Source organism: Clupea harengus, chromosome 2 (assembly GCF_900700415.2).
Source record: "Clupea harengus chromosome 2, Ch_v2.0.2, whole genome shotgun sequence".
Classification (NCBI taxonomy): Eukaryota; Metazoa; Chordata; class Actinopteri; order Clupeiformes; family Clupeidae; genus Clupea; species Clupea harengus.
This window is the reverse complement of record NC_045153.1, coordinates 22,103,596-22,247,774: the sequence shown is the minus strand read 5'-3', so window position 1 is coordinate 22,247,774 and position 144,179 is coordinate 22,103,596. Positions and strand designations below refer to the sequence as shown.

Below are 144,179 nucleotides of genomic sequence, written 5' to 3'. Positions count from 1 at the left end.
TGAAAGTTTTAGCTTCTGTCTTCAGATAACTGAAACCTAAAATGTAAACTTTACATTCAAAACATGTTTTAAGGAAATACTTTAATAAACACGACACTTACTGTCCAGTTTTCATGGCAACCGCCCCTGTGCTGTATGTGGGTGTCGTAGCATTTAGATGTAACCGCTTGATCTGGTCTACTCCACCTCAGAAGTGTACATTGGTCAGTCTCACTGATGTTGAGCTTGATCTTTTCTACATCAATATCTGGAGAAAAATGGAGGTACAGTTGGCCTCTGGAGAGATCCACTTTACAGGACAGGCAAGCACTAAACCAGTCGCACACGCAAAGGTTTCAGTTCAGATCAGCAGAGAAACTTCTGTGGTGATGGTGACTGAACTGGTTATTGAGAATATGAAGAACATGACTAAGAGGTTTGCAGCCGCCGCCTCTATGTTTTCTATCCACAAACTGATTTCTGACTAGAACATAAACACACTCTATAATAATGACATGAGTTAAAATTATTTTATAATAATAATAATAATAATAATAATAATAATAATAATAATAATGATTGTCTAAATAAAAAAAAGATTCAATGTCTTTTTAGTACACAGTCTTTTGTACATGGTGGAACTGCTGTTTATTTAGGCACGTGTTTTTGGGTGATGACATAAAACAGTTATCCTTCTGGATCCATGGTTAGCTGTGTTTTTTCCCCCCGGCTCTCTGAGAGTTTTAGAGAGTTTCTAGTTGCTAATAAGTTCACAACATTGGTTTACCCAAATATGAAGATATATCTGAAAAGGGAAGCAACGGCCACACAACACGTGTTGTTCGTTTGAGCTGGGTACAGACTTGCCGTTATCCTCATGGAAACAAAATGTATGGTTATCCTGCTTGCTTTTCCTCAGCTGTGGACTGTTTCTGAGAGTCTACAGAGACTCTGTAACGCTACTAGCTGCACAACATTACTTCAAAATTAAGTTATATCTGAAAAAGAAGATAACACGAATACAAAAATGGCCAATGTAAAGTGCATCTGTCAGTGTTTTGAGTTGAGACCAAAAAAAAGCCTCGGCTTCATACTTTATGGTGTTCAGTGTCAGTCGCACTGACATTAACAAGCAGAAGCCAATCTATTCCAGATCACAGTATGTGACAGTTCCACGTTTACCAGTGCCTTTGGCCTGGTCACTAAGGGTTTAGCTACAGCCTGCCTCTCCCTTGTACCAGAGAGGTTAGTTACGCTATCATCTGCAGACTGTGGGATCAAAACCAGTGGATGAAAGGCTTGTCAAAAGTATGAGGGGACTGACTATAAAACGTTATACACAAAACCTTAAAAAGTGCAACACATTATTGCGCATTATAAATATCTAGTTAATATACTAGACCTACAATAAGACCAGTTAACTTTTAAATCTGATAGCATAATGAAAAAAATCCTTCAGTTCTGTATTCGCTGAGACTTCTACCAATTTAGAAATACCACACAACAATGAGCCTGCTCATATCAAAGCAGCTGATTTTTTGGTCCACTCTCTCAGTTCAACATGCCCTACCATAATACTGCCAAGCATCGAGCAGGTTTTTGTAACATCCGTGCAAAAACAGAGTTACTCCAACGAGGCCCAGGATAGCGGTGTGGTTTCCTCTGTGTGTGTGCTTTCCTGCTCTCTTATCACCTGCCGCTTCACTGGTTTTGGATTCTCACACTCTCTTTCCCCCCCCCCTCGCCTCCTACTCTCTCTTTCTCTCCCCCCGCCCCCTCCTCTCTCTTTCTCCCCCCCGCCCCCCTCTCTGTCTTTTTCTCTGTCTATGGTGATTCAACAAGCTGTGAGCCGGCCAAGACGGTGGGTATTTTCTGCAATTCGGAAACCTTTCAAAACTTTTCTGTAGGTGTGTGAGTGATAACAGTCATGCTGGATGGGGTGGTCGTGGTGGGAGCATTAATATGATAATCTGTATTATGTACATAATCATACAGTGTATAGAAACAATACTATACACAGGTATTTAACACAGCCACCATTAAAGACTGACTTTAGGCCAATGAATTACATTCATTCAGTTTTGAGAAGAAAAGAAAACCTGAGGCCAAGGGTTGTCACTGGATAGGATCCCAGTTTGGTGTGAGGAAGGTGCCTGGACCTGTTTGGGAAGCCTCAAAACACGGAACAATACGCAACAATTGGAGGCAAATATCCTGCTCAACCTGTCTCATCCTGTAAGGACAGCCAAATAATGTATTTGTTTAGATTTCTCATGTACTGCTACTGATGTTCAGTTAGTTGAATTTAGACACTAAGCTAATGTATTTATGAATTTAGACACTGATCTAATGTATTTATTAATTTTGTCATCACCTTTCAAAGTCCTTATTAAATATCCCCTGACTGGATGTTTACTGATAAGACTAATCCCACCTACCTGAGGTATCATGTCCAAAACCCTTCATATTAACCTTCTGGACTAAATGTACATGGGCATCTTATGAAATGTCCATGTAAAGAAGGAGTCATGCAAACATTATTATCATTATTATTATCATTACTACTATTATTATTGTTGTTATTATTATTATTATAATTATTAGTCGTAGTAGTTTTATATGTTTACATTGTTGTTTGTTTGTCTGTCTGTCTGCAAAAACTACCGGGGCTGATTTTCATGAAACTTGTTGGTGGGGTGTAACATGGGCCAAGGAAGAACCCATCGAATTTTGAAGCCGACAGGACAGATCCAGGAATTATTTTTCACTTTCGTGTGAGGGTGAGCGCTCTTCGAGTTATAACGGTTGTTGTTGTATAAATATAACACATAGAAATGAATAATGATAAATTATGATTATTTTGGAACTTATTTTAGTGTTTAGTTTGTTTTAATGTTTCTTTTGTTCCCGCTAATGAAACACAATGTTTGTAAACCCTGTCTGTCTGTCTGTCTGTCTGTCAGAATATCTGTGTGTAAATGTGGACTTCTTACCTTGACAGCCAGCCCCAGCAGTGAGCCGGAGGAGCTGGAGCAGGAGGAGCAGGAGGAGCAGGAGGATGAGGCTGGTCTGGCCCATCTTGGCACCCTTGAGCAGAGACGGAGACAAACAGAGGCTTCCTTCTATGCGGGTAGGCGCCGAGGCACTGAGAGAGGAGCTGAGGTCTGCGGAGGACACCTTCACCACCTAGAGCCTCTCACTTCCTCTCTGTACGAAACACTTTCAGACTCAGGTGTTGGGGAGTGGGATGAAACCACATTACTAGAAGAACTGCATTCTAATGTTTACACCTTTTATACGGTACCAGGAACTATCTACGTGAATGAGACTGGCACACAGACTAAAGTTTTTTAATTTTTTTAATTTATTTTAAGTTTTATTTATTTTTAGTTTGACTGTAGTGGAGGTGTCATGCAGAGACGTGTGTGCCATTGTCTGTGTTGTTATATTATCTTCTACTCTTTTCAACAGAGTAGCCTGTTTGCCTTGCAAAGAAACTTCTGATTAAACATTTGACCATTTGATGCCATTGTTTATGCTGAGATAAGATGTGAAGAGTTGATCTTTACTGTTGCATTTGCTGGTTTTGATGCACCTGCATAAACCCCCGTCATCTTCATAACAACATGAACTTAATAGACTAATACAAAAATATAATAGTATATAATATAATCATAGAAATATAATAATAATAGTAATATAATAATTGCATTAGAACTTGTGATAGAGCTTTGACTCTCCAGCTCTGGTGGGTGGAAAATATACCTTTTGGGGTAAAAACAATTACTCCCCTTCCCATTACTCATGCTGAAACCTCCCCCAGAGGTAATAAATTAGACACAGGAGCACATAGACACATACACACACACACACACACACACACACACACACACACACACACACACACACACACACACACACACACACACACACACAGCTGTATCAGGACCGGCCATCAGTGATTTCTCTGAATGTCAGATGAGACACGGTACTCAGAACTAACCACAAGCATCCAGAGGGGGGAACTCAAGAGTGAGCTGAAGACGTGAGAGGGCTTTGTGTGGGTGGTGTTGACAAAGTACAGGGGATTTATCAACAGGGTTGGTCCTTAAAGTTAACAGTTACTCCCTCTTTGCAAAGGATTTGCATCCAATGTCGTATAGCTTTCTTTTCTGGATCAACGTGTTGACAGTCCCTTTACCCCTTCAAGTACTATGACAAATGGCCTATACAAAATTACATTGTAACGGATTATGTACAAAGGATACAGAGTTTCAATTTTTCTAAACACGACCCTGAGAAACATTAATTGCAATCATCTTTCTCTCTTATTAACATGGTATGGATATGCACACAGACACACACACAGGGAGGGAGGGAGGGAGGGAGAGAGAGAGAGAGAGAGAGCGAAATACAATTATAATTGTATGATGCCATTTTCAGAGATCACGCTTGGTTTGCATCAGCAAAGAGCGAGCATGTCGGAGCCCACATATAGCTCAGAGCAGAGGCAGGCGATCTGGGGGGAGAGGTCAAGAAGAATGGTAGAGACATGGAAGGCAGCGTCAAGGAGGTGGGAGAGAAGCCTTTGAATGCTGTTAAAAATCCTGTCTCCACCAGAGCGAGAGAGAGGAAGAGGAAGAGAGATAGAGAGATAGGGGAGAGAGTGAGAGAGAGAGACAGTGAAGGAGAGAGAGACAGTGAAGGGGGGGGAGAGCGCTCCGTCCTCAGGGAGGAGCCTTGGAGTCTGTGGAGAAGTGAAGGTAAGACGAGGCCTGTCAGGAACAAAGACGGAAATTCCGATGATGTGTTTAGCTAAAAGGGCGAGAGAAAAGTGAATCAAAGCCGGCGCAGGATCAAAGAAACGCAACAATAAAGTCAACGCCGTTGCCATGGGACCAGCAGGAGATGCATATCATTTATAAGTTGCACCTCGGCTCCTCTCTGATGTTGGAGAATTGATTGCTATTGTTCCGCGTGCAGACGTGTGCCCAGGGCTGCGGGGTTAAGACAGAGAGGGAAGGTTTAACTTGCCCTTCGAATGTTGGGTGACTTAGTGATGTGTGTCAGAAGGGCCTATTATGAAGTGGCATGTAGTCTGAAAACAGTTGACATACCACAATTGCACAGATTATAAAGGGGCACCTCAAAGGGTTTGGGTTATGAACATGACCCTCATTGTGTTTACGTGTTTGTTTGTGTGCACAAACTTACAAGCAGGTGAAGGGAAAAAAGACAGGAAACAGAACAAAAGCATAAAAGATCATCTTTGTAGATTAATCATGCAGAGAGAACACACCACGTTAGGTCGCATTAGTGCTGACCTAATTACAGAGACCAAGGGATTATTTTAACACCTTAGAGCTGAATAGCAGCCTGTTTTTCATTGTTTGACCACAAAGCCAGACCACAGGTCCCTACCCGAGCAGGAAACACAGTGAATTATCACAGCCTGCCATCACAAAGAAACAAGATACTGAGCATGGCTTCACTTTGGCTTTTTTGTCTCATAGGAACATGTTTCTTTCTGCTGGAGCCCACAAACTAACTGCAAGGTTTTATTTTTTTATTTGATTTGGTGGCTAGGCTCTTGATCTTGGCCTAGGCTCATACAGAGGTCAACGTTGGGCGTTTAAAGCAGGTTGAGATCACAAAGCTGAGGCATTAGGAGACCTGTTAAACCTCATTGTGTAACTGTCCAGAGCAGGGCCGGCTCTAGCCCTTTGGTTGCCCTAGGCGAGATTGAGTTTTGCGCCCCCCCAAACCCCCACCCCCCTCCCCCCACACACACACACACACACAATACTTAACATCACTGAAGAGACATATATTAACTTAACTGCTTTACTTTGCATAGCAGTTTTTTCACCCACTTATAATTTTACTATTCTACATTGCAGTTCAACAATAAATGGTGCATGGACAACAAACACCAGAATAGTTTCAGAACATTTTCTTTTTTATTATTTTAAATAATTTATTACACACTCAAAGTTAGGATTAAATCAACTCCATAAACTGTGCAAAACCATACACTGTGCAAAACACTCTTAAGCACCTGCAAGGACATTTAAGCAAATTATGACCCTCTATACCAGTGGTTCTTAACCTGGGTTCGGTCGAACTGCGGAGGGTGAGGTGTCTGCAGGCGGCAGTGTAGTTTCACTGGTGCCCTGAGTGCTTGATGTGGTCCTGGATGTCCCTTCACCTGTATTCAAGCATATTGTATAGCCAGACAAGCAGTGTTTAATAAAATAGGTGAAATGATCATGAATGTGGTTGTGGTTGGTTATGAGTGAAGTTACGTTTGCTAGTAATAGCCTACGTAGCAAATTAGCAAAGTAACAGTCGCTAGCTAGCTATAGCTAGCCTAAGTGACAGCAATGAAACGTCCAATATTAGGTGATGCACAATACTACATTTATTTCGGTTGACACCTTAATGGCTGAGATGAGAAGACTTACCTCTATACTTGGCTTTCTTTTCCTCTTCTTCCATTCTTCGTTTTCGTCCCTGTGCTCCAGATGGTTAAGACCGCTTCATTTTTGCGAATGTCACGTAGCTAACACGCTCACCCCACCCTGGCAGTGTGCAGTAGCCCTCACGTAACTAACGTAATGCAATGTAACTTAACGCAACCCCCCCCCCCCCATTAGGAAATGATCGACAATAACCATCAATTCAATCTAAAAATCAGGTTGACAAGTAAACGTGTGGCTGAAAGGGCGCCCTAGGATGATCATGATTAATAAACATGTTTTAATTTTCTTGCTAACTATGATTAATGGGAAGTAGGTCCAAGGGCGACACTAGAGGGCGGCCACAACCCATTTGTTGCCCTAGGCAGTCGCCTAGTTCGCCTATAGCAGGGGTGCCCAATGCGTCGATCGCGATCGACCAGTCGATCACAAAGCTTATGGTGGTAGATCGTGTCATTTAAATAAAAAAAAATTAAATAAAGTTTTTTTTTTTTTTTTTTCTATAAATCGCCAGATCACAACGGAAGTCATTTAAGGTTACCTTTCTTATAGAACAGATATAGCTTTTTCGTGTATTAAACAAAATAAAAAGCCTTATGTTATTTAGCTGTGAATAATGAAGGAAGCAATAAATCCGGTTAATATCCAAACCCTTGAGAGCTGTTGCCATGGAGATTTAACGTTACTTTCTGTTTGAAGATAAGGTAGCAGCGAGTGTTGAAGAATGGATGACTTGAAATTGGATGACTTTAAATTAATATATGAAATTGAACAACATCAACAACTTTACGGATAAAATAAATAAACAAGGATAGCGAAACAGATTGATACGCATGGAATGAGAACGGCAGAAACGCAGGCAGGACGTCAGATGACGAGACAGATCACAGTGACACAGGCTGTTTTTTTCCCCTCATATGTGAAGGCTGAGACATTCATAACATTTTATTCAGTCTTACTGATGGTCCTTCTGTAATGCCAACAGGTGCACTGTGTTGTGGATCAGTTTTGTAGTCCTGGTAATCTTTTGTTTAGCATATTGGCAAGGTTATTTATTTTTGTCCTTGATGAATGAATGTTTGTTTATTAATCAGTTATTTTTCAACAAATAACTAAATCATGATTACATAGAGGAAAATTTGCAACAAACACCTAAAAACACAGCAACTTTCATCTGAACTTTTTGGAAAAGCTCCCTCGAAATCAAGAATTTTAGGCCGCAACTATCTCAAATAAGGTCACCAATATCACCATGATTCCTTTAAGTGTCGGTGCCCCCGACCCCCGCCCCCCTTTTTTAGCCATGCATAGTCTCTCTATTTATGAACATGTTTTGTGGTAGATCATTTTTAGTTGGTAATTTTAAAAGTAGATCACAAGCCAAAAAAGTGTGGGCACCCCTGGCCTATAGCAATCGCCGGCCCTGGTCCAGAGAGTCCATCCTGATGAGGGTCTGCAGAACTTGTTTGGAATCAGTGAGGGGCATATATAATAAAACATCTAAGACCAGGTGTGTAAAGGCACAATATCTGTGACTTCAAAGGTAAGAGACATGACAGCGGATTGCAGGAGATGTGCAGCAGATATTTTTCTATTAAAGTTTTGGGACTGATGGAACAAGAGCCGAGTTCAACTCAACTGTTAACTCATTACTCAACTCACACAATCCAATTTTCAAACACACACATTTTTTTCAAAAAATGAATTACCCCCCCCCCAAAAAATATTTGTTTACCATTTTGAGTGAAGACTAGATTACAAACATGAAATGTCATCTACTTTACCCTCAACAGACAGTATTTCCCAATCAAGCCTTAAAAATCAAGCCTTAAACTTTGAAGACAACTAACATGAAAACTGATTGTTCCAAAATAAACCAAACTGGTGCCCAAACGGGAGATTGACGGCACGTAGACGGACACGCCGCACTCACAACTTATTGTCTGATGAGAAGTACATGTGAGGCGATGACAGACTGCTCTCTAGTCGGTGTAATTACTCCTCGAAGACGTCCCAAAATAACAGCAAAGGACTATCCAGGGGCTATCTAAAGGACAATCTATTTCAGCTCAAGGCCTGGAAAGTCCACAGCTCTGTGACTCGCTCAAGGAGCATCTGCATAGTGGAAAGATCTCTTACCACAGATATCACACCTCAATTTGTAGGGTTTCACATTGTAATGTCTTTATCAGATAGTTTTATGACACTTTAACGTGAAGATATTCATTTTGTTTCGGTACCCAATCATGTAGAACTCCAGTTATTAGAGCAGTTCTATAAGATTCACAAGTAGAGTACATAAACAAAACACACATTGGTGAAGTAAGACATTAATCACTGAATCAATATAATAATCTGCCAGTAAATTGATTGTTTTTACTGTTTTTACTGTATATATTATTATATTTGCTGCCAATCTAGCTTGTATTATAATAATAATTATTATTATTATCATTATTCTTATTGTTGTTGTTGTGTTAAATCATCTAGTAAGTGCAGTGTATCATGAAGCATTCGCTTGTTCCCTCGGTGTAATGAGCACTTTCTCTTTCATTTTCAAGTCATTAGCACCATCATGTGGTTAAAAAGATTCATGTCTTCATGCATTCAAAACATTTCGGTTCCATCCTTTGTTGATACATTCTGCAAGGTACATTATTCACTCTACATACTTTCATCAGCTTCATTTTATATAAATGATGTGTGACAAATATTCAGATGATATTAAGCATAATTTCAACAGGATTTTCCCCCTTAAAGATAGTGTCAGTATCTGTATGTAACAAGCTTGTTTTAACATCACAGAAATGTTGCTGAGTATTTGGATGTTTTGAAATATGAAAGTGATTTTTGATGTGTATTTGAGCATGACTTCCCTTTTGGTTATATATAGCCTAAACTTGGACTTTGTTCTTCTGTGTTCCATCCTAAATGATGCATTCCTGCTTAACATCTGGTACAGATGTGTCAAAATAATACAATGTATGGTCATATCATGTACCCTGTAATATACGGTAAAAAAAAGAAGTTTTGGACACTCAGTGATGCCTTTATCTTGCTTCAAACCTCAGCTATGATTCATCATGCCACAGTATCAACACATGGAAGTGGTCATTGGTTTCCTGCTGAGAGCAGCAAATGGGTTTAAATCAGTCATTTTAATATCAAAGTACTTAACACTACTATTATAATTACTTACAGGTGGGGATTTAAAAATGCCTGTCAAAGCTGCATTTGAAGAAAAGGACTTTTTATCTAACTGACATGTACAGTACACTGGGAGTCTTGGAGAAGGGGATCGTGTTACAGAAGATTGCTCCATATTATAGTCATTTCAGTAAATTACATTGGCCTTTGATCTCTGTTAACTTGATTGACTTGTCTGGGTTTCATTACAAAGACGTGCAGAGAGGCACTCTGTTGTTACTGGTAAACAAAACACCAGCGTGCACAGCTGTAATGACGCATGTGTGATCACTAGACCCCTTCGTTCTGGCAAATTCCGTGTTTGCCTCATCCATAAGTTTCGTTCTTGGGTAAAACTCAACTCATGTACTCCCCAAAAGGTTTACCGCCATGAGAGGCTTGAGTGGATTTATACATACCATGCTCCTGTGATATATGACTATATAGGCCCACGCCATCCATGGTTTTCATTGGATCCAGAGGACTGACTACCCACGTAGAAATAAGTACATGTGTGAGGGAGGATATTATTTTCTACCGTCAGATGTGTAGCATATGTAAGGTTTCACTTACAATCACAGTTTGCCAAGTAGGCCTAAATACAAAATGTTATCTGAGCAAGACAACATGGGAAGGAATACGAGTAGCTGTTGAAGAATTACTTCTGAATTCTCCGCCTGATGAGATATTTGCTTTATTAAATAAATGCACACGGTCTTGATGTTTTGCCATAACACACACAATTTCACGAGCAGACTCACAACGCTGAAATTACCCTTCAATGCAAAATGTGAATTACCATGACAAGCAGTCTAAAAATGTCCCCGGTTTGACTTGTGCGTTCTCCTCTCCGAGACTTGAGTCCACCTAATAAAAATCAGCTCGACGCCACCAAAGAGCCAGATTGACAAGAAAATAAGCGAGAAAACATGACTCCCCTCATTACGGCGAGAGGGAAAACACTTGAGAGCAGATCCACCCCACAAAAAATACTGGAAATATGGTGCTCATGTCGCTAAGAATCTCCACACTAGTGCCGTTACCATGACTGCACACGAGTGCGTCCCCTGTTTAAGTCTATTTGCAATGCTGGTCTGGACAGACGTCAAGTTTTTGGGGGAGAGATGTTGGAGGAAGGGGGGGTCTGTTGTGAATTAAAGAGTCATATTCAATACTTTTGTAAGCCTGCCTGACAGACAGAACGCGCTCCCTAGCCAAACGCTCTTCACGTCACACTTTCTTCCAGATATATTTGCGATTGACTTAATGAGAATTTCCATCCCATCTGTGACCACCCCATTCGCTTCTTGTCTAAGGGGTGATACTTTGTGCTCCTGTTATTGGAGGCCTTGTGAAAGAATAACTGCTGGAAAAACAGTCTGAGAACCATTAGTTTAAGATGGACGCTTTGGGCGCTCATGCGACGCCACCTAGTGGAGAAAAAGTGATACAACAGGAAGGAGACATCTCAATGTAGGCCTACAGTTCTTCAGATCTGTGCCAGTAGCAGGTCACTAAGAGGCTTTCAAAATATGGTTTAACAGTAAAACAAACAGTACAATGGTCAACTCAGGCACACTTTTGGGATGCTTGGTGAAAAATGAGCAAAAGTGCCAAAAATGTAAACCAGACTGATAGGATCAGATGTTTTAGCTCATAGATTTTTTTAACTGCTATTTTGACGCTTGAAATATTTTTCCAGCGTGCAAATCGCTAAACTAGAAATGTTTTTCAAAGACTCCTTGGTTCTATGCACCTCCAACTGAGCGCTACAATATGACAGTGACATGCCAATTAAAGAACCAACATGTCACGAGAAATAACAGGACAGAGACAATCTTTCACAACATTTTTTTAATTATTTTGACAGGGTCATGTTCAGAAACAAAAATAAATGCAATGCCTTTCCATTATCAGTGCAATAAGACAGATAAACAGACAAACAAATATTACAATAAAATGAGACTGTGTTTAAAATGGCGAATACACAGGTAAATAACTGGAGGACCGGGTCGAACATCTGTCCTCTAGCACTACATAGAACTTGGACCCCACACATTCTTCATTGGGAGGATGGAGGTTTGGTCAAAGCTTTTAAACTTTAAACTTTATAGTGGTTACAGCTACTCTACATACTGCTGTTGGTCATAGTGATTATTATTTATTTTCTCCCTCTCCTCCCTTCCTTACCAGGTGGGTTGGGATGGGTTGGAGTAGTGTTGGGGGGGGGGGGGGGGGGGGGGGGGGGTCAGAGGGGCAGGTGAAGCTTAAGTATACTTCTTGATCTCGTCGTAGAGTACCAACACGAATGCGCCGCCCATGCCTCTCAGGACGTTGGACAGAGCACCTTTGAAGAAGGCCTTGCCGCCCTCATCGCGGGCGATCTTCCTCCAGCAGTCCATAGTTCCAGAGTACATAATGTCAGCTGTGTGGAGAGACAACAAAGGCTTGAGCAGGGGCAGGCGAAAAAATAAAGACAGCCATTGTGAGGGACTTACTCAGAGAGAGAGAGAGAGAGAAAGAGAGAGAGAGGAAGGGTGTGTGTGTGTGTGTGTGTGTGTGTGAGTGTATGTGTGTGTGTGTAAGTGTGTGTGTCTATCTGTCTGTCTGTTGGGTTGGCAAGACCAACAGGCCACAGCTTCAAAAGACACTCTCATTATGAAGAGGGCGACCCCATTGAGGATGTTTACAAAATGGACTGGAGTTGTGGATACCAGTGGGAAACACACATCCTCAGCACTCTCTACTGAGCTCAATGACTATAGGTTGTCTGTTTCTCTGAGTTTGTGTGTGTGTGTGTCCAAGTGTGCAAAGTTGGAGTGCAGATTTTTTGTCAGTACGTGCACGCATGCAGGTATGTGTGTGCATTTGTTTGCGTGTGTGTGTGTGTTTGTGTGTTTGTGTGTGGTGGTTGAATGTGGATGGGTCTGTGTGTGTGGGTATGTGTGTGTGAGTGTATGACAGGCAGACAAACAGAGAAAGAGTGTTAGAGAGGTGGGCAGTATAAATATGTGTGCAACAGCTTTACCTCCTTTACGTCCTGACTGCATCATCATACGACGCCTGACTGTGTCGAAGGGATAGGAGGTAAGACCAGCGACTGCAGTGACAGACTGGGCAATCATCCAGCTGGTCAACATGCTGGCGTTCTTCGGGTCTGGAAGCATTCCTGAACACACAAAAACGAACAGTTTCACTAAACAAGGAAAAACTGAGATATACTCACATTGGGGCAATATTTAGCTAGATGCCAAATTTGTAAATTTTGCACCTCCAAAGCGACAATACATCTGGACACTCAAGGAGTTGGTTGCACATGTTATTTAGTCCTCATTCCCTGATGCCCATTCACTGATGTATTTTAAGGTTGAAGTTTGCTAAACAGATTATTGTTGGACTACGTCTGTCTATTTGGGGGGGGGGGGGGGGGGGGGGAGTGTCATTTTAAGCAGGCCCTTCACCATGGAAAGCTAAAAGTTCAGACTCTGTTTCAAAACCTATTACTTGTGATTTTAGCCAAAAAAAAATGTATTTCTTAAAAAAAGGAAAACAGAAATACAAATAACTATGCCACTGGCAACTGTTTCTTCACAATATGTCAGAGGTACCACCAACTAAGTGTATTGTTTGTTTGTTTAGTCACTTTTGTTTGAATATAGAGTTCTAGAAGTGTTTTTCTACAATGTATTAGGTCCTTCTTGGTGAAGGCTACATTCTCTTGGGAGATACTCAATGTCCTATTTTACCTTTCGCTGTGTCATAGACGCCAAAGTAGGCCGCCCTGTAGATAATGATGCCCTGCACGGACACGCCGAATCCCTGGTACAGGCCCTTTATGCCGTCCGACTTAGAGATCTTCACCAAGCAGTCACCCAAGCCTTTGAACTCCCTGGTGGCCCCGGCCTTGCCCACGTCGGCAGCCAAGCGGGTACGGGCGAAGTCAAGCGGGTAGACGAAGCAGAGGGAGGTCGCTCCGGCAGCTCCTCCGGACGCCAGGTTACCGGCGAAGTACCGCCAGAATTGTGTGTGTTTGTCTACGCCACCAAGGAAAACATTCTTGTACTTATCCTTGAAGGCGAAGTTGAGGGCCTGAGTAGGAAAGTAGCGTATGACATTGGCCATATTACCGCGCCAGAAAGAGGCAAAGCCTTGCTCTTTGGGGATACGCACGATACAGTCCATAATTCCTTTGTACTGCATGTCGGCGGTGATTTGCTTGCTGGCATGTTGGACCTGCGAGAGAAGACAGGTGAGGTTAAAAATGCTGAAGGGCAAGAAGACCAACCGAGTCTCCTCTGAAATGCACGAGTTCCATCTCCATAGAAGTATATATTTTCCCACGGTTTCAGTAGGCCTAGAACTGTCGTTTATTAATGTCAGACAAAATGTCCAGATTCATTGGCTTTTAACATCCAATCAACACTGCTCGAATAAATGTGCGACAACTGGCATCCACCACGACGTGTCCTCTAATTCTAACCTTGGGTCAAAAAATGTTAACGTACGACGACCGTCGGAGACTTTGCCACAAAATGTGTAGGCATTGCAGATGATGACCGCGGAAAAGCAAGGTTGCAGATGTGCAAGCTAGATTAACATTAGCAGTTTATCTAATGAACCACGCAATCGTTGTTGTTCAATCTACCCATTTAAAGTGATGGCAATTTTGTGTTTTATCATACAAGCTATCGTGGGCTACTATACCTACTTTATTCATAAACCAATACACAACGCATTCTACATCAGGCTCGAGTAACTTAGTAGGCTAGGTATCACGCAGTGTGTGCAGGCAGGCCTTGCAGCCAGCATCAGCAGCACACAGACGATGCTAAAGGGATGCAGGGATGATGCATGCAGAGGACTTCAATATGGCCTCCCAAGGAGAAATTCGGAACACCGACACACTCAATTCATCTGCACAAAATGAACCATGGTATGGGTAAAATCAGGTGATATTTAAATACATATGGCTAACAGAGTCATTAGACGTCAAAAATAAAACATATTGGTATCGGGCACATTATGTTCTCACCTGCAATAGCAATTTCACTCTCTCGATAGGTGCAACTGCAGTTTTAGAAATTGCAGCGGCGATTCCGCCGGCCAAAAAGTCCTTCGCAAAAGATATAGCTGCGTCCCCCATGGTGGCAGGTATTCTACGATGTAGTGAGCTTTAAGAATGCAGCAGCGTTGAAACTAAAACCGGCAAAGGGCAGGTGATGGGGCGCTGGGATGCAGATGTTGTTCTGCGCAGACTCCGCTCTCATCCGACAAAATGGGAGAACTCGTGCTTGCGAAGCATCCCCCAATTATCGCGAGATGCGGAGAGATCAGTGGTTTCGCCCAGCCATTGGTACATCTTATGATGAAAACTGCGTAGTCATAGCATAGCATTTTCAATACCGAGGGTCACAAGAAATACGAGTTTATGTAGTTATTTCTTTATCTGATTTTTTCTTTTTATTTTCCCATTCTTAATATTATTCATACATTGTCAAATAGAACCTATGTTATATTTTCCCTAACTAAACTGTACGCCTACACATCTGAACTACCAATGCATGCTCACCCACAAATGACATTGAAACAAAAAAAGGAAATCATTAAAAAGTTGATGTTTATGCTCCGCTGAAATCATTAAGTCTTTATACAAAACATAGCATCTAGAAGGTTCCCTGTGTAATGGACTCTCAGCAGGTGGAATCCAGAGGAGAGCAGGATGTCTCTGTAGTGGTCTGAAGTCCTCTCTCTGCCTTCCGTCTGCACCAGCATGTTGAGACACTGCAGCTGGGCGCGGCTCACCTTGGGTTTGCCCTCATCCAGCAAGGTCTCAGCCAGGAGAACATGGCAGCCTGCCATTTAAAAAACAGGGTGGTGTGGTCACGGTCAGGTGCAGTACATATGCACCCACACACACACAATCACACAAATACCAGATGGAAGGATGGGGGTTTCACTCAACAGAACACCGTCACAAATGACTATGCAGAGGCCAAAGTGGGATTAAAAATAGATTTATTTCATTATTTGCTATAAGAACAATTTATCAGTGATCATTAAATTAGTATGATTATTTACAATTCAATTACAAAAACAAGAGAAATCTGCAAGTAGTGTTGTCACACACAGAGCTAGAAAAAAACAACACGGATCAACTCATAACGAGATCATCGTTAGTCACTGGGCTCAGTTAAGGGAGCTCAAGATGATCTGCTTGAGTTTGAGAAAAAGGAGGGCCAGTTGATCATCATCATCATCACTCCTTGACGAAGAGCACGGCATCCAGGAGGTTGTTCGTGTGCTTGAGGTGGGTCTGGGTGAAGCCATGCTGGCCGAGGAGGAGGGTGTACTGGGAGGCGCTCCGCTGCGACCCCTCGGTCATGCTCAGGGCCTGCAGGAAGGCCCGGCTTGGACCCCTCTGCTCCTCGTCCAGGAGGATTTCGCAAACCAGCACGCCGCTGCCTGGGGGGAGGGTGACAGGGGCCACCAGGTGGGTAAGGGGGCACATGTACGCCACACTCAATGCTTGGCCACCATTTTGTGTGTGTGTGTGTGTGTGTGTCGGAGTGTCTCAGAAAGCCATGAACAGAGAAAGTCAGACAGAGAGCCAGAGGGGAAAGGGTGTGTGTGTGTGTGTGAGTCAGTACCATTTTGTTATCTATATCCATACACTAAATAAAACCATTCCATTTATTCCTTCACTTTGAGGTTCAATATGATACAGCACAGTATCTCATAGAAATAATATATCTTACGCTAAATAAAGAGGAACAGTTCCACTCTCTACACGTGGAAGATTTGTTTCTGGCAGGGTGGGGAGACATGCAGGCTGTGTAGCACCCCTGGGGCACCCAGACAGAATCGTACTGTCGACTTAAGCTAAGAGTTAAGTCACTAGTGCTTGACTATATGACTCAGATGCTAAAATGGACAAATTAGCACACATTCACCATGAGTCTCCTCTCAAATGATAAACTGTATCAGGAGGTGGAAGAGTAACACCATTCAAATCAACTGGATTCATGTGTGCAGTGAAACGTGCTTCTAATGCGTGATAACCCTGAGCACGTCCAGCCCAGAGGAGTGTGACTGGGACACACACCAACCTCACAGTGCCTCTGACATCCAGAGGATGAGCAGGCATTATGGACTTATGATGTGAAAAGCACAGTCTCGCAATAGGCCTGTACCTTAAACCTTGAGCATGGAGGTAAGTGAGGCCTTAAAGCATTGGGTGCATAGGTTGACACACCGCATACCACTGCAGATTCTACATTAAATTGACTCAACACTCACACTCAATTGACTTGTAATAGCATTCGGTCTGTCGGTGGTATCTTTACATTGTCCATTTAGCGCAGTAGTTTCAGTCCTTTTAGATCTACAGTAATGCTTTGCTTTAAACAGTATTTTTTAACATTGGCTTGCATTATGAAAAAAATGATGTTGTAGGTCTAGAGGTTCAGTTTGACAGAAATAAATGAATATGACAGCTTTTAGCTGAAACTACGATGCCAACGATGTTTCAGAACATCCAAGGGAATTGCAGCATTTTATAATGGGAACATTCAAGAACATTTCTGTTTCATATTGTTATATTACGTTATCGGCATATAGTTATATATCGCAAGGCACATGCAGAGAACTTCTGGAAACATTCCCTCTGTTGATATACATGTAACCAAGTTTCGTAAAAAGGATTAGCAAAGCATTGTTTTAAACTTGAAGTCTTACCTGGATTGCACTCTTTAGAAAGCTTGTCTAGTAGCTGGTGGACTTTCTCGAGGGACCAGTCATGGAGAATTCTTGCTAAAATGTACAGCTCTGCCTTTGGCAGTGGGTCTTTAAAGAAATCCCCTGTTGAAGTAAGAGAAAGAGAAAGTTTGTATGGAGCAAAGTGTGGTTTTTGAGAAGTTGCATTCCTCTCCACTAGAGGGCAGTGTACACACAGATATGGATCATGTCTAAAAGGGGGGGTTACTGTGGCACTGGTTTATGAAGACTCATGTATGCCTTTCAAGATGTTCAAATTCGGATTTGTCGGTCAATGTAGATGACCATCAGGCACAAGGGCTCTACCCACCCTCATTTTCATGTACCGTAACCTAGAAAACAAATGTATGTTTTACATATGACCTGAACCTGCATGTTGAAAGGCATTTGCTATTTAAGGATATAATGCATATGCAAACTCCTGACCACATATTTATCATGCAAGGATTGTACATGAAAAGTGTGATTCCTATGTTTTAACAGGTCCATGTGCCTTACTGATACTGTTCTCAACATGTTTTTGGAACGTGAGAATATGTTCCAAGAGGCCTGCAAATGTACACACGCAAATCAGTACATGACTGGTATATACTGTTATTATTATTATTTATGTACTATTATTATTAATTTGTTTTGCAATGTATGCAAAGGAACTACGAGCAAATTAAGGGCATAGAGGTCACACTACGTGGATGTGCCTTTCAATGTCCATAGTGCGAAGTAGGGGTGGGAATCTTTTGGCACCTCACGATTCGATTCGATTCCGATTCAGAGGTCAACGATTCGATTCTAAACCGATTATCGATTCTAAACCGATTATCAATCCTAAACCGATAAAACGGTTATCGATGCATCTAGATTTTTAAAACATTTGAGTTTGCTACTCAGAGTCTCAAATCACTTCCTACTTTGTGTTTGATAATTAAAGAAAATCAACAGATTTTATTTTTTTATTAGAGAAAAAGTTTTTCCTTGTCACAATTATGACTTTCTATGAACAATGCAATAACCGATGCAGCTTGCATTTCAACACAAAATGAATGTGTAAAAAAAAAAAAAAAAAAAATATTTATTATTTTTTTTTATTAAAAAATCGATTATGAACTTTTCTGAATCGAGACAGAATCGTTCTAGAGAGAATCGAGAGAAATCGAAGAATTGTTTTGAGGGGTCCTCACCACCAGCAAAAACTGCTGAGAAAAATGCTGAAAGCAGCCAAAAAAAAACAGGCCACCTAGACCACAGTTCACCCTCTGTTCAAGAGCGGGTGAACTGGCTAAAGTAAGTGAGAGAACATACAAGTAAAACCGCAACATGCTACAAATTCACATTTCGTCTTTCACACCTTTCTGTAGGTAGCATTATTTTTAGGCATCCATCTGAAGCCCCATAGTTATTGTATGTACAATTCTGGTAACACATGGATACAACATAAACATTCATTGCGATGTGAAGAAAGAAAAGAAACTCACCAGCAACAAATGTCACTCTGTCATTTTGGTCTTTTGGCTGGAAACGGTCGCTCATGGCGATGACTTGTGGCAAGTCAAAGACAGTTACTGACATTTCTGGGTAGATCTGGGTAAACTCATACGCCATAGCCCCAGTGCATCCTGTGTAGTATTAAAAAAAAAAAAAAAATGATTTCTTTAATATGTGTGAGGGGGGAAATGAACAATACCAAATTAAAACAAATTGAATGTGTTAATCTTCAGCATGGATCTACAAGCAACTCCAATGTCTTTTTATATAACGCATTCTGATTATGTGACAGTTACATGAAAAAGGGAAGGAATACACTTGTAAAACCTACAACCAAAACATTTAATTGCCTTACGCTGGAAGACAACTTATCTGCTAAGAACATTGGGGATTCAGAAGATATATGGTGTAATGTACTGGGACTATTTTTGGGTCAATTTGTCCCTTACTTTCCCCCCTTGAATGGATCTCTTTAATAATCTTAATCTATATTTCTTTAATATTTTTTCAGTTATTTATTATGTTTAATAAAAGCATTGGACAAGAGTACCTCCAACATCACACGCTGTTTTAAACATGGAGAGATCAAAAGCTGTGGCCAGGTCTTTAACAGACACTTTAGCGATGCTGTGCATAGCGTTCATAAATCTCAATTTGACTTCCTCTTTCTTGTAGTATGCATCCTGCAGAAATATTAGCAAAAACAGAACAAACTTCAGCGTCAGAACGCTATAACTTGCATTCAAAGGGTGGGACAGAAATGAATACATTCATATTCTTAGTCTTATTCATTTCCTCTTCAGAAATACTGCCAATACAACGGCAAAAACTAACCATGTTTTATATTAAATGCACAGATTTATTTTTTGTCCTGCACCTTTAAACCTTTACATATATTGTATACATATATAATATATATATTGTGACTATATGCAGTGCCAAGACTTCTACACTCCACATTTCGCTCATGCTAAGCTATGTGTTGGGCTACCTGAAACAGGTCTTCAGACTTCTTCCCAAAGGCTCTCTCATACTGATTGGTTCCCTCCCTGACGGCGGACTCCAGATGGGAGAAGAGGGGCCACACCAGGTCGTTGCAGTGGAGGATGTAGCCGTGGAGGGACAGCGGGCTATCCGCCACCAGGAACCGACTGGCCTCCTCTGTGTTACTGTACACTGGCGGAACCCACACAATGAGACATCAGAGACAATAGGGTCAACATGTGACAAGATGGAGGATCACATACATTAAAAAAAAAAAAAAAAAAACAGGCTTAGCAAAAGAAGCCAATCAGTTAAAAGAGCTGAACAACTGATCTTATTCAGGCGCTATCTCCATCAATTCTCCCTCAGACAAAAGGCAGCTGTCTGTGAGGTTTTCTTTTAGAACACTTAATTGAACTGGTTTCATGTTCTGATAGCCATCATGAAAATACATCCTCTGGAAAAACAAATCTCTGTGACTCTGCTGGGCCTGATAATCAGAAACTATACTATACTACAACTGTACAACAACATAGGGGAGATGGGTATCCATTTATTAAGTTACCAAGAAATTACTTTACTTGACAGCTCCAACACAAGCTGATTCACTGAAGCAACATTCTATTCTATCCAATCAGCAAATTACTCATATTTCTGTTGTAGTAATTGTTTTAAACTGTGACCTTTGGCCTGATTAAGTCAGTTGCTGAAGTAAATCACATGCACAGACACAGTTCGACACAGATTGAAGGTTTGAAAATTGCTCTACCAATGCCAAGAGATTGTGGACAAATTGATTTTAGACCACTGTTCGGCACTTTTAGTGGCTCTGCACAAGCCAGTCCATAAGGGTGGGGGAAGGGGAAAGCTCTCTGGGGCACAGAGAGTGTGTATGTGTGTGTCTGTGTGTGTGTGTCTGTGTGCGCGTGTGTCTGTGTGCGCGTGTGTGCGTGTGCGCCATGTAGGCCCCTTCACTAAGTCTCTCTCAGTTAACATGTTACATGAAGAGCACATGCGTGGTATGAGTAAAGCAGAGTTGTGGAATACCAGCTCTTTCTACATGACCGTGACGATGGGGCTACTGACCGTGGTCTCCATCATCGCGCGTCCTCCTCTCCAGCAGACCCAGAGACACACAGGCGTCCAGCAGCCGGGCCGACCCTTCCTCAGAAGCCTTAACCCTCTCCGCCACCTCCTTCGGCGAGAGGTCCGCTGACACGCTCAAAACATCAAAGACGTTCAGCTTGCATGCAGCGAACAGGGCCTGATTTAGAAAAAAACAAAAGAGAAAAGGAAATAGACCCACACCTCAGGTGGAGCTTGTTTGCTACAAAAAGAAAAAGAGGAAATCCACAGAGGGGCCAGTATCCACGGCAACCTACAAAGCGTGAAAAACAACACCGGCAGTGCTGCTAACTGGAAACTCTGCACAAAGTTCATACAATGTGTTAGAACATCACGTATTTGCAAAGAGACACGCTTTCTAAAACTTTAAAAAGCAAACCAAGAAACCAGAAAGTGCACAGGTGGTTTCTGATCTCCTCTGACAAGTTCACTTCTGTTTACCAAAAGCTGTCAAGCCTTGCATTCTCATTCCTCTACAAGTTCTCAAAAAAAAACCACAGCTGGGGAACTCCACCTGAATTTTGAGAACTACAGAAATACAGCTGTTTCTGCAGAAGCACAATTTTATCATTTTGATCTCTGACTCCTATTAAGGTGAGACTAACATGCCCCACAGGGGAGAAAATACAACTAATAGCGATAACAACCAAAATGGAAATCTGCCAGAGAAATGTTGCTTGTCAGTAGAGCACAAAAGGAGTGGGGTTGAGAACTTTTTGAGGGACCAGGAAGAACTGGCTATCATTCCCTTCCATACAACAGAAAAGGAGTTGCGCCCAACACATTTTGTTTCTTAACTCCTTTTGCATTCCACTGAACAGGAGACTAAGGCTTTCCTGGCAGCTAATGAGAGTATTTTCATTTTTGGGTGAACAACCCTTTTAACACGAGCCAGTTCTTCCAATGCTACCTTTGAGGCTTTGAACCCATCCATGAGGTCCACTATTTTGTGGGGGAATTCCTCTCGGTTGCAGCCGCACGTCGACGCCAATGCCGACTCAGGCCCAACCACGTTCTGCTCCTGGACCCAGCTGGCGCTTGCGCTGGCTCCACTGACAGAGGCCGCGTCGCTGGCGCCGCAGTTCCCCGAGTCCGACGGCTCCAACTCGCCATTCTCGGCGCATTTGGACAGACTGTTGACCAGGGGCCAGGTCTCGCCCAAGTCCTCCCATTGGCTCTTGTGGTCCGGGCTCGCGGGGGGGCTGTTGTAGATGGTGTCCAGCGTCTTGCAGAAGTGGTTGAGCGGGAACCCCACTACGTTGAGGAAATCCCCATGGACATACTCCACCAGCATCCCTCCCAAGGCCTGGATGCCATAACCACCAGCCTTATCCCTGATAAGCAAAACATCCAAGCAGACAGGGAACAGTCATTTTTACTGCAGGGCTATTCCAATGTTAATTCACCTAGTTATACCGCAACTTCATAAATAATTCCCCCATTCCTCCCATATTTGGGATTTCTCCATCACATTGATTCATTTTCCACCAGAAAATAAAATGTAAAATAGAAATTTGAGGTGGGAACCCCTGGTTGATATGACATGGAATGTACCAGCATGGAAAACACTCCCACAAAATATAATCAAAGCAGCATTTGAATCCTTAAAGTAACATTATGTATGTTTTTAACATTTCTTGAGGTATGCTGTTGTGGGCAGCTAGTTTTTATAACATCTTTATATAACAAATTCATTTTGATGGTACATGTTCATGTTAGGAGAGATGAATACACCTCTTTTCCACTAGATGCCTAGACTATTCACTAAAAATATCGTTGCCAAATGTATTGCCAACATAAAATAGTTACCAAGCAATCTAGCTTTTAAACAATGGCCGTGCTGTTGTTGGTGTATACAAAGAAAGTCTGTTGGCTAGATGGCTCAGTAGTTTTAGATGAAAACACCATAAATCCTCTTTAGAATGACATTTTTTTTGTTCCAATTTTCAATTACTAAAAAAGTCTACTGGTTCACATCCTCGATACTGTTATATCTGTCTCAGCCTATGTAGTAATCTGTCAGTCTGTCAGTCAGTCACTCATTTAGCAGAATGTGAACTTTTTGGACTCGTGGACTTTGGCATAATCATCCATTTCAATGTTTACTTTGATGAGCGGAGTGAAGAGTTTGGGAATGGGGTGAACACAGAATTAACAAAGAGCTCGAGCCATTACATCTGTATGAATGAGTATGAAATCATGTGACCAGTGACACTCACATTGGTTCTCCACTGTTGATGTACTCCCACAGCATGTCCTCTGACAAGTCGGCAAACTTCACCTTTGTCTCCTCATAAAAGTCAACCACCTTATAGTCAACTTCTTTGTCTTGAGAAAAGAGAAGAACACAACCACTTTACACAGACACAAACCAATAAACATGCACTGAGGCGATAAACACTGAAATGTTGCAAGAAAATTATATTATAAATCTAATTAACATACATATAACCAGATTTTCACATTACATTATCTTGGATTGGGGTTCCAACAGAACATGTAAAATAACATGCACTTGTTTCAATATGTTTCACTTATTAATGTACTTTTGACCACTTTGCTGACCTTCTTGATCTTGACAGAGCACGATAGCCACTCCTGTGAACACACTGTGTTCTTTCCCACTCAGACTGTAAACGAAACACATACACAACCGTCAGTGGAGCCAAGAGGTTTATCACCCCATATCTAATACACAGTGAATGCAGCATGGCGACTGGACATTACAGGACCTGGACAACATCCTGTACGCATCTTGCTTATCTGACGGCTTCTCCAGAATTTGACCGTCCACGGCCTTGGGGGGCAGGAGGGGAGGGTAGAAGAGGACGCAGGATGAGAAGAATGAAGGATAAACTAACATCACTTATTTTAATCACTAATCACTGCTAACTCAGCTTACCACAACAGTGTCTGCTCCGATGACAATGTCAGGTGTTTTCAGGTGTTTCTGAAGAAATGACACATGGCCTTAGTCTTTCTTGAAATGCTCTCAGAGATCAGTATTTTTAAAAGCACATGTGCATGAGGTGTAGTAGCCACCATAAAGTGCCAGACAAGAAAACAAAATAAATGTTCCTGAGGGATGCACTCACATATGGCATTCTTGTAGCCACCTCCAGGGCTTTCTGTCTGGCTGTCTCCACAGCATAGTCCTGTGGGGTTTTAAATAAAGCTTTGTCCAATGTCTCCTTAAACCATGATGGCACAACTTCAAAGCGTAGCCCCTGCAACAGCAATGTAGTGGAGAAGAAGAATACAAATCATACAAATGAAAGTGATGTGCTTTGATCAATGATGCTGTATGCTGGAAAAAAGCCTTACCACATTAGTCAAAATCTCAAGCCTTCTTGGAGACGCACTGGCAAGAACCACAAGCTTCCCAGTCAACTTGCTGATGACTGGATTTAATACCATGGTTTATGACTTGCCTGTTGTCCTCCTGATTGACAATAAAGGACAAGCAAATGTTACATTGAGTGGGAATCCTTTACCTACCATCATAAGTTCACTAATTATAGAAGTGTAACCCAGAAGAGGTGGACTACAGTAATCGCCAGGTCACACCTGGCAGGGTCTGACCAACGTCTTTCAAAGATCTGCAGGAGGCTACTGTTACAGGATGTAGCGTAACCCAATTTAGCAATAACAATCAAGTAAGTAACATTCACGGAATGGTTATTTAATCTGCAAGTAAACCTCAATGCTTAATCCTGGAGAAATCTATGATTAGGTAACGTTGATTTAGCTAGATGAATCGCTTATTGCATTTAACTTTTGCTATCAAAACAGACTGTGCTAAGACGAGGCATTACTGTCAAACATATGCTGTCTTGGAGGCTACTCAGACGGGTAATGTTTAAATGCCAGAACTTTTAGCTGTTTTCACACGTTTGTTTAACCTACCTAGAAGGAATATCCACTGGCTTGAACGGTTCCGAACTTCCAGTCCAGCAATGTAGGCGGAGCACAGTAGCGCATGCGCACGCTTCTGAGGGGTGAATGAAATGGACGTGTTCGTGCGGCACTGCGCTCACGGCCAGCGAGGTCTCGAGCGCCCATTAGCGCGTGGTACTGCGCAGAACTAGGGGAAACTTTGTTTGAATTTCGAAAATAGTCTGTCTGACCTATCGTTGATATGTCTAGTAGAAGTCTACGGATTAAGCTCTTTGGCGACGAACGGAGTGAAGATTCTACCTACAGAAATCCTCTGCTTACAGCTGCCCCTTCCCACCAAACTATAATGCACAAATTCTACTTCGCTGACAATACATACAGAATGCCAGCCTATTTAACCGTAATATAAACAATCACTGCCATAATCTGATACTTCATTGCTCTGCCTATAAGCCAAGCCTTATGAGGCCACTGTATACCCACTAAGCTCTATAACCAATACTTTCTGGCGCTCTACTTTTATCGACTATTCATTCTGTATATTTCATGTAGGCCTATATACCTTCCTCTATGTTTCTTGGAATCATGAACATATCATGTACAATGCTGCATGTGTTCTAATATGTTATATACGTGTATGAATCCATCCTCTTGCTCCCGACTCTCTCTTCTCCTTCTCTCCTCCCATCCCTTCTGGCCCCCCTCTCTTGTCATATTCTATCTCTCTGCCTGGTTGGCCCCAATCAGATGGGTCCCCCCTCCGTGCTGAGGTTCTGCTAAATGTTTCTTCCTGTTAAAAGGGAGTTTCTCCTAATAAGGAATTATCCATCTCACTCAGTGTTTGGCCAGTAGCTGGAGACTCATACTGGGCTCCCGGTAAGCACTGGTATAGTTGGGCAGACAATGCCCGTCTTTGCATCGGTCGGAAATATCCTTGTCGTTGCCCACTGAACGGCTGCTTTGGCTACATAAGGCCTATTTGACTGGACCCCCGTAGTGCTGCACCTTTAGGTCACGTCTACCTGCGCATCCCCAAGATCGCCCTACGATGGACTCCACCTGGGAAAAGGAAGCAAGGCCGGCCAAAGAACACCTGGTGGCGAACTGTGACAGCGGAGCTGAAGGAGATGAACCTAACCTGGGGCGAGGCACAGCATGCGGCACAAGACAGGTCCAGATGGAGGCAGATCGTCGAAGCCTTATGTCCCATTGGGGACGAAGAGGATTAGGATAAGATAAGAGACCTGCACAGAGAACTCCAAATGCTCCACTCAACCCAACCAGTCGAATAAAACTGGTGGTGCACGACAGTGTGATCAGTTGATCATGAACATCAACATCGATCTCCCTAAAACTTAGCTTTCAGACTGGAATGACTGCGTAGAGGCCACATTGGACTCTAGTTTGTACGTCAACGGCGCAGCTATACTGGACTTGACAGTGGAAATCTATGGAAGTCAATTACAAAACATTAGTCTATCAGTGGCACTGGTGTGAAAATGGCCTGCATGGGGGTGTGTAAATCGTAGCACTTTCCAGATGTATGGGGATGATCTTTTTTTTTATGTCTAACAGAGGCTGTATAATATTGGATTTACCTTGGTATTAGTTACTATAACTTTGGACAATGTGATGTTGGTGTAGTGACAGTGTTTGCTCATTCGTCATTGCTCTGCTGAGTCACTTGTGTCTCTTTTGGATAGGCTAGCATATAGGCCTACATCGACAATAGGCCTACAATATTAGGGGCACGTTCAATCTGAAAACGATGTGCACCGTTCTGTTGCTGTTTTCTGGGTTCAATGACATGGAACCGGAACTATAGTTAGTGTACTATTGCTATGGAATTGGATTCTGTACCAATAGTTCAATTCAATTCCATAGAATTCGGTAACATGGTGTTTGTTAATGGAGAGGGTCAAAAGAACGCTTGTCTCCCCCACTGTGATTAATCCTACTGTGACGCACAGTCGACACAGGGGCAATAGGGCACTGCTCGCCGCGGTCACCTCTGGTCACTAGTGCGCCTCACAGGGCCCAATGGCCCGCTGGTGGCACACCTCCATGATGCAGCTTAGTCATTGTAGGCCGTATGTTTAGTCAGTAACTTTGTGACACCGTAAATTGATTGTCAAGAGGTGTCAGCAGTGATACGTATATAAACCTCGCCGTATTTAAATGGATTCAGCTAAAGTCATTTACAAAGGCAAGATAAGAATAAAAAGTAAAAAAAAAAAATTAAACACATATTCAAACTGATTTCATCAGGCTCTAAAAATACTTTGAAAAGAATTGCGTAACACAACAGGGGGTTCAACGCACCACAATTTTTGCTACGTCTTGACAGGGCTTTACGCAGCCTAGGTAATACGGGCCAGCTTACAGTTTATTTAATCTTTTAACTGGTGGAATGTGATTTAGTACTTGAATGTATAGATGGCTATCTTATCTCGTGTTTGACAAGCATTTTAAAATGTTATGTTTTGGGCACAACCCCAAATATATAATATAATATAACATATCCTTGATAAATATAATTCCACATGACTCAGTACTTGAGTAGTCATTTTATGAGATACATTTGTACTCTTACTCAAGTAAGTATTTTGTTGAGTACTTTTACTTCTACTTCAGTAATGAACATACAGTTCAGCTTTGGCTCTACCCACCTCTGATTACTGATCAGTGGCAACACAAACTGTTTACATCCAGCGAAAGGGAACTCTTCTGAGAATATAGTTACATGGAAATGGGTACAGGCTATCTTCCTCTTTTGTGGAAGTAAACAATAATGAAAAAAAGTGTTCCTGAGTTATGTTACAAAAACACATTCACCTCAAGAAACCAACAATAAAATAATTTCCCCCAATACTATCTAACTCATACTGATCCTAGAACTCACAGAACGGATGGATTATTTTTTATTTTTTATTTATTTTTATTCAACAATTAAACAATCTTGCTTCGAAAAGGAGTGCAATGCAGCTAAGAATACAACCAAACACAATTGATACATACAGAGCTAAAACAAATATATATATGTAGTATTGTGACAGATGTATTAAAACGTGACCCCTTAATTGGGTTCCAATCGTAAAAAAAAACATTGTACTTGGGTATCATTGTACTTCAAAACACATTAGAATGAGAGTACGGAGAATAGTCCATTCAATTCTTAGTTTGCTATTCCAAAAAAGTGTTGCCAAGTGCATAGCTTATTTATTTGTTTGTAAACAGCAAATAAACAACCTCGTTGGCAAATACAGGTGTCTCCGATGAGTAATTCATTTATTCATTCATTCATTCATTCATTCATTCATTCAACTTCAATATAATGACAGAAACAATTAAAAACAGCAACACTGAATAAATAATTCTTCAAACATACAAATGCAGAGACATATTTGGCCCTTCTGAATAGGCTATGTTGCCATGGAAATGACTCAGGAAATAACATTTCTTTTTGTCGTGAAATAAATTATTTCTTCACTGCTGGTTGGTTGCTAAAGCAATTTGATGATATTGATTTTGTAATCACAACGAACCTTTAATTCTACTGAGGAAGATGAATGAATCCATATTTAACACTGTGGAATTGTAATGCCTATGCCACTATTCTCCTTATACAAACTGCTTAATTGCTAAATGACAGCTACATACAAAATATTGCATTCTTACAGCAGAGTGTACACAGTAAAACTCACATTTCAAAAGGGATTTAATTCACATTTTAAAATGCCTTTCCATACTATGCTCTTTTTCATCTTTGGTGTGGTTCTCCAATCCAAATCCAGGAACAGAACAAAACTTTTCTGACAAAAACTATATGTTTCAGGCCAATGACCGTAAAAAGCATGGACATCGTAAGCTCATTTCAGAAGTGGAGCAATCAGAAGAAACTACAACACAGAGCAGACTTAACCCAGTATGGGTTGGTTCTGTATGAGCCAACCATGCTCTGGCTCCAAAAAGCACAATTTGAAGGCTCTCAATTTGCCTAATTTTGGCCTCATTTCCAAGTAACAGAAAGGGCCCGACACCAGGTTTTTAACAGTCATTGTTTTAAACGCTGTCATATTTTAAGTACCATTTTGAGAAAAGCTAAGGACCTCTTCCTCTGGCTGTGAGCGCATGGAGTACAGGTCCTCATTGAGCGGCACGTGAGTGTCCGCACCGCTCAGTGTCGTCATATTAAGCATCTTCCTGAGCTTTCTGCGGAACTCTTTACATGCAAAATAGAAGATGAAAGGATCCAGGCAGCTGTTGATGCAGCTCAGTGAAAGTGAGAGCTTGTAGGCCATGTAGTAGGACTTCTTGTAAAAAAGCCTGCTGACTGCATGCACAATCAGCAAGATGTTGTTGGGAGCGAAGCACACCACAAACACAAACAGCACAATGATGGCGAGACGGATGATTTTCCCTTTTTGCTGGCTGCTGTAATCATCTTTGACCAGTTTGCAGATGATGCTGACGTAGCAGAAGATCGTGACGATGAGAGGGATGAGGAAGAGGAAGAGGAACATGACGGAAAAGAGCGCCGCCCAGTGGAATATGGACGGGAGCTGGTCCATGCGAATCACGTCGAAGCAGGTGTTAATGTCGAGCTCCTTCACCTCGTACAGGAGGTCAGCCCTCTCCAGCGGGTATAGAATACCCAAAACCACAGCCCACATGAGCGAGCACAAGACCACGGCGTACGAGGTTTTCTCCCTGATCTCCCTAAAGATCATGGGTTTCACAATGCCGAGGTAGCGTTCAATGCTGATGGCCGTCATGGTGAGGATGGAGCAGTACATGTTTGCGTAGAAGACAACAGTGAGGAGGGTGCAGGACCACGAGCCCAATGTCCAGTTGTAGCCTGCCAATAGATAGTAGATCTGGAAGGGTAAGACGGTGCTCATGGCCAGGTCAGAGAGCGTGAGGTTGATCATGAATATGATTGTGGGTGTCTTGGGGGAGGTGCGAAATAGCAGCAGCCAAAGGGCCATGCCGTTGCTAGTGAGGCTGACCACAGTGACAATGATGTATATGGAGGAAATCAAATAGCTGGCTGTGGTGTTTTTAAAGAAAGCCAACGTGTCCTCATCCATTTCAATGGTTGAATTCCCAGGCATGGTGAGAGTAGTTTATCTGTTAGGAGAGGAGAGAGAGAGAGAGAGAGAGAGAGAGAGAGAGAGAGAGAAAGGCAGAGAGGGGGATAAAGAGACAATGGGGGTTTGAATTCTTCCTACAACATGATTGTTCACAACAAGGACATTGTTTGCTGTTGGTGTAATGTACAGTAAAAAGTTTCTTTATTGTGTAATTTGGGATAATGATTTCCTGCAGCCAAGCCTTGTTTGAGTTGATAGACAGCTATTTTCCAAATCTTCCAAAATGTGGCAGTAGAAAGATGTCTAGATGATATTGTTGATCTTTGCATTATTTGTATATAGTGATTTACCAATGAATAACAGTGAATACAGTACTTAAACTTCTTAAGCTTGTTGAAGATTGACTTTCTCAGTCACTTTCTCTTATTCCTCTCTTTGTCTTGTGAGTCTTGTGCCACTGTGCTGTGTGATAAACAGGATGTTCTAGGGCGTGAGTGCCAGTTCTCTCTCACACGTTTGGTTAGGCTCACCTTTAACACTCTAACACTTGTTCTCCGAAACCCAAATCTCAGAGGATCACAAACACATCGATTTGTCGGTTTCTCAGGCTCTCAGATCTGGTGTTCCCGCCCACCTCCTCACAACTCACATTAGGTAACACACACACACACACACACACACACACACACACACACACACACACACACACACCCTGGGCCTTGTGCCTCCTATAGTACCATGTTTTATCTCTTATTGGGGAACTATTTGTGTGTCAAAATGCTTCAAGTGCAGTCTGTATGCACAACTCACAGTTTCCGCATGCAGTGAAAGTCATGACTAAACATGACTTGAGAACCAAGCCCATACTACTGTGTGTTGCGTAGTGCCTGATGTGTTAAGACATCCCTGATGACAGCCGAGTCTTTTACAGATCTGGGCCAGATCTGACTTAGCTCACGTCCCCCCACTGTTCCAGTGTCAGCCATCATATTGTGGGCTGTCTATCTGCTCCCTGTAGCCTTGACGCATTAGCATGCGGCAGCAGAGAAAGAGAGAGAACAACACAGAAGAGGCTTGTTTCTCTCCCCCCACATGCTTGCATCATGCTGACCACACCAGAGCAGGAGGCCCCCACTCAGAGAGATTTTATGAATTTCAGTTCAGTTAACAGTTCAGAGATCAGTCTTTGACGTAGTTTAGTAGATCTAAATTGTAGTTGTAGTTTGAAAGCCTCAATGGTTAAACATACATATGCACACACATATATACAGATAATGTGTTGTTATTGATTTGGCTTCTGTAGTCCGTAACCTGTAGCCATTAAAGGTGGAGATCTGGTGTTAAATGCAAACAAAAAGATCAAAGCTATGCTGCGAGAGTCATAACACTACAGACCAATTTCTGTTTTCAGAAGTTGAATTATGGCTAGTTTGAGAAGACACTTCAAGTCATGAAGACACTCATGCTTTTTTCAGCTCAGACATCCAAAAGCCTACATTAAACAGGTGATACTTTGTAAATTAAAATGTAAACTGATAAAATGTAAACTCATCGATCATTCAAAGTAACTAGTAACTAGTTTACTAGCTACTAACGTGCACAAGTCACCCTAACAATTTAGGACACTTCTACTGAATCAATTGCATTAAAAGGTTGAGGTGAAAACATAAATACAAGTGAATAAGTAAGCATATATGTACAGGGTGGTTCAATTCTTAACAAAGGCAGCATTTCTGAGAGAACTGTGGAAATAAAAAATGTATTTGTTTGGAGAAAACATTGTGTACTTACCAGACTGGGCACATGGGTACACTGACACGTGTGGTTTGGCAGTTGCGGTGTTCTGAGAGGTACAGTCAGGAAACTAGTTGCTTTATGCACTGGTCTGTTGGTACGGGAAGTGCGTGGCTTCAGAGCGCGCTCATCTTCTGTGCATCAACACACAATTGAGAAACTAAAAAGCAGCACTCGCATAGGTGGCGAAATCAGGGTCCTGTTTTTATGTTGCATGCACCAGGCTAACATTACATCACCCGGAGGTGGCATACACTTGATCTTCTTTCCTCCTTGTTTCCTGTACGTTAAACGTTGGTGAACAGACTCGCAACATTTCTCCGAAGGGCTCCCTGCTGTTCTTCAATGATGTGTTGTCATCCCAATAATCATTTTCAGTCAGCTAGTGTTCATTTGCAAGCTAATAAAGACTTCCTCTTTTAAACGTTTGAGGTACGACATACAATGACACAAACTCACAACAAAAACATGCCAGAGATTTACCTAATATGGTGGTCAGGGGGAAATTGAAATTGACATGGTGTCTTCTCAAATTTTTTTTCTGTCACAAAGTGGGAGATATAATGCTTGATGCTCGCTTTAACAATCACACACACACTAGTTGATATGCCACTGAAGGGGGCTACTCCCTCTAAGGTTTCCTAGTAAATGTGTGCAGGTGAATGCGCGTAACAGCATGTGCTGGGTGTACAGACAGAAATGCACGAGGCTGTTACTGTGTTCTGTGGCTTGGAACCTGCAAATAACAAAACCAAAGGTGGTCGGTTGGTGGGTGGATATGTGGTGAAAAGGGCGTGTTCACACACTCCCTCTCTAACACACACACCCACACGCTCTCTCTCTCTAACAAAAACACACACACACACACACACACACACACACACACACACACACACACACACACACACACACACACACACACACACACACCCCACCCTTTCACTGCTGTCTTCTCTTTGTGTGAAGTTCTCAGGCAAGGTTTCCAACCAACCTCCTTCCTCATGATACACGGCGTGGTCACTTCTTTAAGCCATCGTTTCTACATTCATTTTTGCTGAGCCATTATTGCTCAGTGGGGAAGAGAAACACTTACAGAGGGGTACTGTGAGGTGTTTATTTCAGGGACTCTTGGTAACACATGATCCGAAGTTGTTTTGTTCAACTTGCCCGTCACTTGTGCAAGTTCCTGTTAACCTCTATGTGATCAGCAACACAATGCAAAAACTGCTGTTAAAGTGCTTCAATGTCTTTCCCCAGTCATTTGATGCAAGATAGTCTGACCATGACGATGGAAATGGACAACTACTGACAGAAGAATATTTTTAAATATCAGGCAGCTCTGAAACTCCTGTCCAATTGATATCAGGTTCATCTTTAAAGAAATTCTATAAGGAATTTTACAGGAATCTTATATGGAACTATATAGAATTTTAACACTGTGCTCCACCGTGTTTCCTTACTGAACTAACAATTTCAATAAATCGATAAGCACTCGGGAGGAGAAGTACTGTACACTACACCATTTTTCCCCCTTTGACTTATGCCTGTGCATGAGATTCGCGTGATCTCTTCAACGGCTTCCTGTTTATAGAACGGGTTCCTCTTTTGACCCTTAAAGGTATTAGGAAGTCGGATTATGATATTGAGAGAAAATTTCTACGTGAACATGACTTGGTTTCTTACAATATTTCAAAAGGATTTTAAATCAGTCACTCGTTCTGTCTCCTCCTGTGGGCAGTCATTTCTAGCACTTTGGATTTGTAGATAGTGCACTGAAGGGGACTTTAAGTTACACCCTACAGTTTCCTAATAAAGGCATGCCCTTCTGAAAACAATACAGGTAAATTACACATGGCAGAATGAGCTGAACAGACACAAATCAAAATGCACAAGGCCATTGCTGAAGATCTTTAATCTGTGGCTTCGAACCTGTCATTAGCGAGACAAAGGGCAGTTGGTTGGTGGTGGGTGTGTGGTGAGCAGGGAAAGTACACACACACTTACTCTCCAACACATACACACACACTCACTCTCCAACACACAAACACTCACTCTCTAACACATACACACACACACACACTCACTTTCCAACACATACACACACACTCACTCTCCAACACACACACACACACACTCACTCTCCAACACATACACACACACTCACTCTCCAACACACACACACACTCACTCTCCAACACATACACACACACTCACTCTCTAACACACACACACACTCACTCTCTAACACACACACACACTCACTAACACATACACACACACTCACTCTCCAACACATGCACACACACTCACTCTCTAACACATACACACACACACTCTCCAACACACACACACACACACACACACACTCTAACACACACACACACACACACACACACACACATACACACACACTTACTCTCTAACACATACACACACACACACACTCTCCAACACATACACACACACTCACTCTCTAATACATACACACACCCCTTCCTGCCCTTTCTCTGCCATCTCTTCATTGTACACCACATCATAGTTTTTTTTCCACTGAAGTAGTGCATGAGATTCACAAGGGGACTATGCGTCTTTATAAGGGCTATTTAAAGACTCATCCAAACACATGAGGCTGTTACTAAGGCACTGTTGTTATGCTGCTAAAGGATGTATAAAATGGCCTGGTATCTTCCTGTGAACCTTTCACTTTCATAGCCTGCAATGTCAGATGTCAGTTTAAAAGCTTGGGCTTTAGGGCAGAATGTGGTTAGCTAACATAGGGTATACAAACCTAACTGAAATCAGTCAGTTACTTATATTTGAATGCAGGCCTATACATCTAAATGTTTGACATGTTTAATATATAGTTAGCCAGATTATTTTCATTTTCATGTCCCAGCTGAGACAGAGGCCTACAGACTACGATAGACAACCTGGCATCTCACTGGTTTAAAAAAAAAAAAAAAAAAGCATTCCATTAGAACAAATTAGCAAAGTTCAGGGCATCAGGCAGTCCATCCCAGATCTGTTTTTGCTGCTCAAATTTGCCGAAGACCTAGCGTGGGAAATACCAAACGTTGTACGTTCCTCAGTCTTGTCTCTGTACGATCAGTGAGAAAACACTTACTGAAAAGCTGTGGCTTTAAGTCAGCCCAAAAGGTTTCGCGCAACCTTTTTTGGTGTGGTGTCATTTTCACAGAAGTAGCTAGCCTCTTCACTTGCTAGTCACTCTTGATGCAACTAATTGTTATGCGTGTTACAATTGCCCCGAGCTGACCTCTAGTTGATAAGAGGATTGGAATATAACACATTGTATGCAGCTGATACTTATAGTGGAAACCACTGATCACAAACATCTGTTCATCATGTTCCTCAAAATCTTACGCAAAACTGAAATGTTTCACAATTGCCCCTAAAACCAACTTCTTGTTAGAGGTTACGCAGGAAAGGACCCAATCGCAGACCAGATGCAAGGAGTTCAGGGTTTATTAAAAAAGGTTTAACACGCAAAACATCCAGACAAACTAAAAATCCAAAAACACAGAAGACCCCAACTTAGGAATCCAAAAACGGGCAGGGCAAAAAACACCAAAACACGGAAGCAAGGCAGCGAAGGAATACGGGCAAGAATACAGAAAAACAGGACACAAAATCCCTCACCATACTTAGACTGATGAACCAACACTGACTGAACTTACATACCAAAAAGGGGATAATAAGCCACTGGTGAACTAAACAAGGGGAATTTAAAAGAGGCAGGGGAACCCAATCAGGCCGGGCAGAAAGCTGGACAGGGACCGGGTGGACGGCCAGAATGAGGCAAATGGTATGGCGGGCGACTGGGAGCTTTGATGGGGGCAAAGAGACCAAGACGGATCTCCTCGACCAGGCCCTTGAAGATGTCGTCAGGGAATGAGGCCGGGGTTGCAGCACCAGCGGTGGGTGGAGTTGCAGGGCCAGTGGCTGGGGTAGTCGCGGCGCCTGGTTCACTGGGGCTGGCGGCACCGGAACACTGGAGGCGCCTGGGACGCTTGGGACGGGGGTGCACAGGCGCCTGGGACGGGGGGGCACGGGCGCCTGGGGCGCTTGGGACAGGGAGCACGGGGGACAGGGGCGTCTGGGGCACTCGGGACAGGGGAGCCTGGGGCTGCAGGGTCAGTTGCGGCTGGGGCTGTTGCGGCGTAGGCCTTCGTGGCGTTGCCATCAGTGGCACCATCAGCGACAACAGCTGCTGCAGGACTGGCGCCGGCAGCAGGTGCTGAGGGGTCGGCAGCGGGTGCTGCGTCAGACCACTCACCTTCTGTGAGCTCGTCATCGGTGTCCCAGTCCTCCCCATTTAACTAACCACCGTCCCAAAAAAGCTCCCTGGGTAGCAGATAGATGGCTTCATTAGCCTCAAAACCTAAAAAAAAAAAAAAAAAAAGTACACCCTGGGTCTATTTGTATTGGTCAGGCTTTCACCAGGGGGGTATTCGTCGTAGCTCGCTAAGCGGTTTAGCGAGCTAATTTTCAGGCTAAGATAAAAAACGCCCCTCTTTTTGGTTCGTGGAAGCAACTTTTGATAAATCACCATAGTTACATATCAATTAGCACTAACCTGCTCCAGGGCAGGCTAACTTAAGTGTAGCTGGATAAGCTTGCCACACCCCCGGAAAAAGGAGGGATCCCATTGACCAAGGACTGATATTAGAGTTAGATTAGCGGAGGGAGAGAGTTCTTTGTGATCGCCAAGATCCATTATTCTTGTATGAGCGCTACCGATTCAGCCGACAAGGAATCATTAATTTACAAGACCTTCTCGAGTCATTTATTGCAAACACCACAGTCGAACATTGACTGTCTTGCGCTTTTTTGCGAGTGGTACATTTTTGTAGTGTCGGTGATGCGGAGAACAAAGCACTCATAATTATATGAGTGTTATTAGTACACCATAGCATATCATTATTGTAGAAAATGATTAAGGTGGACTCATGATAAGAATAGAGAGAAATACAGACAATTTATTTTCACTGCTTCAATTTATTGCATTAGTTATTAATACATTTAGTCATTTAACAGACGCTTTTATTCAAAGCGACTTCCAAGGAAATGTAAAACTACATCGAGGAAGGAGGTGAGGGGATTTGAACTAGCAACCATGCAGATTCAAACCGGTAGAGGAAACCTTTGTACCAGTGGACACTTGCCATCAGATATTCATACACAGATATCACGCTATAAACATCCCAACACACCTTGCTCTCACAGCGGTGGTGGTGTTGAATTTTGCCATGATTATGGTCTTGTATTCTTCATAACCGTTCATGTTCATCTCCTACTCGCCAGTGGAGAAAAAAAGAGCCATTTTCTTTGAGTTTAGAACCATTATACCGCTAGAAAATCATGGTTTTGGTGATCGACCTTTCCTGCCTTTTGAAGTAGGACGTGCACGCGCAAATGCCATGATAACTTTAGCCTGGTTGAAATTAACCACATGATTAGGATGCGGATCAGCCTTTAACGAACCGATATTTGCTGTTCTCAATCAGCTCGCTAATCTTAACGGGCTAAAAGGCCAATTGATTAACTTAGCTTCAATCCTACGACGAACGTACCCCTGCCCTCTCTAATCCCTCTCAGATGCTGTGCCTATACCATCGTCTCGTCACATGATAAAATAGAGACTTGACATTGGACCACAACATACATATTACCCAGCAATCATCATTGCAAATCTGAATATGACAAAAATACCAAAGAAAATAAGAACGTATTCATTTCAGGGAATCGTTTTTTAATAGTTTTAATAGTGTATATAAGATAAGCATATCAATTTGTTATAGAGTGCTACTATTTTCCCCACAAATAATACCTACCATGATAGAGATAAGTTTGCCCTTTCAGGTGGTTAGATAGCATTAGACACACTCTAAAATATTATATCATGTGACTACACCTTCTGCACTTATCGTCTGACTAGTGAGAGCTGGTAGGAGGATCACACGTGTGATGGGAGGAGGGAGATAAACAACGACGAATTCTAACTCTCAAAGATGTTGCAAAGCAACGTGTCTTCGTCAAAAAACCGCTTCTCCACCTACTGTTCTGGCGGTGAATTGTTTTCAGCACCCCCAGCCTTCAGAGAACCATAAAGGCAACAGAAATGCTAATTAGTCCGTCCTATCCGTCCGCCCGCCCATCCGTAACGGAGTCTGAGTACCATACTGGCACCTTTAGTGGTGGCTCGAGGTGTTGTGGTCCTAAACTAAGACCCCATGCAGACGGACTCTAGTTTGCCTGAAGCCGGGTTCATTTTTCACACCTATTTCACACCTACCCACTTTTTACATCGCTTGCACATGAACCCAGTGAATCCGATTGACTCAGCTGTAGTACATCCCCCACGCCTGTTGGTGGCGCTTTGGTGCTACAGACAACTGAAGAAAACGGAGAAGAAGACAGGAGCATGCTATGAAAGTAACATATGACAGTAGTTGAGCTCCAACTAGCAACGTTTAGCTTAGCCGCATAGCCTACATTTAATCTGCACAGTAACACATTATGGTGGTTTATAAAATCAGTGGTAAGAGCAGACTGTAGGTTAAGCGAAAAATAACTATATTTGTTATTGATAATAAAGAGTTTAGAACAATGAAACAAAGCAATGTGCAACATGACATGTCTGAGTTGTTTAAATGCCTGTGCTTTATGGAGATGCTGAGCTTGAGCAGGAGAGACCACAATGCAAGTGCTGTGGATCCTGAATGTTTCATGGTTTACAATTGCTTCCAATTTCATGGTTTTATTACTAACAACAAATGTAGGCTATTGTTGAGGGCTTTGTCCTTCAACTACTGTAGGCTACCTCTGAAGTAACGTTAACGCTAGCTAGTAGCTATTGCTATCGTTGTCTGACAGGACTAAAGCTAACGTAACATTCATCTGTTTTGAAACTTCCCTCTATAATAAAAAATCTTTTCACGTCAGATTTGCTCATATAGGCTATTGCTGACACTTTTAAAAACTGTTTTTTGAAAAATGGTCTGATGCAAATAGATTAAACAGTGATAGATTAAAGTGTGGCTTGTTAATGTCATCCCTTTCCTAACAACAGATAGATAGATACATTTGTATTAATCCCGTTAGGGAAATTCACGTGGAAAAGGAGCAAGGTAATAGGAAGATTTTTTTTTTTTAAACTGGAGAGCTGTTATAACTGGCTGCCAAACTCACTGCGCCATGGCAAACTATTCAGTTATTAAATAATGCCGGTTGTGTCCATTGTTCTGGCTGGTCTAATGATGCAATCACGTGGGGCAATCCGATATGCGGATAGTGTGCAGACGAACACCAACAGCAATCGGATTTCGAGGTTACTCACTTTGGATCCCCAATTCGAGGGAGTGCGGATACAGTGCGTTCGTCTGCACGATAGGGCTATCCGGAGTCGGGGTTCACCGGGTTCAGACAAACTAGAGTCCGTCTGCACTTGGCCTGAACAGATGACACTGTGACATATCCCAAAATGTTAGCTTCCTTCCAAACATTTTCTGTTTAGAATTTATTTAGTACTCGTGAAAACTAAAGGAAGCATTTTTTCAGTCATATACATTTCTCTGATCTTTGGAGTCATAAATACTTTGCCATAAGTACGACCAGATTTCAGTGTAATTAGTTTGGTGCTGGATTGAATGGCTAAATAGAATAGAGGGCCAAACCTGGTTACAGAATTGGTATGAACCATATTTAGAGGTATAACATGTCAGGAAAATAAAAGTGTACAGACCTGATTTTTCAGAGTTTTACACACACTTTAAGAAAAAATAGCATCTGGAAAGAAAAAAAAGGTTAACTTTAAAGGTTGTTCAGAGTACTAAATACATTCCAAACCAAAAAGTGTGGGGAAATGTCATCTCAGAGTGTATTTGTTGAGGGAAACAATTATCAGCCAATTCTGAGATGGTGTGGTGGATGCCCATAGTTCAGATGACATGGAATGACCCACTAGAGGGAGCCATACACACATGACGATCTCCCTGAACTCAACTGTCTCAAATAAACTGGGAAAGAGGCAGGCTTACATTTGTTGGTATGTACTGGTATGCCCACACACTCACTATAAATACCTACTGAGTTGCCTATTTCAACCTGTCCTGGTCAAGACTGTAGCTGTTTCCTGTATTATCTTGACCAACAATAACAGTGGCATCTCATCATATACAAACCTGTCCTCAATGAGAAGGGATATAAATCAACTTGGTAGTGAACCTCAAAAGAAATCAGTCAGTGAAACAATGCAGTGGGTTAATATTGTAATGCTATTTTATTTCATATGTTTTTTTAAAAGATATCCTGCTTTGTCAATTTCTCCAAATCCCAAACTGGAAGGAGATAAACCAATACACAATAACAGACTTTCTGTCTGTTGAACCCTGTAATATATATTTAACAGTAATTGGTTTGATAATACCATGTGCAAAAATCATATCTAAGGCATGTTACACAAGGTACATTACATGTTTCACTGCTTTGTAGAAATCCAAACAATTTTGATACCTAAAACATTATCATCTTCATGAATAAACAAAAAAAGTTTTGTTCTTCTTGGCTCGCAGAACAAATACGTTTGTCAAATCTTGCACTGCATACATACACCAGGAGTCACTATGTGTTTAGTCTTCTTTTAAATAAAGATGGTTTTACAGCAGGCCACTTTAGAGCACCAAAACAATTATGATAAACAAATGGGTTACATGCGTAAAATTATAATCAAAGAGAATCCTATCATATTTACAGAGACATAATCTAGTGAATTTAACACACAGAGACGGAGGTCTTCCTCTTCACCCTCTCACATTCATTCTCTCAATCAGACAGGCACACACAGGTATGTGTGTGTGTCCAAAAAATAATATTATTAAACCCACTGGTACATATAGATCCATAAATTTGTCATTTTTAAATCTGATTTATTTTTCCAAATATTACTTTCTCTGTGATAAAATCATAATTTTTTACAAAGTCTACAATTTCACGGAATCCACTGCAGTTGACTAAAAAAGGCCTATAAATAATTCCTCTGCTATATTTACGATGAGGTATTCCATCTCAGGTGAGAGTAAATGGACAGTTTAACATGTGCTACCTCAGAGAATTCCTCCACAAGTTAAGCCACTGATGTGGCACTTCATGGAATCTAAATCTACTATACCTTTAAAGTCAGGCAACACAGTCTGACATCAACACTACAGCACCACCAACCAACTACCTATCCTGCCCCAGAATCTGTACACTCTTGGGTACACTGGGCGAGTTGATACAGCTACAGTAAGGGAATTTCATTATTGTGCTATACACAAACAGTGACAGTGGAAAACCAGACAAAAAAACATCAACACTTATGTCCGCTCCTCACCCCATTAACTACTTGTCTCCGCTTTTTTCGGAGCCTGTGCCCAGGGTGACGTAGTAGCAGTGGTCGCCACAGTGCTCGGGCGACTGGGCGGGGCAGTCGAAGGCCTTGCCAGCGGAGCCCAGGCGCTTGCGGTTCCGAGTGCCAGGCTGATAGAGCTGCATGGCCGGGCGGTCCTGTTCAGAGACAAGGGGCAGACCACAGGAGAGAAGAGCAACACACTCTGTCATAACAACACAGCCTCACTGGCCACACTGTTTGCCCTTTGCAATAACTTAATCAGGTTCAGCGCTCTATATCTCTGCAAGAGGAGGTGGATCTTAACTATGACCAAATCAACATGGGGAAAAAAACATAGCAGAAAGTAGCTGATTTTTGAACATCGACATTCCCATAACTTCAGGAAATGTAAAACTATTTTGAACTGCATCATTTCTTAGATGAAAGCATTTGAAAGTTCCTATAACCTATTTGTTCAACAACTAAAAATATAACAGAAATACATATTTGTATGTGTATACTAAATGTACTACACTGAATAATTACTGTAAGCTATTTGCTGTGTGCATTACTCCATTTGATTCCAAGGCACTGACTATCAGAAAAAGAAACCCCAAACACGCTCACAGTAATGTTAACAATCTTTTTTCTTTTTTTAAAGTCACCCACAGTGAGGCTTGGCGTGCTGTGGAGCCTCCCAGTGTATGGCAGGCTAGAATAAGTTAAGTGCCCCCCCATGTTTTTTATGGGATGGATGACAAGCGGGAGAGCCCACCGTCACCGTCTAATTTTCTAGGTGTACAGACAGAAATGCACAAGGCTGTTCCTGTGATCTGTGGTTTGGACCTGCCAATAACAAAACCAAAGGTGGTCGGTTGGTTGGTTGATGTGTGGTGAAAAGAGCATGTTCACACACTCACTCTCTAACACACACACACACACTCACTCTCCAACACACACACAAACACTCAACTACACAAGAAATGTTGGGGCTTTATTCTTGAACAGCCTGCCAGGATATACATGACGGCTTCCTAATTGATCAGCTTGACCCTATAACATGTGGCCTTAGAGGGGCAGGGACATCGTGGAGAGATGAGCAGTTTGCACACAATGGGATAGAGCAGAAGTGAAATAGAAGAGACAGAAAGTTAATGGATCTTCATTGTGGCTCTCCCGCCTTTTGTTGACAGAGCTATTCTGTTCGTTCATTTTTCATGACAGACTAATTTGAATGCCTTGGACGTTGAGACTGCTTTTTGGTAAGGCAGGTGAGGACAAAATGTTTTTCTTTTTTGTTGTCATGGTTGGTTTGATTTTATTTTGCTTGTTATAGTTGCCTGAAATGCCCATGTAGATTATCATGGACTCCACGTGCCATTAAGCACAGTGATGTTGGCCTACAAGAACTCCTAGCGATCTCCCCCACTGCCCTGGCTCACATGTCAACAGGAAGTGAGGTCTGAAGCACGGCACTTGAAGGATCATGTTTTACAGGATAACACATTTTAGCCGGATTTGGCTGTGGTTTGAAATAGTTTTTTTTCTGATTTATGAATTGTGATTAATAAAATATGCCAATTAATTACGCTAATATCACTACCACCAAAATAGTATCTTTTTATTTGTTTTCTCCCTAAAAGTATGTTCAGTTATTTCTAAATGGACAGGATCTGTTTTTAATCCATTCCTCAGTTGCGCATATTGACTGACAGACAAATGTCTAATCTTCAATTAAGTAATCTTTATTAAGTAGTTTAACTTCAGAATATGCATACACACATAAATCATATAACAAATGATATAGAACATCATACGAAATCAGAATCATATCACCATTCCCTTAACTTTTCTTTGAGATTAACTATTTACTGACTCAGACCTTCTGAGCAACCATATTTTCAGAAAAAAATGCACACATACACAGATAAATCATGTCCATAATAAATGATACAGAGTCATAAGAAATGAATGAACATCAGAATAATATCACCATTAAGGTATTTCAAAGATGAAAAAAAAAAAAACCATTAAGAATGAATAATGCAAACATACAAGAACGCTACTTTTTAATCAGTTTGTTATATATGTGTCCACTTTCTGCAGAAGTTCCGATGCAATATCTAGAACTTCTTTTTCGTTTTCAGGTTGGAATGTATTGTTAGGAATTTTAGGGGGAGTATGGTAACTGGGGTACTGAGTAGTTTTGGCGTTCACACCCAAATGTTTCAGTCGACTGACAAGGCCTGGCAAAGCACTCAGCTCTGGGCAGTAGCCTGACACTTTCTGAGCAAGACTAGAGATGGAGCAGTTGGGAGAGCTTTTTCCACACCTTCTGTACTCCGCTGCCATCAGAGCCTTCTCCACAGCTTGGTGAACCTTGAACAAACACCACTCAGGGCTCTCTCCTCCTGTGTCATTGTGAGCAGCTTTAAGGTCACACTGGGCTTGTAAATACCAGCGCTTAGCTTCTGCTTTGTCTGGTCTTGGCATTTCCTGGTGAAATGACGAAAAATTATAGTGGGGTCTGCTGTTGTGTTCTCGTCCTTGGCGGTGACGTTTCGCCTCAGAGTCCCACTCATCATAGAAGTCTTTAAAATCCCATGACCAACTGGACTGTCCACTCTTATTCTGCCCCCTGTAGTTCTCTGAAGATGATGATTGTTGTTTAACCGTGTTTAATCCATGTTGTTTAAATTCTTCATATTTGTTTTTTATGTACTTGAAGGCCTCATTAGCAAGCTTCTCTTGGTCTGGGTTTTTGTCTGGGTGCCACCTGAGATACAGACGCCGGAGGGCTTTTGGTTGTTCTTCTTCGGACAGGGTGCAGATTTCTTTCAGGCACTGATCAATTTCACTTTTGAGGGTCTGGGTTAAGTCTTTCTTATGTGATGGCACATGTCCATCCACCAGTTGGATCTCTCTACAATGATTTTGCTGTGAAGCAGATGTTTTTTCACGTTTAAACTGGTAAAGATCAAGGGAGCTGACCTCAAAAAACTCATTCGTGCCGATCTGAATTTTGTATCTACAACAATACTGGCCTGTTCCACTTGATACATCTAAACGTTCAACAATCACTGCATAGTAATAAAGTTCATCCTCTGATGTCTTTTTAAAGCCAACATATTCGCCTCTTTCATAATTGTTCATGAAGTTCATGTCAAGGGTATCATGCCATTCCTCAGGTATGGGGCTGCCTGGATCTGGATGATGATGCCCTTCCTCTTTGTAGGCACTGTTACGGATTGCATACTTTTCCAATGCCTTCTCAATTTCTTCCACTGTATCACACAACAGAAGCTGGCCCAAAGTGCAAACATAATCTGGGCAGAGACTATTCTCCAGCAGGAAATTTAGTTCTTTGCTTAATAATGTGGTCACTTCATACATTACCCCTGAGGCCATATCATCCCTGTGTTTCAGGTAGAAAGTGCAGCCCTGTGTCTCTTTTGTCGAGTACACTTGTGTTTCAGAAGCGGTGTTGGCCAGTGGCTCATCACCAAAGAAGAGCTCTGTCTCTAGGCTTTCACAGCAAGTGATCTTGAGTCTTCCAAAGGTGTTTTGGCATAATTCAACAGCACGATCTAGAGATATACTGCCTTCACTTTGTTGTCTGATCAAACATGTAAGACCATGCAAAAATGGACGAGAGGACAAATGTTTCTTGAAAGAGCCACTGAACTCACAGCTTTCTCCGTATTCACAAGGTTTCATACGAGAACCAGCAAGACGTTCAGAGGTCACACGGGACAACATTGTAGGACGAATATGTTCAGGCAATAATTTTAGCATCACCTGATGTTTATACATGTCCGTACCCAGATGACAATGAACCAGGTTCACAAGGAGACGGACTTTGTCTTTCAGAGAGTCTTCTAGTCTTTTTTTCTGGAAGACAGTGTCATTGAAGTAGAGGACATTTGACTTGTACAGTTTGCCATCTGCTGATGGTAAATACAAGGTCTCCCGAAATTGTATCTGTTCTGGTTGGTCTTTCATCAGCTGGAACAGGTGCTGCACAGTGCGATTCATAGTTGACTGCTGATTTGCATTCAGAGTTTCTTTTCCTTTGGAGTCCATGAAAATATCCTTGAGGACTACGCTGTACTGCCTTATTGTGGGTGTCTCCTCCACACCTATCCTTTTGAAGAACTCAGCATATAAGGCATGCTGTGGACTGATTCTATACAGATAGGGTCTAAACGCATTGTGATCATCAAGATTAAGCACTGCTTGACTGGCTTGCACAAGAACAGCATCATTTTCGACAAGAACCACTGGCAGCTTTTGAAGCAGAGAGGCACTGAAATCCTTTGATTGTAAGTATGCATACGATTTGCAAAATACAGTTTTTCTAATGTTTCTCAAATCATTTTTTGGGCATTCTGACAGACAGATGTTTCTCAGATTCTGGGCCACTAAACCAGAGGGTGGCTGATGAAAGGCTCCTGCTTTTTTCAAATGTTCGAGATACGATTGAGGAAGTCTGTCTGTGGGCAGTATTGACATGGAAGACCAAATAAGATATTGATGATCAGAGTTTTCTTCAATCAAAGACCCTTTGATTCCAACCAGATCTCGTTCTCCAGCAAGGGGTTGGTGGTAATCACACAAATCTTTCTGAATTTGCACTGGAAACACAAACTTGATGGCTGCAATCCTGTTCAACAAGTTGGAGTTCTTTTTAGTGGCATTGTATTTCAAAGCCTCTTTGAATAATGCTGAAGACTTCTTCCTGAGCTCCTTAACTGACGTCTGGCCTTGTGCTTCTGACTCAATTGTATGTGCAAACTCAGTAATCTCTACATCCGACACAGTGCATTTCATTCCAAGGTCCTTCAATAGCCGTCTCAGTGATATTTCTTCATCGTCAAATATATTCCAAAACTTTGGTGGTACAAATTTCTCCTGAGGAAGCATGATCTTGTAAAGATATTCTTTCTCATCAAAAAAGTAGGAGGTCAACTGAAGAGTACCATGGATGTCCCTAATGAACCTAACAGTTCTTAGTTCGGCTACAATCTGGTCATGGTATTTCTTGTATGTTGGGTGTTGCTTTAAGACCAACTGCAGCTGAATAGAGTCAAGAACTTGTGCTTCTGTGAGTGTCTGCAATGAGGGCAACAGGAACTTCACATAGAAGTCCAGATCAGTCAAAATGCTTATGTCCATGTTCCTTGACAGGTGTTCATTGACCAGGTTGTACTTAAGGAAAATATGCCCATCTTTATTAATGCTAAACAAGTCTGGGAATCTTTCAGAGCACTCTGTCTTCAGGATGAACACACCATTGTGTCCTTCAATGCATTGTCGCTCACCCTGCACTGTTTGAAACAGAGGTAATGACTTGAGCTTTCTCTGATATTTCTGTTTTTTTTTGGCAGTGCCAATTCCACTTTGGAGAAACTCCTGAAGCTTATCCAAGTGTTTATTGGACAGGAGCTTGAATTTAGAAAGGGGAATCTGGGAAACATGGTCCAAAACAGCATTGCTGTTATCGGTCTTGAGGAGCTCAGGCATCAAATGTTTAAAAAGCACTTCTGGTAAACATGCAAAAAATTTAGAGTATAATGTCATGAGACCCAATTGGACTAAGATGGATGCAATTTCCCCAGTTGGTTTCCAAACAACACTGTGAAGATCTCTCATTGTTTTCAGATATTGTTTGTTATTTTGGCTGATGACGGGCAAAACAGGAGAGTCTAGGAATGCTTTCTTGATTTCATTGAAAGTATTTTTTGTTTCTCCATCTTTTATGACCTCTCGTTGGATTTGTTCGTCAAAGAATTCCCAAAGTTGCTTCAGCCATGCAGGTGGGTCGCCTTCATGTTCAACAAGGTCTTTCAGCACAGGTATCAAGTATTTTGATGCAATTTGAATTGTCAATTTCTGAAGATAACCGCCTTTTTCAAGTATTTCATAGTGATTGAGGTTTATGATGAGATCATCTGCAAAGAGTGCTTTCTGTCCCTGAAATATATCCCAACATCTGGAATACAGCCTTGGAGAATCCCAGTCAAAAACCCTTAGCATCTGATCTTGAGTTAGGAGAAGAGGAAGTCGTTTGACAGAGTTAACATTTTTCTTATCAACATCCCTCATACAGAAGTTCAGTAGTGAGGAACATCGCTTTTTGTCTTTAATTAGGGTGTGATCCACTGGTAAGGGCAGGGTTGCTGAAGTTTTCATAGCATCATTCAGAGGTTTTTCCTTCAGATACTCCCTTACTGTTCCGGGACATAGCATCATCACTTCCACACCTGCTGTCGTAAAACCTGTAGATATCTTATCCATCTGGCAAGACCAAGGAACCACACTCATTCCAATGTCTTCTAAAATAGCAAAAAGGCTTTCTGGTAGCTCTTCACTAAAATGAGGAGAATCCATTGGATTGTGTTTGCAAACATTTGACCAGCTGACTGTGTATTTTGTTGCATATTCTTCATCTTCCAGCTTCCGTTGTAAAACAGGTATTACATAGAGGTCTCTTTCACTGATTGATTTGTACACATGATTGATCACTGTGTGCCATTCTTGCTTAACATCTTTTGAGATAGATGGAAAAAATGTCAGAAATGAGGAATCTAACTGTGATCCTAAAGTGGATACACCAAGGTGGTTTCCTGTTCGAATGGTCATTTGTATGTGCTTTAGGAGATCAGCATACAGGGGTGAAATAACATCCAGTTTGAGTGTCTCGTTCCACGTAGTCTTCAGACTTTCCCCATCCTCTTTCCATAGGTCTCTTCTAGAGGAGTCAACTTCAAAATTTCCATTGATGTGAACTGGCAGTCCAGTTACCCCAGGCAAAGGGAGGGAGCAGAACAACCTCCCAATGAAGTCAGGCTCATCAGGCTTTACTCCCATACATGCTGCCACAGCTGCCTGTGGGGTCCGTGGAACATCTGACTGCTCATTATCTCTGTCAGGAGTTGGTGCAAGAGAGCCAAACTGTTCTGCAACAACCCATTGACTTCGCCTTTTGTGTTTTGAATCTGATGAAGAGACATGCATATCATAGATGGCCTGGCATGGAATCTGAGAAACTTGAACTTGATTTTGAAAGTGTGCTCTCTTAATGCTGCTTTTCTCAGATAGTTCTTTTTCAATCAAATACACGGTATGTAGTTTGTCTGAGTCAGGGCTGATTGTATGGAACTGTATTTTCTTGATATGTTTCAGAAAGAGGATCAAGCCATCTGGGTCTTCAGCAAAAACTTGCAAAAGTTCCTCCATATGATGGTCTCCGACATCTGCTTTGCAAATCTCAGATTGAGCCGCCATTTCCTCTGTTCTGAGGGGAAGCCTAAACATAGTTCCAGACTTGAGGCTGAAATCTGACGGCAAAAAGGTCTGATAGACATCCATGAATGAATCCTTAAATGTATTTTCCAATGAGTACTTGCATCCTGGTAACTGTATTGTCGCCAACTCTGAATATTTCACGTGTGGGTCAGATATGCAAAGCCACTCGTCTCCTGTTAAAATGGCAGGGCAATCTGTGAGATGATAAACAGAATTGAATCCAAGACCATATTTTCCTGTCTTTCCACACTGTCCTCGTTTTCCACCTTCCCCCAGCTTTTGAATGCCTTGCAAGTCTGAATCAGTAAAAACCTTGTTGGTGTATACACATAGAGCTGGACCTTGAAGTGAATTCCAGTTCTTCCCAAATGTTTTTTCAGTGCCATGTTTCCTTTTATCCCAAATGAAGTGTATTTCAGTTGCTTCTGCATCTTCTGCATTTTGAATGAGCTCCTTAATGATGTCCTTCTTGGAAGGATATGCTTCTATGATGTTTTTGATTCGGACTGTTAGCTTCTCATGTTGTCCAAATTCTTGTGCATAAGGTGAAAAGCCATCAACTAAATGGTGTTGTAGTGTGTGGTGTCTTGTTGTTCTAACACCAAAATGGCGTGCAGTTCCCCTTGCTATTAGTTGGTGACACAAAGTGATATCAGCTGACACTGGCATCCATGGGCTGTCGTTGTAATGAAGATCAGAGCTGGGTCTCAACATAGAGTTTTCATCAGGAACAAGGTAGTTCTGTGAAATTGCCTCTTTAGTCTTAAGAAGTCCTTTTGTAAGTATGTCCAGACAGATATTAAGATCAGTGTCGGAAAGAGGATTGGATCCATATTTACTTTCCATCTCATTCAGGACAGCAGCAAACTGCTGAGGTGTAAATTGATTCTGTATGCCAACACATTCCCAAAGTGTGCTGAACTTGGAGAGGACACTTGGAAGCAAATAGAGATATGGTTTCACTTCAAACTCTTGACATTTTGCCACTGATTTCACATGTACAAATTTGTCTTCTACCAGGACCAAGGGAAATGACTTCACAAATTCATCAAAAAGAGTTGGGGGTTCTTGATCACTGAGCCACTTATTCAAGTATTCATAGCTATCATTTGCTATTCTGGCTATTAGAGAGTGATCACGCACATCAAATTTGGATGCTTCCTCCAATTGTCTTAGCACCGTCTCAAGTGGTGGTGTTTGACGCACACCCAGTTTCTCAAGAATTGAGTTATCAGCGTATATCTTAAGGGCTCTATGGTCTACTGTGAATTCTGTCATGTTCACCAAATAGCGGCAACTGAAGTTGTAAACCTCATAGGGCTTTTTCAATGCAGAAATCACTTGATTGTCTGCTAGTGTGTTCACTGGCGAACAGGCAGGGATGAGTGGTGTGTTTTGAAGTGAGCACCAGTCATGAGATTTTTTGTCAACTGACAGCTCCTTCATCAAATCAAACAAACATTCAAGGCGCTTTGTTGCTTTAATTTGGTCTGTTTCCCAAACCTTTGATATAGTGCCTGCTCTCTCAATTATGTCCTCTAAGGGCAGATGATCACTTAGCATTCCCAATGCTGTGAGCCTTTGGATCCTTTTTGGGGAGCAGAAGTCATCTCTGGTACCATCAAGAAACCTGCCTTCCTCTTGATCATACAGACAGGCCACTTTGTCAGAAGGATTCACAACTGTTCTGATGTACTGCAGTTCCCCACTACTCTTTGAAGGAATGATGCGATGCCCTTTCAGTAGTTCATCAACTTCATCATCATTGAGGTCAATTGCACTGAGAATCATTGCATTTCTGTCTTGGGATTCCAGGGAATCTACATTTCTAAACACCACTTCCTGGAAAAATTTCGTCCAATTGAGTGTTCTCGCCTTAACAATGTCTTTGAAGCCACTCTTCATCATGCTTTGCCTCACCCACGAAGGAAGTGGAACAGCACAGAATGCTGGGTTCTGCTGGCTCAGAAAAATCTTTTCTGCAAGTTTTCCAACTTTCTTGTGATTTGTTATGCTTGGGTTTAAATACCTCACATAGTTAAGTGAGTACCACTTCTTCCCATCACTGAAAAGTTTAAGATCTTCGTTACAAAATCCATGCACAATTTCTGAGTAGAAGGCATCAACCAGTGGTTGAAATGCTTTGCCTACTTTCTCTTTATCTGGCCAGAATGTGTAATAGGGATAATCTGAAAGGCTTCCATTTTCTGACAATTTCTTCAAGACCAGTAGGGTGGTAATGTAGGCATTTGTTACAGCATCCTTCAGTAGGGCTCTGTTCCATTCTGCCTTCATCCCAGTCTCCCATAGACATTTTCGATTTGACATCACAGCAAATGAACCATTGATGTTCACAGGGAGGCCAGTTTGAATTGACAGAGGCAGGAAACTGAATGCTTGTCCAGTTAAGCTGCTTTTCTTGGCAGCCCATTTTCCTGTCTGAGATGCCTTTTGCAAAGGCACAGCTATTCCCCCAATTGGCAGAGAGCCGTTCAGCTCATAGTTCTCTTGGACCATTCTCAGTGAACTGTGGGTGCCGAAACAAGAGTAAAGAAGCCAGTACTGAACATCACATCCATCAACATTGTTCTGAATTATTTCAGTAATGCTTGCTGTAGAACTATCCATTACATCAGCACACTTGGTATAATGTTGCATCAAAGATGTAAGAGAGTTGTTTTGTGTGTCTTTTCGAATTCCATCAGATATTTCAACTGTGTCCACAACTTTTCTTGTGATTTGAACAAGAGGCTTCATTTGTTCTTTGGTTGGAGGTGTGGAGGCATTCTCTGGCAAAGTCTGAAGTGAGAGATGCTCTATATTTTTCAGAAAAAGCAGATGAGTTTGAGCTTCATGAGTCAGGTGTTGTTGAAAAGCCATAATATGATCTGTGTCATACACCTTTGTGCTGATTTCTGACATTGTTGATTCCTCTGGACTGCGAAAGGGCAACTTTATTAATGTCCCCTTGTAGAATTTTCCAGTGTTTATCTCAGAGAGATCGCAATCAAAAATGCCTTCATACGATCTGAATTGTCCTGGAAACCTTCGAAAAATTCGCCGTTGGAATAAATTAAGTTTGATTCCCGGATTTCCCTTGTTTTGAATGAACTTTTTTAGATGTGTCACATTTGGATCGAAAATGAGGAGGTTCTTCCCACTCAACACAGAGGGAACATCAGTCACATGGTATACTGCATTAAATCCTATTCCGAATTTTCCAATTTTCTCCAATTTCTTTTCTTTTGAAGCAGATCCCACTCTGGTGATGTTCTCCCAGTCTTCATCTGAAAAAAGTTCATCATTGAATGTCCAAAGGCAAGGGCCGCTACACAGGGACATACCACTGTCAATGAGACTTTCAGGAGGGTCTCTGTGTTTCCTGAAATCCACCATGAATCTGCAAGTTCTTGCACCAGCATCTTCAGCATTTTGTAGGAGCTCTTTAAAAATGTCACTATCCTCGTCGTACTCCTTCAGAATGTTTTTAATTCGCAGAGTTATGGGTTCTGTCTGCCCACACTGCTCTATTCCAATGTACTCTGGGTTTAGAATGCGAGTGCTGAGCAGCGGAATTCTCAGCCACTCTGTCGTCACAGGAGGTACCTCTTCATGTATGACATGAAAATCTTCATGGTGTTCCTCCAAGTCTGCTAAACCCTCTTTGCTAATATCACAGACTACAGACTTAGAGGCAGGCTGCATAGCAAAGTTTTGGTTCTCTGCCATGACTGGTACTAGAGTATCATCCTTAGCAGGTTTCTGCTCCTTACGCATCCAGTTCAGAATATTTAAGGACACTCTCAACTCAGAGGGCTCTCCAAAGGGTGGACTTCTTTTGTCAATTCTTTCTTTGACATCATGAAGTATTTCCTCAATCTCATCGTCTGAAAGGTTTAATTTCACTCCAAACTCTTTCAGTAAGACTTCAAATGGTGAGTATTCTTCTGGCACCTTCTTAATGTAAGAACTCAGATCCAATTCAGGGGGATAGGCTAAAACCACATCACAAGGTGAAACAAAGTGGTTGTCAATCCAGAGCCAAGGCACAGGATTCTTCTTCATTACTTCCCTAAAAAGCCCAATATGGTTCTGCATAAAACTGTATGTGTCATGCAACTTTGTTTTAAATTGGATATCTTTGTCCAGGTCAGGTGTGGTTTGGGCCATTGAGTTTAGTACAGATAGATTCTCCATGACTTTCTCAGCTGGTGGTGGGTTCAGTAGTCCAAGCTGTTTGCAAACTTTCTCATTTAGCTCAGCAACAAGTGGCATAACATGCCCAACAACAGTACGGTATTTCGAATGTGTGATCTCACATAGCTTATAGAAACCTTTTTTTTCAGGTCTTTCTTCGAGGTCTTTGGTTACAGTGTGTGGATTCTGACAAGGAAACCAGTGTATCTTCTGCAGTTGCTCCAGCTGGCTAGGAGAGAATTTAGAAATTATATCATAATCGTTCAGCACTTTGAGAAGGACATCTGCTTTCTTACAGGCTTCTTCTTGAGAATGTGTGTGAAGCTCTTCAAGATTTCTGACAACATCCAGCACATTTTTAGGTGATATGTCCTTCTCTTTTGACTGCAGATCAAGTTGCTTTAAGCTCTGGAGCATTTGTGGAGTCATTACGTAGTCAGCAGAAGGAAAGAAATTTGGCTCAAAGAGGTTCTTGAAGGTGTCATTGCTGGGATCGAACACATTTGAAGCTCTGGTTTTTTGGCACTCTCCTTCTGTTTCAATGAAGGTCAGAGCTTTACATTTCTTGTGTAACATCACATTTTGAGTGAAGAGAGTGAAGCCGTGTTGTAATATCCAGATCATTGTTTTCTTTTCATTCTCTCGATTGAAAGATCCTGTTTCAATGCAATCCACCAGAAGAAGAGCCAACTGTGCTGTGTCCAAAAGTTCAATCTTCATCATAGACGAAAGTCTGCGATCTGCTTCAGTAGCACACTGGACCACATAATTAGGAATGGGTAGGTCAGAGGGAATGGTTGGTGAGGAGTTCAAAAGCACTGCACGTTTTGATTCAGCACATACATAGTCGCCAGTCATCAACTGGAACAGAGGCATCCTAGAGACTATGCTTCGCTCTTCATTGGAAAGAGAATCCAAGGAAGAGAGGAAGAACTTGATTTCCTCTTTTTCAGTGCAAGATGCTGAGTGGATTCCCCTGATGACCTGATCCCTGCTCAGGTTTAAGAAGATTTTCAGCAGGCTTTTTGGTGATGGTGGAAGTACAAAGGTTTCTATGTCATGGTGTTTGAGACACTCATCTCTTTTTATGACGGTTCCCCCAACCTTCTTCACCACATTCTGAATTTGTTCAGACAGGCTGCTATGTTTGCTTTGCTGAAACACCAGGGTGGGCTTTTCCTGTAGCCTTGCCAACAACACAGATTTGGAATCACTTTCAGGTGATTTCACAGGTATCAACGGCATGTTAATAAAGTGGCCTAACTCCTCCCAGTGGGAACTCAGATATTTCCAGAACTCTATCAACCAACCCCTTGGAGGATGGTCTGGATTACCTACGTCCCATATCACATGGTCATGTCCATTTTTCCATTCATGTGGAAAATGTTTCTTGGTTAAATCAGCCACATTGTGTGCATCCAGGTTGATGATTTTGAATGTTTCTACAATTTTTTCAAAAGAAAAGATTTAGATGAGTTTCTAAAAAAATGTGTTACACCTTAAATTCTGCAATTCTTCTTCTTCTTCTTCTACACCAAATTCTACAGTTATTTCTATACAATAATTTACCATGATGTATTACAGACTCCTAATGATTTTATTCTTATAAATACACTCCATACCCTGACAGTATGCTGGTGAACTACTACTGTTATATGTGTTTATTTGTTTATGTTGGCTTATTTATAGTGAGAAACTAACAAACCTTTTGTGGCCAGAATCCTCAGGTGACAAAGGCTCTTGGGGCTCAATTCCTGAGCTATTAACGCTTCTTTGCAAAATGGCAGCAATTCTCTGTAAAGTGGAAGCAAACAAAACTGAATTTTCAAGTATCTTTACAAAAGAATATAAGGTTTATCTGAAGATAAACAATTCTAAAGTCAATGCTCCCAACTCACATTGGAAATTCTTTGTTGTCAATGAAAGCAGTGCATTCATCACTGTCCGTGAACTTTTTGAAGATCCCATTGTTAAGTGGTAGGAGCTGCAGACCCTCAAGCTCCTGGTAATTCCCATCACTGAGCACATACTCCAGAAGGGAAAGCTTGTCATTGTGTGAAACCTCCTCTAATCCACCTCTGTGGAGAACATCCCTGACAAAACGCGGGGTGATCCACTGTAGATTGTCTGACTCAGGAAAGACACATTTCACATCATTCACTACATGCTCTGGAATGTTGATAAGATTCTCATTCTCTGCCATCAAAACTCTGGCCACAGCAGATGTTAAGACTGGCTCCTGAATGTCATTAGCTGGAAATACAGCATCTAATGGGGTCACCCAGATTTTTTCATCTTTAGCAAGAGAGAGCACGGCTTTTTCGTCCAGTAGACGTTCCAAAAGATCCATTGCTATTCGGTGCCATTTCTCCTTATGTTCCATTTGGACAATGTCTGGCCATAGGCGGTACACTGATGTTGCAGGAAGGATGGAGTTCCTGCAACACTGAATGGAATCAAGAATCATCTTCAAGTATGTGTGAGGAAGAACGTCAGTCATCAGAAGCTCATTCCATTGTGCCGTTTCGTCGTTCTTCTGGTCCTCATCTTGCCATTTGATATGCCGCCGGTTGTCAGTCAAGCCAAAAGATGCATTAATTTGAACTGGGAGCCCGGTCCTGTTTGACTCATTATTTGGTAGTGGAAGGAAACAACTCAGTCGTCCATGAGAAAAACAGTTATCTGGATCACAAGGGAAAGCCAAGTCAACTTTAGGCTGGTAGCACATCTTCTCAGCAAGTGAGTCAATCTTTGTCACTTCCCCCTCCTTCAGGCAGTATGATGTTACAAGCCACTGGGTATTTCTCTCTCCATCACTCAGTGAAGCAGAAGAAATGTTTTTAAACACGGTTGACCCCTCTGAGGGGTCTGTGTCACCTGAATCTGAACATGCTGGGGAGCTTGACAGGGACACTTTAAGTCTCACTGCTACAGAGCCACAGGTATTAATGTGCATCAGGGAGACATTAGACACATGTCTCAAGAAAAGAAGGCTAATGTCTGCATCTGCAATGAAACTGTCAAAGAGCTGAACAACTTTGTCAGAGTCATACAAGTTGTCAGAAATCTCTGAGGATTCACAGCGCAAAGGAAACCTAAAAAGAGTCCCATTAAAATACTGATCCTCTTCTATGGTTTTCTCCCAGGTACTGTTACTGACTTGTTTAACAATGTCTCGGAGTGGTTTAAATTGATCCCTCAAGGTCAAAAGCATCTTTCTCTCTTCATCATCATCCAGAGACCATCTGAAACCTCCCTCTCCTTCTCCAAATATCTTCTCCTGTGGGTCCAGCAGCCCCAGGTATTTGGAACTGAATATGCATGGCACATCTATGGGTAATGATGATTCAATGGCATTAGATTTAACAGCTTTTTTTAACACAACATGATTAAGTATGTATGTAGTAAGTGGTATTGCTATATCATTTTCACCTGTGATATGATAGACAGAACTGAATCCAATCCCAAACCTCCCCACTCTGTTTGGATCATCGCGCTTGACACTTCTTCCTGTGGCCTGAATACCATGCCAGTCTTCTTCAGTGAAGACAGTGTTGTTGAAAGCATAGAGGGCAGGACCTGCTCAAGATAACAATGTTCAGTTACATCTACTCAAAATTAAAGGTATTTTGGTTGAGGTTAGTTTGGTTACAAAAAGGTGAAAAAAAAACCTGAATGTGAAAAAGTATGCAAGTGTCTTTATGGGGAAGTAAACATTGCACATTTCAAAATGAGGAAGGACCTATGAGCAGAACAAAAAGGTTCTGAACTTGCAAACTTAGGTGATCTATCTAATGCACACTCTTCTATGAATGAAATGGTTGATGCCTTTAATAGCAACTTAAGAAATGCATTTGACAGCATTGCGACAATCAAGATCAAAAAGGGGTTACATGACAAAATGCCACCATGAATAAATGACTATCTGTGAGCTAAAGAGATTGTGTCGGGGCATGGAGAACAACTAACTGGAGGTCCAGTTTTAAAGAAGAGTATCCCCACCTACAACAATACTATCTGCACTGAGACAAAAGCCTACTTTTCAAATATCATTGCAGAGAATTGCGGCAACTCTAGGGTACGGTTCTCAACCACAGACCGACTATCCCGTTACAGCCTCTGGCATTTTCAACCTGGATTCTGCCTCAAAATGTGAAGAATTTGCACAATTCCATTTGTCATTCAATTTTGAGCTGCAGTCCCTGTATCAAAAGTGCCAAACAAATAAAGTGTATTATTATTATTATTATTATTCTAAACTAATGGCCAACAACTTGGCTGGCTAAACTCTTCTGAGTGTTAAGCAAGACTGTTTTGGTTATCAAGGGAAGGTGTGTGTAGAAGGGCCAGTGACCGTAGCAGATTTCACTGCGCGCATTAGCAGAGATCTGTTTCCTGGCACATCTGGTGAGTAGTTTAGTTTGCGGGAAATCACACCTGATAAGTCAGCATGCCAACTAGTTTGCTCGTTCGTTTATAGCTTAGCGGTGGATGTTTGACTGCATTTCCACTTACTTTCCTGCAAGTTTGTGGGTCACTGACGAACTGTAAGTTTGTTTTCTTTGTTGGATGAACGTACAAACTAATTCCGTTCTGTAATAACGCTGTTGGTGTTAGCAGCTGGTTTGTTAGTGTGTGTTAGTATGTGATGATACAAGTTGTATTTCTGGCTACTCCAAATGCAGCTGAGGCGAATTGTTAATGATGTTAGTTAGTATGTTAGACCTGTTTCAAATTTGTCAACTTCATTTTATTATTATTGACAACGTGAGTAAGGATTCCATTCCGAACGTGATGCTGCACATTAAGGGCATAGAGTACTAGCGATAGCACTGTTTTTTTTTTTTTTTAAGATTTGTTTTGGGGCTTTTTGCCTTTAATGAGATAGGACAGTGAAGGTTTGGACAGGAAATGAGATGGAGAGAAGAGGTGGGGAGTGGGATCGGGAAATGACAGCGGGTCGGATTCGAACCCGTGTCCCCGTGGGCGTTCAAGCCCGTATATGGTCGGGGCTACAGTGCCCCCCATAGCGATAGCACTGTTACTGACCTGTAGATGGCAGTATAGTCACACACATCTTTATTGTGTGGCTGATCTGTACATATTAAGCCTTTATGTGATTTATGCAAACTGATGTATAATTTGTAATTTATTTCCTTTCTGCTAGACCACAAACATAAAAAGTGTCTCTGTCTTTTGCTGGATATGCCTGTTTGAGTCCAGTGCATTACTGTGCTGCCTGCAATGTCGAAAGTAAACCCATACACAGCATTCTGACTCTAGCGGTGTTCTTACAGACACACCAGGGCGACACCACGAGTTACCAGTTTTTTCAGTGTGACTGCACTCTCAGATACAGCAAGAGATTCTCACTGGGATGTGAGATGTAAGGATCCCATTGATGGGTAAAGAACAGTGTGTGTGTGTGTGTGTGTGTGTGTGTGTGTGTGTGTGTGTGTGTGTGTGTGTGTGTGTGTGGAAGTTGTGTGAGAGATGCCAATTGCAGGAAGTGAGCACTACAAATGCTCTGACTTGCCAACAAGCCTTAAGGCCCCGTCACACCATGACGTTCTGGTCAACGTTCTATGATGTTAGAGGAAACGTTGGTAATCGTCCATGGTCGCTGGAATTGCGCCAGAAGAGCTGGTGAACGCTGTAATCGTCGGTAATCGTCGGTGATCGGAGGAGAACGCTGGTCGAAAAAAAAAGTTTTGAACATGCACAAAAGTTCTCATGGAGATCAGCGTTCTTCAACGTTTCATTTAAACGCTGGAGAACTTTCGTGGAACGTTTTATTAACTTTGCACGCGTTTGGCTATCATAGTCAGTCGTTGGGTAGGGTAGACTGAGTACAGTTGATGCACCCGAAATAACTTATGTGCGCAGCAATCCTGAGACGTGATTTTTAGTTTGGACATGCCTACTAACGTCCTCTTTGATCCAGGGAAATTTGAGCACCTAACCCATCTCTCGTAGGAAGATATAGGCGAAAGTTTTTTCACCAAGGGAAGATCTTGATTTTATCATGTCCCTTCTACAATTAATATGTTATTAACCATACGTGATCAACAAACGCAACTTACATCATTGCAAACGTTATTCTGTGCACTATACATCTACATATTCAATGCTATCATGTCATGCAAGGTCATTGCATAATCTAGCGAAAAGCGGAGTGGAGGGTATATGCTTGCTTGAGCCCAGCATGAAGTAGATGTAGCCTACTGAACTTGAACATAGCTGAGCACTGTTATAGCTAGTGCTGTTCCATGGCAGATGGATATGATATGAAGACTCTTGTGACAGGGACAATGTGTGTGGATGTGTTGATGTTTTCTAATAATAAACATTGAGAAACACAAATTCAGTGTCAAATTTAAATCATTTATTTTAATTAACATAAAACCCCAGGAATAACGCCCGTTATTTCGCAAATCACAGTAATAATAACAGTAAATCTTCGTCCGAAAACATTGCTAGTGAAAGAGGCTTTGTATTCTTCTTACTTTCAGCAGCATTTATCATCTTCTTACTTGCAGCAGCGCTAATAGCAGAAGCCCCCCTGACACCTTTTCGTGGTCTTGGCGGCATGATGTTCACTGTTCAGATCAACTGAATCCACTATGATTTTCCAGCGTTTTATACCCGTTTGACCATAAAACCCACACGCCAGCAAAACGCTTTTCTGTCATTATTCACACGTAAATTACACTCTTAACACGCTCTTCTAAGGTTGACTTATTGTTTGTAGCACTGGAGTGACACGTCAGCACATGTTTGTCGCGGACCAGTGACACTTCACTTGGTCGGTGTTACACACTCCTCATGCGTCAGTCCCACGCTAGTCATGTGTCAGTCCTACGCAATTATTTCGTTAGTAACACGCCAGATGTGTCCACATCGCCCTAGAACGCTCGAAATAGAACGATTAGAAAGTTCAGAGAACGTTGACCAGAACGTCATGGTGTGACGGGGCCTTTACCAACAAACCTGTCTCTGGTAGTGTGGTATGCATGGTACCGTGCAAACCTTCCCTTCACAATTTCAATGAGGCCTTGTGGTAGCGCTTGACCTACTCCAGTCCTCAGAAGCGTGTCGCTGAAAAGCGCACGTTCCAGTCTTTCTACACATTACAGGACACTTTTACAAGCTTACAGCATTGTTTTTTGGGCCGGGAGACCCCATCAAAGATTTTATTTCCATTTTGATTTTCGCCATGGGGTGAACAGATGTTTAAATGAGCTCAACTGACCTTACTAGACATAGTAGACTGTATGTGTGTGTCTGTTTATGAGAGAGAATTGGAGAACATGTGTATGTCTGTGATAAACAGGTTAGTATGGAAAATGAAGCCCAAAATACAGCACAGAAAGGCCAAAGGGACACAGAGGATCGTGTGAATAAGGGCGACTTGGTTACATTATGGTTAGAGGTGGTGGAAGTAGGTTATACAGTGGCTTACACATTTGAGTTGGATTTTTTAGAGAGCATTTTTTTTAACATGATTTTGAGATAAAACTATGGAAATTGAATGGCACGTTTGTTATTATTAAATTATATAAATAATTAAAATGATAAAAGTAATAAAGAAATCAAGTAGGACATCTGTTGTGTGGTGTTTTGTAATTGCATCAGAACAAGGCCAGACAATTCTGCATCCTTAAATAATTATTTTAATCTATAGAAAGCTGATACATGATTTTATGAATTGAAGGTACTTGTAAATAATATAAAATATGTTCTGGTTATACATTTGTTATCAGCTAATAAATAATATCTATGTTATTTATATACAACCCACACCTTTGATTTATTGGTGATGATGCATTCAAACTGGACTTTGATAGGCTGATTAATGATTCCTTGGCTTATCTCATGTGAGTGTCATAATCTGATATTCACATGAGATGAGCCAAGGAAATATACGGTATGCAATATATTTTGCACTATAATATGGTGTCTTTACCTTTGTATTAAGTTGGGTACCCTGAAACCCTGAGCCCTATATGCTGTATGGTATTTTCACTGGCCCCATCTGTAACCCCCACTAAATATTTTTGCACATAACTGTCTTTATGACATGCAAATCACAGACGTAAGTCAAGGGCGGAGTATACGTTGGCTAAAAACTGCGTAGCAGCACACTTTTGTTTTCTTCTTACATACATGACAGAATACAGCCCATTATGCACAATTCATCACTATAATATTGTCTTCTTTACTGATAACAGCCTTGAAAAAGCTTTTATCTGATGGTATAATATCTGTGGTACGAACAGTCAAGTTAGCAATGGTAGGCTATATAGTTTTAGGCTGTTAGTCCATTCACAGTATGTAGGCTAGACAATGGATGCTACAGGGCCTTACTGAAAATGTTCCCTACAGCACATAAGAAACAATGGTGCACTGCCATTCAGAGATCGATGCCAAACCAAAAAAACAGGTGTGTTTATCTGCCCTCAACATAACCAGACACTTACAAACTGAATTTGAGGATGATTCCAAAGCGAATTGCCTATAAAAGCATACATCAGAGATTCACAATTGCTCGTTGCCGTTGGTTTTAACCAATTTCTAAAATCAAGATAATCTGTCAAACTCACATTTCAGAAACCCCCGTCACAGAGACTACTCTGGATCAAGGACCTCTAAATAATAAGAGCACTCTAGCCCAAGATCAGTGACATCAGCAAAAAAAACTGTTACATGATTCCTAACGGAGACACCTTAATACCCCAGACATGCAGTCTAATCCACACTACAAAGCAACCAGAACTGCAGTTCTGGGGGGAAAAACTGTCTTTACAGGTGAAGTCATACTTGACAGTTACAGCTTGTTTTATCAATAATGACTGGTGCCTTTAATGGCTCATATCAGACAAGGGAAAACTGATGGAGCTGCTGGTGTTCCATTATAATAATATTTTTTTTAAGTATATTTACATGTGGGAACTGTTGCATTGGTCACAAGGTTGCCATGCTTGTCTTTTGCCTATATTTCCTAATATTAAAGAGCTGTCCTGGTGATTGTGTGACTGTGGCAAGTTTACACTGGTGATTTGACAAAGATTTGGAAAGGTTTGGAAAAAAGTAGCATCTGACGGACACACACTATAAAGTAACTCAGTAACAGACCACACAGAACTGAGTTTGGTTACCTTGGTACTTTCCAAGGTCTTCACTCCACAGGCTGTCTTTCTCATAGGCCCTCTCATCATGAATGAACACCACCTCTGAAGCGCCAGCATCATCTGCATTCTGTATCAGCTCCTGTTCAAAGACCAGGCAGACCAGTCAGAGAACGGCGTTACAGATTACACTGCCATTCACCATCAATACTGACATTCATCATCAATACTGCCATTCATCATCAATACTGACATTCATCATCAATACTGCCATATGCAAAACAATTCTGAACATACCTTTAATATTTGTCCTCCATCTGGATATCTCCTGAGGATATCTTTCAAGTAGTCTATAAAAGGTGGAGATGTTGCACCAAATGTGTTTCTGAAAACAAAACAAAAAACATTGAGTGAATAAGAGCTCTGCATATCAACAACTTTTAAACGATTGAAGACATACCATACTTAATAATGAAAAACATCAACTCAATATCTAATTATTGTACTTCTATCAGAAGTTTAAAAAATGAACCTCTTATTAAATGTACTGTTAAATAAAAAAATGCTATTAAAAATATGCACTGTAGATCAGACAGAGGTGCTATGCACAAGGCCTAATTACTAAAAGGCTCTCCAATGTGATTGGCACCTACACTATAACTGGCACTGGCCAGTTATAAGCTCAAAAGCATTATTACATTTATGATGCCTTCATCCAATGAGACACGCCATGTCGCCTAGGTATTGTGGAGGGAAAGCATGTTTGTCAGTATTTACCAACTTTATGTTGATTAAATAGGTTTAAATTGATAGACCAGCACAAGAGCCTTACATTTACAATATGAAAAACATGTTTCAAAGGCATAGAGTCTCTGGCGTCAGCAGTTGGAGAAATTGCTAAACATTCCAGTAAAACTAGTCAGAGAATCAACTGTCTTATGCCACGGTGAACAATAATGCCAAGGTATGTTGACAGATTAGGCGAAGTCAGCTAGGGTTGGGCCTTTAAATACTTTGTGATACTCTTTGAATGAACCATGGCTGTCACTTAATCGCATAGCAACAGATGTTCCTCAGAGAAACATAGTGGTCGAGTTCTTCCTAGATCTCAATAAGGTGCATTGCACACAATGAAGGGAGACCATTGACTCCTTTTGAACATTGACTCATCCACATAACTGCATAGGTTACGGCATGCAATGGCTGATTGCTGCTGCGGCGCAATCACAATCACATTTTCCTGCAGGAATGCATCTCTAGTCTTACATTTCATATCGCTCTGTGACTGTGCAGAACATCCAGTCACATGAAAATTCCTGCGGTCTCAGGAATTCACCAGCCTCAAATGTCAAATGTAACAGGTGTTTCTGTTATCAAACACACACCTAAGCACTGAAATAAGTGTCTGCTAGTTCTTTAGCCGAATAGATATTGCTGTAGATAGCATGTGCACGGCAGCCTCCTCTGTGGGTAGGGGCAGGGTTGGGGCACAATGGAGAGGGAGGGGGTACGGACCTGGAAATTGTACTCGTTCAAATTTTCAAGCTATAGAGTGTTTTTTCACAGTGTCCATCTCATGTACTACTGTCAGGACATAGTGACAGTTTTAGCAAATATGACAGTGTTTATAAGGGTGTCCTACTGCACCTTTAATGTAAAATATTGTATTTTACTCAACAGACTTCCATACTGTTTGCATCTGACTTGTTTATTTTGATGTTGTTACTATACATGCCTTAAATATCAGTAATTTTGCAAGCTTGGGCGTTAACAAGAAAACTGTAAAGAAGCATTACACAAAATGGTGGCCATACACCTTAAGCTGCACCACCATGAACCCTGATCACGTCATAATTTGCAGAAATAGGAAGGAATGGGAACCCAACATAATAACTCTGATACTTCCTTGTAACATCAGACTCTCCATAGACAGCCTCCCTTTGTTGACCTTCTTAAAGAGACTTTTTTTTTAATAATTAGTTGAAGAAATTATCCACAACACATCCTATCAAATGTGTGGATTTCCTAACAAACATAGTGGTCGAGTTCTTCCTAGATCTCAATAAGGTGCAATGCACACAATGAAGGGAGACCATTGACTCCTTTTGAACATTGACTCATCCACATAACTGCATAGGTTACGGCATGCAATGGCTGATTGCTGTTGCGGCGCAATCACATTCACATTTTCCTGCAGGAATGCATCTCTAGTCTTACATTTCATATCGCTCTGTGACTGCAGAACATCCAGTCACATGAAAATTCCTGTGGTCTTAGGAATCCACCATCCTCAAATGTCAAATGTAAATAATTCTAACTAGACCTGTTACATTTGACAGCAGGAAATAGAATCAAATGGGGGCTGATGAATTCCTGAGAGTTTTCATGCCATCATCGGAAACATTTGCATGCAAACAATCAAATAAAAGAACTGCGCATTAGGCAAGGTCCTTTTTTATTGTAAGCTGCATGATTCTTTTAAGGTACTGTGCCATCTTGGGATCACTTAGAGGCAGAGGGCCTACTGGATTTCCAGCAGTTAGAGGTCCCCAAGAAGACAGTGCCAGAACTGACGGCACAGAAAGCTGTGGGGTGGCTTTGGCACTTAATCCCTTAATAATGTACACCAGAAGAATGTTTCCAGTTACATGTGACATAACAAGATGCTGACAATAACCCACGGCCTTACAGGCTTAACCTGTCCACCTTCAAACACTTGCCAAAAATGCCAATAATGAGCTTATTACGTTATATGAAATGTGAATGAACGCTTCCTGCTCAGCTAGCTCTGTTATATATTCTCTCACATATCAAATGTGTTTCCAAATCATAAACCTGGTCATTTGCATTTTACACTTCAAAGCAGACATTTGTATGCAAAAATCTGTATCTGCAGACATTTTGTCCCGTGTCCACATGATAAATCATGGACACATTTTCATTTCAGTTGGAAGGGGTCACGTAGTTTCCACAAGTGTCTAAATGTAGCACCAGTGTATACAAATTAGTAAGTACATGTATTTGTATGTAGTTCAGTAATGTGTAGTTCAACATTTTCATTTAATTACTGACTTTCAGAAGAATAACTAATACATTTGAGGTATTCCACTCTATCAATCTACCACTCCCAGGCTGTACATTACATGTACCAGGATGACATTGCATAACATTATAAGGCATGATCTACTAAACATATTACTTTAAATCACCCCCAACATGCTTTTTGTAGAATACTGTATACTATTATATCCAAACTGGTCCTAAAACTACATTACTAAAGCCAGAGATGATCACCTATACCAAAGGTGTTTCCACTTACTTTTTATTTTTCTTTCCTTTTCTGACAGGATCACTCATTTTTCAGCAGCTAATTGATTGGACCCTGCAACTGAAATGAATACATTTATACATAGGTGTACAGTAGACCGACAAATGCAAACTTTCGTTAAACCTGAATACAGTGAACACAGATGACATCTTATACAACACACCATATCAGCAATCCCTGGAGTTCAGCGCGTTCCTCGCAAACAAATGGGACGGCACATCCTTGGCGACCTGGATTTATATCATTGATTTACGCCCCACCTACACCAGCAGTCTTCAGAGGCAAGGTGTTTCCACGTACTCAGAAAACATGCTGCATCACAGGAAGCGAAACTCATAGCTCGTGTAACACAAACACATTAGCCTAAATTTCACCTCGGTTATTGCGGGTTGAGGGTCCTTAATTGGTTGGTCAGTTGAGAGCAAGACAAGATGATTGACATAAATTGACAAAAATACATTTGATAGACAAATCCGAAACGAAACTCATATTTCGTGTATCCTCAAAAGGTGGTTATTGAGTTTCGTTTTTCCTCCTTAATAGTGTAGCCCTCAGATAGCCTTAATAAGGGACGTGCACATGAGGTGGGGCAGGGGTGGCTAAGGTGGTCCGGGCAACTGCCCGTCTGCCCTCCTCGACTCAAGCTGCGCCTCCGGGAAAAAAAAAGTTTTAAAATAGTATAACGGCTGCAGAATTTCATGTAGGCCTAGATTTAAAAAATCGCCACCCATAACATTTCATAAAGTAGCCTAGAGAGCGAGGCAGGCACGTGACGTGCCAATTCCAAACAAAATGACGTTAACGTTACTGCTGATGGTTAGTTTCTAACATTTCATTTTAACAAGAACAATGCATCACACGAATTATTTCATTCAAAATGGTTAAATGTCTAAATCCTATCACTGTTTTATGTGTTGTTAAATGTAGAGTGCGGTAGAGGCTAGAATGCCTACGGAAAAGAGGAGAATTCAGGAGAAAGAGAAGCAGCTAAAGGCGGCCGCAAAGGGGAGCACATCTTTGCAGAGTTGGTTACAAAAAAGCAAACCAGCAGGTGAGACAGAGACTGCATTGTGATAAAGATGACAATGTGTAGGCTAATTAATTAATTTGAAACAGGATAATATTTTCAAACTCATATTTTTAGCCTACTAATGGCAATTTATTATAATTACATTACATTTAAGATGAGGAGCAACCACAAGCCTCCAGACCGGAGGAAAATGTGGACCAGGAGACACATATGACTAGGCATAGGTGGAGATCCTGGTGGAGACAGGGGGGACGTGTGTGTCCCCCCCCACCATAAAGTTGTCCCCCCCAACAATCATTGTAAACACAAATAAATCATTTTTAATAATATAGTTTTATTAAATAAAAGCCAGACAACACAAGCATGCTAATTATAAACGTAGAACAATGTTTTGAAAAATCATGATCCCCCTATTCCTCAAAGTGGTTTGGTTCACATGCTATTTCCAACGGGCGGGGCTATTGGCAGCTCCCTGTTTGAGTCAATCAGCCCAGTAGCCTACACGGTCAGATTGTGAGGAAACCAACCGAACCAGTAAAACCTCATTTATCACACCACTTGTTCAACAAGCACAAGCTTGTAACATGAGAAGGGACATTTCTCATGCTTTGTCCAAAAGCTCAAACTTGAACTTGTAAACATTCATTAGCTAGTATCTTAACCGGCGTGCTGATTAAAAAGAGGCTGATTTTGGACAAAGCACACACACACACATACACACTACACCTCCTCTCTCCTCAGTCACTGCGGCTATGCTACACGATATGTAAAGAGGTTGACAGACATTGGACCTCATTCTCGGACCCAGTTAAGAACATGTTAAGAACATGTTAAGAAGAAATGTCTTCTTAACTCCACTTACGAAGTTACAGGTGTAACAGGCCAAATTAACCCCCGCCCAGATTAAACCTGGGTATAGGCCTACTTTGGCCCAGGCCATACTATACCCCTCCAGACCAGAGTAAACCCCAGTGGATAAACTGTCCTAGGCCAAACTATACCTGGGGGTGTAAAATAGCCTAGGCCAGACTATACCCCTCCAGGCAGGGCCGGGCCTTCCTATAGGCGACAAAGGCGGTTGCCTAGAGCGCCACCTAGAGGGATGCACCAAAACTGCGCCTAGCAAAAAAAAAAAAAAATAATAATATATATGTATTAGTGCTGTCAGTTAAACGCGTTATTAACGACGTTAACGCAAACCCATTTTAACGGCGTACATTTTTTTCTCGCGAGATTAACGTTCTTTTTGGCCTCGCAAAAGTCTTTTTTTTCACATGCTGTTGCAACAACTAGTAACCTTAGAAAAACTACAGCACCACGCTGGATATAGCAAAACAATAGGCACGCCGTTTGGGCTTGGAAGCCGTCCAAAAGTAGTAGGCTAACAATACGGTTTGAGTGAATGGTGAGCGCGATAAGGGGAAATGGATGATAAAAAGCTTCTGTTAGGAAGGCCAGATACCGTAACAGAATGCGCATGCGCAGATATCTGTTTTCTCAGCAGCATCTCGTGATTGTGGAAGTTCGCGGAAAAACACCAGAGGAGTCTGTACAGCGTTAGTTTTGTTGTATCTATACAGTTTAATTAGTAGAAGTTAGTCCTGTTACCTATTATTCTCAGACATGTTTGTGCGTCACTGACGAACCGTAAGTCTGTTTTTCCTGTTATATGAATGTACGCGAGAATTCCGTACTGTAATGACGTTGGTTTAGTTAGCAGCTAGTATATTAGTGTTTGTTAGTATGTGGAGATGATAGCTGTATGTCTGGCTACTTTAAACGCAGTTTGGGTGAACTGTTATTAATGTTAGTCAGTATGTTAGACCTGTGTAAAATGTGTAAGGTTTCTGATATTATTATTATTGAATGACCAGTAGATGGCAGTATAATTACATAGTAATCACCACTATTATACTGTTATTAGCAATTTGTTGTGAACCAGAACCTATAGGGCGTATTCACGTGACGTCAGCATCTCGCGTGGCGCCATCTTGGGGTCCACTTATTAAATGTCAGAAGAAGTTGACCTAGCGTGTCCGCTGTCTGATTATGCGAGAGGCCTGCAACCTCATGTCCTTCTGCATTACCAAAGAAAGATTTCAGCGGTTGGAATCGATCCTTTTTTGATTCAAGATGAGCAGTTAGACGCGGATCGCCTGCCGCCAGTGGAGGCAATGGATCTTGCGTCGTACTTAGTACTGGAGACAATTTTTTACACACAGGAAAGTTTCAAGGCGTACAAAAGTCTGCAGGCTTACAACTACGTCGTCTCTGGCTTTGTACAAAGCGTCAAGGGAAAACGGTTTGATGGGAAATACGTCGTGGTTGGGAAAGTTTTTGTATTTTACATTTGAGGTTAACCTGGAGATAATGTCGTTGTTTGTAATTCTTGTTACCATAGTAACCTTTACTGTCCTTCCCCCTGTTTACAGTGCAAGGCTAAATAAAGTCATACAGTGCTGCAGGTGCCCCCCTCCCCACATACCTTGGAGTTGTGAGGTTTTGTTCCTGAAGACTGAGCACTACAAAAAACTCAACATGTGCCCGTTCACCCCCATTCCATCACTATTTGGGGCAATGAATGATCTAAGTCATTTGGATAAAGATGGAAATAAATTCAAGATGCATTGCTACATTCTCACTGTCACAATTTGTATGGTAGTATCTGCACTAAAACTTGATTTAGCGCTATTCTGTACAGTATGAATATGAATTCAAAACAGTATATCAAATAAAAAACAGTATATTTATTACTATCCTTATCTGTACAGTATGAATATGAAATCAAAACAGTATATCAAAACAGTATATTTATTACTATCCTTATCTGTACAGTATGAATATGAATTCAAAACAGTATATCAAATAAAAAACAGTGTCCTTATCATGTAATGGTTGAGACATCTGCAATTCAAGTTAAGGGTACAACTGATGGGCACATGTTTGTTAACACAGCACATACTCTGATAATTCTGTCTACCATCGGTTCTGTGGAACCACCAGTAAGGCTGACATAATCAATCTCCAAGGTTTCCTGTAACATCTTGTACTTCTGTTTCAACTGTCCAATCACACGTTCAACATGTATCCTCACATTGGCAATTCCTCTTGTGTGCTCGATGTCAACTGGGTCAAGCTGTTTGCTACCACGAGTGAATGTAGGAATGGCCAGTTTCACTTGGCGTAGGGCAAGGCTATCTTGAATTGTGAAACCACGATCAGCCATGACTAAGTCACCAGGTTTCAGTCTTTCCAACAGACCGCAGTTTGCTGTAAGGTGCTTGTCAGATGTACGTCCCCCCCATGCCCTAGACACAAAACAGATGAATCCTTGTGGTGTGATAGCGATTAGTACTTTAACAGTGTTGTGGTGCTTGTAGTTGGAGAAGGTCTGCCCTCTTGCGAGCAGGTTAAAGGCCTCTCGATGAACACTTCAAAACAATCAATTACTACAGTCACCTTACTACCAAATGAGTACTCAAAACATGCTGGCATTGTCCGAATGATCTCCTCTCGTTCAGGCCATTTGAGAAGGGGTGAGAGTCGTGCATCCATCACTATCATCCATGACCAGAAAATCCTTGAGACAGTAGGCTGACTGACATCAAATCGATATGCCAGATCTTGCTGAGGCACATTGAGCCTCAGTTTCATGAGAACCATCACAAACTCTTGAAATGGTGTTAAGATTTTGGTCCTCCTTGACACATGGGCCTCAACAAAATTGAAAACTGTATTCAATGTATCAAAACTTAGCAAGCCTGTGTAAAATCGTACCTTGTCATCACTGTCATGACAGTTTGAAAAATACTCCTCAGTAAAAGACTGCATCTTGCTTTCCTTGAACAGATAGTTAAATTCGGATGTCTGGGAAGATTTGTCAGAAGTGCTTGTACCTGTGAGTTCCGTACAACTGGATGGAGTCTGGTTTTCTGGATGATGTGAAGTTGTCCATGTTTCTTTTGTACCAGTAGTAGCGTTGTCTTGTTCCTCAGGAGCAGCAAGAACTTTTGAAGCTACCACACACACGTTCATTCTCCAACTTCTCCGCTGTCAGATCCGCTCTACTTATGGCAGAAATCCATTGTCTGCGCAGAGTAGATGTTAGTCCCTCCACACATTCCCCCTGATTAGTTATCACACGAGGGACGCGAAACAACCTAACCTTTTTGTGGTGTGTGTGCGCTTTACCCGTCCTAGTCCCACATCCAACAATGAGGCAGTACCATAATCACAAGGCACTGAAATTGTATCTCCTTCAGGATATGATGGTCATTATAATGGAGAACATGGCCGCCAAAGCTTGTTGTTATGGATAGGGGTCACGTGACTGAATACGCCCTATACAGTCCTTTACACCCGTTTACCAGTTATACAGCTTCTGAATGGAAAGTTTACTTTCAAAATGTTGTCAGATGGTTCCCTTGACAAGACCAAAGTGGTATAAAGCAAGCCAATCCACTTTTCCATGTTGATAAGAGCATTAAAATGAAAAAAAAAATGATGGAAAAAAAATAACTGAAGGGAAATTTAGAATAGTGTAGGTACACTGGAATTCGTCCATTGTGGTTGACTTTAATCAGTAACTTGTCTATGGGTTCCCCCGGAAACTACGTCAGGTTTTACCTGTCATAAAAATGTAACCTGATGTTTTTCTTAACCACGCCCACCTGAGCGTGGATAATAGCCGCATCTCCCCAGATGTGACTCTCTCTCTGTTGGCGCCCACCTGGCCAGGACCTCTTCAGCTCTCCCTCCCGGCCTCGACCGAGGAGCAAGCCTCTTTGACCTCCTCTCACCTCAGGCATCGCCTGCACAAGGTGAAGAACCACTCTCTTTGCTCTCACGTCTTACGGCCGACACACGCCTAAGATCTCTCAGTCAACGAACTGCTCAGTGAGACGAAGTAAAGTTAGCAAAAGCAGCTAACAACATACCTGCTAGCCAACTCCACACAACGGGAACAAAAGGCAGACTGCAACGTTCTGAGCGATCAAATCCTCCGATCTAAACTGCAGGGACACAGACATCACAGCAAGGACAACTTTCTCCATTTACGGACGGCACCATCTCTTCTCTGCCTTATCCACGTCGGACCAGCCCAACACTTTTCCCAAAGGACTGGTAACTGACATTAACAGGGCATTTAGCTATCCTAGCTATTCACAACCTGGCTAAGCATAAGACTGTTTACATGCCATTGTTCATGTGTTTCATATGTTTCGTTTACTGAACGTAACTGTATATATATTTTCATTGGTAGTTGGCTTCGCCACACCATCTGGGTTATCGTTAGGATTGCATCTCAGACACATCGAGTCTTGCATGCATCACTAACCATTTCCCTCTTTCCTAACATGGCATCTTAATCGCGCATGATTACACATACATTGGCCTTCACATAGCCTCACACGCGAAGAGAATACTCGAACTTCGCGCTGCATATAGGCTCGTCCTTGTTCACATCACATGTATGTTCGCGTGCGTGCACACACATGCACGCGGAACTACGGTGATCAGACAAAGGAACACACACGCACATTCTTTCTGGCGCGCTCCTAACAGCGCAACCCCGAGCTCACAAGCTCACACACACACACTCCCTCTCGATTACACATACACCTATTCCTTCAATTCATTGGTTAGTTACATTTAGCTAGATTACATATTGTGTGTTATTTTCTTATCATTGTGTAAATAAATACTTTGATTTATATACGCTGGTTTATTTAATGTTGCACAAGAATGGACGTTGCCAACCTCTTCTATTCAGAATTCTAATGACCTTCAACTATACTATTAGTAAGGTAACTTTGGTTGTAGTTATTAATTTAATTATTAATCAGAGTTACAAATTGATAGTATAATATATTTTATGAGACTGATATATTTAACGAGACTGATTTGTGGATTATCATTATTTTGACCACGTGGAGGACACTACACTTTGTGTGGCGCCCCCTAGGTGTTCAACTTAACTGATCTGCCTTTGTGTTGAATGGTTGATGCCTGTCCAATCGGGTGAGATTACCAACATATTGTTGCTGTTGCAAGGACAGCACCAGTGTGTCTTGGTGGCCCTCGCAAAGACGGTATCACAATTTACACACAATTGCACCCACATTCACCCGGCTCCTGCTCACAGGGTAAGTTACCTACATAGTCTGGTACTCCCATGTGAGGCTGGTACCAATTTCACCTACAATAGATAAAAATGTGCGATTAATTGTGATTCATTTTGAGTTAACTATGACATAAATGCGATTAATCGCGATTAAATATTTTAAATGTTTGACAGCACTAATATATATATATAAAAAATATTTTTGCTGGGCAGAGTTTTTTGCGTCCCTTCTATTTCTCCAACCATCATTTTGACATTAAAAAACATATTTAACATAAGGGGAAAATTTGCAAAAAATCTAAAGAGGTAGGGGTGTCGTCAGAACATGCTAACTCATTGATGGGTATGGGTCGAGTGTGGGTCGAACGGACAATACAAAATGTAATTAATTATTTTTTCGAAACTTGCATGCACCTAGTGCAGTACATTCTTAATATCATTGGTTGAATGTTGCCCGGTTCTGTATCCCTCCTCCACTCCCTGAGATGCCAAGACATGCAAGAGACGTCCTAACAAACGTTAGATGATGGCTGAAGTTCAAGCACTCTGGACTCTGGTACTGGAAGGGTATACTCTGGCCTGGAGGGGCATAGTTACACGCCCGGGTATAGTTTGGCCTAGGACAGTTTATCCCTGGGGTATACTCTGGCCTGGGCCAAAGTATACCCAGGTTTAATCTGGCCTGGGCCAAAGTATACCCAGGTTTAATCTGGGCGGGGGTTAATATGGCCTGTTACACCGGGACAATTCTGGCATTCATGAAAGTTTTCTCATCTGGGATTTGTTCTAAACTGTAGATATTTTGTGTTTACATTTAATGCCGTTTAGAGAATTTCTGTTTGTTAATGTTATACGAATATTTGGTATTTAGCAGCTATGCTAGCTCTCTTAGTTATGCTAACTCTCTTGGTATCGTGCTACCTTTATGCCACATTATTTGACGTGAAATTGATGTATCTCTTTATTTCTGTCTGTTCCAGACAGTTTTACTAAATCAAACGTCCTGTATGAATAATTGCATGCTGATATCTTCAGTAAACTCAATAAAAACAAGACTTGTGGATTCACTTGAAATTCATCATCTTTATTCTGCAAAGACAAGTGTTAGCTAGCTGCCTAGTCCTCCAAGGTAGCAAACGCAATACGAAGACAGCATAGAGAGAGAGAGAGGGTGATAGGGCCAGACAGCAAGAATTACTCTCTGAAATTTGACCATGTATTGTCTCCCCCTACAAAGAAATGGGATTTCCGCCCCTGCCGACCTCTCCTAATAGTTAAAATGATTGGAATATAACATATTGTATGCAGCTGATAATTATACTAGCATCTAGATTGGAAACCACTGATCACAACCATCTGTTACTTATGTTCCTGTCAAAACGCATCAGTTGCGCAGTCAAAATCTTGCACAAAACTGAAATGTTTCACAATTGCCCCTAAAACCAACTTCTGTCTGTAACTTGACAGAGATTGAGAGGCATGCTGACATTTTTAACTTATGCTGTTGCTATCACACGTTGCCTGTGAGTTTCATCACATTTTGACACCATCTGAGAGATTAAGCGAGTTATAACTGTCCTCAGCCTGCCCTCTCTAAGTGGTGGCTGGAGGTGTTGTGGTCCTAAACTAAACAGATGACACTGTGACATATCCCAACATTTTTGCTTCCTAGAATTTATTTAGTACTCTTGAAAACTAAAGGAAGCATTTTTTCAGTCACAGACATTTCTCTGATCTTTGGAGCTATACATACATGGCCATAAATACGACCAGAGTTCAGTGTAATTAGTTTGGTGCTGGATGGAATGAATAGAATAGAATAGAGGGCCAAACCTGGATACAGAATTGGTATGAACCATATTTAGAGGTATAACATGTCAGGAAAATAAAAGTGTACAGACCCTTCACAGTTTTACACACATGTATAGACACTTTAAGAATAAATAGCATCTGGAATTTAAAAAAAAAAATACTTTAAAGGTAGTTCAGAGTACTAAATGCATTCGAAACAAAAAAGTTTGGGGAAATGTCATCTCAGAGTGTATTTGTTGAGGGAAACAATTATCAGCCAATTCTGAGATGGTGTGGTGGACGCCCATAGTTCAGATGACATGGAATGACCCACTAGAGGGAGCCATACACACATGACGATCTCCCTGAACTCAACTGTCTCAAATATACTGGGAAAGAGGCAGGCTTACATTTGTTGGTATGTACTGGTATGCCCACACACTCACTATAAATACCTACTGAGTTGCCTATTTCAACCTATCCTGACATGGTCAAGACAGGGCCAACTGTAGCTGTTTCCTGTATCATCTTGACCAACAATAACAGTGGCATCTCATGATGATCTTTGTGTCTCCTTTTTACTTGACTTTACAAATCTGTCCTCAATGAGAACAGATATAAATCAACTTGGTAGTGAACCTCACAAGTAACAGTCAGTGAAACAATGCAGTGTGGTAATATATTTCATATGTTTTCTAAAAGATATCCTGCTTTGTCAATTTCCCCAAACCCCAAACTGGAAGGAGATAAACCAATACACAACAACAGACTTTCTGTTTGTTGAACCCTGTAATATATATTTAACAGTATTTGGTTTGATAGTACCATAGTGCTATTCGCTTTGTTACAGGAGACGCTTTCAGGACCCACCACTGTAACTTATACAAAAATGTTGGTTGGTCCCCTCTAGCAGACAGGAGGGAAAAACACTGTCTTTTATTTGTTTATAAAGCCTTAGTGGGAAAACTGCCTAATTATCTCATGTCACTTTTAAAATTAAAATCCATCTGTCATAATACACGGTCACAGAGCCTCATCTCCCTTGAAATCCCCCTTACAAAAACTAATATAGGTAAAATAGCTTTTAAGTTCTTTGCTTCCCATGAATGGAACACTATTCAAGTGGAGTTGAAATTAACCAAGTATTTGTCTGTCAACCAATTTAAGAGCCTTTTAGATAATAAGGATGTGCCTCAATGCTGTTGTTTTAAATGATTCTCTGATTTAATTTTTTTTACTTTATGTTATTTTATTTATTTATTTTTTTACTTAATTTCTGAGTTGTTTAATGTGTTTTTTTTAATGTATTTTGTCTGTTTCGTTTAGTTATGGTTTGTTTATGTATTGTTCTTTTATACTATGTAGCCTCAATCAGGGCATTGCTGCAAAAGAGCCCTGTGCTCAGTCAATTTCTCCCTGAATAAACAATGATGATGATGATGATGATGATGTGCAAAAATCATGTCTAAGGCCGTGTTCACACTTGACTGCTTTCAGCGCCTTTTGAGCGCTTCAGTGCGAGAATTCTGTAACCTTAACAACGGGAATCATACATTCTAGCGATACATTATTATCCGTTATTACACGGCTCTTCTTAATGCTGTAGAATGCTCCATTCACTTGAATGGGGCTTCCCAACGTTCTGTGGTCAACTATTTTTCCATATTTGACCGTTGCTATGCATAATTGACCGCTGTCAAGGGAAGTGGCCTTTTGATTCACGTCTTTCGTAGCACTCCGCAAGTAGTCCGGTAATTTATCAACCTCAGTGTATTCCGTTGCTTAGCGACGTCAGCTGATCTGATCTTGAGTTTCAGCTGACAGTTGAGCAGCTGTGTTCTAAAGAATGTTCAACGTCTTTGAAGTTCAACGTCTTTGGCGAACTATTTCTCTGCTTTTTAACACCACGAATGGTAACAAATAAATTGTAATTAAAATAATATTATAAAAAGACACACTGTGTTAAGTTATTTTTTCGTTTTGGCAAGTAGCCGTGTAATAAGCGGGATAATGTATAGAACGGCGGTCATTATCGGGAAAATAAGCCCCTTCAGGGCGAAGCAACACCCCTCCGCTTCGCGTCGGGGTGCTGTTCGCCCTGTCGGGGCTTTTTTTCCCGATAATGACCGGCGTTCTATACATTATCCCTTACTTATTATACGTTGGTTATCGACTACTTATTGTTAGCTAGCTACTATGGCGAATAAAATGCAATTACTTGCTTTAGCTTTGGCGTTTGAGGAGGAGGAGGGTGTTCGTGAACAGCCAAGGCACCGTTTATGGGTGCATGAAATCCTCGTCAATAGGGAGTCGCAGGGGGCATTAGTAACTAAGGTAGTAGGTTACTAGGGAAGGTACACGTGTACCTACTCTCCTCGTCCTGATTGTGTCAGCTGTCAGAAAGGCGCTTCACGTCACCCAGCGCTTTTCTGAAAAGTTGAGAACATTGAACTCAAAAAGGAGTCAGGCGCTGCGCTTTTTAAAAAGTTTTTAAAAGGCGTCCGCCTTTTTCCTTTTCCCATAGGGTTGCACGTAAAAAAAAGAAGTCAGTTGAAAGAAGTTGCAGTTGAAAAAAAGAAGTCAGGTGTGAAGACGGCCTAAGGCATGTTACATAAGGTACATTACATGTTTCACTGCTTTGTAGAAATCCAAACATTTTTGATACTTAAAACATCATCTTCAATATATTTTGAAATCCAACATGTGCTACCTCAGAAAATTCCTCCACAAGTTAAGCCACTGATGTGGCACCTCATGGAATCTAAATCTACTATACCTCTAAGTCAGGCAACAGTCTGACATAAACACTACAGCACCACCAACAAACTACCTATCCTGCCCCAGAATCTGTACACTCTTGGCTACACTGGGCGAGTTGATACAGCTACAGTAAGGCTAGAATAAGTAAAGTGGCACCCACCGCCCATCGATTTCTATTGTAATCTTTGGCAGTGATGATGGAATGAGTGCATGTGTGTTTGTGTGTGTGTGTGTGAGGAGGATGATGTAGATGACCCACCAACATGGTCTGGAGATAATGGACTGTAAGGATGGCAAGGACTGTTAATCTTGTGAGGTGAAGACTCAACTCTACATATACAACCAGGACACGATAGCCGAAAGCTAGTCCTATCAAAACAAACGGTCATTAATAAAGTATCACAGATTTGTTCTGGCATGGTAAGTGTAGAATTCAGGATTGTGTGTGACTGAGGTGAGTTAGTGTGATGGCATCACTTGATGGGTGAATGAATTGACCATTAACCTCTGTGTTCAGTATAGAGGTGGTCATGGCAACCCATGTTTTTTATGGGATGGATGACAAACGGGAGATCCCACCGACACCGTCTACGTTTCTGGGTGTGCAGACAGAAATGCACGAGGCTGTTACTGTGTTCTGTGGCTTGGACCTGCCAAGAACAAAACCAAAGGTGGTTGGTTGGTTGGTGGATATGTGGTGAAAAGAGTGTGTTCACACACACACACACACACACACACTCACTCTCTAACACACACATAAACAGACTCACTCAACTACACAAGAAATGTTGGGGCTTTATTCTTGAACAGCCTGCCAGGATATGCACGACGGCTTCCTAATTGATCAGCTTGACCCTATAACATGTGGCCTTAGAGGGGCAGGGACATCGCGGAGAGATGAGCAGTTTGCACACAATGGGATAGAGCAGAAGTGAAATAGAAGAGACAGAAAGTGAATGGATCTTCATTGTGGCTCTCCCGCCTTTTGTTGACAGAGCTATGCTGTACGTTCATTTTTCTATGACAGACTCATTTGATTGTCTATGACGTTGAGACTGCTTTTTGGTAAGACAGGTGAGGACAAAATGTTTTTCTTTTTTGTTGTCATGGTTGGTTTGATTTTATTTTGCTTGTTATAGTTGCCTGAAATGCCCATGTAGATTATCATGGACTCCACTTGCGATTAAGCACAGCCTACAAGAACTCCTAGTGATCTCCCCCACTGCCCTGGCTCACATGTCAACAGGAAGTGAGGTTTATTACGCTAATATCAATACCACCAAAATAGTATCTTTTAATTTGTTTTCTCCCTAAAAGTATGTTCAGTTATTTCTAAATGGACAGGATCTGTTTTTAATCCATTCCTTGTCCATTTGTTTAAAAATCAGCCTTAATATCACTCACTTTCAAATGCACTCAGTTACATATATTGACTGACAGACAAATGTCTAATCCATTCCTTGTCCATTTGTTTAAAAATCAGCCTTAATATCACTCACTTTCAAATGCACTCAGTTACATATATTGACTGACAGACAAATGTCTAATCTTCAATTAAGCAATCTTTATTGAGTAGTTTAACTTCAGAATATGCATAAACACATACATCATATAACAAATTATATAGAACATCATACGAGTTCAGAATCATATCACCATTCCCCTATCTTTGAGATCAACTATTTACTCACTCAGACCTCCTGAGCAACCATATTTTCAGGAAAAAATGCACACGTACACAAATAAATCATGTCCATAATAAATGATACAGAGAGTCGTAAGAAATTAATGAACATCAGAATAATATCACCATTAAGGTATTTCAGAGATGAAGAAAAATCATTAACAATGAATAATGCAAACATACAAGAGCTACAAATAGAACGCTACTTTTTAATCAGTTTGTTATAAATGTGTCCACTTTCTGCAGAAGTTCCGATGCAATATCTAGAACTTCTTTTTCGTTTTCAGGTTGGAATGTATTGTTAGGAATTTTAGGGGGAGTATGGTAACTGGGGTACTGAGTACTTTTGGCGTTCACACCCAAATGTTTCAGTCGACTCACAAGGCCTGGCAAAGCACTCAGCTCTGGGCAGTAGCCTGACACTTTCTGAGCAAGACTAGAGATGGAGCAGTTGGGAGAGCTTTTTCCACACCTTCTGTACTCCGCTGCCATCAGAGCCTTCTCCACAGCTTGATGAACCTTGAACAAACACCACTCAGGGCTCTCTCCTCCTGTGTCATTGTGAGCAGCATCAAGGTCACACTGGGCTTGTAAATACCAGCGCTTAGCTTCCGCTTTGTCTGGTCTTGGCATTTCCTGGTGAAATGACGAAAAATTATAGTGGGGTCTGCTGTTGTGACTGTAGAACCTTTCTCGTCCTTGGCGGTGACGTGTCGCCTCAGAGTCCCACTCATCATAGAAGTCTTTAAAATCCCATGACCAATTGGACTGTCCACTCTTATTCTGCCCCCTGTAGTTCTTTGAAGATGATGATTGACCATGTCCTCCTCCATTTTGTTTAAATTCTTCATATTTGTTTTTTAAGTACTTGCAGGCCTCATTAGCCAGATCCTCTTGGTCTGGGTTTTTGTCTGGGTGCCACCTGAGATACAGGCGCCGGAGGGCTTTTTTCTGTTCATCTTTGGACAGGGTGCAGATCTCTTTCAGGCAATCATCAATTTCCCTTTTGATTTCTTTAAAAGTCTTGGGGAAGTCTTTCTTAGGTGGTGGCACAGGTCCATCCACCAGCTGGATCTCTCTACAATGATTTTGCTTTGAAGCAGATGTTTTTTCACGTTTAAACTGGTAAAGATCAAGGGAGCTGACCTCAACAAACTCATTCGTGCCGATCTGAATTTTGTATTTACAACAATACAGGCCTTCACTTGATACATCTAAACGTTCATCAATCACTGCATAGTAATAAAGTTCATCCTCTGATGACTTTTTAAAGCCAACATATTCGCCTCTTTCATAATTGTTCATGAAGCTCATGTCAAGGGCATCATGCCATTCCTCAGGTATGGGGCTGCCTGGATCTGGATGATGATGCCCTTCCTCTTTGTAAGCACTGTTACGGATTGAATATTTTTCCAATGTCTTCTCAACTTCTTCCACTGTATCACACAACAGAAGCTGGCCCAAAGTGCAAACATAATCTGGGCAGAGAATATTACCCAGCAGGATATTCATTTCTTTGCTTAATAATGTGGTCACTTCATACATTACCCATGAGGCCATATCATCACTGTGTTTCAGGTAGAAAGTGCAGCCCTGTGTCTCTTTTGTCGAGTACACTTGTGTTTCAGAAGCGGTGTTGGCCAGTGGCTCATCACCAAAGAAGAGCTCTGTCTCAAGGCTTTTACAGCAAGTGATCTTGAGTCTTCCAAAGGTGTTTTGGCATAATTCGACAGCATGAGCTAGAGATATACTGCCTTCACTTTGTTGTCTGATCAAACATGTAAGACCATGCAAAAATGGACGAGAGGACAAATGTTTCTTGAAAGAGCCACTGAACTCACAGCTTTCTCCATATTCACATGGTTTCATACGAGAACCAGCAAGACGTTCAGAGGTCACATGGGACAACATTGTAGGACGAATATGTTCAGGCAATAATTTTAGCATCACCTGATGTTTATACATGTCCGTCCCCAGATGACAATGAACCAGGTTCACAAGGAGACTGACTTTGTCTTTCAGAGAGCCTTCCAGTCTTTCTTTCTGGAAGCCAGTGTCATTGAAGTAGAGGTCATTTGACTTGTACAGTTTGCCATCTGCTGATGGTAAATACAAGGTCTCCTGAAATTGTATCTGTTCTGGTTGGTCTTTCATCAGCTGGAACAGGTGCTGTACAGTGCGTTTCATAGTTGACTGCTGATTTGCATTCAGAGTTTCTTTTCCTTTGGAGTCCATGAAAATATCCTTGAGGACTACGCTGTACTGCCTTATTGTGGGTCTCTCCTCCACACCTATCCTTTTGAAGAACTCAGCATATAGGGCATGCTGTGGATTGATTCTATACAGATAGGGCCTAAACTCATTGTAATCATCAAGGATAAGCACTGCTTGACTGGCTTGCACAAGAACAGCATCATTTTCGACAAGAACCACTGGCAGGTCTTGAAGCAGAGTGGCACTGTGATCCTGTGATTGTAAGTATGCATACGATTTGCAAAATGCTTTTTTCCTAATGTCTATCAAAGACTTGATTGGGCATTCTGACTGACAGATGTTTTTCAGATTCTGGGCCACTAAATCACAGGGTGGCTGATGAAAGGCTCCTGCTTTATTCAAATGTTCGAGATACGATTGAGGAAGTCTGTCTGTGGGCAGTATTGGCATGGAAGACCAAATAAGATATTGATGATCAGAGTTTTCTTCGATCAAAGACCCTTTGATTCCAACCAGATCTCGTTCTCCAGCAAGGGGTTGGTGGTAATCACACAAATCTTTCTGAATTTGCACTGGAAAAACAAACTTGATGGTTGCAATCCTGTTCAACAAGTTGGAATTCCTTTTTCGTGGCATTGTATTTCAAAGCCTTCTTGAATAATGCTGAAGACTTCTTCCTGAGCTCCGAAACTGAGGTCTTGCCTCGTGCTTCTAACTCAATTGTATGTGCAAACTCAATAATCTCTACATCCGACACAGTGTGTTTCATTCCAAGGTCCATCAGTAGGCGTCTCAGTGACATTTCATCTCCAAATAGTTTCCAAAACTTTGGTGGTACAAATTTCTCTTGAGGAAGCATGATCTTGTAAAGAGGGTTTTCCTCATCAAAAAAGGAGGAGGTCAACTGAGGAGTACCATGGATGTCCCTAATGAACCTAACAGTTCTTAGTTTAGCTACAATCTGATCATGGTATTTTCCGTATGTTTGGTGTCGCTGTAAGACCAACAGCAGCCGAATAGAGTCAAAAACTTGTGCTTCTGTGAGTGTGTGCAATGAGGGCAACAGGAACTTCACATAGAAGTCCAGATCAGTCAAAATGCTTATGTCCATGTTCTTTGACAGGTTTGTATTGACCAGGTTGTACTTAAGGAAAAGATGCCCATCTGCAGTAATGCCAAACAAATCTGGGAATTTTCCAGAGTACTCTGTCTTCAGGATGAACACACTGTTGTGTCCTTCGATGCGCTGTCGCTCACCCTGCACTGTTTGAAAGAGAGGTAAGGACTTGAGCTTTCTCTGATATTGCTGGGGGTTTCGGGCAGTGCTAATTCCACTTTGTAGAAACTCCTGAAGCTTATCCAAGTCATCATTGGACAGGAGCTTGAATTTAGAAAGGGGAATCTGGGAAACATGGTCCAAAACAGCATTGCTGTTATTGGTCCTGAGGAGCTCAGGCATCAAATGATTAAAAAGCACTTCTGGTAAATTAACAAAAAATTTTGTGTTTAACGTCATGAATCCCAATTGGACTAAGATGGATGAAATGTTCTCAGTTGGTTTCCAAACAACACTGGAAAGATCTCTCATTGTTTTCAGATATTGTTTGTTATTTTGGCTCGGGCTGATGACGGGCAAAATAGGACAGTCGAAGAATGCTTTCTTGATTTCATTGAAAGTAGTTTTTGTTTGTCCATCTTTTATGACCTCTCGTTGGATTTGTTCGTCAAAGAATTCCCAAACTTGCTTCAGCCACCACACAGGTGGGTTTTCTTCATTTTGAACAAGGTCTTTCAGTACGGGTACCAAGTATTTTGATGCAACTAGGAATTGTCAATTTCTGAAGATAACCACGTTTTTCAAGTATTTCACGGTCATTGAAGTTCATGTGATAATCTGCAAAGACTGCTTTCTTTCCCTGAAATATATCCCAAAATCTGGAATACAGCCTTGGAGAATCCCAGTCAAAAACCCTTAGCATCTGATCTTGAGTTAGTAGAAGAGGAAGCCCATTGACACAGTTAACATTGTTCTCATCAACATCCCACATACAGATGTTCAGTAGTGAGGAACATCGCTTTTTGTCTTTAATTAGGGTGTGATCCACTGGTAAGGGCAAGGCTGCTGAAGTTTTCATAGGATCATTCAGAGGTTTTTCCTTCAGATACTCCCTTACTGTTTCGGGACATAGCCTCATCACTTCCACACCTGCAGTCTTAAAACCTGTAGATATCTTATCCATCTGGCAAGACCAAGGAACCACACTCATTCCAATGTCTTCTAAAATAGCAAAAAAGCTCTCTGTTAGCTCTTTACTAAAATGAGGAGAATCTATTGGATTGTGTTTGCAAACATTTGACCAGCTGATTGTGTATTTTGTTGTTGCATATTCTTCGTCTTCCAGCTTCCGTTGTAAAACAGGTATTACAGAGAGGTCTCTTTCACTGATTGATTTGTACACATGATTGATCATTGTGTGCCATTCTTGCTTAACAAATTTTGAGACAGAAGGGAACAATTTCAGAAATGAGGAATCTAACTCTGATCCTAAGGTGGATACACCAAGGTGGTTTCCTGTTCGAATGGTCGTTTGTATGTGCTTTAAGAGATCAGCATACAGGGGTGAAATAACATCCAGTTTGAGTGACTCATTCCACATAATCTTAAGACTTTTTCCCGTCCTCTTTCCATAGGTCTCTTCTAGAGGAGTCAACCTCAAAATTTCCATTGACGTGAACTGGCAGTCCAGTTACCCCAAGCAAAGGAAGGGAGCAGAACAACCTTCCAATGAAGTCAGGCTCATATGGCTTTACTCCCATACATGCTGCCACAGCGGCCTGTGGGGTTCGTGGAACATCTGACTGCCAATTCCCTCTGTCAGGAGTTGGTGCAAGAGAGCCAAACTGTTCTGCAACAACCCATTGACTTCGCCTTTTGTGTTTTGAATCTGATGAAGAGACATACATATCATAGATGACCTGGCATGGAATCTGAGAAACTTGAACTTGATTTTGAAAGTGTGCTCTCTTAATGTTGCTTTTCTCAGATAGTTCTTTTTCAATCAAATGCACAGTATGCAGTTTGTCTGAGTCAGGGCTGATTGTATGGAACTGTATTTTCTTGATATGTTTCAGGAAGAGGATCAAGCCATCTGGGTCTTCAGCAAGCACTTGCAAAAGTTCCTTCATATGATGGTCTCTGACATCTGCTTTGCAAATCTCAGATTCAGTTGCCATGTTCTCTGTTCTGAGGGGAAGCCTAAACATAGTTCCAGACTTGAGGCTGAAATCTGATGGCAGAAAGGTCTGATAGACATCCATGAATGAATCCTTAAATTGATCTCCCAATGAGTACTTGCATCCTGGTAACTGTGTTGTCGTCATCTCTGAATATTTCACATGTGGGTCAGATATGCAAAGCCACTCGTCTCCTGTTAAAATGGCAGGGCAATCTGTGAGATGATAAACAGAATTGAATCCAAGACCATATTTTCCTGTCTTTCCACACTGTCCTCGTTTTCCACCTTCCCCCAGCTTTTGAATGCCTTGCAAATCTGCATCAGTAAACACCTTGTTGTTGTACACACATAGAGCTGGACCTTGAAGTGAATTCCAGTTCTTCCCAAATGTTTTTTCAGTGCCATGTTTCCTTTTATCCCAAATGAAGTGTATTTCAGTTGCTTCTGCATCATCTGCATTCTGAATGAGCTCCTTAATGATGTCCTTCTTGGAAGGATATGCTTCTATGATGTTTTTGATTCGGACTGTTAGCTTCTCATGTTGTCCAAATTCTTGTGCATAAGGTGAAAAGCCATCAACTAACATGGTTTTGTAGTGTGTGGTGTCTTGTTGTTCTAACACCAAAATGGCGTGCAGTTCCCCTTGCTATTAGTTTGGTGACACAAAGTGACATCAGCTGACGCTGGCATCCATGGGCTGTCGTTGTAATGAAGATCAGAGCTGGGTCTCAACATAGAGTTTTCATCAGGAACAAGGTAGTTCTGTGAAATTGCCCCTTTAGTCTTAAGAAGTCCTTTTGTAAGTATGTCCAGACAGATATTAAGATCAGTGTCGGAAAGAGGATTGGATCCATACTTTCTTTCCATCGCATGCAGGACAGCAGCAAACTGCTGAGGTGTAAATTGATTTTGTATGCCAACACATTCCCAAAGTGTGCTGAACTTGGAGAGGACACTTGGAAGCACATAGAGATATGGTTTGACTTCAAACTCTTGACATTTTGCCACTGATTTCACATGTACAAATTTGTCTTCTACCAAGACAAAGGGAAATGACTTCACAAATTCAGCAATGTGAGCAATGAGAGTTGGGTTTTCTTGACCACTGAGCCACTTATTCAAGTATTCATAGCTCTCATTTACTATTCTGGCTAATAGAGACTGATCACCCACATCAAATGTGGATGCCTCCTCCAATTGTCTTAGCACTGTCATAAGTGGTGGTGTTTGACGCACACCCAGTTTCTCAAGAACTGAGTTATCAGCGTGTATCTTAAGGGTTCTATAGTCTACTGTGAATTCTGTCATGTTAACCAAATAGCGGCAACTGAAGTTGTAAACCTCATAGGGCTTTTTCAATGTAGGAATCACTTGATTGTCTGGTAGTGTGTTCACTGGGGAACAGGCAGGGATGAGTGGTGTGTTTTGAAGTGAGCGCCAGTGATGAGATTTTTTGTCAACTGACGGCTCCTGCATGAATTCAAACAAGCATTCAAGACGCTTTGTTGCTTTCATTTTGTCTGTTTCCCAAATCTTTGATATAGTGCCTGCTCTCTCAGTTATGTCCTCTAAGGGCAGATGATCACTTAGCATTCCCAATGCTGTGAGCCTTGGGATCCTTTTTGGGGAGCAGAAGTCATCTCTGGTACCATCAAGAAACCTGCCTTCCTCTTGATCATACAGACAGGCCACTTTGCCAGAAGGATTCACAACTGTTCTGATGTACTGCAGTTCACCACTCCTCTGTGAAGGAATGCAGCGATGCCCTTTCAGTAGTACATCAACTTCATCATCATTGAGGTCAATTGCACTGAGAATCATTGCATTTCTGTCTTGGGATTCCAGAGAATCTAAATTTCTAAACACCACTTCCCGGAAAAATTTCGTCCAATTGAGTGTTCTCGCCTTAACAATGTCTTTGAAGCCCCTCTTCATCATGTTTTTCCTCACCCACGAAGGAAGTGGAACAGCAAAGAATCCTGGGTTTTGCTGGCTCAGAAAAATCTTCTCTGCAAGTTCTCCAACATCCTTGTGCTCTGTTATGTTTGGGTCCAGAAACCTCACATACTTAAGTGAGCACCACTTCTTCCCATCACTGAAAAGCTTAAGATCTTCGTTACAAAATCCATGCACAATTTCTGAGTAGAAGGCATCAACCAGTGGTTGAAATGCTTTGCCTACTTTATCTTTATCTGGCCAGAATGTGTAATAGGGATAATCTGAAAGGCTTCCATTTTCTGACAATTTCTTCAAGACGAGTAGGGTGGTAATGTAGGCATTTGTTACAGCATCCTTCAGTAGGGCTCTGTTCCATTCCGCCTTCATCCCAGTCTCCCATAGACATTTTCGATTTGACATCACAGCAAATGAACCATTGATGTTCACAGGGAGGCCAGTTTGAATTGACAGAGGCAGGAAACTAAATGCTTGTCCAGTTAAGCTGCTTTTCTTGGCAGCCCATTTTCCTGTCTGAGATTCATATTGCAAAGGCACAGCTATTCCCCCAATTGGCAGAGAGCCGTTCAGCTCATAGTTCTCTTGGACCATTCTCAGTGAACTGTCGGTGCCGAAACAAGAGTAAAGAAGCCAGTACTGAACATCACATCCATCAACATTGTTCTGAATTATTTCAGTAATGCTTGCTGTAGAACTATCCATTACATCAGCACACTTGGTATAATGTTGCATCAAAGATGTAAGAGAGTTGTTTTGTGTGTCTTTACGAATTCCATCAGATATTTCAACTGTGTCCACAACTTTTCTTGTGATTTGAACAAGAGTCTTCATTTGTTCTTTCGTTGGAGGTGTGGAGGCATTCTCTGGCAAAGTCTGAAGTGAGAGATCCTCTATATTTTTTAGAAAAAGCAGATGAGTTTGAGCTTTATGAGTCAGGTGTTGTTGAAAAGCCGTAATACGATCTGTGTCATACACCTTTGTGCTGATTTCTGACATTGTTGATTCCTCTGGACTGCGAAAGGGCAACTTTATCAATGTCCCCTTGTAGAATTTTCCAGTGTTTATCTCAGAGAGATCGCAATCAAAAATGCCTTCATATGACCTGAATTGTCCTGGAAACCTTCGAAAAATTCGCTCTTGAAATAAATTAAGTTTGATTCCCGGATTTCCCTTGTTTTGAATGAACTTTTTTAGATGTGTCACATTTGGATCGAAAATTAGGAGGCTCTTCCCACTCAACACAGAGGGAACATCAGTCACATGGTATACTGCATTAAATCCTATTCCGAATTTTCCAATTTTCTCCACTTTCTTTTCTTTTGAAGCAGATCCCACTCTGGTGATGTTCTTCCAGTCTTCATCTGAAAAGAGTTCATCATTGAATGTCCAAAGGCAAGGGCCGCTACACAGGGACATACCACTGTCAATGAGACTTTCAGGAGGATCTCTGTGTTTCCTGAAATCCACCATGAATCTGCAAGTTCTTGCACCAGCATCTTCAGCATTTTGTAGGAGCTCTTTAAAAATGTCACTATCCTCGTCGTACTCCTTCAGAATGTTTTTAATTCTCAGAGTTATGGGTTCTGTCTGCCCACACTGCTCTATTCCAATGAACTCTGGGTTTAGAATGCGAGTGCTGAGCAGTGGAATTCTCAGCCACTCTGTTGTCACAGGAGGTACCTCTTCATGTATGACATGAAAATCTTCATGGTCTTCCTTCAAGTCTGCTAAACCCTCTTTGCTAATATCACAGACCACAGACTTAGAGGCAGGCTGCAAAGCAAAATGTTGGTTCTCTGCCATGACTGGAACTGGAGTATCATCCTTAGCAGGTTTCTGCTCCTTGCGCATCCAGTTCAGAATATTTAAGGACACTCTCAACTCAGAGGGCACTCCAAAGGGTGGACTTCTTTTGTCAATTCTTTCTTTGACATCATGAAGTATTTCCTCAATCTCATCGTCTGAAAGGTTTAATTTCACTCCAAACTCTGTCAGTAAAACTTCGAATGGTGAGTATTCTTCTGGAACCTTCTTAATGTAAGAACTCAGATCCAATTCAGGGGGATAGGCTAAAACCACATCACAAGGTGAAACAAAGTGGTTGTCAATCCAGAGCCAAGGCACAGAATTCTTCTTCATTACTTCCCTAAAAAGCCCAATATGGTTCTGCATAAATCTGTACGTGTCATGCAACTTTGTTTTAAATCGGATATCTTTGTCCAGGTCAGGTGTGGTTTGGGCCATTGAGTTTAGTACAGATAGATTCTCCATGACTTTCTCAGCTGGTGGTGGGTTCAGTAGTCCAAGCTGTTTGCAAACTTTCTCATTTAGCTCAGCAACAAGTGGCATAACATGCCCAACAACAGTGCGGTATTTTGAATGTCTGATCTCACACGGCTTATAGAAACCTTTTTTTTCAGGTCTTTCGTTGAGGTATTTGGTTACAGTGTGTGGATTCTGACAAGGAAACCATCGTATCTTCTGCAGTTGCTCCAGCTGGCTAAGAGAGAATTTAGAAATTATATCATTATCATTCAGCACTTTGAGAAGGACGTCTGCTTTCTTACAGGCTTTTTGCAGAGAATGTGTGTGAAGTTCTTCAAGATTTCTGACAACATCCAGTACATTGTTAGGTGATATGTCCTTCTCTTTTGACTGCAGACCAAGTTGCTTTAAGCTCTGGAGCATTTGTGGAGTCATTACGTAGTCAGCAGAAGGAAAGAAATTTGGCTCAAAGAGGTTCTTGAAGGTGTCATTGCTGGGATCGAACACATTCGAAGCTTTGGTTTTTTGGCACTCTCCTTCTGATTCAATGAAGGTCAGAGCCTTACATTTCTTGTGTAACATCACATTTTGAGTGAAGAGAGTGAAGCCGTGTTGTAATATCCAGATCATTGTTTTCTTTTCATTCTCTCGTTTGAAAGATCCTGTTTCAATGCAATCCACCAGATGAAGGGCCAACTGTGCTGTGTCCAAAAGTTCGATCTTCATCATGGACAAAAGTCTGCGATCTGCTTCAGTAGCACACTGGACCACATAATTAGGAATGGGTAGGTCAGAGGGAATGCTTGGTGAGGAGTTCAAAACCACTGCACGTTTTGATTCAGCACATACATAGTCGCCAGTCATCAACTGGAATAAAGGCATCCTAGAGACTATGCTTCGCTCTTCATTGGAAAGAGAATCCAAGGAGGAGAGGAAGAACTTGATTTCCTCTTTTTCAGTGCAAGATGCTGAGTGGATTCCCCTGATGACCTGATCCCTGCTCAGGTTTAAGAACATCTTCAGCAGGCTTTTTGGTGATGGTGGAAGTACAAAGGTTTCTATGTCATGGTGTTTGAGACACTCATCTCTTTTTATGACAGTTCCCCCAACCTTCTTTACCACATTCTGAATTTGTTCAGACAGGCTGCTATGTTTGCTTTGCTGAAACACCAAGATGGGCTTTTCCCGTAGCCTTGCCAACAACACAGATTTGGAATCACTTTCAGGTGATTTCACAGGTATCAACGGCATGTTAATAAAGTGGCCTAATTCTTCCCAGTGTGAACTCAGATATTTCCAGAACTCTATCAACCAACCCCTTGGAGGATGCTCTGGATTACCTAGGTCCCATATCACATGGTCATGTCCATTCCTCCATTCATGTGGAAAATGGTTCTTGGTTAAATCAGCTACATTTTGTGCATCCAGGTTGATGATTTTGAATGTTTCTACAATTTTACAAAAGAAAAGATTTAGATGATTTAAAAAAATATATATGTTTTACACCTTAAATTCTACACACTATAAAATAATTATCAATGATGTATTACAGACTCCTAATGATTTTATTCTCATAAATGCACTGCATACGCTGAAAGTATGCTAGTGAACTACTACTGTTATATGTGTTTATCTGTTTATGTTGGCTTATTAATAGTGAGAAATTAACAAACCTTTTGTGGCCAGAATCTTCAGGTGACAAAGGCTCTTGGGGCTCAATTCCTGAGATATAAACGCTTCTTTGCAAAATGGCAGCAATTCTCTGGAAAGTGGAAGCAAACAAAACTGATTTTTCTAGTATCTTTACAAAAGAATATAAGGTTTATCTGAAGATAAACAATTCTAAATTCAATTCTCCTAACTCACCTTGGAAATTCTTCGTTGTCAATCAAAGCAGTGCATTCATCACTGTCCGTGAACTTTTTGAAGATCCCATTGTAAAGTGGTAGGAGCTGCAGACCCTCAAGCTCCTGGTAATTCCCATCACTGAGCACATACTCAAGAAGGGAAAGCTTGTCATTGTGTGAGACCTCCTCTAATCCACCTCTGTGGAGAACATCCCTGACAAAACGTGGTGTGATCCACTGTAGAGTGTCTGACTCAGGAAAGACACATTTCACATCATTCACTACATGCTCTGGAATGTTTATAAGATTCTCATTCTCTGCCATCAAAACTCTGGCCACAGCAGATGTTAAGACTGGCTCCTCAATATCATTAGCTGGAAATACAGCATCTAATGGGGTCACCCAGATTTTTTCATCTTTAGCAAGAGAGAACACGGCTTTTTCGTCCAGTAGACGTTCCAGAACATTCCTTGCTATTCCGTGCCATTTCTCTTTATGTTCCATTTGGACAATGTCTGGCCACAAGCGGTACACTGATGTTGCAGGAAGGATGGAGGTCCTGCAACACTGAATGGAATCAAGAATCATCTTCAAGTATGTGTGAGGAAGAACGTCAGTCATCAGAAGCTCGTTCCATTGTGCCGCTTCGTCGTTCTTCTGGTCCTCATCTTGCCATTTGATATGCCGCCGGTTGTCAGTCAAGCCAAAAGATGCATTAATTTGAACTGGGAGCCCGGTCCTGTTTGACTCATTATTTGGAAGTGGAAGGAAACAACTCAGTCGTCCATTAGAAATGAAGTTCTCTGGATCACAAAGGAAAGCCAACTCAACTTTAGGCTGGTAGCACAGCTTCTCAGCAAGTGAGTCAATCTTTGTCACTTTCCCCTCCTCCAAGCAGTATGACGTTACAAGCCACTGGGTATTTCTCTCTCCATCACTCAGTGAAGCAGAAGAAATGTTTTTAAACACGGTTGACCCCTCTGAAGGGTCTGTGTCTGTGTCACCTGAATCTGAACATGCTGGGGAGCTTGACAGGGACACTTTAAGTCTCACTGCTACAGAGCCACAGGTATCAATGTGCATCAGGGAGACATTAGACACATGTCTCAAGAAAAGAAGGCTAATGTCTGCATCTGCAATGAAACTGTCAAAAAGCTGAACAACTTTGTCAGAGTCATATAAGTTGTCAGAAATCTCTGAGGATTCACAGCGCAAAGGAAACCTAAAAAGAGTCCCATTAAAATACTGATCCTCTTCTATGGTTTTCTCCCAGGTACTGTTACTGACTTGTTTAACAATGTCTCGTAGTGGTTGACATTGATCTCTCAAGGTCAAAAGCACTTTTCTCTCTTCATCATCCTCCAGAGACCATCTGAAACCTCCCTCTCCTTCTCCAAATAGCTTCTCCTGTGGGTCCAGCAGCCCCAGGTATTTGGAACTGAATATGCATGGCACATCTATGGGTAATGATGATTCAATGGCATTAGATTTAACAGCTTTTTTTAACACAACATGATTATGTATGTATGTAGTAAGTGGTATTGCTTCATCATTTTCACCTGTGATATGATAGACAGAATTGAATCCAATCCCAAACCTCCCCACTGTGTTTGGATCATCGCGCTTGACACTTCTTCCTGTGGCCTGAATGCCTTGCCAGTCCTCTTCAGTGAAGACAGCGTTGTTGAAAGCATAGAGGGCAGGACCTGCTCAAGAGAACAATGTTCAGTTACATCTACTCAAAATGAAAGGTATTTTGGTTAAGGGGTTAGTTTGGTTACAAAAAGGTGAAAATAAAACCTGAATGTGAAAATGTATGCAAGTGTCTTAATGGGGGAAGTAAACATTGCACATTTCAAAATGAGGAAGGACCTATGAGCAGAACAAAAATGTTCTGAACTTGCGAACTTAGTTGATCTATCAGATATCTAATGCACACATCTGATGCCTTAAATAGCAACTTAAGAAATGCATTTGACAGCATTGCGACAATTAAGATCGGGGTCACATGACAAAATGCCATCATGAATACATCTGTGAGCTAAAGAGATTTGTAGGGCAGTGTTTCTCAAACTTTTCAGACCAAGGACCACTTAGCCAATAAAAAAAAACTCGCGGACCATCTAACGAAATAGTATATCCCCGGAATAACAGGCCTCCTACCCAGACCTGGCGCCAGACAATTGTTAGCGGCACATGATTTTCACGGGTGGGCTCTCCTTTTTTACGTACCGGTAGACTAGTTATAGATGTGACAATGCACTAGGCAAAGCATCTGGAACCCTGCTCCATGCGTGACTTGGTTAAGTTACAAACTATAGTTCGCTCACAGCCTCATACTCCCATCACATACTCAGACATGCAAATGTATCACACAACACAACCAATAAACACAACGATGCGCATAACGACCACGCGACCGCAGTAATTCACTACCAACAGTAGGCTCGCCGACTGGCATTAATATAGCCATCCTAGTAGTCAACTTTACATAATTAAGAGCTGTCATTATCCAACGTCACACAACACAGAATATAGTTATCATCTTGCTGAAAAAAACACTGTTTGAATGCAGCTCCGCGGCGGGATGATGCCCAATGCGGCTGAACCATCTCGCCGTTGCACCTTCTCCTTGTCTGTGTCAGAGGCTTTCTCATTTCATTTTCTTTTCATTGTCCCTGTCTTAAGCCACCAATCCATGACCTTGTTAATAGATTAGGCAACTCTTTAATAGATTACACTGCGTTCCAAATTATTATGCAAATTACACTTTGCTCAGACTTTCCTAAATAGTAATGCACATTCAGTCAGTTTAATTTTCAAGTCATCAACTGTTAGACTATAATTCAAATTGTATTGAACAAACCTCCTAATAATTACAGTGTTTTTAAAAAAAAATTTAAAACTCAAAATACAGTGTTACAAATTATTATGCAGAATTTCAGAGTTTCAAGATATTTATAGGTTGTAAAGAACAAAAAATTGTCATTGGTTGAATTTGCAGCACTAGGAGTGTATATTTACTGAAATCAAAAAAAGTTTGAATCAAAAACATCAAGCTACATGCTAACATAGGCAGCCCAAAGCAGGCAGTGCCACTATACAGCTGTGAGTAGGCCTCAAGGCCTCTAGGCCTGCACTACACTAGAGGTGATGCACTAGCAGACTGTAGATACTGCCTGTCTGATGTCAGAGGTCAGCCTGGGTCATATAGACACTCATGGCACCCACAGGGTGTGCCTGCATGCCACTCTGAGTGGGGGGCACTTAGGAGGCTTCACACATGACACCCCAGCCTGGCAGACACCATACAGGCATCCCACAACAGGCAGTGCCACTGTAGTGCTGAGAGTAGGCCTCAAGGCCTCTAGGCCTGCACTACACTAGAGGTGATGCACTAGCAGACTGTAGATACTGCCTGTCTGATGTCAGAGGTCAGCCTGGGTCATATAGACACTCGTGGCACCCACAGGGTGTGCCTGCATGCCACTCTGAGTGGAGGGCAGTGAGCAGGCTTCACACATGACACCCCAGCCTGGCACACATCATACACACACTCATGACTCCCACAGGCCTTGGCTACTGCTGACAGTCACCCCAGGCCTCACACAGCCAGGCCTATAGCTCAGAGGCACCCACAGAGCAGGCAGTGCTACTCCACAGCTCAGTTTAGGCCTCTAGCTGCTGCTGCACCTGCTGCTGCTGCCTGGAACGACAGGGGACCCGTGCTCTTAGCTGAATGACTTTGGCCATCCTCTGAAGGACTCTCCCCATCCTCTGAGCTGGCTGACAAGTGCCTGGACACCGGGCACACTCTCAAAGGGAGCAGGCGCTGCCTGACTAAAGGGAACACTGGCCCGCCTTCTCTTTCAATAGTTCTCACAAAGGGAACCCGTGCTCTTAGCTGAGTGACTTTGGCCATCCTCTGAAGGACTCTCCCCATCCTCTGAGCTGCCTGACAAGTGCCTGGACACCGGGCACACTCTCAAAGGGGGCAGGAGCTGCCTGGAAGGTGCCTGCACTACACTAGAGGTGATGCACTAGCAGACTGTAGATACTGCCTGTCTGATGTCAGAGGTCAGCCTGTGTCATATTGACACTCATTGCACCCACAGGGTGTGCCTACATGTCACTCTGAGTGCTCATTTTCAAGTCACAGTATCATTTTCAAGTCATCAACTGTTATAGTATAATTCAAATTTTATTGAACAAACCATTGCACAAAGTTACATGTTAACATAGGACCCCTTCTTTGATATCAACTTCACAATTCTTGAATCCATTGAACTTGTGAGTTCTGTGATAGTTTCTGCTTTAATGTCTTTGCAGGATGCCACAATTGCTTCCCAGAGCATCTGCTTGGATGTGAACTGCCTGCCACCCACATAGATATGCTGTTTGACAATGCTCCAAAGGTTTTCAATCGGATTAAGGTCCGGTGACGATGGGGGCCATACCATTAGTTTCTCTCCTTTAATTCCCATGACAGCCAATTGTCCAGAGGTGTTTTTCGCAGCATGACATGGTGCATTGTCATGCATGAATATGATTTTACTACGGAATGCACGGTTCTTCCTATTGTACCACGGAAGAAAGTGGTCAGTCAGAAACTCTACATACTTTGCCGAGGTCATTTTCACTCCGTCAGGGACTCGAAAGGGGCCTATCATTTCTTTTCCCATGATTCCGGCCCAAAACATGACTCCGCCACCCCCTTGTTGACGTCTCAGCCTTGTTGGGACATGATGGCCGTTCAGCAACCATCCACTACTCCATCCATCTGGACCATCAAGGGTTGCACGGCACTCATCCGTGATCAAAACTGTTTGAAAGTTAGTCTTCATGTAGGTCCTAGCCCATAGCATCCTTTTTAGCTTGTGAGTTTGGTTTAGCGGTGGCCGAATAACAGGTTTTAAGACACTAGCCAACCTCTTTAGCATCCTACATCTTGAAGTTCGTGAGAATCCATAGGCACCAGCCGCTTCAAACACTTGCTTACTGCTATGTAATGGCATTTTAGTGGCTACTCTCTTAACCCTCCGCATTTGTTTAGCAGAAATCTTCCGTATTTTACCTTTGTCTGAACGAACCCGCTTGTGCTGTGAATTTTTGACAAATTTCTTCACCGTCCGGTGGTCACGCTTAATTCTTTTGGAAATATCCAATGTTCTGATACTTTGACAAAGGTATATCACTATTTGCCGCTTTTCATCAGCAGAGAGATCCGTCTTCTTCCCCATTCTGACTGAAACATGTACCTGCTAACGTCTTCTTCTGCTCGCCAACGGTCGTGTGCTCGCCAACGGTCGTTTGCTCAATAATGTGGAACAATAGCCTTCAGTAGCTTTCCTTTGATTGGGCACACCTGGCGCACTAATTAGCAGAGGTGGCTGGGATTGATTTGAATCATCCAAATAGCCCTGAGACACAATACCATCCATGAGTTTAATTGAAAATTCAAAAAATGAATGTTTATGACCGTTAAATACAATTTGCCTAATAATTTGGAACACGGTGTAGGCTGCTAATGACTGTGTTCTCTTCTTTCTGAGTTGTATGTTAGAAATGTCGCAATAATTTACTTTTGGCCGTCGCAAACCATTACGGGGCACTGGCGGATCACCAGTGGTCCACGGACCACACTTTGAGAACGACTGGTGTAGGGCATGGAGAACAGCTAAACTGGAAGTCCAGTTTTAAAGAAGAGTACCCCCACCTATAACAATACTATCTGCACTGAGACAAAAGCCTACTTTTCAAATATCATTGCAGAGAATTGCGGCAACTCTAGGGTACTGTTCTCAACCACAGACCGACTATCCCGCTACAGCCTCTGACATTTCCAGCCTAGATTCTGCCTCAAAATGTGAAGTAATTTGCACAATTCCATTTATCATTCAATTTTGAACTGCAGTCCCTGTATCAAAACTGCCAAACAAATAAAGTTTATTATCATTATTATTATTATATTATTATTCTAAACTAATGGCTAACTTGGCTGGCTAAAATCCTCTGAGTGTTAAGCAAGACTGTTTTGGTTATCAAGGGAAGGTGTGTGTAGAAGGGCCAGTGACCGTAGCAGATTTCCCTGCGCGCATTAGCAAAGATCTGTTTCCCGGCACATCTCGTGAGTAGTTTAGTTAGCAGAAAATCACCTGATAAGTCAGCATGGCAACTAGTTCTTTCGTTTGTTTATATCTTAAATATCTGACCTGTAGATGGCAGTATAGTCACACACATATTTATTGTGTGGCTGATCTGTACATATTAAGCCTTTATGTTATTTATGCAAACCGATGTATAATTTGTAATTTATTTCCTTTCTGCTAGACCACAAACATAAAAAAGTGTCTCTGTATTTTGCTGGATATGCCTGTTTGAGTCCAGTGCATTACTGTGCTGCCTGCAATATCGAAGTAAACCCATACACGGCATTCTGACTCCAGCGGTGTTCTTGCAGACACGCCAGAGCGACACCAACCATACCCGAACCTCAGCCTTTACTGTCCTTTTAGTCCGTTACCAGTATTTTCAGTGACTACACTCTCAGATACAGCAAGAGATGTGATTCTCACTGGGATGTGAGATGTAAGAATCCCATTGATGAGTAAAGAACTGTGTGTGTGTGTGTGTGTGTGTGTGTGTGTGTGTGTGTGTGTGTGTGTGTGTGTGTGTGTGTGTGTGTGTGTGTGTGTGTGTGTGTGTGTGTGTGTGAAGGAAGAAGTGGAAGTTGTGTGAGGGATGCCAATTGCAGGAAGTGACCACTACAAATGCTCTGACTTGCCAACAAGCCTTACCAACAAACCAGGCTCTGGTAGTGTGGTATGCATGGTACCGTGCAAACCTTCCCTTCACAATTTCAATGAGGCTATCTATCCTCTTTGTCTTTTAAGGCAGATGTGTGATATGACCCTGGAAAGCCAAAGGTCCTAAATTCAGTGGTCTTCCTTGCAGTAAGTTTGAATCAAAGGGACGTATTTTTCAATGACATGCCTCCAGTTACACACATATTAATTACAATGTAGCCTACATCAGAAAGTGCACAATTGATCATTGATGTTGTTTTAACCACTTTCTAAAATCAAGATAATCTGTCAAACTTACATTTCAGAAACGCCCGTCACAGAGACTACTCTGGATCAAGGACCTCTAAATAATAAGAGCACTAGCCCAAGATCAGTGACATCAGCTGGGAGCTGGTTCCAGCAAACTGATAAAAAAAAAACTGTGACATGATTCCTAACGGAGACACCTCAATACCCCAGTCATACCGTCTTATGCAAACTACAAAGCAACCTGAACTGCAGTACTGGGAGAAAAAACTATCTTTACAGGTGAAGTCATACTTGACAGTTACAGCTTGTTTTATCAATAACGACAGGGGACTTCAATGGCTCATAGCAGACAAGGGAAAACTGATGGAGCTGCTGGTGTTCCATTATAATAATATTTTTAATGTATATTTTCATGTGGGAACTGTTGCATTGGTCACAAGGTTGCCATGCTTGTCTCTTGCCTATATTTGCTTATATTAAAGAGCCGTCCTGGTGATTGTGTGACTGTGGAAAGTTAACACTGGTGAGTTGATAAAGATTTGGAAAGGTTTTAGGAAAAAGTAGCATCTGACAGACACACAGTGTAGAGTAACTCAGTAACACATCACACAGAATTGAGTTTGGTTACCTTGGTACTTTCCAAGGTCTTCACTCCACAGGCTGTCTTTCTCATAGGCCCTCTCATCATGAATGAACACCACCTCTGAAGCGCCAGCATCATCTGCATTCTGTATCAGCTCCTGTTCAAAGACCAGCCAGACCAGTCAGAGAACGGCGTTATAGATTACACTGCCATTCATCATTAATACTGCCATTCATCATCAATACTGCCATTCACCATCAATACTGCCATTCATCATCAATAATGCCATATGCAAAACAATTCAGACCATACCTTTAATATTTGTCCTCCATCTGGATATCTCCTAAGGATATCTTTCAAGTAGTCTATAAAAGGTGGAGATGTTGCACCAAATGTGTTTCTGAAAACATAACAAAAAACAATTATGAGTGAATAAGAGCTCTGCATATTGTCGTGGTAAATACTAAGAGTTCTCAAGAAACTTCTCAAGGCAAATAGGTATGAATATACTGAACGGTTTAATTGAGAGAAGTCAACTACTGCTGAGCTGATCCATGGAGCATAAGGCAAGAGCGATCAAGTAGAAAACCTGAGGACTAAGTCCCCGTGCCCTTTTTATAGATCTAACCCCCCTTTGTTCTTCTCTGTTCTTGTTTACTTCATCAGTTTTAACCACATTGAGGGAGGGGACGATTGGTACATCTATTTTACCAGCGTGCATATTGCATCTATTTTGCAAGCGTGCATATTTGCACAGTTTCCTGTGATAACAGGTGACTCAGCGTTTTCAGGTATGGTCTCTGGAAACTACCTAGATGTTCAGAAGCATCTAGAGGAACCCGTGGCCCCGCCATGACCCCTCGGAAGCGCCTATCTGAAGGCCAGTGACTCCCGAAAACGCCAAAATCCCGAGACGAGCTCAAAAGCGTCTTGACGTGTTTGCTATGTGGTTTTTAAAGACGGCATGTCTACCACGTGATTTATCAGAAAGCGTATCTTATCAGAAAATATATCTCTGCCATGAGATGTATAAGAAAAAGTGTCTACAACGGGGTTTTTAAGAAAAGGCATGTCTGCCATATGGTTTATCAGAAAAGGCATGTCTGCCAAGTGATTTCTCGAAATAGGGCCCTTCTGCCGTATGGCAGCCTTCTCGTCTAACTGCTACCTCTATTTGTTGAGATGTCCATGTTCCAGTACCAGCAAAACACACATTATTCAACAATACCGTCATAAGAAGATAAAAATACCACAATATCAACATATTTCCACTGACTGAAGACATACCATACTTAATGATGAAAAACATCAACTACATATCTAATTATTGTACTTTGTAAAAATTGTAAAAAATGTCTGAACCTCGAATGTACTGTTAAATAAAAAAATGCTATTAAAAATATGCACTGTAGATCAGACAGAGGTGCTATGCACAAAGCCTAAATACTAAAAGGTTCTCCTGGTATTTTATTGGCACCTACACTATAACTGGCACTGGCCAGTTATAAGCTCAAAAGCATTATTACATGTAGGATGCCTTTATCCAAAGAGACACGTCATGTCCCCCAGGTATTGTGGAGGGAAAACATGTTTGTCAGTATTTACCAACTTTATGTTGATTAAATAGGTTTATTATTAAGAGTCTCTGGCAACAGCAGTTGGAGAAATTGCTAAACATTCCAGTAAAACTAGTCAGAAAATCAACTGTCTTATGCAACGGTGAACAATAATGCCAAGGTATGTTGAAGAATTACAGTTACAGAATAGGCGATGTCAGCTAGGGTTGGGCCGATGGACGATGCCATCGCCCATTTGCCACAGATGTGCAGCTGCACGCACAAGGTTACGCTCAGTTACCCGTTGACCACAATGCCATAACACTAAAGAAACACTAAAGAAATGGTTTTCACTGTGAGTGGGAGGGTATTTGTGTGTGTGTGTGTGTGTGTTTGTACACATTTGCGTAACCGATTACATCACAAGCTAGATATGAAATTTTATTTGTATGTTTTATTTTGGTTTGTTATCAACAAGCAGCCCCTAATAGTCTTTATTTTGTTAAAAAAAACAAACAAACAAAAATGTATGAACAACAACTAAAGCATTATGCACAATAGGGCAAAATGCTTGTAACATGATGGTTTATCAGATCATAGTAAAATGAACAATAAGAAATTACTATAATAGTATGGAAGTGTAGGGCTTGTAACAAATACGTTAAATTGACAGATACGTTCTAAAGAGGTGAGTCTTTTAATACTTTGTGATACTCTTTGAATGAACCATGGCTGTCACTTGATCGCATAGCTCTAGGCAGGTCATACTACCACCAAAGTTCCACTAATGAAAAGACTCCAGATTGCCATCTCTTGCTGTGGCGAGAAGGCAAAGACAACAGATGTTCCTCAGAGAAACGTAGTGGTCGAGTTCTTCCTAGATCTCAATAGGGTGAAATCCTTTTGAACATTGACTCATCCACATAACTGCATAGGTTACGGCATGCAATGGCTGAGTGCTGTTGCGGCACAATCACAATCACATTTTCCTGCAGGAATGCATCTCTAATCTTACATTTCATATATCTCTGTGACTGTGCAGAACATCCAGTCACATGAAAATTACTACGGTCTCAGGATTCACCAGCCTCAATTTGATTGTATTTCCTGCTGTCAGATGTAACAGGTCTAGTTAGAATTACTTTTTGTTGGGGATTAGGATTTTTTTTGTTGATAGGATGCAAATAGTATGTTCGATAAAGTTTGTTGAGTAGAAAGCAATATTTTACATTTAAAGGTGCAGTAGGGCACCCATATAAAATAACTTTTTGTCATAATTGTTAAAACTGTCATTATGTCCTGAAAGTACACGAGACAGATAATCTCTGAATATAATCAGGCTCCTCAGTCTTCACCTAGCTCCACACTCATGCACACGCTGCAGGGCACACAAGATACACACAAGATACAAAATATCACCTTATGGGACTTCAGGGGTTCTGTAGGTTAGCATTGTTTGATTTGAAAATATCTTTGCAAAGTGCCCAGGCAGTTGTATCGGTTTGTTGTTTGTCCTGATATTTATTTTGGCCTTTGCTCTCACAGGTAAATGTTATCATAAGTGGTTTACTGCAGGTAGGGGCTTTGGGGGCAGGGTTGGGGCACAGTGGAGATTTGGAAATGTTACTTGTTCAAATTTTCAAGCTATCGAGTGTTTTTTCCACATATTATCCGTCTCATGTACTACTGTCATGACATAGTGACAGTTTTAGCAAATATGACAAAAAGTTATTTTTATAAGGGTGTCTTACTGCACCTTTAATGTAAAATATTGTATTTTTATTATCAACAGTCTTCCATACTATTTGCATCTGACTTGGTTATGTTTATGTTATTTCAACATGCATTTAATATCAGTCATTTTGCAAGCTTGAGCATTAACAGTGAACAATCATTACACAAAATGGTGGCCATACACCTTAAGCTGTGCCACCAGGAACCCAGATCACGTCATAATTTGCAGACGTAGGAAGAAATGGGAGCCCAACATAATAACTCTGATCCTTCCTCGTAACATCAGACTCTCTATGGACAGCCTCCCTTTGTTGATCTTAAATAAAGGCGTTACTACTCAACAAATCTCTGAATATTTATTCTTAAAGAGACTTTATTTTATAATTAGTTGAAGAAATGATCCACAACACATCCTGTCAGATGGATTTCCTTATCAGCAACAACAACAAAAAATATAGCTGCAAGCAGCGATGCGGATTCCTCCAAAGATTGCGAAACCAGGGGAAAATGTATATTCTTCACAATTTTGGAAAGAAGAGTAAAAGAAGGAAAGAAGAGTGAAGAAGGGAAAGAAGAAAAGAAAGAAGTGTCTTGCTAAAGGACACTTTGACAGGGAATTGAACTTACAACCTTCTGATTACCAAACAACTTCTCTACCCCTGCACCACTGACGCCCAGGTTAATGTTTCAAAGATTTGCTTAGATATTACTTCACTTCCTGCTTTTCTGCTGAATTTGAGTGGCTATACCGGACAAACGGTTGTGAGGATCAAAATTCTATTCACTGTTTTTTGTGATGCTTGGTCTGAAGATCATCTCTGGTGATTTTGAAGAAGATTTGACCAAAATTGTAGGAGGAGTAGGCTTTCAAAGGTTTTTTTGATAAAACCAGGAATAACAGAAAATCTATACAACCGAAAATTGTCGCCATTGAACGTTGAATTCGTCTTGATCCAAGGAATCCAATGGTACCTCATTTTTGAAAATCGGTCAAACGGTTCAAAAGTTACAGCGTTAACAAAAGTCCAACTTTGACCCGTTGGTGGCGCTAGTGTAGTCTAGTGGGAGACATGAAACTTGGTGTGAGTAAAGAAGGGACTGTCCTTAATGAGTGTGCCAAATTTCAGAAAAAGTTACCATACGGTTCTAGGGGCTGCCATTGACTCCCATGGTACAAGAATAATAATAAGAAAACCTACAATAACAATAGGTTTCCTCCTGACGGAGGAATCCTAACTAGACCTGTTACATTTGACTGCAGGAAATAGAATCAAATGGAGGCTGGTGAATTCCTGAGGCAGCGGGAGTTTTCATGCAAACAATCAAATAAAAGAACTGCACATTAGGCAAGGTCCTTTTTTATTGTAAGCTGCATGCTGTTTCTTTTAAGGTACTGTGCCATCTTGGGATCATTTAGAGTAGATCAGTAGACCTCTAACTACTGGATTTCCAGCAGTTAGAGGTCCCCAAGAAGACAGTGCCAGAACTGACGGCACAGAAAGCTGTGGGTTGGCTGTAATGTCACTTAGTCACTTAATAATGTACACCAGAAGAATGTTTCCTGTTACATGTGACACAACAAGATGCTGACAATAACCCAGGGCATTACAGGCTTAGCCTGTCCACCTTCAAACACTAACACCAAAAATGCCAATAATGAGCATGTGGTATGAAATGTGAATGAATGCTTGCTGCTCAGCTAGCTCTGTTGTATATTCTCTCACATATCAAATGTGAAATCAGAAACCTGGCCATTTACATTTTACACTTAAAAGCAGACATTTGTATGCAAAAATCTGTATCTACAGACATTTTGTCCCGTGTCCACATGATAAATCATGGACATATTTTCATTTCAGTTGGAAGGTGTTACGTAGTTAGCACCAGTGTATACAAATTAGTAAGTACATGTATTTGTATGTAGTTCAATAATCTGTAGTTCAACATGTAGTTCAACATGAAGATGATTAACTAATACGTTTTAGGTACGCCACTTTTCTCTTGCCATCTACTACACCCAGGATGACATTGCATAACATGATAAGGCTTGATCTACTAATCATATTACTTTACAGCACTCCCAACATGCTTTATGTAGAATACTGTATACTATTATATTAAGGTGACCAGATTTCTGAGACAAAATCCGGGGACATTTTCAGTTCAGACACGTTAACACCTCCAAAACATGTCATGTTTTTGTCTTGTAATCGAAAAACGGGGACACTGACTGGGCCCTTATTCATAAAAGCAGTTTATCTTACCCTTGTTCTTGTAAATCGTAAGGGGAATGTCAAACAAAGAGTTTTCTTTTTAAAACTAAATCACAAAGTGGCTGAAATGAAGAGTAGTAAAGGTAACAACCTTTTGCCAGATAATAAGAACCAATGTCAGTGATAAGAACTTTGTTGACGTCATGCACAAGCTTCCCAGTACGCCTAACCTCTGTGTTTGGCTGATAAGTGACTGGTCTGCACGGATGGGTGACAGGTGTAGGTTTTTCCAGCATAGAAAATGTTAAGGCCATTGAGGCAACGAAATGCATTGTATTCCTATATTCTGTGTGAAAATCAGATGGAACTATGAACATACAGATCAGGCCCATAGACTCCAGGATCTTTGGAATAGTTTTTTAGGTATTACTATACCAAAAGTGATTTAAGAAACAAACAAACAAAAAGATTCAAAATACAATTTCAGTAAAAAATGTAATTAAATCCAAGCAATGTCAAGGTAAGGGAGGGAAATCTGAATAATCTAAAAAATAACAAGTTCTGTGACACACTACCAGTTGACATATTTGTTGATAAAGAATATGTGAAGTTAATGTGGGAAAAAGACATTTAATTAGTGTCTTGTAAGAGACCACCACAAGGACACATGTTTTTTGTGTGTTTGTTTTTAAGTAATGTAGGCCTACCATTATTCTAGGCTACCTGTAATTGTCTATCTATGTAGCCTAAGCACATGATTCATTTAAAGATTTGAGCACATTGAAACCCACTGCCTAACATTGAACTGGTGAGACTGTTTTTGCTTCCACAGAACTATCAAAGTTCAAAGTACTGTATTGTCATTGTCACACAAACAACGAGACAGACGTAAGCGGGAAGCGCAACTGGATGTACGGAAAGCGAGTTCAAGGAGTATTTTCTTGCTTTCAAGTGGTTTAATTTATTGACAAGTTGCAAACTACCTCTCAATAGTAACCCAGACTAATTAAACTGAAATGGCATAGTACTGGAGTTAGTATCACTGCTAATGTTAAAAAGTTAACCAAGTTAGTTAGCAAGTAGAGCTGTGGCTGACACCTGACCGACAAATAGCTGCTGCTTAACACTCACATTGTTGCAAATTGTAGATCATAGGCTACATACATATTATAGGTTAAATAATATATGACATGGATGATAAACAATGACACTTACAATAAACACCGTTCGCTAATCGCCTATCCCAAAGCTATCCTGTCTTGTACTCGATTTGCCAGAGCTAGCTGGCTGAATGAATATATTGGACGCGATCTCTCTCTGAATAAAAAAAGTAGAAGCTAAGGGCAAAGATTCTACCGTGCTGCATATTCCACCAATCAAAATACTGTAAAGACGGCCATTCTAGAACATCTTTGAGCTCTGAGCTAGAGCTTGTACCCCTGGCTGCTGGCTGGCTTGCTTGAGCCCGAGGCGTGTAGGCTACGCAACTAAACATTTGGTCATTGATTTCTTTCTTTCTTTTTTTAATTTGTATCCCGGGTCTGTTGTTGGTCACAATGAAAACCGGGGACATTTCCGGGGACAGCCCCAGCCGGGGACAGGCCACCAAAAACGGGGACTGTCCCCTGAAACCGGGGACGTCTGGTCACCTTATATTATATCCAAACTGGTCCTAAAACTACATCACTAAAGCCAGAGATGATCACCTGGACATATACCAAAGGTGTTTTCACTTACTTTTTCTTTTTCCTTCCTTTTCTGACAGGATCACTCATTTTTCAGCAGCTAATTGATTGGACCCTGCAACTGAAATGAATACATTCATACATAGGTGTACAGTAGACCGACAAATGCAAATTTTCGTTAAACCTCCATTACAGTGAATATAGTGAACACAGATGACATCTTATACAACATACCATATCAGTAATCCCTGGACTTCAGCGCGTTCCTTGCAAACAAATGGCATTGCACGTAGCCTACTTGGCGACCTGGATTTATATCATTGATTCACACTCCGCCTACACGAGCAGTCTTCAGCGGCAAGGTGTTTCCATTTACTCAGAAAACAGGCTGCATCACAGGAAGCGAAACTTTTAGTTCGTGTACAGATAAGCACAAACACATTAGCCTCATACATTTCGCCTCGGTTATTGAGGGTTAAGGGAGCTTGCTTAATTGGTTGGTTGGTTAGTTGAGTGCGAGACAAGATGATTGAAATACATTGACAAAAAGACATTTTGAAGCAGCTGTTTGACGAATCCGAAAAGTCGTTATTGAGTTTCGTTTTTCATGACAGTAGGTGCTGTTGCATTTGAGAAACGAAACCACAGATTTCCTCACTTCTAAAAGTGTAGCCCTCAGGTAGGCCTACTGTACACATACCGACAAACACTCACGCAAGCACATTAGTCCAGGCAAAATAGCGTTTTACGACAGACTAATTGTAAAATAATTTTTTTCAGCATAGATCATTTCTATGAGGTATCCAAAACAACATACTAAAAGTCCTAAGAAATCCTAGTTGAGGAAATATGTTTAATTCTCATCAATCTGAGATGTGTGCTAATAATGCATGGCAAAAATACACCTCAAAAATGTATTTTTTTCCTTTACTCCTATCAAAATGAAACTTTACACAATGAAAGTACCCATGAAAAGTACATTTTTTTGTATTACAAGTTTCTTTTGAAATTAATTTGAATATGCACATGAGCTCCACACTTATTGAATATGTCCATAGGCAGAAACACCATTCCTATGTATGACAAATACATCGGCCCAATCTTCATCCAATCATCCTACTGCCAATGGGAGATGGCAATGTTGTTTTTCGACTGGCCTCTAACCTGAAAACTGCCTGGCTTGGTTATACCTGCCAGGGGTATGGTGTTTCTGCCTATGCAATTAGGACATATTCAATTCAAGTGTGATGCTCATGTGCATATTTCAATTAATTTCAAAAGAAACTTGTAATGTAAAGTATGTATACTTTTACTTTGTAAAATTGTATTGTGGTAGGAGTAAAGGAACAAATTAAGCCTATGGTGGTGTATTTTGGGCATATTCGATTAGTTTATAGCTCATTTGCATATTAAAATTAATTTTCAAAGAAACTTGTAATACAAAATGTTTCAAATCACGGAAGTGTGTAATATTTGTTATGGCTTTATTCCTAAACACTAAAACACAAACACAATGCAAAATAGCACGGGCTTTATGCCCTGGTACACGTTATCTCGAACAGGCTGTATTACTGCAACACACCTGTATGAACTTAGACCCACATAGAACAACGACATGCAATAGGAACCCGATGGGGATGGCACCGGTGTTGGCGTGGGGCCCGCTATCTCACAGTCTCTTTCCGCTCCAGCCGGTACCAACGGCCGGTACGGGGCCAGCCGATCTCGATGGAGAGTCACAACCTCCCGACGCCCTAACACCTGAACTCAGTACACCACATCAGACAGTCTTTCCAGTGCATCACACGGTCTGATTCGAAAGTTTAGGTGAAATACCTTTTTTCCTTTCCGGGCAGAATACACCCACACCTTGTCACCGGCGTGGAACTCTTGCCCACAGCAGCGTGTGTCGTAAGCCCGCTTCTGTCGCACTCCAGCAGCGCACATTGCCTGTCTGGCCATTTCATGCACTTCTCGCATCCTCTCACACAACTGCCTGTAGTATTCCACCCCAGGTTTTCCATCAATCTCTGGCTCCGGGGGTGAGCCAAACACTACGTCAATGGGTGTGCGCAGCTCTAGTCCGAACATTAAGGCTGCAGGGGTGCACTTCGTCGAGTCCTGCACTGCTCACCGGTATGCCCAGAGGACCATGGGCAGGTGGCAGTCCCAGTCCTGCTGTCGACGACTGGTTAGACTGGCCAATTGAACAGCGAGTGTCCGGTTGAACCAGCCGTGTCCGGATCTTCCTGATACCCAGCCGCTTGCAGACTTCACCGAATACCTCCGCTTCGAAGTTCCGCCCCTGGTCACTGTGGAGCTCCTCCGGTGCCCCGAAACGGCAGAACATCTCAGTCACTAATTTCCCTGCCGTCGTAGAGGCAGTCTGATCAGGTACCGCGTATGCCTTGGGCAACTTTGTGAAGTAATCCATGGCCACGATCACATATCGGTTTCCGAGGTCGGTGAGAGGAAATGGACCGAGCACGTCCACTGCTACCCGCTCCATGGGTGCCCCCACTGCATACTGCTGTAGCGGGGCGTGGGAACGTTGTGTAGGTCCTTCCTTGGCTATGCAGGGGTCGCAGCAGTAAACAAAGAGTTGTACATCGCGTCGGCATCCCGGCCAGTAAAAACGGCCTCATAAGCGGTGGAGTGTTTTTGATATGCCAAAGTGGGCAGCCCCCACTGCGCCGTGCACAATTTCCAACACACGGGCTCGTAAGCAAACTGGGACTACCAGCTGGAGGACATTATGACGCCTGTCAGCAGCCCGTTGTGTGAGACAAAGCAAGGCCACTGCGAGTACAAAGCCTTGGTCTCAGGGTCAAGTGCAGAGACGTCAGATTATGGTGGGCGTTGCCCCGCAATTACCCATGACAAAACCCTGGCAAGGACCGGGTCTTTGGATTGTGCCTCTTGCAGCTCCTCCACTGCAGAAGTGGCCCTCCGGCTGTCCTCCATAATTCTGTTCTGCCCGACTGAGTGAACGGCTGAAGTATGCTATCACCTGTTCCCCCTGTTCTCCTTCCTGGGAGAGGACCGCGTCGATCCCCACGTCACTGGCATCCATATCCAGAACGAACGGTAGCTGGGGGCTGGGGAACGCCAGGACTGGGGCCTCGGACAGTGCTCTCCGAAGTTGGTGGAACGCGTCATTGCAGCTCTGTGTCCACAGAAACGGCTGGCCCTTGTGTGTAAGCTGGTGCATTGGGCTGGCAACCGTAGCAAAGTCCTGGATAAACCGTCGATAATAGGATGCCAGACCCAGAAAACTCCTGAGTTCTGTCACATCACGAGGAGCAGGCCAGTTTTTCACCGTGTCCACGGTCAGTGGCCACTCCCGCTGCCCCCACGACATGGCCCAGAAACCCAGTCTGTCTCCTCAGCGCCTGAAAAGCTGGTTGCATGACATAAAATATCGTCCAGATACACTATGCAGCAACTACGTGGCATGCCCGACAAGACTCTTTCCATCAAGCGTTCAAAAGTTGTGGATCCATTACAAAGTCCAAATGGTAGCACTTTGAATTGCCACAACCCCTGCCCGATAGTAAATGCAGTCTTTGGTCGGGCTTCAGGGGCTAGTTCTATTTGCCAGTACCCGCTACGTAAATCAAGTGAACTAAACCAGCTAGAGCCAGAGATGCTATCAAGTGCATCATCAATGCGGGGGAGGGGGTATGAGTCTTTTCTCGTTACCTGATTGAGGCGCATGTAGTCCACGCAGAACCGTCATGAAGAGTCTTTTTTTGTGACGAGGACTGCAGGTGCCGCCCACGGGCTGTTACTGGGTTCAATCACCCCCGCCTCGGCCATGTCCTTGACCTTCTGTTCTGCTACAGCTCTCTTGGCGAAAGGCAGTCGATGGGGACGAAGTCGGATGGGGCGGGCATCTCCGGTGTCGTTTTCATGTTGCACCAAACTTGTGCGGGTACAATCCTCATCCCTAGCAGCGAAAATATCGGCATACCTGTCGAGTAGGTCTCGTACCTGGCTGCGCTGTTCATCCAGCGCTGTTCATCCAGTTCATCCAGCCCTTCACAGCTGCGCAAACACATCTCCTGTAGGGCTTGTTTCGTCTCGGCGGAGGGTGGCGTGCCTCGACTCGGTGGCGGCTGACTGTGATGTGGGCTGGAGGTCGAGGTCTCCTCACACGCACCACCTTCCTCCCGTTCAGGTCAGCCCGCTTGCCAGTAACGGTGGTGATGCGCATTTTCGTCGCTTCCCAGAATGGGGGTCTCACGGTCAATGTGCCGGGGAGTATGCCAGGTCGCACTAGTGAAATGGTGGAGCCCGTATCGTTAAGTGCGCGACACGGGACTCCATCAACACACAGTTCACATACAGTCCTCTGGTTTGTCCCAGTTGCCCCAGCCGCAGGTGGCCATGAGTCAAGGAGGTGGTCGATATTGAAGGTGACATCCCTCCCGCCGTGTCACCCTCCTCTATTTTAAATGTGCACGGGGCGCCGGGGCTGGGCAGTTCCTGGCGACGTGTTCGGGCTCCCCGCACCGGTAACAGCCCTCTTCGGTCCTCGCCAGCTGCGTTTAGGGGGGTTAGCTGATGCTTGTCGTGTAATTTCCAACTCTTCCTCATCCTCGCTCATCTCCACTTGGCGTACGCGGTGTCTGGTTTCCGTTGCACATAAGATGTGCTCCACCCGCTCTGCCTCATCCAGGGCCGACACCAGCGAACGAGGAGTGCTCAGGCGAATGTGCTCCCTCAATCTCACCGGCTGGACACCTCGCACAAACGCCTGTAGCTCATCTTGTTGGCTTTGGCTGAACATTGGGTAACCTCGCCGCGCATACAGTCGGAGGTCTGCCGCGAACGCCCCCAGACTTTCTACGTCACCTCTGCGCCTGGAGGCGAGTTGATCTTGAGCGTCATCGGTGAACACTCTCCGGCCGTATCTGCCTTGTAGAGCGGCTTCGATTGCGGGCCAACTTGCTTGTTCTTCGGGGGGCAGGTCGACCAGTACCTGTAGGGCCTTCCCCTCCAGTGCCAGCGCCACCTGAACTCCCGTTTCCTCCGCCGACCAGCCGTTCAAGTTCGCTGCCAGCCGCACTTGGACCAGGTATGTCTCCAGCGGGTTCTCGCCATTATAGCGGGGCAGCTTGGTGTTGGTCCGACGGGGTGGCTCTGCCATCGTAGGTCGCTGCTCTGGGTCTCTGGAGAGGGCGGGTCGTAGCGGATGCAGTGGCCAGCTGTATGCTCCTGGGTCTTCAGCTTGTGGACCTTCTAGGGGCGGGGGGCGTAACTCTTCGCCTAGAAAGCGCGGCATGCTTGCTCCGTCCGCTCTCCCAAGCGAGAGGTCCTGAGTGCTAGTTCTCTGGGCCAGCTCACCGTTGAAGAGGCGTCTTGGGATGAAGTTCCTCTGAACTTCTTCTGTGTGCTTTCCTTTAATGAAGGGGTTGCCATAATCCCACTTCTGACACCAATGTAACAAATCACGGAAGTGCGTAATATTTGTTATGGCTTTATTCCTAATCACTAAAACACAAACACAATGCAAAATGGCACAGGCTTTATGCCCTGGTACACGTTATCTCGAACAGGCTGTATTACCGCCACACACCTGTATGAACTTAGACCCACATAGAACAACAACATGCAATAGGAACAGTAAAGGCACATTGTTAGGAAACATCGTTGGGCGCTAGTGCATTACACACAGAACATTATGCACCCGCCGCACGGCATTATGGGAGCCACTATGCGGCACGCTACAGTATGAACATGTACAGCACTCAATACTTGGTCAAGGCACCTTTTGCATGAATTACTGCAGCAATGCGGCGTGGCATGGAGGCAGTCTGTGGCACTGCTGAGATGTTATGGAAGCCCAGGTTGCTCTGATAGCGGCCTTCAGCTCTTCTGCGTTGTTGGGTCTGGTGTCTCGCATCTTCCTCTTCACAATACCCCATAGATTCTCTATAGGGTTTAGGTAAGGCGAGTTTGCTGGCCAATCAAGCACAGGGATACTATGGTCCCTAAACCAGGTACTGGTACCTTTGGCAGTGTGTGCAGGTGCCAAGTCCTGCTGGAAAATGAAATCCGCATCTCCATAAAGCTGGTCAGCAGAGGGAAGCATGAAGTGCTCTAAAGCTTCCTGGTAGACGGATGCGCTGACCTTGGACCTGAGAAAACACAGTGGACCAACACCAGCAGATGACATGGCACCCCAAACCATAACTGACTGCGGAAACTTTACACTGGACGTCAAGCAACTTGGATTCTGTGCTTCTCCTCTCTTCCTCCAGACTCTGGGATTTCCAAATGAAATGCAAAATGTACTTTCATCTGAGAAGAGAACTTTGGACCACTGAGCAACAGTCCGGTCCTTTTTGTCCTTAGCCCAGGTAAGATGCCTCTGACATTGTCTCTGGTTCAAGAGTGGCTTGACACAAGGAATGCGACAGTTGAAGCCCATGTCCTGGATACGTCTGTGCGTGGTGGCTCTTGAAGCACTGACTCCAGCTGCAGTCCACTTCTTGTGAATCTCTTCGTTTCACAATCCTCTCAAGGCTGCGGTTATCCCTGTTGCTTGTGCACCTTTTTCTACCACATTCTTTCCTTCCATTCAACTTTCCATTAATGTGCTTGGATACAGCACTCTGTGAACAGCCAGCTTCTTTAGCAATGACCTTTTGTGTCTTACCCTCCTTGTGCAGGGTGTCAATGATCTGCTGTCAAGTCAGCAGTCTTCCCCATGATTGTGTAGCCTACTGAACTAAACTGAGAGACCATTTAAAGGCTCAGGAAACCTTTGCAGGTGTTTTTAGTTAATTAGCTGATTAGAGTGTGACACCATGAGTCTTCAATATTGAACTTTTTCACAATATTCTAATTTTCTGAGATACTGAATTTTGGGTCTTCATTAGCTGTCAGTTATAATCATCAAAATTAAATAAACACTTGAAATATATCAGTCTGCGTGTAATGAATCTATATAATACACGAGGTTCACTTTTTGAATCGAATTACTGAAATAAATCAACTTTTTGATGATATTCTAATTTATTGAGATGCCCCTGTACATGGTGGGGGCATAGCCATAACTAGCTATGAGGTCACAGAGTTCCGGACGTCCGTCATTTTTTCAAATTCAAAAATATATTTCGAAGCTAAATACCACTGATTGAAAAATCAATCTTTTGACCCCCTTTTTCTGCATGTAGGCTATAATATGTTATTTAGTGTCTGTTGCGTGTGAGAGTTGAGAATGTAGGCGTTATTTAGTACTCGTGAAAACTAAAGGAAGCATTTGTTCTGTTACAGATATGTATCTGATCTTTGGAGCTTAATAACTTAAATACGACCAGATTTCAGTGTAATTAGTTTGGAGCTGGATTGAATGGCTGAATAGAATAGAGGGCCAAACCTGGTTACAGAATTGGTACGAACCATATTTAGAGGTATAACATGTCAGGAAAATAAAAGTGTACAGACCTAATTTTTCAGTTTTACACACATGTATAGACACTTTAAGAAAAAATAGCACCTGGAATGAAAAAAATGCTTACTTAAAAGGTAGTTTTCTAATACTAAATACTTTCCAAACAGAAAAGTTTGGGGAAATGTCATCTTGCATTTGTATTTGTTGAGGGGAAAAATGATCAGCCAATTCTGAGATGGTGTGGTGGATGCCCATAGTTCAGATGACATGGAATGACCCATATGCCAATATTACTGTAAATAACATCTCTTCACGATTGCAGTCGAGGATATGGGATTCAAAACATATAATCTTGTGCTTGATTATACATGACAGACGTCATGTAGTGTCAACACCCACTAGAGGAAGCCATACACAGATGACGATCCGCCTGAACTCAACTGTCTCAAATATACTGGGAAAGAGGCAGGCTTACATTTGTTGGTATGTACTGGTATGCCCACACTCACTATAAATACCTACTGAGTTGCCTATTTCAACCTGTCCTGGTCAAGACTGTAGCTGTTTCCTGTATCATCTTGACCAACAATAACAGTGGCATCTCATGACGATCTTTGTGACTCCTTTTTACCTGACTTTACCCTCATATACAAATCTGTCCTCAATGAGAACGGATATAAATCAACTTGGTAGTGAACCTCAAAAGAAATCAGTCAGTGAAACAATGCAGTGGGTTAATATTGTAATTCAATTTTATTTCATGTTTTCTAAAAGATATCCTGCTTTGTCAATTTCCCCAAACCCCAAACTGGAAGGAGATAAACCAATACACAATAACAGACTTTCTGTCTGTTGAACCCTGTAATATATATATTTAACAGTAATTGTTTTGATAATACCATGTGCAAAAATCATATCTAAGGCATGTTACACAAGGTACATTACATGTTTCACTGCTTTGTAGAAATCCAAACAATTTTGATACCTAAAACATTATCATCTTCAATATATTTTGAAATCCAACATGTCTTCATGAATAAACAAAAAAAGTTTTGTTCTTCTTGGCTCGCAGAACAAATACTTTTGTCAAATCTTGCACTGCATACATACACCTGGAGTCACTATGTGTTTAGTCTTCTTTTAAATAAAGATGGTTTTACAGCAGGCCACTTTAGAGCACCAAAACAATTATGATAAACAAAGGGTTACACGCGTAAAATTATAATCAAAGAGAATCTTATCATATTTACAGATACATAATCTAGGGACATTAACACACAGAGGTCTTCCTCTTCACCCTCTCACATTCATTCTCTCAATCAGACAGGCACACACAGGTATGTGTGTTTCCAAAAAACAATATTATTAAACCCACTGGTACATAATACCAGACAAATAACGGATCCATAAATTTGTCATTTTTAAATATGATTTTTTCCCCCCTCAAATATTACTTTCTCTGTGATAAAATCATCATTTTTTACAAAGTCTACAATTTCACGGAATCCACTGCAGTTGACTACAAAAGGCCTATAAATAATTCCTCTGCTATATTTACGATGAGGTATTCAATCTCAGGTGAAAGTAAATGGACAGTTTAACATGTGCTACCTCAGAGAATTCCTCCACAAGTCAAGCCACTGATGTGGCACTTCATGGAATCTAAATCTACTATACCTTTAAGTCAGGCAACACAGTCAGACATCAACACTACAGCACCACCAACAAACTACCTATCCTGCCCCAGAATCTGTACACTCTTGGGTACACTGGGCGAGTTGATACAGCTACAGTAAGGGAGTTTCATTATTGTGCTATACACAAACAGTGACAGTGGAAAACCAGACAAACAAACAAACAAAAACAACAACATCAAAAATCAGGCAATGATGGACAACGAGGTCTTTCACCGAGGGGGCTAAGACCGTCGTCGCTCTGGACTACTTATGTCCGCTCCTCGCCCCAATTAACTACTCATCTCCGCTCTTTTCGGAGCCTGTGCCCAGGGTGACGTCGTAGCAGTGGTCGCCGCAGTGCTCGGGCGACTGGGCGGGGCAGTCGAAGGCCTTGCCAGTGGAGCCCAGGCGCTTGCGGTTCCGAGCGCCAGGCTGATAGAGCTGCATGGCCGGGCGGTCCTGTTCAGAGACAAGGGGCAGACCACAGGAGAGAAGAGCAACACACTCTGTCATAACAACACAGCCTCACTGGCCACACTGTTTCCCTTTGCAATTACTTAATCAGGTTCAGCGCTCTATATCTCTGCAAGAGGAGGTTGAAGTTTACCACAACCAAATCAACATGGGAAAAAAACATAACATTTTTTAAGTAGCTGACTTTTGTTTGATTAAGTGAAATATTTTGACAACAACATCGACATTACCATAACTTTAAGAAATGTTAAACTATTTTGTACTGCATGACTTCTGGGACTGCATAACTTCTAAAATCTCTTAGATGAAAGCATTTGAAAGTTCCTATAAGCTATTTGCTGTGTGCATTACTCATTTTGATTCCAAGGCACTGACTATCAGAAAAAGAAACCCCAAACACGCTCACAGTAACATTAACAATCTTTTTTTAAAGTCACCCACAGTGAGGCTTGGCGTGCTGTGGAGCCTCCCAGTGTATTGCAGTCTAGAGTAAGAAAAGTGGCACCCCCCCTCCCCCACCCTCTCCCCCTCTTCCCTGGATTAGGAAAGGCTCAAAGGCTAGCTGTACCTTCTCTGGCAGAGCCCCTCTTATCTGGTCCAGCCCCTCAGACTGGGAGGTCCTTTTCTCCTGAAGCGCTAACACAGACTGAGAGACACGTGACTTGCGTCAATAGGCAGCCCATCCACCACACGCCCGCCACAACAGCCAGAGCAACAGCTACACTGCCTCTACACACATCCACATCAGTGTGTGCGGGGTGGAGCGTAGCATGGCTCACAACACAAAGCAAAAGGATTGCAATACAAACACCCAGCCAAGCACCCGCCACCACCCCCATTCAGGGAAGGGACCTGGAGGGGATTTGTATTGCAATCTGTGACAGTGATGATGGAATGTGTATGTGTATTTGTGTGTGTGCATGTATGTTTGTGTGTGAGGACGATGATGATGATGATGATGATGACCCACCAACATGTTGTAATGGGCACGGACGGTTAACCTTGTGAAGGCTCAACACTACATACACAACCAAAACACGATAGCTGAAAGCTAGTCCTATCAAAACAAACTGTCATTAATAAAGTATCACAGACTTGTTGTTCTGGCATGGTAAGTGTAGAATTCAGGATTTTGTGTGAATGGGGTGAGTTAGTGTGATGGCATCACTTGATGAGTGAATGAATTTACCATAAACGTCTGTGTTCAGTATAGAGGTGGTCATGGCAACCCATGATTTTTATGGGATGGATGACAAGCGGGAGATCCCATTGACAACCGTCGGCATTTCGCTCACCTTGTTCCGGATCCGTTCCTTCCGGCTACCCATGTCATCCCTGTCCTGGTTGCCCAGTTTGTCTGCGGTGTCGGGGCAGTAGGCGTACGCGTGGTGCCCGTGGCCATCTTTCTTGGCCCGCTCCTGGCAGTAGCCCTTTCCCCACTTCGTCTCGTCCTTGCGGCGCGTGAACTTGTCAAAGTCGTGGTGGCGTTGACGCTTGCGCTCATCGTCCCGGGCCCGGTGCTCTCTGTCCCGCTGGCGCCGCCCGTGACCCTCGCGCTGTTCCTTATCGCTCTCTGCCTGACCTCTGCACCATCAAGAGAAGATACACACAATATGGACCATGGAAGAGGATGTACTGCAGTGTGACTAATGTGTATTGTACAGGCAGGTGTGAATATATAAAAAATGGCACACACTGACAGGGATGTTTTGATACATAACTGAACAAAATGTTCAGCTAGTCTCTTCTATTTCATATTTCAGGGTGCATGAATTACTGTGGTGTACGTTTGCCCAGGTGTTCTTACTTTTCCTTGTGCTCTTTGGGTTTCACATGAGTGGCTGGCTTTTCCCATTTACTCCTGTCTATCTCTCCACTGTCTCCTTTCTCCTTAAGTCTGTCTGAGTCCAGATCTTCCTCTCGGTCACACTTCTTCAGAAGCTATAAAGGAATATTATTTATATTTAAATGGTACAACTGCTCAACGTGTGTGTGTGTGTGTGTGTGTGTGTGTGTGTGTGTGTGTGTGTGTGTGTATGGTGTTTCAAATCACAGATTTCTGGAATATTTGTATTCACCTTGATCTTTATTTCCTTCTCAGAGAGTTTCTTTTGCTTCTCAGCCTCCTTGCGTTTTCGCCTCTCCTCCTCCCTGCGTTTCCTCTTTTCCTCCTCCCTCTGTCGCTTCTTCTCCAGCTCTCTGCGCCTCCTCTCCTCTCGCTTCTCCTCCCTGATTCTCTGTGCATTGGTGACCAACCTGTTGGTTAACTTTGCTAGGCTATACAACAGTAAAGGTTAATATTCTGGATGTAGAAATGTAAGTCTTACCTGCTTTTCCAGTTTCTTATTTTTGATGTACTCCAACAGAGGTGTCGTTCTTTTAGCTACAAGCACACACGCATACAAACACACACACACACACACACACACACACACACACACACACACACACACACACACAAATATTAAAGGACCTGTAAGTGCTACACAGCCAATTACATTTGAAACAAGCACAGAAGGTAAGTTTTGATCAAACGTGTAAACAGCATAGCCTCAAATACCTATGAGTTCTCTGGTCTTTGCCTCGATTTCTCCCAGCAATGTTTCTGGATTGGCCATAGATTTCTCCTCATCACAAGAGTAGGTCTCCAAAAATCGCTTGTACTCTGGGTCTGAGTAGATGACAAAAAGAGGTTTGTTTTCCCATGTACAGACAAGCTGACTAGATAAAACCAGAGCTCTGAACACTGGTATACCTTCTTCAATGCTACCAGCTTTGGCATCCTTCTTCTTCAGCTTCTTTTTGGATATTTTTTGAAAAGGTGCAAATTCTACCACTGCTGGATATTCCTGGCCTGCATTAATAATGGCATTAATGTAATTAATAATGGCTGACAGACACAATTATGTAACATCTACGACTGATACTTTTACAAATCTCTTTTTGGACAACAGATGAATGGTTCATCTCGTGAGTTGTCCACTCAGAGTGCAAAGAATAGCAAATAATACAAAGTGTTACCTTTGTTGTCTATGAAAACATAACCGTCGAAACGGTCCCTGAAGTTAACTATGTCCTCAAGGTTTTTGAAGTTTATGTACGCTCTGGAGAAAAGATGTGGATAAAGGCTGTAGAGGAAATGTAAGGCAACGCATTCTGTTGTTGGTTTTTGTATTAATAAAGGTTCATTAAGATTTTGATTAACTTAGTCCCAACTACATCTTACCTATGATCAGCCGGAAAGAATTCAAAATAGTCATATGACGGCAACGGACTAAGTTGTTCCTCCAACTGGTCTTTGGACAGACTTGGTGGCAATCGGCGTATGACAACCTGTTACGGGAAATATGGCATATGACATGCATTGTCAAGCACCATTACGCATTAATTTAAAGAGGAAATAACCTGTTCAGCCACATATTCGGTCGAAATGTAGGCTCATACAAATCAAGGTCGCGCGTGGGCAAGATGTCTTTATCGATGTGTGTATCTGTCACTCTATTGTAAATGGTTACGTAATGCCTTCACTGCAGTGTACGATATTAACATGTTCTCTGTTCTGCATTCATCGGTGATTTAGCCGCTACACTAGCCAACGTGGGTTATCGCACTTTAGCTTGAGAAGTGCAGAGGCTAGCATGTAATTAAACTGCAAGAAAAGGAAGCAGACAGAGTATTGCATGTATTCTTTGCAAAGAAGGCAATAGCTAGGTTGAATGAAAACTAAAAATGTTTCCATAGAATGCTAACAGTTATTGCGCATGTGAAATGTCTAGGCCACTATTTCGCTGTCTATGGTGCTGATCGGCGCCACCATATCCTTCAACACTTGGTTCGATGCATTCTAAGGATGAAGAATAGCATTGTTTACGCCATACCTTCGTAAATACTTCTTTTTTTTCTTCCTTGACTTTTGGACTTGCAGTAACGTTCTCCTGGTCCCGCTGGATATCTCTGAACTGTATTTCTACGATACTTCTCTCCCTGCTCTCTGTCATTTGCTCCTTTTCAGACTTCATCTCTCCATTTCTCTCCTCCGCTGTCGGGGTATTTCAGTCTCGCGAGAACTTCAAACCAAAACACCGCGAGTTTGGATAAGATCATTTTGACGTTCTAATGGACTGCTGTTACTGTTCCGTTTTATTAAGATTTTCATATATGAATACTATATGGAATATTTTCACACTTTTATGGCTTAGCTTAAGGAAAACAAAGAAAGTCCCATTTATACAGGCCTAATGGAGGTTAACAAAGGCTTAAGATAGACTGGGCTGTACAACTGATTATTTCATACATGCTTAGGCTACAACAGCCTAAATAACAATGTAATTGCCGGGTCAGTCAGGAAGACAGGATAGCATCCAGAAATCTAAGTATTAGATAAGTAACAAATATCCACGGCTAAATGAGAACATACAGAAATTGCTATTATTTAGCTCAACAACTCTGAACCAGTCAGATCAGCATTTAAGTCCACACTCACATTAGCATACAGACGTATTCCTTTTCTGAGAAAAAAAAAAAGTTTTGTGTGAGCGCTTGTAGAAGAAATCATCGTTTGTAAGACGGGTTCTCGAATTCCTCGGTGTCACTGTCACTGGCAGAGGGATGGACTCTTCCTCTGGGTTGGTGTAGTGGGGTGGCCGTACTGGCGGTGCTGAAAGTGCTCCATGCGTCTGGGCTGCTCGGTTGGCTCAGCGACCGTCCGAAGCTGTCACGTCCAGGGACTACGCACACATGGCATTGACACATTGAATATTACGAATTACGGAAAGATTAAGCATATAAGCGTTTTCGTGGTCCCTGTACCAATCACTTCATTTTTTTTAAGCACTTACCACTGAGAAAAGTTTGCTTTCCACTGCAAGTCTCCACACAAAGTCTGGGCGATGGTCTTTCGGGAGTGGACACTGAGCTCTTCAGACTGGGTACGAAAGTGGAGCAGGTATCAAAATCCTTACACACCCGTTCGTGTGTGTACGAAACTGTAGACTTAGATGGCGTGCAGCCCATGGCTCTCCATAGGTGGGAGAAATATCAGAGTTGCTAGCTGAAGGCTGATGAGTAAAACGCTCGTGTCACCATCCCCGATACCCGTTTCCCATGCCACCCACCTCTGGCTCACCTCGCCAGTTGGCAAACATTTAGACCGTGACGTCGGTTAGACCACCTGAAGCGTGCACACTTTTGGCCAGGGGCTTGCTCTTTATTTAGAAGCGCACCCACAGACCCCAAGTGACCACTGAAAATAAACATCTCTCGCGACCATTACTAAGAGAGCGTGAAGAGGAAATGCCACGACCAAATAAGAGCGAATCACCGCCTCGTCGCCACTGAGGGTCTTGGACAAATACTAGTACCTTACTATCGTCAGGGTGTAATTACATTCACTTGTAATTACATTGTGGGTTCACTTAATTTTATAGCAACAAACCCTACACATTTCATACTTACTTATTTGAAAATGTGTACCAATAAGAACACAAGGAAGAGAAGAGATACAATGTAAAAATATGGATGCAGGGTTTATTGTATGAATCATTCTTTTCATTAAACCCCTCTTGCATTCAGCCTCACATTTATTCAATGTAAAAATCCACAGGTGAGCAACACACAAGTGCCTGTTAGGGGCGAGGAGCTGGAGAGGGAAGGGAGTGTGTGTCTGTGTGTGTGGGTGAGTGAGGGAAAGGGGAAGAGGGATGGTTGGTTGCTCAGAGTAATTCGCAGCATTGCTTTCTCCTTTTTCAGTCAAGTCACTTATTTCACTAGGACGTGCTTCGTTTTCGCCTTTCTTGTGTCCCTCTCCTCATCCACCCACTACTCTCAGAGTGTGTGTCCATCTGTCCGATAAACTCCATCTGTCCACTCAGTCACGTGCTGGTGTCGGACATGGACGTCTCTAACATCATGTCGCTCTCGTACAGGTCACACTCGAGCGGGAGCGAGCGCAGGAAAGCGGACTCTCCCAACTTGTCCGAGTTTGGCGGGGGCGTTTCCAAGGCCATAATGCCACTCTCCTCCAGTGGCTGCACCCGGCTGTCGCTGGCGTCTGCTGACGTGTTCAGCATCTTCATCAGCGCCGGCGTGCTGAGCGTGGTTCGGACTTTGTCCTTGATGTCTGTCCCTGCGATGGAGGGGGGGGGGGGGGGGGGGGTCACAGGTGTCAGGTCTCACATTCTTAGCCCACAAGTGTTCAATATAATAGTACATAAATCCCCACCACTTCATAGCTTCTGACTCAGTCTAACTTGCTAAAAACATGTAACATCACTAGTGATGCCCTGGGTTAAAAGGTCAACCTCTCCATCCCTATGATTAAGAAAAGGGTATAGGCATAGGACCACAAATAAATGGAAGTAGGTCTACAGACACTGCAATCTTTCTTTATTCAGTAATGCCAGACCAGAAGGTATATTCAAAGTATCTTCCACTGTGAAGGCCTATTTATTTTGCGTAATTTATTAAATAAATACATAAATTCCAGAACTGGAAAGCTGAACTAAAATCACCCTGTCATACATTTTAACAGAGCAACATGTTACAAACAACTCAGCCTTATACAAAATACACATCCTTAAACGAAACAAGCCAGAAGATCGAGAGGAGTTACTGTACTGTACCTATGTATGCTTCTGTATCACCGATGTACATCTCTATGCAGTGGCCGAGCATGGTGACTGAAAATGTGTCATCTCTCTTCAGACCAAGCGCCTGTCAGAAGAGAGAAAAAATAAAAAACAATTTAGATCCCGGCATGTCACAAAATAATACAAAATAATACATTTTTCAAGTTCAAACTTGAGGTACTGAATTTAAAAACATTAGTCTCAATTTAGTTGATTCGCTTTTTTTGCCGATAAGCTATCAGACACTTTTGACAGTGAAGAACACAAATAGGCTAAAGTTCGAAGTTTCTTGTCTTGGTAAAGGTTAGGGCACAGGTTTGTATAAGGTGAGTTAGAATCAGGCCATGGTCAGGATTAATAGCTAGGTAATGTCATAGGGCCAGACATGTTTTAAAGTCTCTGGTAACCTCAAGGTAAATTTGGCTGAAATGTGGGTGAAGATGATTAGTAGTTTAGTTCACTTTGCACTGATGCTCAGGAAAACGGTACTTGCATATGACAGATTTGATAAAAATGGCGTAAGATCACTCAATGGACTTACAGTGTGAAAGTAGTCAATGGCACTTTCAAAATCTCCCATGAGACTGTGCACATAGCCAATGGCCGAGTAGGTAGATGCATTCTGGGGGATGAGCACTAGAGCTTGTCGATGGTACTCTAATGCCTGGTCATACTTCCTGTTAAAGAGGGATGATGAAAGGTCATGTAACTGAGAACAGACCAGATTACAAAGGATGCCACAATCAATGATGAATGCATTCTAGTCTAGTATGTAGGGGTGAGCGATTTTTCGGTATTACATCAGGCCACTGCATGAATTTGGCAATACTGGGATATTTTTTAAAGGCATGAAATAAAGCACCTGAATATCACATCAGTTACTGGTAGTCTGCCTTAATCACTTGCCTACAATTACCAAATCAGATAGCTAAGTAACCAGGAAGTTGAAATGTTTTAATAATCTGAAGAACAATCTCCAATTTTGAAATGGAACAGATGTAGTATATTTTTGGCCACTGGTGGAAATTTTGGCGCTGTTCCGAGTTTGCTATTGTAAATGATGGAAAGCTCATCAAAATACCTAGCGACAGGTGACACACACCTAAACAGTAGCCTAACTATGGTCGTTTCTCAGTCAAGAAAGGATTCTTGACGGCTGCGTTTCAAGGACGCTACGTCCTTGAATCCCGCCGAAGAAGGACTGTTCTTCAAAAGTTCTTCTAAATCAAGGACCTACAATCCTTTGAGCCCTTTGTTCAGAGGACCCGTCCTGTTTTTTGTTACTTCATTCAAACAGAACAAACTGTGCTAGTAGGGGCCTCATCATGATTTTTTTTTTATAGAAACTGTTCATTTAGAGAAACTCTTCAAGCCTCTTTTCATGTTTATATTAATGAAACCTTACCTTAATACCTTAATCTTTCTTGATCTTCTTACTCTTAGATTTTTTTTATACTTTTGAAATGCATAATTTTGGTTCTTTTGCTACTGGAAAGATAAAATAATATAATGTGTATGAACTTTAGATGATACATACTGTGCTATAATACTGATACGGTCCATACAGTTGAAAAAAAAAAAAAAAAAAACTGTGATAACATTCTTTGTCCATATCGCCCACCCCTAATAATATGTGAACAAGTCAAGAACATACAGAGGTAGTAATAATAATAAACAATAAGTGAACAAAAAAACAACCTTTAGAGTGGCAATGATAAAGAGGTCAGCACAGAATACAACACACACCATCGTGCCTGCCTGGATATATGGATACCCAATTCAACTTTGCGCACAAAATGTAATATTAGGTCTACCTACACGTACCACATCAGACCACCTTCCATATGAAACACACACACACGCACGCACGCACAATACAAAGAAAAACAACCACTTGAAGGGGTGAATAAAGACCAACAGCATCTTGAACTTCTCTTTGATATCTGCTGAGTAGGTATGAATAATTAATGGAGGGACATAATGCGAGCACTGAACACAAAGGTAATGGTCACTGGCCTGCCCTCTGCAAAGCAAGTAGAGCACCACGTTCAGTCCTCTAATGTAAAATAAGCACACTTGGGAGATGAACTCAGACGTGAGTCTGATCCCAGCTGCTGGGGGGGACTTAATCAAGAAGGCAGTAAGTGTAATGAATGAGGGCAGCAATACATTGCAAATCAATGCATGAGTGAAGGCTCAGAAAAAACAGAAATGTAGAGGATTTGTAAAGCTTTTAAATTTGGTTTAAACAACCGCCTCCCTGGCTGATCGTTGGCTGGTGTCAATCATCAAGACTATCGGTAATCAGTATATCAAAAACACAAAAAATCTTTTTTTATTTAACATAAAAGGAACCCACTTACTTTAGTTTTCGACAGACATGACCCAAGTTGTTCAGTAACGGCTCCCACTTATCCACGGTTACCTGGAATGTCAAACACACAAGTAAGAAAAACAACCAGTGGCCTCAACGTGAATCCATTTACAAACATATTTACCACATTGACATGAGAACACTTTATTGGAAAAACACACATACCTCATTCCCAATTGCCTTGATCTTATCCATGGCATCCAGAAACAATTTCTCTGCAGTCTTAAAACTGAAACACCACATGACCATTTATTGTCATTTTTGAGACACACAAACACACACAATCCAACTAGTAAAATAAACACAGAAAACAGTCTTAATCTCTGATCTTAAGTCTCAAATGTAGGCCATGAAATACAACGAAGTGCATGTACTTGATCTAGTAGGAAACATAACCTACCACTTGCCCTTTTAAAGGCTATTCCCATCTCCTCGCCTCGGTTTCAAACCTTAACCTTAGCCTTACAACACTACTGCAGTACACTTTAACCAGCCTTTCAGCTATTTTCATCTCTTGTTTCTGTCTTGTAATCTCCACCGCAGTACATCCCAATCTTTCATCCTCATCCCGTCTATTTTTCCCCTCCTACTGAGCTCAGCCTTGAGATGCCCAACACTGGTATTGTGCGATTAACAAAAAGTTATTTAATCTCTTGTCTCTGAGTTAACGTTACTGACTAAAGTCTTTTCAGAAATACATATTTGAATCGTGTCAAATAAATGCAGTACTATTTGTAGGGATGGGTACCAGAACCCGATAATATTTGACCTGGAGTATCTATACTTTGACTGAAGCAATGGAGCTGTGTACTTCGTCCACCTCTGTTAAACACAACTCACTCTCCATTCTGGAAGGCTACCACAGCCACCTCATGGATGACGAAAGGGTCTTCCGGTGCTATGCTGAGGGCTTGGCTGAAGAAGCGCTCGGCCAGCTTGGAGTTGTTGGTGAGGCCGTACTCCAGGCCGATGTAGAGCATGGGGAGATGACACCTGATGGAGAGAGAAAGGCTACATCAGTCACTCAGAGGGCGGCAGGAGACCTGCCACGTGCATTAACGGTCTTATTACAGGGTTCTTGCACCATTTCAAAAGTAAAATGTAATGCTTTTTAAGACTTTTTTAAGACCTCAACCAATATAATTTAAGACCCAAAAATGTCACAATTTCTTTGGAATACTCAATTCAGGGGTGTAAACTTATCAGGGATGAAAAAGGTGACAACGATGCGAACCCCCTAGGAGGGTCCGGGGCATGCTCCCCGGGGAATATATTTTATATATAAGAACATTTTGCACATTTTAAAGTTCAATGCATCAATCTGGTGTACTTTGACAACAAAATTATGAGGCTAGATCTATGAAGAACTTTGTGCTGTTGCGCCTCATCTCAGATTGTGCAATCCCTCACACACTGGGTTGAGCACATGCCTTTTGCTTTCTCATTGTTTGTCATCACTGAAATATTTGAAGACACTGTTATTATATGTCGTTTGTATCCATAGAATAGGTAATGTAATGTATTTCACGTATGTGAAGAAGCTATTTAGTCTTGCTGATCTGTCATAAAACCACAGTGAAAAAGCACATAGGGGAGGCAAGCGTAACCTCTGCCTCAATGAAGGGGGCATGCGGGAGCCTGGAACATGGTCTTCCAATCCAGTGAAGTGATAAATACTTCTAATGGGAGACCAATGCCAGAGCTAAAAGGTTTGCTTCAAGCGACAGGACAGAAGATAACTTTAGCAGCTAAACTCCGGACCAAACTCGCCTGACGGCCATGTCTTTTATGTAAATGTAAATTTTTCGGCGTTTTCACGCTTAGATTTGTCAAAAGTTACCGAGAAAAGACACTGTACTATCCGATAACACCGTTATTGTAACCAGCAAAAATGGTTGATGTGATTTGCGAGGCGTCTGTCAGCCAACGGTCTGACTTTAGCACGTAACCTACGTTAGATAGCATAACGTTATTGCAGCGTACCAATGTTACACGTTACCGTAAATGCCATCTGAAAAAGGCCGCTCGAAACCAACGCTTTCACCCGAAAGACACGTCTTGTAATACACCTGTCAATTACGGCATTGAGGCAGCTACCTTCCATTTCGAACAGACCAGAAGACTCGAAATAAAAAGCGTGTCATGGTGACATGGGTTGGCCAAACAAACAAGCTTGAAAGAAATATTCATGACAGCTTGCGTTCACAGATTACTTGGAGATACCCAAGTGTGTGTGTGTGTGTCGAACGGTCCTCACATCGTCCACCGCGTAATGGCGACACGCAGCCTGACGTCGGCGTCTGTAGCCGACGTACCGTAAACAGCTATTAAATTGCGGAGACTCATTTCACACAATACTAAATTAATCAACTATTAGATGTTTTACGATGCGCCCCTGTGCTTTCTCATCGTCATTAAGCGCACCGGCAAAAAAATTAATACCTACAGCAACTTTACGTGAAATTTAAGACAATTTAAGACCTTAATTACCTGAATTTTAATTTAAGACATTTTAAGACTTTTTAAAGACCCGCGGGAACCCTGTTATTATAAGCATTTAAGGTCCACTATGCCTGAGGCCATGTCCATCAATGTTTAAGGCATAACGTTTTCAAAAGCATAATGTAATGCTCTTAGCCCTCCATTCTTTCGAAATTGGCTAAGGAATATGTGACAGTACCACTTCGTGAGTCACTCCAGCTGATGAAGATTCAGATGGTGGTTTCTGAATGGAGCCTCATTTGTTCATTCAATGTTCCTCAACAAGAGTGAAATGTTCCAAATGTGTTCTCACATGTACAGCACAGTACGTATGGTCTAACACACCCTTTCATCAGCTGCGCAGCAGTGAAGTAGGCAGCCATGGCCTGGTCGTGCTCACTCTCCACAGCAAACGAGTGTCCGTACGCAATCCAGGCCGGCCCATAAGTCCTCTCCAATGTTGTGGCTTTACTGAAAAGAGGAGGAAAGGAATAATAGTGGTAGATACAAAAGATGAAAAAGATGGAAAAACAAAAGATGACAATGAAAAGAAGATCAAAAGCACCATTTCCATTCAACATAAGGAGTTATTATAAGTATTCATGATTCTGATGTGGGCGAAACATTTTAATCTGGAATTCTCTCTCGGACGTTTCCAGGGTCTTACCTTAGATATCTACGGGCATGCTCATTTTTGTGGCCAACCATTAGATAGTAACAACCAACAGCAAACCAGGACACCTGTCGATTTAAAGCAGGCATATAGTTTAATGCTTCAAGAAAGAAAACGGGACATTTAAAAATGTGATCTGTACTGAAGTTTACTGTTAAAAACCACTCTCAGAACTGACACTATTAATGAGATTCAGAAAAACCTCATCTGAAAAGAACACTGTATTTACCGGGTTATTGGGATACAAATCCACCAACTTGTGTGAGAGATAAAACAGTTCTGAAATGATAGAACAAACATACAATTAACCACAGAGGATTGGCAACAAAAGACAACCGTCTTTGACGGAACATCAGATAATGCCTTTTTCAAATCCACCTATTTGGCTGGGGTAAACAGTCACAAGAATAACCAGTGCATCAGTACATCACTATAGCATTATTAAATGGCTATAAAACAAATACACCTAGCACATCAGCATCAAAGTGGCTCAATCTGACGCAGACCAAATGACTAACTAACGAGAACGAGGACACGAGAATGTGCATTCCACACGCTTGTGTTCCAAGCTCCTCTCTTACCATTTGCTTTGCTGAGTTCTACTAAAGTTCCTATGTGCACGGGTAAACAGTTGGCATGGAATGGGTCTTTCACCATTACCCTGTAAAAACAAATTGCACTCATCATCAGAAGAATCAATCTGCTAAATGGATCAATACGAATAGCAAGAAATAATTGTTTGAGTTAATTAATGAACTCTTTTTTAACACTACTTTACAATGTGTGTATGAGGACTCATTAAACGTACATGGAAGTGAGCTTGTAGCACATTTTGAAGTCACAGTTGTAGTAGTGTCGCTCTGCTAAAGAGACGACTACATCCAAGTTGTCCTGGAGACCATTGGCCAAATCAGGAATAACCATTTCACTGGGTTTGTTGTACTGCAAATAAAACAGAGGAGATAAAGAGCCTTCGGTGAGTATGTGGGCCAACTAACAATGTCATTAGCATCTCAACTGGCCCTGGGATGCTAATGATTTACGTCAAACCTGTCAAGGACCATGTCCTTCAACACTTCAAATGTCCACAGACTTAATGCAGTTGTTTGTAACTGAAAATGTACACCTCCCCCACCCACCCACCCACATAAACACGCACACACAAACACCCTGATATAGACACACAGAGATTCCTGATTGGACAGAGTGGTGTTCTGCTGCACCGTTTCACCTACCTTTTTCAGCTTATTCTCAAACAAAAACTGGAGCAGTTCCTCCTCCTCCTCCGTGCACTGTTGGCTTAAGGGAAGGGAGTCCAAAAACTCTTTCTCTACAATAGCGCCGCAAACAAACCATAGCCATCAGTGAGACACAATCCTTGTGTAACTGTACTACAACAGCCACTGGTTCATTACTCAACGAGCAACCATATACAACATATACTGTCCATTTATTCCAGTAAAGCTCTATAAAGGTGTAAACCAAATTTAAGTAAATGTTAAATAAGTTAAAATATATGGAGATGTCCAACAATCAATTCTGAATCATCGCTGTTTCCATCCAGTCAATGTCCCAGCCTTACCTTCTTGGGCGGTCAACATGTGATGGGACGTTAAAAGGTCAAAGGCTTCAAAGCAGTAGACATCAAGTTTCAAGGCCTCTTTGTAGCTGGACGTGGCCAGTGGTCTGTTGTCCATGGCATCATAGATCTTTCCCCGCAGGAGACAAATGGAGCTGTTGATCTGAGAAAGAGCAGCAAAGCAGATTGACACACACAGACCCATCCACACTGGCCTTCAAAACCAAAGTGTCACCAACTGCTGCTGCCAAAAGGCAAGGGCACACCAGTGTCATGGCACATCAAAGACAAATCAAACAACAATCCTGACCAGCCTGCTGCAGGTCTCACTGTTGTAGCCTTGATGAGCTCTGGGCAATGCCTCTGGTCAGTTTTTTTTGTTGTTTAGCACCAAAGTTTTATTGATATAATCTACAATTTATGAAGTTATTTAGAGTAGCCTTGGGGGCAAACACTGAACTGCACTTGTTATGATTCCCTGACCCTTTGTTGTCAAGATAACCCGATTTAGTCAGGAGCAAAGAATGAAGCTCGGTAGACTGTTACAGCAAGACGGATGGAAGATGGACATGACCGAAAAGTGACAAGTCCGGCACCATTATGTATAAGGGCTTACTCTTTCTTTATTACACTACTGAAACAAGAACACTGCTGCAATGCCTCCTTGAGCAGAGCGTTAACAATGGCAAGATACATCAGATGCTGTTTCACGTCCCTGTTCCATTTGGAAGTGATGACATTATTTCTTGGCCACTTGGAAGGCTCCATAATGGCCTTGACAAAGTGTCATGGTGAGTCTCCTGACTGGCAACATGGAATCACCACACAGGGTAATAAGCCCATACAAGGCAGACTGGGTGTGACTTACTGAAGCTGGGGACATTTCCCATTCCTTTGTGCTGTCCTTTATCCCATTGTCCTCCTTTATAGGCTTGTCAAGTAATTTCTTACTGGCAGGTTCCTCCATGTCCAGAATGTCCAGGGCCTGCTGGTACTCTTTGGCAGCATACTGGGGAAAACAGAACACCACAAATAAAAATAAATGTTTCCGACAGCAATACAGTGGTGATTTAGCAATTCTGATACAAACTGATGAATAATACATTACACATACATTTTCAGCATTGTTTACAGGTCAGATATATAATAATAACAAATGCAATGATCATGTTTAATACTCACATGGCATCTAGCAGCGAGGTATTGACAAGCTCCATACAACTATATGGAAAAATAAGAATGCATAAGTATTACACAGAATAACCAGTGTGCCACTGGAAATGATAGGGAGATGCATATATAGACGTGGAAGCCTGACGTGGAAGTATGTCCTGTACTGGATGAGTTTGAACCATACCTTATCAAGTTTCCGTGATCTGAGGGCGTGAGAGGCTCGGTGATATTGATTTGTAAGATAAAGGCACTGTGCTAACCAGTAGATGTCTTGAGGGTCCTCTGTGAATAGAAGAAATGATCATAGATGGTACATTTATTTGAAAACTAAATAATTTCGCCCTAATCCATGCGATGTGTTTAATACATCCGTGTGCTGCCTGATTATTCATTTGATCTATGCCCTTTAGTGGACTGGAAAAAACACTGAAAGTATAATGTGGCTCTTACCATGTGAAAGAGATGCTATTTTGTCTGCCCAAAAGAGGGCACTTTGATACTGTTGCTGTACAAAAAGATAAGAAAGTGAAATGTGTGAAAACAGTTATAACCACTTATTAGACGTGCTTGTCAAAGTGTCACTGGTACTGCATGTACAAAGAGACAGAGCTCAGCGTGCAAATTAGGAGGCTACATATTTCACCACCATATCATTAGTAATCATTTGTAAATCTGCCCAGATGTAGTAGTTAACATCCTTGCACATAAACACGGTGCAACAGCTTACGTTGTCGTTAGAACATCTAACCTATCGCTAACACAATTAACTTTAACCTACGTAAATTCAGTTGACAGTGTGTAGGAAGACATTAAAAGCGCATTCAGCTTGCCTCATAAACGCGGATTCTAAACTGAACGTGAGATGCCCTCACTTGCCAGGTGACCATTGACTTTGTAAGGGAATATGTGTAGTCTGCCTAGTAGTATCGGGAAATGAATCCAGACAGGACCCCAATGTGCAGCAGAGGTTTGCCAAGTTTCGTGCTGTTGGGTATCACTGCCACCAGCTGTGCTAGCTAGCTACCCAGTTGGCTAAGGTTAACTATAATTCTCACATAAGATAGCTAGCTTGCCTAGATGAATACACAGGACCTGAGACACGGCCTGCAAACTGTTCATCTGGGATTCACCAAACTTGCTGGATTGACAAAGCAAGTCGTATGACACTAATACGATATTCAGCTAACTATCTAGATGACGTGGTGCCAAGCTAGCTAGGATAGCTAGCGTTAGCATTAGCTATATAAAGACTGATCAGCTATATTGCGAATATCATGGCTAGATTGGCTAACGGCAGCAACTAGAGAGCACACTGATTTCTTACCTGATCTATATAGTGTCGAACACGCTTTCGAAGTCTGTCAAGATTCATCGTGATTGTCCAAAATTATTCTACAAGATTGACTAGAATACCATACTAAGACAATGCAAAGGAAATTGTGTCTAGACGATCAAAGTTGGCTCCTCAAATGCAGAACGCAGTTCAATTCCGCGGTTACTTCTGCACCGGTAGTGTAACTGTGAATATGGACCGTGTGGGAAACCTCCAGCTACGGGTTCTTTCAACAGAGGTAGGCTACGCGACTAGCCTCTCAATGCCCAATTGCTTTACAAATATTAAACTTCAAGGCTTGAAGGAAGTGTAAAAAGTATTAAACGCGAATTTGTAAAAGGACGGAATTAAATGTATTTAGTGTTTAGTGTTAGTTTAGTAGTTATTTATTACACATCATTTACATTCATACAACTTATTTAGATAATATAGATCTTGCTTTGGCTCACACTTTCTTAAAACGTATTAATATTACATTTTATACATTCTTACCATTCTGTTAATAACTTTATTTTAGTATGCTGCCTCATGTTGAAGTTTGGCTGCTAACTTTAACTTGAACGCCAAACAGTTTATTTACTAGCATGTGAAATAGAACGTGTAGCAATACAGGTAAGATTGTCTTAGGTTACAATTTAAAAGAATATATTCCAAACATTCCCCCAGATTTAGACAAGCGCCAAAAACGGCAAGGGGGTACTATTTTTCTTAGAAAGTATTTGATAAGCTGAAATTTCTATTACTTCGGAGTCACTCAATGTGGTGGAACTTTCAAGAAAATCTGAGATGCTCGAGCCGAAGCCATTTGTTGATTTAAGGTGGAATGACCTAATGGTATAGCAACCACAATACATATCGAGGTGAAAATGATACCTGATTTATTTTAGTTTGTGTTGAATTGCAGTATTTATTTAGTTTAGGTGGTTTTGCAAACTGTCGTGCTTTTCATTACTATTATAACTCTGATCAGAATGCAGGATTCCTTCAGCCAATCAGAAGTCAGTATTCCCTCAGCCAATGTGTGATTTCATATAAGTGAATTTATGAAAGTTATATAGAGCATATAACCACTACTCAACATGAATGACTTTTTGTTAAATATCTAGTGTGCTACCAGAGGGAACAATACACTCGACCACATATACTCCAACTTAAAGCATGCCTACAGAGCCACACCCCTCCCCCACTTAGGACAGTCAGATCACCTTTCACTGCTCCTCATCCCGGCATACACACCGCTCAGGAGGAAGACAAAACCTTACATTAAGACCATAAAAATCTGGCCCGAGGGAGCGCTCTCTCAACTGCAGGACTGCTTTGAACATACAGTGTGGGACATATTCGAACAACAGGACCTGGAGGAATATACAGGAACTGTACTTAGTTAGTTAGTTAGTTAAGCCTTTGTATTCCTCTCGGAACATAGGCCATTGATGAATTGTTTCCACCCTCGTCTGTCCTGAGCCATCCTCTCCAGCTGTTTCCACGTCAGCCCCTTCTTCTTGAATTCCTGCTCTGTGCTCCTTCTCCAGGTGTTTTTGGGTCGTCCTCTACCCCGTTTGCCTTGTGGGTTCCATGTCAGTGCCTGTTTTGTTATTGCTGTTGTGTTTCTTCGTAGTGTGTGTCCAATCCAGCTCCATTTTCTCCTTAACAGCTGTATATCTACTGTTTCTTGTTTTGTGCATTCCCATAGGTTGATGTTGCTTATTGTGTTTGGCCAGAAGACTCCAAGGATGCGTCTTAGACAGTGGTTTATGAAGGTTTGTAGTTTGTTTGTGATGTTGGTGGTAGTTCTCCAGGTTTCGGAGCCATAGAGCAGCACGGTTTTGATGTTGGAGTTGAAGATTTGAAGCTTCGTCTTGAGGGAGATGTTTTTACTTTTCCAAATTTTGTTTAAGATGTTAAATGCTGTTCTTGCTTTCCCAATTCTTGTCTTCACGTCATCCTCTGTCCCACCATCAACAGCTATCACACTTCCCAGGTAGGTGAATTTGTCGACATCTTCCAGCGTCTGGTCCCCGATGGTTATTGGGTCCGTGTTCTTGGTGTTTATCCGCATTACTTTGGTTTTTGGACCATTTATTTTGAGTCCAAGTCCAGCTGCTGTTTTTTCTAGCAGTTCGGATTTGTCCTGCATCTGTTGGTGGCTATGGGAGAGTAGTGCGATGTCATCCGCAAAGTCGAGGTCCTCCAGATGTTCTGTTAGACTCCACTGGATGCCAGTCTTTTTATTGTGGGTTGATTGTACCATGATCCAGTCAATGCACAGAAGGAAGAGGAAAGGGGAAAGCAGGCAGCCCTGTTTCACGCCAGTGAGTACTTTGAATTTTTCTTGTGCGCATCCCTGGAAGAGTACGTTGCATTGCATGTCCCAGTACATGTTCTTGATGATGTTGGTATACTTTGTGGGGATTCCATAGTGTGCCATGAGTTTCCATAGCATTTCACGGTCTACACTGTCAAATGCCTTTGCAAAGTCTATGAAATTGACATGAACAGGTGTTCGCCATTCTATAGACTGCTCAATGATGATCCTGAGGCTAGCAATTTGGTCGGTGCACGATCTTTTGTTCCTGAAACCAGCTTGGTTTTCTCTCAGCTCATCATCAACCCCCTTACGAAGTCTCTCCAAGATGATGCGGCTGAACACTTTGCCTGGTGTTGATAGCAACATGATCCCTCGGTAGCTGTTGCAATCCCTGAGGTTTCCTTTCTTTGGTATGACAGCAATGAGCCCGTCCTTCCAGTCTGTTGGTATGTTTCCTTCTTCCAACCATATGGTGTTTATTAGCTGGTGGAGCATGGTGGTTGAGGTGTCGAGATCTGCTTGTAGAGCCTCTGATGGGATGTCATCTGGCCCTGCTGCTTTGCCACGTCGCAATTCCTTGATGGCCTTCCTCACCTCAGATCTTGTTGGGGGGCCACAGTTGATGTCCAGCGTGTGTGTGGCTGGTGGGATCTCTACCTTTTGGGCAGGGGGCTGTCTGTTGAGCAGCTCCTTAAAGTGTTCTGTCCACCTTCGATGTTGTTCTTCTTTGGTGGTGAGAAGTCGTCCCTGTTTATCCCTGATCTGGGTGTTTGTCTGTCTAAACTTACCAGCTAGTTTCTTGGTGGTCATGTAGAGTTCTTTGATGTTGTTTTTTCCAGCTGCTTCCTCTGCTTCCCGTGCCAAATTCTCAATGTAATTCCGCTTGTCACATTTTGCACTTTTCTTCACTTCTTTATTTGCTGTTTCATATTCTTTGTGAGCTGCTGCCTTTTTTGCTCGGGTTTTGCTTTTGTTTAGTGTGTCTTTTTTTGTCCTCCTTTCTTCAATTTTCTTCAGTGTGTTTGTTGACAACCAAGGTTTATGGTTTGTTGCTTTTCTCCCCACTACTTCTAGGCACGCCTCTTTCCATATGTTTTTCAGGTTGCTCCAGTGCTCTTCCACTGATTTGTGTTGTTCTTCTTGCAGGGCTTGGAACCTGTTCTGTAAGGTGGTTTGGTACAGTTCAGTTGTTCCTATGTCCTGGAAGAGCTGGGTGTTGAACTTTGTTCTTGTGTTGGTGGGGTTGTTGCATCGCTTCAGCTTGAGCTGGAGTTTTGCAGCCAGTAGGTGGTGGTCTGACCCAGCGTCTGCCCCCCTCTTCACACGGACATCTAGGAGAGAGCGCCTGAACTTCCTGTTTATGCATATGTGGTCGATTTGATTTTCGGTAGTGTGATCAGGTGACATCCAGGTGGCTTTGTGGATGGGTTTATGTGGAAAGATTGTCCCTCCTATGACCAGATTGTAGTCAGCACAGGTGTCTGCAAATCTCTCGCCGTTTTCATTCATGCAGCCGATTCCATGTTTCCCCATCCCCAGTTGGTATCCACTGTTGTCGTTTCCCACCTTTGCGTTCATGTCGCCCATGAGTATAGTGATGTCTTTTCCTTTCCTGGCCTGGAGCAGCTGTTGTAGTTGGTTATAGAAAATGTCTTTCGTTTCCTCTTCTGTGTTGTTGGTGGGTGCATAACACTGTATGAGTTGTAGGTTGATTCTTTTATGGGTAGTTTTGAATCTTGCTGTAATAAGCCTGGAATTAATGGGTTCCCAGCTGATGAGGGCCCTCTGTGCTTCTTTGGAGAGCATAAAGGCCACTCCCTCTGTATGTGGTGCTTTATCATCCGGATGTCCAGAATAGAGTATGGACTCACCGCTGGCCAGTTTCACCTCTCCTGTCTGGAGCCATCTGGTTTCGCACAGACCGAGGATAGAGATCTTGTATCTCCTCATCTCACTTGCTATGACTGACGTTTTTCCTGCTGTGTACATGGTCCTGATGTTCCAGGTTGCAATGTTAGTGGGTTGCCTGGGAGATAGAAGATTCTGACGCACCCTCTCCGTGTGGTTTTCGAAATGCGTCTTCATTTCCTCTTCAGCCTGTATGGTTGGAGAGTCTTCATCTCCCAGGTTGCGGGGTTTCTTTTTCTTCATCAATGTTTCAGTAATCATTTTTATCCACTTCACAGGGGATTGGCCTATGAGCTTCACCAGTGCCCTATTGGCCAGCATTACCTGTTTCCACCTCTCACGACAAGGACGTTAGGGTTGGACTTTGAGAGGCAGGAACTGTACTGTCTTACATCAATCATTGTACAGACACTGTGACTGCAGTCAAAAGGATTCGGGTGTATCCTAACCAGAAACCCTGGATGACAAGCAAGGTCAAGACCCTACTCCAGGAGCGGAACTCCGCCTTCAGATCAGGTGACAAGGCCCTTTACAGTACTGCTAGAGCCAACCTGAAGAGAGGCATCAAAGATGCCAAGAAGGCTTACAAGGAAAAAATCGAAGACCATCTCACTAATAATAATCCAAGGAGAGTGTGGCAGGGAATTCAAAACATCATCAACTACAAGAACAGCAACACCAGCACTGTCCACGCTGATGCCTCACTGGCAGAGGAACTTAATCATTTCTTTGCCCGTTTTGAGGTCAACAGGCCCACCACAATTGCACTGACTCCACCAACCCCCAGCAGCCACACTCTCACCCTACAAGAACACGAGGTGAGATGTGTGCTCAAATCAGTGAGTACAAGAAAAGCTGCTGGCCCCGACGGAGTATCTGGAAAGGTACTCAATTCCTGTGCCAACCAACTCGCTGGGGTCTTCAATAAGATCTTTAACCTTTCTCTCACTCTAGCCACCATCCCACCCTGCCTAAAATCAGCTATCATCATCCCCGTCCCTAAGAAACCAGCCATCAACAGCTTGAATGACTATAGACCGATTGCACTTACACCTGTAATCATGAAGTGCTTTGAGAAACTGGTTTCACGGCACATCAAATCAACCCTTCCCCCCACATTTGACTCGCATCAGTTTGCTTACAGAGCAAACAGGTCCACGGAAGATGCCATCGACGTAGCCCTCCACACCGCACTGAGCCACCTGGAACTCCGTGGAACCTATATAAGAATGCTCTTCATTGACTACAGCTCAGCTTTTAACACTATCATCCCTGACATACTAGTCAGCAAACTAACTGCACTAGGCCTCTCCCCCTCCATCTGCACCTGGATAAAGGACTTCCTCTCAAACCGCCCACAAACTGTAAAACTCGGCCCCCACCTTTCCTCCACCATCACTCTAAGCACTGGCTCTCCACAAGGCTGTGTGCTGAGCCCACTACTGTACTCCTTGTACACCCATGACTGTACTCCAACCCATCCCACCAACACCATCATTAAATTTGCTGACGACACCACCGTGATCGGGCTCATATCAGAAGATGACAAATCAGCGTACAGGGATGAAGTACAGAAACTGACAGTGTGGTGCTCAGACAACAATCTGTCACTGAACACCACAAAAACGAAAGAATTAATTCTGGACTACAGACGGCAAAGTGCAGTTCCGGCCCCACTCTACATCAACGGGGACTGTGTGGAGAAGGTCCACACCTTCAAATTCCTAGGAGCCAATTTATCAGATGACCTCTCATGGTCTGTCAACACCTCAGAGACAGTAAAAAAGGCACAGCAGCGACTACACTTCCTGAGAGTACTCAGGAAAAACAACCTGGAGTGTATACTGATGGTGGCCTTCTACCGCACCACTATTGAAAGTGTACTGACCTACTGCATCTCGGTGTGGTACTCCGGTTGCACTGCAGCAGACAAGAGAGCCCTCCAAAGGGTCATCAACACAGCACAAAAAATCACTGGCTGCTCACTGCCCTCCCTGGAATCCATTGCCCGCTCCCGCTACCTTAGCAGGGCCAATAACATCTTAAAAGACTCCTCTCACCCAGGCCACCACCTGTTTACTCTCCTGCCCTCAGGCAGACGGTACAGATCCTTTAGAGCAAGGACCACGCGTCTTAAGAACAGTTTTTTCCCGACAGCCATCAGAACTCTAAATACCGACATGCACTAAACACTAAGCACTTTATTGACTACAAGTCACATACCATCTCAGTCACCTTACACATGTGCATAAACAAAGCTGTATTAATTTATGTATTTATTGAAGTACTTTAGTCTATGCCACCGCACTTTGTTCTACTCTTAATGTATATCTATATATTTTTTGGGGCTGTTCCTACTGTTTTTGGATAGTTGTAGTATTGTTATGTTATATGTTGTTGTTGTGTTATACCATGCACATTTGACTGCTTGTAGGCAAACATGACAAGTGAAAGTATTTATGTTTTTGTTTTTATTGCTCAGTTCTGGTTCCCTGCTCAGGAATACCAGCATTCCCTTGGTCCTGGTGGTCGGTTTCCTTTTCCTCTTGTGATCCGCTGACATCAACTACAACACAGGGTTCTGTACGGTCATAATTCTTCACTGCAGTATTGTCACTGTTTTGTTCTGGTCCAGGTTGAGTGTGTTTGGGACCTCTGATCCCTCTCTTGGCAGACCCTGCATCAACCTTCAGAGACTGGAATGAAAAATAGCTGATTAAGAACAAATTAAAGCACCAAATTAGGGCAGGTTTCTTGGCATGAGGAAAATAGGCATGTGTTGTATAAGTCACACATTGTGCACCTGTACTGGATTCCCACGAGGATATCTTCTGATGCTGTCCAATAGCGTGGTAGTCTTGAGCCAGTCATCTTGCCACAGTTGAACACTGTAGTTGGGCCCACACTGGGCCAAGCGGTGATGTATTCTCAGATTCTCCTCAGTGATCCGCAGGAGGTTCTGTTGCCTTTGCCCACTGCAGAGTCTGACAAATTACAGGCAAAAAGTAAGAAATGGAAGAAAATACAAGGGCTTTTATTTTGATTGCTAATGTGTCTTTTTTGTATTAAGGGAAACTTCTGGATTTTTTAACCTGGCCCTATTTTCCCAGAAACGTAATTTTCTACAGTTTCTTTACAGTTATTGGGGTAACAGACACATGCCTATATCTGTAGGGATCCTTTTCATGTTGTCAGACACTTATAATTACATTATGAACTTGTCAGTGGCGGAAAAAAACGGTTTACTTTGACGTGGATGCATGTCCCATAGCTGCTTAGGTGCAGGTTATAGTGTTCTAACTCAATACTGGACCAATTTTGATCGTTTTTGTCCCTAGTGAAAATTTGGACCCAAAAAGATAGGAAAATGGGAGCCAGGTTAAAAATCCCCAAGGTTCTCTTTAATAGGCTTCTACCTTCTACTTATGTAGTCATTTTTATTGTCAACTCTTCCAGTCGTCCTCATGATGTGGGAGATTTTCTCAAGGAGCAAGTGGTTATCTCTCTCAATTATGGACATGCGGTCTTCCTCAAGCTTGAAGGAAACAAAAATAATTATTAGTGGTAATGCATCCATGTATTCCAGATGGAAACCTTGGCTTGGATTACCTGCTGAATACGTATACTACTGCCATCTTGTGGTGAAATACCAGAATAGCCTAGCCCAGAATATACCTCCCGTCTTTCTCTCTGCCTACCTTCTTTTTTTTCGTTTTGTTGATTAGGTGGTCATATGTTTTAGGTGGAGTTCCATTGATCGTTGCTTTTGCTGAAGACACCTGAAAGGGAAAGAAATTATTCATACCAATCCGTCATACCAACTTTGAGTTGACATAGTTATAACTAACAGCCAAGTCAGCTAGATCTTGTGTTTTAGTAACTGTATATAATCATATTTAAAAATTAAAAAACCCATATTTAATATACCTAAAATGTTGAAAATATTCTAAAAGTCCATTTTTATTAATGACAAGTGCATATTTGCTTTTACTATAACATGCTGCAGAAGCTTCAGAAGATGTTCAATCATGCCATCAGGAATATTTCAGCCATACCTTTTTCCTGTGCATGTCATAGTTGCTCTGATCCCATTTGTATTGCAGGTACTTGCTTACACACGGAAGCACTGGTTGGTAAGCTTGGTGTGCCATAGGCTCAAAGAAAAGCAAAACGAGCTGCTGAAAATCACTTCTAAAATCCCTCAGCACAATGATCAGCCCTGCACAACTTCTCCAGGAGTCACTGACTAAAGGAACTGCAGCAGTAGCAGTACGTTTGCCTCCTGTCATGTGATGGTTGCTATGACAAGCAGTGGCGCAAGGAATGAATGAATGATTCTGCATAGTCCCTGTTTTGTTTGTTTGTTTAAGATATAAATGTCTCTTTGAGTACTATTTGAAGTATGCTACATTTTAAAGTGTTAGAGTGAGAACTCATGATCCCGCTCTTTTACAGCAGACTTTGCAGCAGACTGGTTTGGAAATGATGACAGCAGAATTTGTATTACTAACCACCTTATTTTACGTTTATCTTCAGATTGTGGCAGGTGTTTTGTTGTCACAGATTTGCTGTCTGGGGGGACATGTGGTGTTTATGGTTTTTAATCTGCAGTTTGCAGTGATTTATTTGAGCACAGCTCACACTGGAACAGGTGGCACCTTAGACAACTTTTGAAAGAGCACGTCCTTCCTCCGCCACAGGGAAGTTGTCCTACTTGGAGTGTTCATGGCCAATTACAGGTTTGATTTGTCTGTGTCCTGCAAGGGCTTTGGAGAAACTGCCAGTACATGGGAGTAGAGGCCAAACTGAGATGGCATGAGTGATCTGAAACTGTCAACTGGTTTGCTTCTGTGACCTGATTATATCAGTATGAAAGCTACGTCACTTAGGAACCTTACCCTTTCTGCTCTGTTTCGAGGCACAATTTTGAAGCCCTTCTGCATGCACACAGTACCTGGCTGAAAATGGCATCAAACAGAGAGACCAATGCAGAATCCACCAGTCCTGCGCACATCATTGATAGACTGACCTGTTAATCTGGATGGCACATGAGGAAAAGGATGTAGCTCATGGTAAGAAAAATATTCTTCTGTTTTATTCATTCATTTAGGGTAGAAAGAACTGCTGTGGGCATAATGCTGTGTAATGTAAAATACATTGTGTTCTTAGATAGAATTTGAACTGCAATTAACAACAACAAAAAATATTGTTAAACTTATTATGAAGAAAATATGGATGAATATGTTTTTTTCTATGTTAATGTTTAATGACAGTCAGTACATTGAGATGACTGGCCTACATTTAGAACATTAAAATATGGCTATAACATGCAACTGTAAACGTGACCTCTTACCAGTCCCTTATCTTGTATCAATAGACAGTGTCTTGATTTGATTGAACTGTGCAGAAGTCATTAGTAAAGGCTTCATCGCTTAATGCTTGACCTGGTACACCTCATTGTGCTCCTGTCAAAAAATAACTTTGAGTTGTTCTTAGTTTGTGCTGGCTGCAGTACTGTCAGCACCCATAGAAACAGTTACCTGGAAACAGAGTGTGGCACCAACATGCTGTTCAGGAACAGAGCCTTTGAATAAACAAAGGGTTGTGACCTTGGATACAAGTAATGTGGATTTCATAAACAGGAGTCTAATATTTCACTAGAAGGTAAAAGTGTTAGTGCTCTGCTAGCTCAGATTTATGTTGGTAGATATTATCATTTTATAATTATAATTTTTTTAAATGTTTAAATGGGGACTTGCTGAAAGACGTTTTCTGAATTTGAAAAGTGATTAGTGGTCCAGTACTTGACAGACTAGATAAAACCTTTAAAAAGGAAAACCGTCAGAACAGAACAGAGAACAGAAGTAACAGTAAGGTGCAAGGCTGCCACCTTGAGGCTGGGACTGGGTATAAAATGTCAGACTAAAAAGACATACTGCAGTTGTTTTTGTGAAAGAAACAGAATTGATGTGTCATATGGATAGACATTGAGTCTGTGTGCTGATTGCTTGAACGGGATGACTTTACAAATTTACCTGCTTGTTGGCATAACAATGGGTGTTGCATTTCAGTCGGTGTAAGAACAGATGCCCAGTTTTACATTGTAGTTTTACAATGTAGTTTTTCACTGTATTACATTGAGCACATACCACTTACAACATATTATCTGAGACATATTCTATCCTTTTCGGTTTTGTTAGTGCAAGACTATTTACTGTGTTGGATAGCCATTTGTACTTGATCGATGATATCCAAACATGTAATGGTGCTTACTATGTGTGTGTTTAAGTGGGTCTGCATATGTATTTCAACGTGTGTGTGTGTGTGTGTGTGTGTGTGTGTGTGTGTGTGTGTATGAGGATGTGTGTGCGTGCGCGCATGCACTTTCATGTGCTAATGAGTCAAGTCTCCAACAACAATCTGCAAGAATGGCAGCCCTCTCAGGGCGCCTTCCTGACTCCTCCCCATGGACCCCCTGAGCACCAATGAATTATTCTCCTCCGTAGTCAGGTTTTATTGCACGGCTTAAAAAAAAAAAAGACTTAGTGAATGAATTATAGGCCGTAAAATGTTTCCAGACTTAATTTGTTGCCTGGTTGTAAGGGGAATGGCATTCACAGATGGCAGTTACTGCAGTGATGAGACAGCACTATGGTGGTTGCTGTCGTTTCTTGTTTCTTTTTCTGTTTTTTTTTTTTTTATGTCTGCCACTTTCAAAGCCTTTCAACTCTGTAAAAGAAAAGAAAAAAACCCAGGGAAGAAAAAAAGAGGTAGAAACAGTCGAGAGCTCCTCTGTGTCTCTCTTTGCAGTTTGCCTATTCTGGAGCTCATGATTAATTTTGAGCAACCTTCAAACAGTTCCTCAATCTAATCCTTCAAACTAGGCTGAGAAAAATTATGAGGGGCGAGAAGAAAATGAAACGCACGCTGAAAGTTGTTTCTGGTTTTCACCGGCAAAGGTGTTGAAGCATGTTTATAAGGAGAAGCAATTTGTTGGATAAGCTTTAACAATAAATCAGACACCATGGTCTTTGTTGGAGTTTTAGTCTTTTCATGTTCATAGGGCAGGGGTGCCCAGACCTTTTCTTTGGGGGCCCAGATCACTCTGCCCGGCTCTTTGGGAGGTCTGGAGTATGGCAGTAACAGTAAATAGTACTGTGGGAAACAAAGGGTCTACCTTCGTTTAATTTCAACACATTACATCTAATGATATATTTCAATCTGTTTATATACCATTGTTAAATGGGTTTACTTTACATAAATCATAATAGGGAGGTAAATAAAAGTAAATAAAACTAATTCAACTAAGCATTCCAACCATTATTATCATTTTATTCAACCATTTTAGTGCAAGTAGTGTCTACAAGGTTTGATAGAGTGAATAATCATTAGATTGCTGGTTTACGTAAATATTCAGGAGTAAATAACAATAATTCAGTTTACAAAACAGTCCCATATACCCACACACAGCTAGGTAGAAATGAGTGAATTACAAAGGCTATCAAATAGCTATCATACTTAGACATATAGTAGACTATATACATATATAGTATGTCTAACTAGCTAATGTTTTCTGTTCAGAAAATCTGATGTATTAAGAACACAACATCTTTATGATCACAACATCTTTATGATCAGCTAACTTAAATTCACAGGAAACATATAATGAACTACTCAGCAGGTGTTAACTTAATATAAGTTAACTAAGTGGTGTCACCTCTCTGTTTGGTAAATGCTTGTCTACCTTATTGGAAGGCAAACTCGGAACAATGCCAAAACTACCACCAGTGGGCAAAAATGATATTACATCTAGACTGTCAAGAACTACCATAGACAATGAATGGGGAAAGTGGAGTTAAGTGGAAGTATCACAGAAATTGGCAAGAATGTGTGGGCGTTGTGTATTTGGCCAGGGGGCCATAGATTGGAGATTACTATCATAAAGGTTTCTTGAAACTCAACTGACTTAAACTCTCACTTTCCCACAGGGTTATATGTTATACCTTGTCAGTTCACTTTCACAGTGCTACATTTGCTACACATGTTTATGTAGTTTGTATGTGCCTAATGTGTTTAATTAGTTCATACATGCTTAATCCACTCAATGGGAAAGTGTTCCCTGTTAAGTCCTTCAAGAAACACGCCTCCTTATCAGGCGTCATTTAATAACCTGTTTGACCTTTCAATTATATGTGCACAACCACAAAATGGAAAAAATAGAGCCTCAGATTTGATCTTATCAGCAGTCAAATTCATAAAGTAATATCTGAGTGTCCCTTTAACATAGCAGTACAGCCAAAGGTTGTATTAAAATGTAGATTCTGCCCTTTGAGTGTTGGACCTGTATATGATATATGATGGTTTTGAAAGGTACTGAGCAATCTTCAGAACAAATCATGAGGCTAATGTTCATTTTCTTGGCCACGTAAGAGACCGTTGCCCGTGCCAAGTGACTTAACAATGCGCCCATTAAGATCTGATTACAAACAAGGAACGCTGTATTGGATGTTTGAGTTATGGCCTACAACAAAATGTCTGAGCGAGGTTATGATTTATTTATGCCGTACGAGGCACTGTACTCGACAAATAAGACACTCCTGAGTTATTTTATTACTCCCACTGGCTTCCAGAAGAGAGACAGAAGTTAATGTTGCTTTGTCTGGGAGAAATCCAGCCATCTCTTTTCATGCCTGTTAAAGTGCAACTTCACCCACTGCATGATTTTGAAAAAGAAACAAAGTGACTATTGGCACGGAATTCTGTGGTGATAAGATTGACACTATCGCCACGGATCCGTGTCAGTAGTGGCTTAATGGTCCACGCCCCCCTGGTATTCAAGTGCATAGGTGGCCCAGTTGTTAGCTTTGCTGCTTTCCAAGCAATTGATGCAGGTTCAGTTCTTGTCATTTCCAATTTCAATTAATTGATTATGGCAGAGAATTAGACTGGCTCTGTTTATGGTCAGAAAACGTAATCAATTAATGATTAAGAATCACAAAGTTACTGACTAAACGTACAGGCTACACTGACTATGCCGCGTCACGCTCACAGGGGGCCATTGGGCCCTGTGAGCCACACCCTGAAGGGTTATTTTGATCTCTACAGCACGTCATTCAGTAATGTCATCCACCTCCTTGATACAGTTGCTATTTTAAATTACAGCTAATTGCAAATAATGCCAGTCTTGGTTGTCTGCGTCATAGACTGTTGTTGTCGTTTTGTTTTTGGAAAAAAAACATTTCTCTTAACATTTCCAAATCCTCAATGGGGTGATCGACTGGGGAGTGAATCTTTGATT

At 42.0% G+C, this 144,179-nt stretch overlaps 8 protein-coding genes and 1 long non-coding RNA gene across 14 annotated transcripts in view; all 9 read right to left on the bottom strand.

The window, feature by feature from the left end:
* Window positions 1-3,596, bottom strand: part of LOC122128659 — a 3,889-nt gene extending 293 nt beyond the window's left edge. The window contains exons 1-2 of the long non-coding RNA XR_006151550.1: window positions 2,973-3,596; window positions 102-247 (exon numbers count right to left, since the gene is read on the bottom strand). This is a non-coding gene — a long non-coding RNA (uncharacterized LOC122128659). The remainder of the gene's footprint in view (window positions 1-101; window positions 248-2,972) is intronic.
* A 7,887-nt stretch (window positions 3,597-11,483) lies between these two features.
* On the bottom strand, window positions 11,484-14,934 carry slc25a6 (solute carrier family 25 member 6). Its single transcript, XM_012834054.3, has 4 exons — window positions 14,677-14,934; window positions 13,391-13,877; window positions 12,673-12,813; window positions 11,484-12,069 (listed from the first exon to the last, which is right to left on the bottom strand). The coding sequence occupies exons 1-4, from the start codon at window positions 14,785-14,787 to the stop codon at window positions 11,912-11,914; spliced, it is 897 nt and encodes a 298-aa protein (XP_012689508.1). The 5' UTR covers window positions 14,788-14,934; the 3' UTR covers window positions 11,484-11,911.
* A 141-nt stretch (window positions 14,935-15,075) lies between these two features.
* On the bottom strand, window positions 15,076-25,014 carry asmtl (acetylserotonin O-methyltransferase-like). Of its 2 annotated transcripts, none has more exons than XM_031586838.1 (14): window positions 24,915-25,014; window positions 24,333-24,450; window positions 24,104-24,235; window positions 23,911-23,958; window positions 23,741-23,805; window positions 23,574-23,638; window positions 23,228-23,336; window positions 21,919-22,342; window positions 20,970-21,147; window positions 19,891-20,075; window positions 19,450-19,582; window positions 18,890-19,030; window positions 17,379-17,501; window positions 15,076-15,496 (listed from the first exon to the last, which is right to left on the bottom strand). In XM_031586838.1, the coding sequence occupies exons 2-14, from the start codon at window positions 24,423-24,425 to the stop codon at window positions 15,282-15,284; spliced, it is 1,911 nt and encodes a 636-aa protein (XP_031442698.1). In that variant the 5' UTR covers window positions 24,426-24,450; window positions 24,915-25,014; the 3' UTR covers window positions 15,076-15,281. The 2 variants fall into 2 exon arrangements, with proteins under 2 accessions (XP_031442698.1, XP_012689509.1); XM_012834055.3 differs by lacking the exon at window positions 15,076-15,496 and adding an exon at window positions 15,643-16,106 and having other exon boundaries at window positions 24,915-25,013.
* Window positions 25,015-27,819: 2,805 nt separating this feature from the next.
* On the bottom strand, window positions 27,820-32,448 carry p2ry8 (P2Y receptor family member 8). Its single transcript, XM_012833958.3, has 2 exons — window positions 31,790-32,448; window positions 27,820-30,035 (listed from the first exon to the last, which is right to left on the bottom strand). The coding sequence occupies exon 2, from the start codon at window positions 30,017-30,019 to the stop codon at window positions 28,985-28,987; it is 1,035 nt and encodes a 344-aa protein (XP_012689412.1). The 5' UTR covers window positions 30,020-30,035; window positions 31,790-32,448; the 3' UTR covers window positions 27,820-28,984.
* A 10,790-nt stretch (window positions 32,449-43,238) lies between these two features.
* On the bottom strand, window positions 43,239-70,126 carry LOC122133343 (sacsin-like). The gene is made up of 7 exons (XM_042709356.1): window positions 70,068-70,126; window positions 62,111-62,198; window positions 61,844-61,955; window positions 56,118-56,264; window positions 54,584-56,015; window positions 54,391-54,479; window positions 43,239-54,127 (listed from the first exon to the last, which is right to left on the bottom strand). Exons 1-7 carry the CDS (start codon window positions 70,124-70,126, stop codon window positions 43,254-43,256), a joined length of 12,801 nt encoding a protein of 4,266 aa, XP_042565290.1. The 3' UTR covers window positions 43,239-43,253.
* Window positions 70,127-78,492: 8,366 nt separating this feature from the next.
* LOC105905901 (sacsin-like) lies at window positions 78,493-105,240 on the bottom strand. Its single transcript, XM_031577997.2, is given in 13 exon segments — window positions 78,493-81,362; window positions 81,364-82,566; window positions 82,568-83,419; window positions 83,421-84,560; window positions 84,562-84,630; window positions 84,632-89,649; window positions 89,875-89,963; window positions 90,068-91,505; window positions 91,608-91,754; window positions 97,732-97,843; window positions 97,999-98,086; window positions 104,927-104,995; window positions 105,109-105,240. Coding segments are annotated over 12 exon segments (12,813 nt in total). The 5' UTR covers window positions 104,965-104,995; window positions 105,109-105,240; the 3' UTR covers window positions 78,493-78,743.
* Window positions 105,241-113,006: 7,766 nt separating this feature from the next.
* upf3a (UPF3A regulator of nonsense mediated mRNA decay) lies at window positions 113,007-119,200 on the bottom strand. Of its 5 annotated transcripts, XM_031586791.2 has the most exons (12): window positions 118,910-119,200; window positions 118,305-118,493; window positions 117,653-117,759; window positions 117,448-117,554; window positions 117,182-117,280; window positions 116,987-117,097; window positions 116,754-116,809; window positions 116,505-116,663; window positions 116,234-116,367; window positions 115,722-116,019; window positions 114,995-115,072; window positions 113,007-114,411 (listed from the first exon to the last, which is right to left on the bottom strand). In XM_031586791.2, exons 2-12 carry the CDS (start codon window positions 118,443-118,445, stop codon window positions 114,247-114,249), a joined length of 1,455 nt encoding a protein of 484 aa, XP_031442651.1. In that variant the 5' UTR covers window positions 118,446-118,493; window positions 118,910-119,200; the 3' UTR covers window positions 113,007-114,246. The 5 variants fall into 5 exon arrangements, with proteins under 5 accessions (XP_031442651.1, XP_031442661.1, XP_031442643.1 ...); XM_031586801.2 differs by lacking the exon at window positions 118,910-119,200 and having other exon boundaries at window positions 117,448-117,530; window positions 118,305-118,508; XM_031586783.2 differs by lacking the exon at window positions 118,910-119,200 and having other exon boundaries at window positions 118,305-118,506.
* Window positions 119,201-119,927: 727 nt separating this feature from the next.
* Window positions 119,928-130,874, bottom strand: cdc16 (cell division cycle 16 homolog (S. cerevisiae)). The gene is made up of 18 exons (XM_031586772.2): window positions 130,657-130,874; window positions 129,783-129,837; window positions 129,517-129,614; window positions 129,342-129,380; window positions 129,028-129,168; window positions 128,163-128,322; window positions 127,816-127,910; window positions 127,389-127,522; window positions 127,162-127,241; window positions 126,810-126,859; window positions 126,575-126,648; window positions 126,253-126,378; window positions 124,267-124,419; window positions 123,592-123,655; window positions 123,416-123,477; window positions 121,594-121,729; window positions 121,047-121,137; window positions 119,928-120,550 (listed from the first exon to the last, which is right to left on the bottom strand). Exons 1-18 carry the CDS (start codon window positions 130,702-130,704, stop codon window positions 120,297-120,299), a joined length of 1,860 nt encoding a protein of 619 aa, XP_031442632.1. The 5' UTR covers window positions 130,705-130,874; the 3' UTR covers window positions 119,928-120,296.
* A 6,461-nt stretch (window positions 130,875-137,335) lies between these two features.
* On the bottom strand, window positions 137,336-139,115 carry cfap97d2 (CFAP97 domain containing 2). Its single transcript, XM_031586815.2, has 5 exons — window positions 138,937-139,115; window positions 138,580-138,660; window positions 138,298-138,416; window positions 137,685-137,865; window positions 137,336-137,577 (listed from the first exon to the last, which is right to left on the bottom strand). The coding sequence occupies exons 1-5, from the start codon at window positions 139,030-139,032 to the stop codon at window positions 137,353-137,355; spliced, it is 702 nt and encodes a 233-aa protein (XP_031442675.1). The 5' UTR covers window positions 139,033-139,115; the 3' UTR covers window positions 137,336-137,352.
* Between the last annotated feature and the right edge of the window lie 5,064 nt (window positions 139,116-144,179).

Coding starts and splice junctions, on each gene's coding strand:
- p2ry8 (XM_012833958.3), bottom strand. CDS start 30,019: ATGCCTGGGAATTCAACCATTGAAATGGATGAGGACACGTTGGCTTTC.
- LOC122133343 (XM_042709356.1), bottom strand. CDS start 70,126: ATGGACAACTTCACATCATCCAGAAAACCAGACTCCATCCAGTTGTAC. Junction 56,265..61,843: donor AGACCTTGGAAAGTACCAAG/GTAACCAAACTC, acceptor TATCTTGAGCAG/GTCCTGCCCTCTATGCTTTC. Junction 56,016..56,117: donor TTCTGTCTATCATATCACAG/GTGAAAATGATA, acceptor CATTACCCATAG/ATGTGCCATGCATATTCAGT.
- cdc16 (XM_031586772.2), bottom strand. CDS start 130,704: ATGAATCTTGACAGACTTCGAAAGCGTGTTCGACACTATATAGATCAG. Junction 129,838..130,656: donor TTCGACACTATATAGATCAG/GTAAGAAATCAG, acceptor CTTTTTGTACAG/CAACAGTATCAAAGTGCCCT. Junction 123,478..123,591: donor TCAAGGCAATTGGGAATGAG/GTATGTGTGTTT, acceptor TTGACATTCCAG/GTAACCGTGGATAAGTGGGA.
- asmtl (XM_031586838.1), bottom strand. CDS start 24,425: ATGGTATTAAATCCAGTCATCAGCAAGTTGACTGGGAAGCTTGTGGTT. Junction 24,236..24,332: donor TTGAGATTTTGACTAATGTG/GTAAGGCTTTTT, acceptor TTGCTGTTGCAG/GGGCTACGCTTTGAAGTTGT. Junction 21,148..21,918: donor ATGGGTTCAAAGCCTCAAAG/GTAGCATTGGAA, acceptor TTTCTAAATCAG/GCCCTGTTCGCTGCATGCAA.
- cfap97d2 (XM_031586815.2), bottom strand. CDS start 139,032: ATGGCACACCAAGCTTACCAACCAGTGCTTCCGTGTGTAAGCAAGTAC. Junction 138,417..138,579: donor ACAAAACGAAAAAAAAGAAG/GTAGGCAGAGAG, acceptor GTTTCCTTCAAG/CTTGAGGAAGACCGCATGTC. Junction 137,578..137,684: donor CTCGTGGGAATCCAGTACAG/GTGCACAATGTG, acceptor TTTTCATTCCAG/TCTCTGAAGGTTGATGCAGG.
- upf3a (XM_031586791.2), bottom strand. CDS start 118,445: ATGAAGTCTGAAAAGGAGCAAATGACAGAGAGCAGGGAGAGAAGTATC. Junction 117,098..117,181: donor AGCTGGTAGCATTGAAGAAG/GTATACCAGTGT, acceptor TCATCTACTCAG/ACCCAGAGTACAAGCGATTT. Junction 116,368..116,504: donor AGAAGGAAATAAAGATCAAG/GTGAATACAAAT, acceptor ATTCCTTTATAG/CTTCTGAAGAAGTGTGACCG.
- slc25a6 (XM_012834054.3), bottom strand. CDS start 14,787: ATGGGGGACGCAGCTATATCTTTTGCGAAGGACTTTTTGGCCGGCGGA. Junction 13,878..14,676: donor GAGTGAAATTGCTATTGCAG/GTGAGAACATAA, acceptor CTTCTCTCGCAG/GTCCAACATGCCAGCAAGCA. Junction 12,814..13,390: donor CGTCTATGACACAGCGAAAG/GTAAAATAGGAC, acceptor TTGTGTGTTCAG/GAATGCTTCCAGACCCGAAG.